Genomic DNA, 143747 nt, shown 5'->3' with positions numbered 1-143747 from the left:
TAGATCGCCCCTGACTCTCTCTCTATAAAAAAAAGCCCTTCTTAATTCTTAACTTAATAAGGCTTCGGCCCTATGGAGTAAAGGGAAGTGCAGATCTGGAGTGTTTGGACGAGAAATAAAGGCTTTGCAGCAAGCGGAGTTGTACCGAAATTCAATTTTCCGGGTATACGAGAAAAGAGTCCAGCCGAGCATATTTGTTTGCTAGTTTCTTGATCCCGGAAATTTTGTACTCAGAGTATAGGGAGCATATTCGGTTTTCTTGAGCTCCTTGCTCTTGGCTTATCTTGCACTTTTCTAACTGATCGAAATCATGGTTTTGGGCTTTGTTAAGATTGAATGTAGTTTGGTAACTTTTAATAGTCAATTTTGAAGACATATTAATTAGTACTTTTGGCCTTTGGGCTGGAACTTGCCCTGTTGCCCATATTGTTAATATTCTTTTGTAAACGATATTTGAAGTTGGAAGAACAGTAAAGTGAATTCGATCCTTGTGTTAAATAACTCAATAATGAGCACAGCCAAAACATAGGGTTGGTGGCAGTGTCGTCTTCGAGATTGTAAAAAAAATTCGGGGTCTGGCTCGAAAATAAAAAGTGGACCTCTAATATAACGAGTCAGTGTTAAAATATAATAGCATAGTATTACGACGATAAACGTTTTCGACTACAAAAACAAAGTTTGAAAATAAAATAAAACCTAGTTTATATATTAAGTAAATCGTGCAGCTCTCCTTGTATTTTTTGAAGCAAAGTTCTCGATCAATACATTGTAATCCATACCCTCCAGTATATCACTCTCAATAGAAATCATTGCTAAGCTATTCATAATATTTATTAAAATATTAATAAAGTGTAACAATAACAATAAGCTCTATAAATATAAACAATAAAATCTAACTAAGCTATTCCTTTAAATCAATAAACAATTAAATATTAAATTAAATACCTTTTAAATAAAAAGGTGAGACAAGGCTGCAACTCCTACAAGGATGGGACATGAGTAATTGAGTATGCGTATGGCGGCACCAAATTTGTCAAAGACTAGAGATGTTTAATTGATTTTAATCTTTTATATATGACCAATTGGAGATAGTTGGAAACAAAGAGCTAAAAAAATATATATATATGTGAGGCTTAAAGTACATGGCTCAATTTTGTTTCACTGAAACAGCCTCACGTATTCATATATGCACCGATTTCATACTAAAAAATGTATATACATAAAATTGTTTTTAAAAATTGTGGGCCCAAAAAAGTGGGCCCGACTCTCAAGCACCTCTTGAGCCATGAGATGGCCGGCCCTGGTTGGTGGTCTAGTATATTAACTTCGGGTTATTACGTACACCATATATAGTTTGAATAACACTTTGGAACAAGACTTGTTATTATATTTATAGGGTTGAATGATTAGAAGGTTTTTTGAGACTCATGATTATTACGTGTATATACATAATGAGCATAATTGAATAGGTTAATTTATGGTGCATTTGCCAGGTGATTTTGAACTTTTAGTACGACCCAAAACATAAGATACTTGATCAAGCTATCGATCAAGCTAACACAACAAAACTTTTTCTGTAGTGTCTAGCTAGAACTTAATATTTTGATCTTTTTAAATGAATGCTACATAGAACTATAAAATCTTCAATATATCTTTCGGACCTCCCATTGGGCCGGGTCAATAGGCAAACGAAAATCCTTCACAAAATATCCAATTTAATGCATGGTTCATCACAAAATATTCGATCTGATGCAATCAAAGCTTGATCAAAAACTTTCAATATGTGTGTGTTTGAGAGAATAACCATAATAAAATTAAAATATACCACAAAGAAAAATTGTGAGGCCATGAACGTCCGTACATTTTTGGCCCATTAATTGCTTAAATGGCCGCCCTTTGGATCCCACTCCTAGGGGTGTCACCCTAGACCCCGTCCTTTAGCCCCGAAGGTCATAATAAATTCAAATATGCATGCACTCCGCACCTTCAAATTTATATGACGATAATGATCAAACAAGTTAATCTAATTATACTAAAATATCCAATTTGTTATCATTGTACCACTAGAATGAGCATGGGCTCCGTTATCTGATATATACGTATGTGCTAAACATAACGTAGAAGATTATGTCAAATGACTTGTGGACGTCGCATTAAGCCTAATCGCTTTACATTGAGCATCACGGTCTTTCATACTGGACGTTGATGCTGTCATACATCAAACACCACACTGTATGTTGCATAGTTATAGTTAGTAAAAACTATATTAATAGAAAACATTACTTATTTTAAAACATTTAATTACCATTCTTTTTACTTGATCTTACCTTAATATGAAAAACTAGATTGTAGTATTGTACACAATAAGTTGGGCTACAAATCAAGCTCAAACTCAACTCAAGATAATTTAGACTTGGGCCGTTAGTTTAGATCTTTTAAGGCCGCTCCTTATAGACTTTCAATTGGTGCGTCCAGCCACTTCCGACGCGATCAAACCGGAGGAAGCTAGTAGCAGGGGCTGCGTCTTGGAGTGCGTCCGGAGGTTACTTCCAATATTAGAAGTGCGTTTTGTGAAGAAAAGTGGGGCCCGAAAAGATGATGTGAGTGGAAAAATAGGAGAAGAAGAGGGGTTATAAGGATGAGGTGTTCTTGGGGTGTCTAAAAGTGATGAATAATGTTAGAAGTAGTTCCTTATAAGGAGAGGCCTAAAAGTCAAACTTGTGTAACTCACAAGTAGCTTGACTCATTTATACCCCAATCACCGATCATATTTGTTGAATATTCAAAACAAATAAAAAGAAGACTACATTAACTCACTTCACTCACTTCCAATTTCAAGTTCAACGCTCATAGTCTCATCAAATCACCGATCATATTTGTTTGCATATTCAACTTGATTAAATAGGTAGCTATAAATTAACAACCACGTTTACCAACAAATCTTAGTGCAAGAGATTTAATCTCGGCTCAAAAAAAAAAAACAAAATGACGTTTATCATATCACATCACTATTTTACTATTGTGATTTGTCATCGAGAGCCTCCATTACTCATGGCATCCATTGCTAGTCAATTGGTTTCCGATCGTAGTTTCATGTAATTAATTAAATTTTTTTAAACGGTGCAGATCGAATATCACAATGAATGATTTAGATTATGCTGTCTTAATTGGGTTCACGCTAGAAAACCCTCTTATCCAATACCTAATAAGAAAGAAAACCCCTGATAGTCCATCAAAGATACGACAATGTATATTAAAAAAAAAAACATGGTTAACTAAGATTTAAACTTGATACTCCTCAAATTGAAGTCCCAAAGGGATTTATAAATGAAAAATGCGAAGTCCTAGACTATTCTATTTGTTAATGAAAAATAGCATTATATTATTTATAAACAAAAAAAAAATCCCATCAAATTAGTCACGTTTTATTCTTTGCGTTCTCAATACTTGACCATGACTAATTAAGATATAACGTGTGACATTTTACTAATCTACATTCTACGTGGTATATGCCAAACGATACGATGGTATAGTAAACGAGGCCCACTGGACTTCAGTCCAATTACTTGAAGTCTGTAATTGACTAATTGTTTGACTTTTTTTTTTTTTTATGATTTATAGTTATAGACTTATAGTTATACACTTTGTATTAAATTTATAAGAATCGGATAAGAAAGATTTTAACTACACAAATAAATTAAAATAACGATAAATTCGTATTCCACTCTAACTCTATCATATCATATTAATTTCCTTATCCTCATCTTGATCAAATTAGTTATATATTACTCGTAATACCTATATATAATCATAAATTAACTCTTAAAATTCATATATCATAAGAAGAAAAACTTCACGAACAATTTAATAAGTTGATCAATAACGAATACTTCAGTATATACTTTCTCTGTAAGAAAATATGCATACATTATTAGTTATATATACTAAGATTTTATTTTATTACATTCTTTATTTACTTGAACATGTTACATGTACATATTTGGTGTAAGTACTATTTTGAATAAAATCTTTGTTTCATCATTAACTTGTAGAAATTGTGTAGAAATTGTGCTCGATCTTTCAAGAATGGAGATCGTTGCATACCCCGGGATAGGGGGTACTAACTACCGCAACGTTGTCGCGCCTCCTCCTGTTGATCAGAAAGATAATGAGAAGACAAAGGTATCAGAGGAGAATTCAGAAACAATGATCGAAAATAAAAATAAATCGTGTGTTGAAAGTCATAAGTCTTGGATTGTGGTCGTGGGGGATATTTCGTGCCCTCTACCAATCAACAAGGTCTCGCGTGTTGATGCAACTCAAAGAAACATTGAACTAGAGGGAAGTGTTGAAAATCTTGAAGTAGACGCGAATGGAGAAAGTACGGATGATTATGAACAGATGGAAACTGATGATCAAGGTAAGGAGGTTCTTGTTAATGATCAGTATCCGAGTAGGGTAATTGATGATCATAATAGTAATGATATGGAGTCTTGGATTGTGGTCTTGGGGGATATTTCATGCGTTATGCCAATCAACAAGGTCTCGATCGTTGATGAAGTCGTTGTTGATCATGCAACTCAATCAAACATTGAACTAGAGGGAAGTGTTGAAAATCTTGAAGTAGACGAGAATGGAGAAGGTACGGATGATTATGAACAGATGGAAACCGATGATGATCAAGGTAAGGAGGTTCTTGTTAATGATCAGTATCCGAGCAGGGTAATCTTTCCTCCTACGTTTGTCTGCCCTGAAATTGAAATCGAGTTTGGATCACTTGGGAAAAGTACATTTATCTTCCCTCCTGAATATGTTTGCCCAAAACTCAATATTAAGTTTGGATCATTCGGTGATAATGATGATGATACAAATATCGGGTTGGGAGATCTAAACCAAGAGACAGAACCACTATGTGGTGAAAACAAAGAAGACGAAAAAGTGACTTGTGAGATAATTGAAGATGATAAGGCTAGTGATGCTCCAACTGAGGATGCGGCCGTAGAATTCAAGGACGGTGAAAAGTTTTGTGACACGAATACTATGGTGGAAGACTCGAGTCATGAGGTGATTGAAACGCCTAAAAAACGTGTTGTCATAAGCAACAACAATCATGACATGATTGTTATAAATTTACTAGAAAATGAGAAAGTAAATACTTGTGGGATACTTGAAGAAGATGATATGGTCGCAGGATTTGAAGATGAAAGGGTTAGTGACACGGATATTGTGGTGGAAGACTCGAGTCATGAGGTGATTGAAACGCCCAAATGTGACGCCACAAGCAACAACAATAATCTTGATGTAACTCTTACAAATTTAGCACAACTCGATGGTCAAGGAGTTGGTGATGCAATTCAATGGGTCGGCGATCTTGTGGTTATTTATTATAATGCACTCAAAGTGGTTCCAAGTTTTGAGATTGAAAAGCTCAATGAGCAGATTAAAAAAGCCCGAATTCAACTTGATGAGAAAACAAAGTTAAGAGATGCAATATCAGATAAAGTTGAAAAGATGAAGGTAAAAAACTGCAGTAAAATGCAGTTCACATTTTAGCATAAATTTAGAGCTTTCATTTGTTCATATGATTAAGTTGATATTTTGTTGAGCAGGAAAGTTTGAGAGCTCGTAAAAACGAGGGAGTCAATGTTGCAAACATGAAGATAAGTGCTGCAAAGAAAATGGTTAAATCAAAGCGACACGAAATAGACTATGTTCAACGTGTCATCAAGAATCTTAAAAGAGCTACTTCAGCAGGAGAGGTTGACAACAAGGTATGATTTAACTTACTTTTAGTTTATTATCGTGCGCCAAATTTCTACCACAGATATATAGTTAGATATTGTAGCTAAAAGTGAGCTTTTGTTTTGAAGCAGATATTTGAAGTGAAGCATTCAACTGATGAAAAAGCATTCGTTCATATAAAAAAGCAGTTGAACGACATTCGTGATCAATTATCTTCATATATGGCAAGCTATGATGAAGTTCAACAAGCGTTACACATTAAAGATCGTATACATGAGGTCCTTAAGGTATATATACATAAGTGCTCACATTGTTCTTCTATATAAATATAGTTATGATTTGAAGACTCAACCTTAACATGTTTTTTATGGTATGCAGAGTTTGAATAAGGAACTGAAAACCTTAAAGGAGGATGTCTCAAAAGCTGAATTGGTTACTAAAGCTACAAGTAAAAGCTATCGGGAGGATTCTACAATGGAAAAAGTCCTAACAGCCCAATTCATAGCTGCAGAAGCAATCCACCAGCAAGCATTTTGGCAGCTAAATAGTTTGAAGAATCGTTTAGACGATGAGGTATTTTAATCTTTTTTTTTATCTATATATAATAAGGGAACTTGTTCAAATATATTCTCAACAAGTCTGATAGAGTGATAGTCCTTTTGGGGCAAATTCGGATAAGCAAAATATTGTATATGTGATGTCTTCTTGTCCCATGTAATCTGTTTTGTTAAATGCTTTGAGATTAACTTGTTACTATTTACATTAGGTGGAAGAGCTGATGTACGAATTAAAGACCAATAAAGAGCTTGGCATGTTCGCAAGTGAGAAACAGGATATACAAGTTGTTGGCAAGTCAATTCCTGTTGAAGAAAAGCACTCATATGCTCAAACTAAGGAGGAAGCAGAGGAAAATATTCAAATGATGAAAACCAAGAAACCTGTTAATTCTGCTGAGATGATGGACAATCAAGAGATGGAAAATATCGACGAATCAAGGAAAGCAGATGAACTAAAGACAGAAGAGACTGAGACCAAGTTGAAAGAGCAAAGTCAACTAAATGAAATTATGCAAGTGGAAAAGACCATGGAGAAGATCAATGAACAAAATGCTGACCAACGAGATCAGAAGGAAGCTATGCGGAAAGAGAAGGTATGTTTTTAACTATTATAACGGTAATCGTTTAGCTTAACCATTTTGACCCATTTGAGATAAACAGTAAACCGCAACTTCTAGTGTCTACCATGTGGTGTTGACCTTGTTCCCTAATTATTGACCATGAACTCACCTGTATCGATACCAAAAAAGAAACTCACAATTTATAAAAGTCTAAAACATAGTCTAACATATATAAAATTATGCTTAATATCTTAAAAGAGTATAAGACAATCATAAAAATATCTAGTAACAATTGAGACTAACATGGACACACTAAGTCAAAGGAGCAGCATGATTGGAATAAGACTTGTATGTAACTTACCTATTTCATTTTTTCTGTTCTAATGTTGTATATATAGGCACATGTAAATGCACCTATTGCAACATATCAAATAATGTAGATATGATCCATATAATATACATATCAATGTATATCGGGTATGGTGTTTCTGCATATTGTTGGGTAACTAGTCAAAATGGATAAGGTTTTTACTAATCTTAAATTTGTGCAGGCAAGGTTAAAGCGGTTAAAAAAGAAGAAAAATAAGAGGCCATGCCATGATGCCAACGGCAGCAACATTCATGACGTTGACCTTGCAGAGTCAGACGAGGTCGACAAACCACGTCACGCCCATTTTGTGTCAAAACAAGCTAAACAGAAAATCTACGTGTCACAGAAATTCAGGAACTTTAAGAACTGGCTGCAGCATTCGGGGAAGATGGCAATTGTCGCGGGTCCTATTCTATCCTTATTATCATTGTTGACTTGTTATACTTATACATCTAGAGCTAGCAATATTGAAGTCTTAAGTAGCTGAAAAAATCAAAAACACCATTTTTATTTTGTTATTTTTTGATTGAGTAAGTTACATATAAAGGGTGGTTTGTAAATATGGTTAAAAAGAACAAAATGTAAGTTGTCAACCTTGTTACAACGGTGGCTTTGTTTATGGGTAGTATATTACCACATTCTTAGATTCTTTTGTACCTAATTTAAGAGGCTATTATATACTATTTGAAAATTGAAAGAATAGTGAGTTTTTTTACAAATGGTGGATGGGTTTTGGGGGACCAACAAATGGTACTATTCTTAATTGAAAAGCTGGCATTGGTTGTGCACTTGTATAAATCGAAAAGTTGTGGAGAAACCATAAGTAAATCCAAAAAGTTAAGTGGTCAAAGTTATTGCTAAGAAACCTAGGGGGTTTAAAGTGAAAATTTTAAAAAAAGGAAACTTTTAAGAGACAAATATAAGAAATCAAATATTAGGGTGTAAAGTTAAAAGCTTGGAAATTTGAGGGGTTAAAAGTGAAATCTAAAAAGAGTGAATTTAATGAGAAAAATAAAAAATTAAAATTTTGGTGAAAAAAATTTAAAAGATGTAAACATTACTATTGTTAAGGTTGTCTTAAAATGTATATATTATATATGAGAAAAGTGTGTATGGGGTTATTAAACATCCAAATTGGGTGAAAAACCCCTCACATACCATTATGTTAATATTTTGAATAAATGTTTGATTTTCCATGATTTTTATGGTTTAAAAAAAGGTATGTGAGGACCTAACAACCTCATATTCCCTTCCCCCTATATATAATAAGCAATAGCCATATCGTTCATCCCTAGCCACATGAATACATGATGATGATGATTATGATTTTTAGTTTCACAAGATGGCAAATTTCGTTCATCCTCGCTCCACCATACTCTTATGGACATACACAAACAAAAACGACACAAATATATACCAATACGGGATGGTCACCACCACAATTATCTCCAATACACTACACTCCCACTGGGTAAGAGTTTGATCAAATTAATCTTAACTTGAGGGGTAAAGTTGGGAGAATTATGATCATTAGATTGAAATCAATTGTCAAGATTCAATATTAATTTTTGAATTCAACCATTGATTGTGATCCAATGATGAATATCTTTTCAACTTTACCCATCAAAAGTTGTGATAACTTAGGGATCTCTAGCCACTCCCAATGGTGTTGAATTCCAATGCCTCCCAAGTCCCAATCGCGATACAACTAGTCGTTGGCAAATACCATAAAAATAAGTTTCCTTATTTAAATATATGTATACCAATCCTCTCCCGCACCCAACTCGATCCCATGGTAGATTGATAGGAACCGTATGATCTCATGTACCGAATTGATACCTACATAACCCCCAATAGGAATAGTGTCAAGATAATTCAATCACTTAAATTCAATCTTGTCTCTGACAAGATTCGAACCCAGGATGCTCCTAGAAAGTGGCAGCTGATGGCCAACTCTTCTACGAAGAGTTGGTTAAAGTTGAAGGATATATATTGCACAGTCACAAGTTAACGTTCAAAAGATTTATCTGTCTTGAGATTTCCCTTAATCCATTGCTTTTCTCCATCATTATTCACCTCTTCCATAAGTGTAATTGTAATTTTATGATGATTTTCTAATATAGACAGGCTGTTGGAGTTTTGAAAATGCAAGCATGAGAAGGAAATTTAGATGTCATTACGAAATTTGGAGTCATTATGGCTGTCTAATTAGAAGCAACTATTTCTTATTTGGATAGATTAGCTTCAGTTTGAAGATATGGGATATAAAAGTTAGTAATTAGTTTAAGTATAATTAAATATAAAAGTTTTATTTATACTTTCCTAATTATGCCCGGTAGTCACCCGGGTTGATTAGCTAGTTGGTATTTTATGGGAAAATCCAAAACGTGGAGAAAGTGGTTTCTAGCAACTAATAGGGAGCTTGCTGAATTAGATAATTAGTTTTGCGTGAACGTGGGTTTGTATATATTTTCTGCACATGTTTTTTAGGTTAGGTTGTTTTTATTTGTTTCTTATAAGCACTTTTGAATCAATATTACATAACACACTGATGATATACCATCACTAATCGTGCATTAAGCTACCGTTAATAAGACAAAACACTCAAGAGTCCGGATCTAATGCATTGCAGATCCGAACTGGGCACGTAGGGTCATGCCTTCGAATTATCTAACAGAAAGGGACGGAGGCCTACAAACCGTACATACAATGTCTGATTATACTACCTCCAAGGACAGACTCCGTACATACACTGTTTGGTTCTTAATACTCCTTCGAGAAGTGGCCTGATCCCTTGATGGAAAGGAAGGGGTGCAGACCCCACAAACTATGTGTGTCTTACAGTGCGGCCCTGAAAATTCAAACACTTTAGCCGAAACAAGAAAAAAATGTCCTTAAATTCTACCGAATTCAAATATGTAAACAACTTTTTTTTATAAATGATAACTAACATTATAATAAGAAAATATATATACATAATAAGATCATAGTTTTATATAATAACATATTTTTTAGCTTATTATATATATAGAATATTTTTCTCTTCATAATAAGGTCCCGACCGGAAATCAGCCCCCCCTCCCCTGGTAGGTCTCTCTAGGTGTCTCAAAGGGGGCTTGAACCTACATGTTGGTCGACTTCGGACAACTTGTAAAATACAAGGTTGCAAAACTCTCAACGCAAACTCTCCTGGGTCTTTGCTAAGTAAGATTACACGATCGAGGAGATGTTTAGGCCGGCCAGATGATTTCTTGTATAAAAGTAATACTTTTTCAAATTCTGTTTATGGGAAATCATAGTTAGACACTTAGACTAGGTAGGAGGTAAACATTACTTATTTGACATAAACATAATCCTTCAAATATACTTCAAATTAACATATATGCTAATACTTGGAATATATATATAGATATTAGTTATTGAAACACTTATACTGTTTTTCATCATCAGTAGTTTGTACATGTCGTAAGTAGTAGCTTAACAATTAACGAAAGTAAGTTTGTGATAACTAACTAGCTTTAATTTACTGTAGTTTCTCTACTACGTACTGGCAGATCGATCCATGCAGTCAGCTTAATTAGACGTCTAATTAAAAATTACTAATCCTAATAATGCTGAAGATTTGAAGGGAGTACGTGTTGGGCCGGTGAATGTTTGAAGAAATAATTAACCGTTATTGGAGGAACTGATCGAGCCTAGCTTGGTGGAACAATAATCTCAGGGAGGGAGAAGATATTAAAGCTGCTGGCTGGCCGCTTCTGTCCCCTGCTAATTAAAAACACTACTCAAATATAAGGAGGTACCTGTAGCAATTAGGAAATACCTACCTGAGTTAAGGCACGTACCTTTATTTAATCAAAGACAGTAGTGGTGTACGTGACTAATGTTGGGTTAAGTGTTGGGGACTTTAACTTAGGGGAGACCTTAATTGGTGTAATTAGATGTTGTCAACAGATTAAACATGTACAACTTCCAGACGAATATTAATTGCCTACGATTTTATCATGCGCTTTGTCTTTCTGAATCTGATGATGATGATGATATCAGTTATTATGCTTCAGGCCAATCTAGTTTTGAAAGAGGACCACTTGAGAAATTGATCATTCTTTTGTCAATCGTTTTGTATTTTGATGTAAAAGATTTTATGCATGTTTTTCTTTTGATGCAGAGGATACTACTACATAAGTACTTATGCCCATATGGGATAAAAGATAGATATTTTGGATTACAGCTATATCTATGTGATACTACCAACTATTTTTAATTATATTCACTAACCTTAACATCAATTACCTATACAACTCAACTCCATATCGCTACCATGACACATTGACACCACCACCACCACAACCCTTGTTGGCTTGCTGCCGTATATATAGTGACTACCATCTACAGTGGCGGTACTAAAAGAGGGGCTAATAATACCCCCTTCCCAAAATTTATATTTTGTCATTTAGTTTTAAAATTTTTATAGATTTTTAAAAAATTTCTTATAGATTTTTAACGTTTTGCTCTCTTTTAAATTTATTTTTCATGATTTTTCTAATTTTACCTTCTCGGCGATTTTTTCTCGTACCGTCTCTGCCCATCTAGTATATCAAATGTTTAGATCTAAAACATTGTGTATTACAAGGGAAGGGACAAACGGTTAGATGAAGCTCGAGAGAGTTCACTCTATTAGATACATAATAAATTTGTAAAGATGGGAAAGACATTGTAGATTATTTTCAAAGTTGTAGATGACAAAAATTCGTTATATAAATATCACTTCCCTTTATTTATAATATGTCTACTACAATAATTATTAACGTGTTAAGATCCGCAACGAACCGTGAGTACATTACATCGGTCGAGTTAACTTGTAAACAAGTAAATAATATTAGCTAATAAATAATCATGCAAATATGTAAATGTATATTTTAAATAAAACTTAAAAAGTTAATATTTTCATGATTAAACGATAATAAAATAAATAAATTAGATGCTGCCGCTTATAAGAGTTTTCCATTTTATAATAAGCATGTATGGGGATGGTAGCTAGGAGTATTAGATTTTGGATTGACCCTTGGATTTGCAATGAACGGTTGAAAGACATTTTTCCTAGTCTTTTCCGTTTTGTGAAGAATATGAAAGGCTTCCTATTTGAGAGGCTTTGTTCGAACAGGGTGAGGTGGATTGGGCCGTAGGAAGAGATGGGTATTAATGGGCAAGCTGATAGGTGGGCCGAAAATGATCGGCTGGCCCGAATAGAGGTGTCAGGTGTGGTCTTAAGTAACAAAAGTGAGACGTTAATTAATTGTTTTTGTTTTTTTTAATGTTTTTTTTCTATCTGGGGGAGGAGGGGGATTGATAGGTTTGTTTTTAAATGGCCGAAGTGGTGACAAAAAAATGAAATGTAACATGTGAATGTGAAGAGAGACGATTAAATCCCCATCTTATGCAAAAGGTCGGAGATTTTTTTTTACCATTTAGGTAGATTTGAAAACAGTCTCTCTATCTTGATAGGGATAACGTCTATCTACATCTTAACCTTGTACACCGTCGAGATATTGGGATTGAAAACTCACGGAAGGCGGCAGTGAGTTGTTTCTTTCTTATGTTCATGTGGAGACTAGAGAGTGAGATTGAACAGGATTCCGAGTTTCCGACTATGATGGCTTTATAGACTAAGAATTATCATTTTTGGTCTCTGGTTTGTGTCTTATGCAAGAAGATTGATGGGACATTGGAACATTTGCTTTGTTCGTGTGAGGTGTCTTTGCAAATATGGGACAAATTTAGAAGGTGGTGTAAAGTGAATTTCCTGTTTTTTTTTCTCACTTGAGGATTTATTTAAAGTGCATAGAGTTGCAAGCGTTGATAAGGATTGGAGGAAGATCCTAAGAGGTATAATTTTCGTTGTGTTAGTACATTTAGAGGGTGAGGAATGAAAAAAGTTTCTTTAATGTCAATGTCCACTATGACAAGATTTTTAGCGACATTAAGTCAACGGATTTTTGTGTTATAGAAATAGAAACATTGGTAAATGTCGTAATAAGAGTCATGTAACTTTGATTGATGTAATTATTTTTTGTGTGTCGTTGGTCCCTAACTAAAAACCAAAAACAAAAAATAACATACTTTTGTGTAATACCATAAAAACTCTTGAAGTGTATTTTTATCCTTGACGAAGAAGTATAACAATACCATAAAAACAAAAAATCACATAATAATAAAGCTTCCTTAATACTTTCGTTACCAAATTTTCCTTAAAAACATAAACGTATATGTATAAACTAGCTTAAGCACCTGGGTGATACCCGGGTAATACTATGATGATTCATGATATTTAAAGTAATGATGATGTAAATGTTAAATATGAAAACATGATAAAATAATTGACTGTGGAATAAATAAAAATATGATAGGAAAAAAAAACAGATGGAAAAGTCTAAATGTTTAAAAGAGAAGCTATACTAACAATGTAATCAAATTCAACTAAAGACATATTTGAGAATTGAGAGTTAAAGCACACAATGTTTTATATATTTACCAAGGATTAAATCTATAACTCAAGAAAAATAAGCCTTTGTTTGTATGTAAAAATAAAAGAACACTTGAAATTATTAGTCTATGAGACTTATAAAACTTGTTGTGTAAGGAAAACAAACATGAGTAAAATGAAACGATAAAAATTTTATTATAAGATAAATCATATGTGCCAGAAAGTTCAAAATTTTGAAACTAATAACTTAAGCAAACTCAACTATTCATAACCCGAGCACCAGTTCCCTTATTTCAGTATTTCACAAAGAAATTGGATTCCATCCACAAACACAATGTTTATGGTTGATATGGGGTTCCATATATTTAAGAATTTTTTTAATTACCTCAACATTAATTACACTTACATTATCTTACACCACTCAACATCACCTATAGTCATCACCTGTTTCTGACACAAGCAGACTGCCATCATAACTACCATCGCCACATTACGCGAGTATCATGCTAGCTAGCATATATATATATATATTGGAACTTACCATATTAATGTTTAAAAAGATTCAACATGGTTGTGTTGCGGTTCCTCCAATAGGTGGCCAAGAATTAAAACAAAAACCCGGAAAATTACAACATATAAACGATGAATAAAATGGTATTGGCACGATCACTTAGAGTTATTAATGTACCCAAGCAATGTTAGACTATTGCATCGTACCAACTACTAACCAAATCAAATATGTAAATTGAAACCCAACTTAAAAAACTCTATACAGTTAAAAACCTAATTTTAAAACACATGTTTATAGATTGATGCAAACACTCCCAAATATGATGTATAATTAATGAAAAATTGAGGTTTATGTAAGATTTATAAAACATTGATTGATTGGAATAAAAAAAAAACATCCAGGAATAGAAAATCAATGTGTATATTGATGGAGGAGAAATCAATTTTACTGGGAATAAAATGAAGATCACACAATGTTTTTTTAAAAAGTTAAATTTTGTTTCTTATAATTATTTAATAAGTAATTTACTTAATATTACATATGTCATTAATGGAGTTGTTTTGATTAAATTAATGAAAGAATTTGTTATTTTTTTAGCTATATTTTAAGTATGGACTTCAACTTTATATATAGAAAAAGAAAGATAATTTTTAATTAATTAATCAAACCAAGACATTCCTAAATAAACAATAAAATCTACTGTAACTAATTAATTAACACTCCGTATAATGAGTTTCCTTATCTAAATATGTATACAAATCCTTCTCCCGCCCCCAACTCGATATTGATCGATCATATATATCCGGCCTTATATATCATTAATCCAATTTGCACTTTATCAATCGACGATTCATACATCTTTTTGTAAGTATTATTACTTTCATACGTTCGTAAACTTTGTTTTCTTTACATAATGTATTCTCAAATCGATTCATAATTATATATATTTGTTATTTGTTATGATATATAATACTCTTATAACAATAACTAGATATATATTGTATTAGTATACTAAAAATCGGTATTTTTATCTTTGTTAATTGTTGTAGTAAAGAAGTTGTGATCGATTGTTGCATAAATAAGATGGCTGCTGTTGATGGGAGGTGGAGTGAGGGTTCTGATGATTCGTGGTACGAGATTGTCAATGGCGACGAGATTGTTGAGGTAACCGGTTATGCTGATGATCAGTTAATTCAAAAGAAGGGGGGCGCGAGTGACTATGATGACACCAACGACATCATCAATATGGTAGTTGCGGCCAGTGTTATTCTTGCCTTGTTCTCCTTTAGCAATTTGGGGAATTCGGTTTTCTTGAGCTCCTTGCTCTTGGCTTATCTTGCACTGATTCTAACTAATTGAATCATGTTTTGGGGTTTTGTTAAAGATTGGGTGTAATTTGGTAACTTTTAATAGTTTTGAAGACATATGAATTAGTACTTTTGGCTTTTGTAACTATATATAGTTCTAAATAATATTTGAAGTTATTGAAAGAACAAATAACTGAATTCCATGTGTTAAATATACCATACCAATTGTCATCCTCAGTAATATTGTTATTGTATTTTTATAAGGTTGAATTATTAGAAGGTTTTTTGAAAGTCATTCCAAACATTCGTGTTCGTGTATATATTACATAATGCGCAAAATTGAATAGGTTACTTTAGAATCTCTCAAGCTCAGGAACTATATATATATGGTGCATTTGCCGGGTAATTTTTTAATTTTTAGCATGACCCAAAACATAAGATCAAGATCAAGCTAACACAACAAAACTTTTTCTATAGTGTCTAGCTAGAACTTAATATTTTGATCTTTTTATATATGAATGCTACATAGAAGTGTAAATTATCTTCAATATATCTTTCGGACTTGTTATTGGGTTAATAGGCAAACGAAAATCCTTTCAACAAAAATTTGGGTTTGACTCATGGTGGGACAATACAATATTTATCATTGTCGTACCTTCGGATGAATTAATATGGGTTTTTTTTCTCTACTAGGTATTAGGTGAGAGGGCTTTTTAATATCACTACGATAAATATGTTATTTATTAACACTTATTTCTTCACATTGTTTTAAAAAAAATTTAAAAAGTTGTTAATTTGTTCACACTTATAAATGTGTGAAAATAACTCACATTTAAAAGTGTGAATAAAGTTAAAGAATCAAAAAGTTTTCACAATTATATATGTAAAAACAAAAAGTTCACATTTTCAAGTGTGTAAAAATATATAATTGTTCACACTTAAAAGTGTGGAAGTAATTTGTGACACCAAATTTCCTCACAAGAGAAAGTGCGAAGAATTTGAATGTCACAAATTAAATCTCACACTTTTAAGTGTGAAAATGTTTGACATTTCTTTACACTTTTAAATGTGAACATTTTGTTTATACATTTATACTTGTAAAAAAAGAATAACTTTTCAAACTGTGAATTTTTTTTTATACAATTTTAAATGTGAACAAATTAACATATTTTTTCGCACTTTTTAGAAATGCAAAGAAATAAATGTGAGCAATTAACATTTTTGTTGTAGTTCGTAAACTCGGTTAAGACAACATAATATAGATCCCCGTTGTAATATTCGATTCGCGTCTGTAAAAAAATATTTTTAGGACTTCACATTCTCCAAGTTTCCGTTCTTATTATAAAATAAGTTTTGATGGTTATAATTTAAGAGAACTTTAAAAGACAAAGATTTTGTTTAATCTAATATTTGCAATTATAGGTAATATGTTTATTTGCTCTTACCACATTTAACAATCATCCTATAACATCATGTATCATAAACATGACTTTGGAGTTTAGACAACCTCATATTAGAGCTGGCATATCGTGTCCGACACGACACGATAAGACACAAATACAATAGGGTTAAACACGAACACGACACGATAGCTAATCGTGTCAGTTTTTCCAAACACGAACACGACACGATTTTTAATAGGTTACATGATAAGGGACCTGTTAAGATACCTGTTAAAAGTTACACGATAAGGGACCTATTAAAGGACCTGATAACGTATCTTATCGTGTCTTAACGTGTCTTATCGTGTCTTAACGTGTCTTTAACGTGTCTTTAACAGGTCTTTAACGTGTCTTTAACATGTCCATATATATACTACTTGTCTTATCGTGTCTTATAGTGTCATATCGTGTCTTAACAGGTCCGGACCTGTTAAGACACAAAACACGTTAAGGCCAAACATGAAACACGAAAAAACCAGGTCTTGTCTTGTCGTGTCGTGCTAACAGGTCCGTGTCAAAAATTGTCAGCTCTACCTCAGATGTAACATTAGCATTGCCTCATTTTTGCGTACTACCATGTACGCATAACTTTTATCATACAGTAAAAAGAACAAATAATTGGATGAAATAGAAATTCTAAAGATAACCACTTTTAGATTGAATCAATTTAGTGGTCTATAACAAAATATTCAATGAAAGCGCTTGAAAGCTTTCAGTTTGTGTGTGTTTGAGAGAATAACCATAAGAAATTATGACTAGAAAGAAAAATTGTGTGGAACGTCTGTATGTTCTTGGCCCATTAATTTCCTAAATGGCATGCTTAAATGGCTGCCTTTTGGATCTTGCTCCTAGTGCCATTGCCCCGGACCTTATCTCTTAGCCTTTAAGGTCATAATAAATTCAAATATACATATACTTCGTACCTTCAAACCTATATAATATGTTATGATTATAATGGTTAATTAAACAAATTAATTTAATTATACTAAAATATCTAACATGTCACACATTAAACACCACACTGTTTGCTTGTTTAAACTATATAAAAAGAAAACATTACTTATTTTAAAACATTTATCATTCTTTTTTACATGATCTTACATTAAAATGAAAAGTAGATTGTACACAAAGTTGGGCTACAAATCAAGCTCAAACTCAACTCAAGATAGTTTAGACTTGGGTACGGTGGTTTCGATTTTTTAAGAGTCAAACTTGTGTAGCTTACAAGTAGCTTGACTCATTTATACCCAATCGCCGATCATATTTGTTGAATAAACAAAACAAATAAAAAGAAGACTTGATTTACTCATTTCACTCCTTCCAATTTAAAGTTCAAATCTCATCCAATCACAAAGGGTACTATATCATCACCTTTCAACTTGATTAAATAGGTAGCTTTAAATTAATTAACAACCACGTTTACCAACAAAGCAAGAGATTTAATTTCGTCTCAAAAAAAAAATGACGTTTATGACATCACTACACTTTTTTACCATTGTGATTTGTCATCGAGAGCCTCCAACCTCCATTAATCTTGGCATCCAATGCTAGTCAATTGGGATCCGATTTAGAATATAAATTTTCATAGTTTCATGTAATCAATTACATGATTTTTAAAGATGCAAATAGAATATCATAACGGATGATTTAAACTATGTTATTTTAACCAGGTACACGCTAGAATACCCTCTCGTTTAGTACCTAATAAAAAGAAAACCTCCTAATAATCCGTCAAAAACATAACAGCGTATTAGGAAAAATCCTGATTAACTGAAATTTAAACTTGGATCTTACCAAATTCAAGTCATGGAGGGATTTATAAATGAAAAATGCATAGTCCTAGACTATATTATTTATTAATGAATAATAGCATTATATTATTTAAAAAATATTTTTTTTTTTGCAATCAGATTAATCACGTTTTATTCTTTGCGTTTTGTTATAAGGTACAAAATTATCTTCTAAACAATTTGGTTAAGTGTTTTTGTAGGTAAAAGGACTAATGGTGTTATTCTGGAGAAAGAAGTTAAGCTGATTGAAGATATTTAAAGTTCAAGGACTAGAAGTGAAGATACTGTAAGATGGAGGGCTATTATGGAGTATGAGGAATCTCGTGGTGTATATATACAACCACATACCCTTTTAGGTTTTCAGACTCTCTGATTGATCGATCATATCATCTCTTATTATTCTCTCAAACACTTATATCATCAAACACTTATATTTTATGTTCTAAGTAATCATCATATTGTTGATTATTGTTCTTATTTTTCTGTAATCAAACTCTTATTTTCATATAACAAACATTTATGATAATTCTAGATCGTGTGATTTCTGGTGGTTGCTGGTTTTTTTACTCTGAAGTTGTGATTTCTTACACTTTCTCAAGACTTGACCATGACTAATTAAGATATCACGTGTGACATTTTAATAATCTACATTCTACGTGGTATATGCCAAACGATACGATGGTATAGTAAACAAGGCCCACTGGACTTCAGTCCAATACTTGAACTTAAATTCCCAACATATTTAAATCCACTGAAGTCTGTAATTGTTGGACTCTTTTTTATGATTTATAGTAATAGACTTATAGTTATACACTTATACTAAATTTATAATAATAATCGGATAAGAAATCAAAGTAGACTTTAACTACACAAATAAAATAAAATAACGATAAATTCGTATTCCACTCTAACTCTATCATATCACATTTAATTTCCTTATCCTCATCTTGATCAAAGTATGCATATATCACAAATTAACTCGTATAAATAAAATTCATATATCATAACAAAATCTTGACGACGAGCTTCATCAATCAATCAATAACAATTTAATACTTTGTGTAAGTAAATATGCATATACATACATTATTATACTATAAGATTTTATTACATTTTTTATTTAGTTGAACATGTTACATGTACATATTATTTGGTGTACGTAAGAGTAGATATCATATATGCATGCATCTATTATATGTTTTTCATCATGCATATATGTTTACATACTATATATTTTGAATTAAATCTTTGTTTTCATTATTAACTTGTAGAAATTGTGCTCGTTCAAGAATGGAGATTGTTGCATGCCCCGGACTAGGGGGTACTAACTGCATTGTTGTCGCACCTCCTCTTGTTGATGATCAGAAAGATACCGAGAAGCCAAAGCTATCAAAGGAGCCATCGAATGAGGGGAATTCAGAAAATAGTACTGAATCGTGTGTTGAACGTGATCATAAGGTGATCGATGATCATAATAATAATGATATGGAGTCTTGGATTGTGGTCGTGGGGGATATTTCATGCCCTCTACCAATCAACAAGGTCTCGATCGTTGATGCAACTGAAACAAACATTGAACTAGAGGGAAGTGTTGAAAATCTTGAAGTAGACGAGAATGGAGAAGGTACGGATGATTATGAACAGATAGAAACCGATGATGATCAAGGTAAAGAGGTTCTTGTTAATGATCAGTATCCAAGCAGGGTAATCTTTCCTCCTACGTTTGTCTGCCCTGAAATTGAAATCGAGTTTGGATCACTTGGGAAAAGTACATTTATCTTCCCTCCTGAATATGTTTGCCCAAAACTCAATATTAAGTTTGGATCATTCGGTGATAATGATGATGATACAAATATCGGGTTGGGAGATCTAAACCAAGAGACAGAACCACTATGTGGTGAAAACAAAGAAGACGAAAAAGTGACTTGTGAGATAATTGAAGATGATAAGGCTAGTGATGCTCCAACTGAGGATGCGGCCGTAGAATTCAAGGACGGTGAAAAGTTTTGTGACACGAATACTATGGTGGAAGACTCGAGTCATGAGGTGATTGAAACGCCTAAAAAACGTGTTGTCATAAGCAACAACAATCATGACATGATTGTTATAAATTTACTAGAAAATGAGAAAGTAAATACTTGTGGGATACTTGAAGAAGATGATACGGTCGCAGGATTTGAAGATGAAAGGGTTAGTGACACGGATATTGTGGTGGAAGACTCGAGTCATGAGGTGATTGAAACGCCCAAATGTGACGCCACAAGCAACAACAATAATCTTGATGTAACTCTTACAAATTTAGCACAACTCGATGGTCAAGGAGTTGGTGATGCAATTCAATGGGTTGGCGATCTTGTGGTTATTAATTATAATGCACTCAAAGTGGTTCCAAGTTTTGAGATTGAAAAGCTCAATGAGCAGATTAAAAAAGCCCGAATTCAACTTGATGAGAAAACAAAGTTAAGAGATGCAATATCAGATAAAGTTGAAAAGATGAAGGTAAAAAACTGCAGTAAAATGCAGTTCACATTTTAGCATAAATTTAGAGCTTTAATTTGTTCATATGATTAAGTTGATATTTTGTTGAGCAGAAAAGTTTGAGAGCTCGTAAAAACGAGGGAGTCAATGTTGCTAACATGAAGATAAGTGCTGCAAAGAAAATGGTTAAATCAAAGCGACACGAAATAGACTATGTTCAACGTGTCATCAAGAATCTTAAAAGAGCTACTTCAGCAGGAGAGGTTGACAACAAGGTATGATTTAACTTACTTTTAGTTTATTATCGTGCGCCAAATTTCTACCACAGATATATAGTTAGATATTGTAGCTAACAGTGAGCTTTTGTTTTGAAGCAGATATTTGAAGTGAAGCATTCAACCGATGAAAAAGCATTCGTTCATATAAAAAAGCAGTTGAACGACATTCGTGATCAATTATCTTCATATATGGCAAGCTATGATGAAGTTCAACAAGCGTTATACCTTGAAGATCGTATACATGAGGTCCTTAAGGTATATATACGTAATTAGTTACATTGTTCTTCTATATAAATATAGTTATGATTTGAAGACTCAACCTTAACATGTTTTTTATGGTATGAAGAGTTTGAATAAGGAACTGAAAACCTTAAAGGAGGATGTCTCAAAAGCTGAATTGGTTACTAAAGCTACAAGTAAAAGCTATCGGGAAGATTCTGCAATGGAAAAAGTCCTAATAGTCCAATTCATAGCTGCAGAAGCAATCCACCAGCAAGCATTTTGGCAGCTAAATAGTTTGAAGAATCGTTTAGACGGTGAGGTATTTTTAAATCTTACATATCCTTAACGAACCTTTATATATATCAATATATATTAAGGGAACTTATTTGACTATTTTCTCAACAAGTCTGTAAGTCCTTTTGGGGCAAAAATAAGTTTGATAACTTAGGTTGAAAAGAAAAATTTGTGTAACATAAATAGAAAACTTGGATAAGTAAACTAGTAAAGTACTTTTTGTTCAGTGTTCTTGTTATAAGAACATTGAAAATTAGCATAAGCAAAAAAATGTATATGTGATGTTTTTGAGATTAACTTGTTACTATTTACATTAGGTGGAAGAGTTGATGTATGGATTAAAGACCAATGAAGAGCTTGGCACGTTCGTAAGTATAAAACAGGATACACTGGATGGACCTCTGAGCCAAGAAGTTGCTGGCAAGTCGGTTCCTGTAAAAGATGAAATTAAACAAATTTCGACAGTTTTTATGGAAGAAACACAAAGTCAGATTTCGTTTGTTGAAGAAAAGCACTCAGAGGATCAAACTAAGGAGGAGGTGGCAGAGGAAAATAAACAAATGATGAAAAGCAAGGAACCTGCTAATTCTGCTGAGATGATAGACAATCAAGAAATGGAAAATATCGACGAATCAAGGAAAGCAGATGAACTAAAGACAGAAGAGACTGAGACCAAGTTGAAAGAGCAAAGTCAATTAGATGAATTCATGAAAGTGGAGACGAATAAACGAAATGCTGAAAAGGCCCAAACGTCGGCTGAGCAAAGAGCTCAAAAGGAAGCTGACCAACATGATCAGAAGGAAGCTATGCGGAAAGAGAAGGTATGTTTTAACTATTATAACGGTAATCGTATAGCTTAACCATTTGACCCGTTAGAGATAAACAGTAAACAAACTGATCTGTTTGTAGGTTATTAGACTTGAAACCGCAACTTCTAGTGTCTACCATGTGGTGTTGACCTTGTTCCCTAATTATTGACCATGAACTCACCTGTATCAATACCAAAAAAGAAACTCACAATTTAAAATAGTCTAAAACATATATAAAATTATGCTTAGTATCTTAAAAGAGTAAAAGACAATCATAAGAATATCTAGTAACAATTGAGACTAACATGGACACACTAAGTCAAAGGAGCAGCATGATTGGAATAAGACTTGTATGTAACTTACCTATTTCATTTTTTTGTTCTAATGTTGTATATATGGGCATATGTAAATGCACCTATTGCAACATATCAAATAATGTAGATATGATCCATATAATATACACATCAATGTATATCGGGTATGGTGTTTCTGCATATCGTTGGGTAACTAGTCAAAATGGATAAGTTTTTTACTAATCTTAAATTTGTGCAGGCAAGGTTAAAGCGGTTAAGAAAGAAGAAAAATAAGAGGCCATGTCATGATGCCAACGACAGCAACATTCATGACGTTGACCTTGCAGAGTCAAACGAGGTCGACAAACCACGCACGCCCATTTTGTATCAAAACAAGCTAAACAGAAAATCTATGTGTCACAGAAATTCAGGAACTTTAAGAACTGGCTGCAGCATTCGGGGAAGATGGCAATTGTCGCGGGTCCTATTCTATCCTTATTATCATTGTTGACTTGTTATACTTATACATCTAGAGCTAGCAATATTGAAGTCTTAAGTAGCTGAAAAAATCAAAAACACAAGCAAAGACTAAACACCATTTTTATTTGGTTATTTTTTGATTAAGTTACAGATAAAGGGTGGTTTGTAAATATGGTTAAACAGAACAAAATGTAAGTTGCCAACCTTGTTACAACTGTGGCTTTGTTTATGGGTAGTATATTCCCACATTCTAAGATTCTTTTGTACCTAAGAAGCTATTATATACTATTTGAAAATTGAAAGACCAGTGAGTTTTTTTACAAATGGTGAATGGGTTTTTGGGGACCAACAAATGGTACTATTCTTAATTGAAAAGCTGGCATTGGTTGCCCACTTATATAAATGAAAAAACACATTTTGTTTTCTTTTACTTTTAATACATGTACTACATGTTTATACCTATAGTTATAGTGGAATGATTTAACATATAGCTCAAGTGTTACCACACCCACAAATGTATAGTTTTTCACCATAGTAAATTGATGATTTTGGTCCGACTTAAAAGAAAAACCTGATGTTTTCATGCATAAACTTAACAACCAACTAGTTTTTTATTTGGGCGTAGCTCCGGAGAACTTAACAATGCATAAATTTTGCAACGCGTATAAAACGTTGATACATATAAATGATAAACGTATATTACAAAAGGATATTATAGATATGAAAAAATACAACACAAACAATTAAAAGTGGTGCAAAAGTCTATTTATAAGGCATAAATAAACTCATTACCATCTTTTACATCAATTAACTTTACAATAAATAGTCTACACCACTCGCGGTTATCACCAAACCACCCCTACTAACACTATCATCATTGCATCGTGCAAACATACATCTAGCATTACCAAAAAATTTGATGGTAAAAGTTAAAAACACTCAAAGTTTACTGAATGGTAGAAAGTTAAAGAAAAAAATGGGTGGCCAAGGTTGGAAAAATCTAATAATTTAATGATAAAAGTTAAAACCCCTAAAGGTTTATATTAGGCGTACTGTAAATAAGTTTAAAAAAATGTAAGTAAGTGAAAGAAGCATGTGGTCAAAATACAGCCCAGAAGACCCGTGGGTGCAAAGTAGGAATAAATACGGACAAAGTTTAGGGCGAGAAAAAGGAATTCGAAAAGTTGTGGAGAAACCGTAAGTAAATCCAAAAAATTAAGTGGTCAAAGTTATTGCTAAGAAACCTAGGAGGTTTAAAGTGAAAATTTTAAAAAAGGAAACTTTCAAGAGATAAATATAAGAAATCAAAAATTGGGGTGTAAAATTAAAAGCTTGAAAATTTGGGGGGTTAAAAGTGAAATCTAAATAGTGAATTTAATGAGAAAAATAAAATATATAAAAGTTTGGTGAAAAAATTTAAAAGATTAAAACATTACTATTGCTAAGCTTGTCCTTAAAATGTATATATTATAAATGAGAAAAGTGAGTATGGGGTTGTTAAGCACCCAATGTGTGTGAAAAACCTCTCACATACCAATATTTTAATATTTTGAATAAATGTTTAGTCCCCCATGATTTTTATGGTTTAAAAAAAAGTATGTGAGAGGTTTTTCACCCAACTTAAATGCCTAACAACTTCATATTCTCTTCCCCTATATATAATAAGCAATAGCCATATTGTTCATCCCTAATCCCTAGCCACATGAATACATGATGATGATTATGAATTTTAGTTTCACAATATGGCAAATTTCGTTCATCATCCCTCCACCATCTTCTTATTGACATACACAAACAAAAACGACACAAATATATACCAATATGGGATGATTATCTGCACACTACGACGGCAGTGACAACAACGGGTGCTGATAATGATGGTAGCGGTAATGATGTCGTTATTAATTTAAAATTAATTGATGTAAATAGTAGTATATTTATTTTATGGTTGAGGATATCTTTTGTAAATAATTTTATTAAGAGTATTATATAGATATTAGGTAAAAATATTTAAATTAATGAATAAAGGTGATAAATAGTTTGAATAAATACGGTTGGAAATTATTTTAGGAATATATTAGGTAGATTTAGTATGTGAGTTAGGAATGTGTTGAAAATTAAGGGTACTTTAGATATTTTAAAGATATAAAGTTAAAAAATGAAAGGGTGGTTTGTTTTATAATAGAGTGTAAATATAGATATTAAAACAAGTTAGAAAAAAAAAATTTCCAACAAGTGCCAGTAGGCAAAAAGCGAACGTTAAAAAAAAACATAATATATATTTCTTTTATATTATTTTTATTATCTTTATTCTTTTATAAAACAAACTATCTTTCTTTTTTTTTAACTTTTTATCTCTAAAAAATTTAAAATATCATTAACTTTTAACACATTTTTAACTCCCACAACCCAAAATATCTCTAAAATATATTCTAACTCTATCTATCAAACTAACTCTCAATTATTAAACAATTAATATATTTTCACCTAATATATCTATTATAATCTTTAATTAATAAAAATTTTTACAACATGCACCCCTAACCCTAAAGTTAACTACACTATCGCATTTACATCATTTACTTTTACATGAATAACTACACCGACACTGCCATCACCGCCACCACCACCATCTGTCTCCGTCACTGCCGCTATATTGCGCGGGTACCCTTCTCGTAATATATAAAACATCTTACCCCTTCCCCCTCTTACTATCAACATTCATTTATACTCCCTTATAAATCAAACAACACTTTTTTCATTTTTAACTTTCAGTCTTTGAAATACTTAAATTACCCCTTTCTTTTATTAACTAATTTAAAAATCTCTGCCTAATATACTTATAGTAACTGTAATAAAATTAACTATTTTTACATTATCCCTATAAATCAATTACTTTTAAATTAATAAACGCATCGCTAGGTCACCAACATCGGTTCTACCCGTTGTTGTCGCCGCATTGTGCGGGTAAGTTTTAAAATTATACTTGTAATTAATTTATCAATGATAATTATTTATAACATTTATCTTTAAGTTTTAAAGTTATTTTTTTTTTTTTTATCAATTATCTCTCTTATCATTAAAACTTGAAAGAAAGACCTTTAATTTTTAATTGGTGACTTGTCATCTAATTAAACCATATGTTTTGATGATAATTCCAATTCATTAATATTCTTTTTTCCATTTAATGCAATATTTTTAAAGATACAGGATTTAGAACAACTAAGATACAATTTTTAAACTTATTATATATTTTAAACAAATTAAATGCACGTTTAGTTTGAGAAAGCACCCTTATTTTTTATTTTTATTTTCCAATAAGAAAACAAGAAACTTGTTCAAATCATAGTTTTCCACAACTGTTTTTCAAGAAAACATAAAACATGGTTTTCCACTTCTCTATTTATATTTTCCAATTTTCATTTTCTATTTTCTAAATTTTAAAAATCTCAATTTACATTAACTCTCACATACGCCCCCGCCCATGCCCCCCTCACCCCCTGCCCCAACCCGACCCCAAACCTCCCACTTAACCAAATATATTATAATACTTTTTTTTTCCAAAGTTTTCATTTGTTTTCCAAGAGATGAAAAATTCCTTTTATTTTCTAAAGAATTAGAAATGAAAAACTAGAATATATTTTCTACAATTAAATGCGCCTTAACATTTTCTAAAGATACTTTTTTTATTTGAAACTTTTATCATAGAATGCACTAGAACCACACATGTCTAAGAAAGGCATAAATACATAGAAATTAGGGGTACCTGGGGCTACGAGTTCACAAAATTCATATAGTTCAAACTTTTTAAAAAATAATGTATTTTTTATTGGTGCTACGGCCGGTTATATAAATATGAGATACTGATAAATGTAACAAACTTGAAACTTTTGAAACATTTTCCTACCAATACAATTTATAGAGTTGTACAACTAAATGAAAAAGACAAACTACTAAAATTGCCATAAATTTATAAAATTCATTAAAATTAGCCAAAGATTCTTTTAAAAAATGCTAAAAATCATAATAGCTTAGTCGTTATCGTTGTTAGCGTTACTTTATGCTGATACAAGGCTAGTGAAACAATAATTATGTCACTCGTCATTTTCGATTCTGGTTAGATGAAACCCAAATAAGCCACCAACCCACTGAAAATTATATAGAGAGTAATTTAAATGGCTAGTTCTATAATGAAATAAATTATAATAGCAAACTTTTGTATAGCCTTCGGATCTTCCTTTTGGAATTAAAATTTTATAACCTTTCTTCTTAGTAAACTTATTTGACAGTGTATACATAAAAAGGTCCATTCATTCTTAGCATATCTATATTCCCTATATACACAAGGTATTCCTTTCCAAATTAAACATTCTATCTTTGAAATCCTTATTTTACCCTTTTAATGTACTCTACCACCAAACCCTTTTTTTCCTAAATCTATATCTATATCTATATTATATTATTAAACAAACTATCCTTAATTTTTAACATATTCTAACTCACACATTAAATCTATCCGTTATATTTTTAAAATATTTTACACCCATATTTTTCCAAACTATTTATCTCCTTTATTAATTAATTTAAATATTTCCATCTAATATCTCTATAATAATTTTAATAAAGTTATTTACAAAATATACATCTCTTAACCATAAAATAACTACACTACCATTACATCTATTACTTTTAGATTAATAATCACATCGTTACCACCACCATCACTAGCACCACCTGTTGCCGCATTGCGAGTTACCCATCTCGTACGGAGTAATTAGTATTACATCAATATCAAATCAAATGAATCTCCTTACCACTACCTAACTAATAAATAATTTTTTGTAACCTTAATGTATAATTAGCCAATCACTAGACTTTATACGCATTTTTAAAAAAACTACCTGGCAAAATAACTTTTAAAAAACTACCTGGCAAAATAGTTTTTAAAAAAAGGTTTTGCTAAACAAAGTTCCGAGGGCTTTCGTTAAAATGCATTGATTAGTTGTATACTTACCATAAAAATCAGGGGGCCAACATTTAACATAGAATTGTACAACTTTTTTATGCACATTAAGTAAAACCTTAAGAGATTCATCTAACATTTTCTTTTAAAAAACTACCATTGAAGATGCCTTGAATTCAATAAAAAAATTCACCCGAAAAACCTTTTGCTTTTTCACTCATTAAACCAATGAGTTAATAATTAGTCATCTCTAGTAATATTGTCTCATTATCATCAAAGCAATAACAAACTGAGGATGAGTTTATAATGAAAACATAGGGAGCACTCTAATTAAACCAGATCGTATATATATAGTCTACTTCTATATCTATACTTCTATACTCCCTTATAAAGAGTATTAGATTTCTTAAAATTAAGCATTTTTTTTCTTCCTAAAATACCCCTACTTATACATAAAACCTTTATATACATCTTTTCCCACATTGTCTCTAATCATTACACGCTCTCATCGACCTTTTATCACCCTTCGCCGCCGCCCTCCTCCACCGCCTCCCTCGATCTCCACCACCGTCTTTCATCACCTTTTAGCCGCTGCAACGCGCGAGTATTATGCTCGTTAAATTATACGGACATTAACGCTAGTTAACCATGTATAAAGGTAATTTATTATTAAAGAGAGACAAAGAAAGACGAGTAATGAGTGTTGTGGAGACATGAAGGTGACATTGCACATGTCCACAAATGCATTGTACATGTTCAACAATGTGCCTTTGCTTTTAGTTTGGTAATGAAAGACCTATTTGCCCACAACCGACCCTTTTCTCTTTTGTTCAATTTAACTAAAGTGTTTGACTATTATTATTCGTACTATAATAATTAGCAAACATTTATTTAATAAACTTAAATTTAGTACTTATTGAACGTACGTTCAATCGAATCAAAATGAGTAACAATTAGGGTCTTGGTCATTGGTTAGTGTTTCCCCTTTAAGGGTTTTCATCCATATAAGTCAAGGATTTTTATCTTGTCAAAATTTTTTTAAGATCGAGCTTTTGTAATGTCATACTCATTCAAGACATAGATAGCAAACCCTTTTGGGACATTAGCAAGATTCGAACTACACATCAATTTCATGGGGTGACGTCACTTATTCTGCCTTTAAAAAAAAGATTGCAAAATATCTAAAAACCATTATATTACGTTGTATTTATTATTAAATTATTAGATCAAAGTAATTAATTCCATTTCATTTTCCAAAATTTAATGGTTATTTATTCATTTATTATATCTGATATTTTTTACGTGTTGTTAGAACACAAATTAAGATTATACTTATGTCTGCACCATGCGACAGTAATAGTGGTAAAAAAAAATAAATAAAGAGTTGATTTTTTATTAAGGAGTAGGGATGAGCAAAAATTGAACCAAAAATCAAAAAGGAAATGATAATTTGATGGCCAAATGTTGGAAACTTGTAGCCACAAACACCTTCAATCTTTGAAGATCTATGTGTGTTAAGGTTAAAGAGTTTCGACAGATCATTGATAAGTTAAATATTTAAGATGATGCCAGTCGTGACTTTATGTTTCTCTCATGCCTCACCATCACCAATAATATTCGATCATCTTATTATATGTATCTTCCATGCCTCAAAATGTCTAACCAATGACAATCATAATCTCATGCCCCATTCAATTAAAAACAATTTAATCATATTTAAAACCCGCATCCTTTCTCTCCATATCATTGACGTTTTCTATACCATTTGGTCATGCCTCTCTTGTAGGGTGTAAATGAGTCAATCCTGCTCGCAAATTATTCGAATTCAATTCGGAAAAAGATCGTTTCGAGCCGAGCCTAAACGAGCTCGAGTCGAATTCGAGTTTAATTATTGACTCGTTTACTAATCAAGCTCGAGCTCGAACTTCGAATACATAACTCGAATAAACTCGCGAGCCTAAACGAGCTTTCATATATAATATAATAATATATAATATATATGCATATTAGACTATCGAGCTTTTTTCACGAACTTTTGATAATCGAGCTTAGTTAACTTACCGAGCTCAAATTTGTAGAGTTTTTTTTGACAAACGAGCCGAGCTCGAGCTTTTTTTAAAACATTGTGAGCCGAGCTCGAGCATAAACAATAAAGTTCGATCGAGCTCGAGCTTGGCAGTATCGAGCTCGGCTCGGCTCGTTTACACCCAGTCTCTCGGCCGTCTTTTCCTCATCCCCTAATATATACCTCACTCAAGCCTCGACTTTGGTGGCGGTGTTGCCACAAGGTAAAGGTGATGCCTAAATCCATATCTTACCCATTGCTAGCATCCTCCTCTCATAATAAAACAAGATATCAAAAATAACGGAGAAATAAAACAAAACAAATGATAAGAAGACGAAAAAAATATGAAGTTGAAAAGTTACACAACTTTAAGTAGTTTCATAATATTCATCAATAAACTAAAACAGGATTGACATAATTTTGAAACGACACGTGGCGTAATACTTGATCGACATGTGTCTTTTTAATTAATTTTTTTTGTTAAATTAGCTTTTTTAGTTGTATAAAAATTCAATTTTCTTATTAGACTTAGACTTAAACTCCAACTATTGACTTATTAATACAAAAGATATTATAACATTATTTGATTGATCTTTTTCTCATTAATAGATTGTCTATTTTCCTTTCTCAATTCTTCAAATACTATTATTTCTATTAATTATATTAAGTTATTAACATGAAGACATAAAAAATTTGAGTTTATGATCCGAAATCACAAGGCTATTTGTTATCATCAATTATGCTTACAAGTTCCGATTTTGATGTGGTTCTAAAAATTTAAGGTAAATCCAAAATTCTAACTAAACATATATTATATTTATCAAAATTGTTCATTATAATTTATCTTCGATCATCGATTTACTTTAAGCACAAGTTATTTTATACTCACGAATCATGTATGAGGCATATTCGAATTTCTTTATGATACAATCTATATAGCTATCATACATTATACGGGTATTAGGACTAGTAATACAATACAAAAAGACTATATTACGTTCACTTAACCTCGTTGAAAAATAGGCTATGTAGATTTTTAATATTAAAAACGAATTTCATACAATTTCTCAAAAGCTATATACGATGATATGTTTTGTTATAAAAAACTATCATTTCTATATTAAAATAAAAAGGTTTGAATCTATATATTTTTTTTAATGCTTTTTGAAAGGAAATTATATGTCATTCTAATAACTTGATTACATGATAAATATAATTCAACAAATTTTCATCCTTAATACATCCTTTAATATTATTTAGTGTCATGATGATTAGGTTGTTGAGAAAATTATACGAAAAATCTTAAAAATTGATATGTTATTTTCTATTTCAAAATATTTCAAAGATTATTTCCATTCTCTTGAAAGAAAATCAGAAAACTACAAAATCTTTCCATAATAAAACACAACCTTAAATAATTAACTAATTTGTTCTCAACATGTTAAAAAGAGGGGTTTTTCCGAGAAGGTGGGCAAGTAGGGTTTTGTACCACCACTCACACGTCATCATCATCTTCCCTGTAAAACACTCTGGTGGGAAAAACACACTTTTTTTTTACTATGTACTTTTTACATATAAAATAAATAAAAATAAAGACTAATATATACTAATAATACAAAAATTATAAACACAAAAATAAAAACGAAAAACCATTCCTTTCATTCTATACTATCGTACGACTCCACCTTCCAATTGACTCCACCACCCTTTTCCCATCTTTTTTATCTTTCTTTCTTCCTTTCAGATCTATATCTATATTTCTATATCTATCTCTCTCTATATATTTTTCTGTGTGTCTATATATTTTCAGATCTAAGAAAAACCCCTGTTCAAGATTTTAGATAGATCTGCACACCACCTGTTTGTTAAAAGTCTTCACTAAAAATTCTCATCTGGGGTTGTTATGAACTCCTGAAAGGTTAGTTTATTTTGATTTTTTGTTATAAAGTTTGTTCCTTTTTTGTTTTTATTGATTTTATTTGTATACCCATGTAGCTAGTTTCGAGATTCTTGTAGAAAAAAATATTTATTAGAAACAATTGGATTTAGATTTTGTTATACTAGGTGATTTGATTCAGTTTTTGGAATAAAATAATTGGTTGTTTTGATTTATTTATTGTTTTATAAAAAGTTATGTGTAGAATTTGTATACATATTTTGTGAAGAAATGGGGAAAAAGTGAAAAATAATAGGATTTTGATGGGATCATTTTAGGGTTTTTGTGGTTTTATTGTTTAGCAAATGATTTTTGTGAGGGTTTGGATTTTTTTTTTTATAGGAGAATTTAATTTGTGGACTAAATGGAAGAGGCTGGTACTCAAGTAGCTCCTCCTATATATATGTATAACAAGATGGGTCCCGGAAGGTATTCCGATGCTCATCCGACGGTTAAGAAGCGTAGTTTACCGTTTCCGAATGTAAGTTATATGCAACAGCAGCAGCAGCAGCAACAACAACAGTATCTTCAGAGGTTAGTTCCCAGTTTAGACGAGTCTAGAAAAAGTTGGAATCCAAAGAATTGGGAATGGGATAGTTCGAAACTTGTGGCGAAACCATTGGATAGGATGGAGATTTCTAAGGAATCACGAGAAACACAACCACAACAGCAACAGCGGAAGCAGCAACAACAGTCTGAGGTTAATACGGTTAACTCTGATGTCTTAAAGAAGAGCCCGGGTAAGGTAATGGAAGAAGATGCACAGCTTTTGTTACAGCTTGGTGGTGGAGGTTTGGGTTCTGTTGAGGAGCCAGTAACCAGACCTAGTAAGAGGGTCCGATCTGGATCACCGGGCAGTGGTGGAGGCGGTGGTAATTATCCAATGTGTCAGGTTGACAACTGTAAAGAAGATTTGTCAGCGGCTAAAGATTATCATCGACGTCACAAGGTCTGTGAGCTTCATAGCAAAGCTGTAAAAGCGTTGGTTGGAACACAAATGCAAAGATTTTGTCAACAATGTAGCAGGTTTGACTTTGTTGATTTAATTTTATCATGATATCTATCATAATCTTAGTTTTCACATTTTTAGAGGAGTTATTGTATAATCAAAATTTACTCACAAGGGGGATTTTTGGATTTACTTTTTGGAAATCAGTTTTAAGTTTTTAATGTTTGGATAAACAGATTTTGCTTATGAGAGTCTCACCATTATTAGCTTCATACACAACAACTAAACAACAATACCCAATCCCTTCATTATCAGCTTTATACACGTGGCAAGCAAACTGTTCATTCAAGGATAAGCTATATGATGTATCTACCCCTATTAGCCTAATTTAAGGCACTTTAACGTCGTTCACTAATTATTTCTCTTTTCTCTTTACATTTTTTTTGGCCATTTGTCTCTTCATAATTCAAATAGTCATTACCAAACACTCGATCATCTGATATTAGACTTTGAGGAACAAAAAAGTATCAAGTAACTATCTTTCAGATTCCATTTATTACAGCTGATTTACTACCTATGATCATTTAAAATCACCCATCACTCTTCCAAACTAGCACATAAATACTAGGAGGTCTGTAATCAAATTCCTTCTAGGAGATGCACTATGATAAACACATCTTTATGTTTATAGGTTTCACCCTCTTTCCGAGTTTGACGAGGGGAAGCGTAGCTGTAGACGTAGGCTTGCTGGTCACAACAGGAGAAGAAGAAAAACACAGCCAGAGGATGTTGCTTCACAGTTGTCACTCCCCGGAAATGGTGATAAAAGTAACAACGGGGAAATGGATATTGTTAACTTGCTAACAGTTTTAGCTCGTGCTCAAGGTATTATTAAATAACGCTTTTTATCCTTCCATTATTTTCTGTTCAGTCTGTCATTAATTGTAATATTTGTAATTTCTATATTAGGGAAAGCTGAGGATGTCACTAAAAGCTCTTCGCCATTACCTAATAAGGATCAGCTTATGCAGATCATTAACAGAATAAACTCTTTGCCTGTTCCGGTTGATAATGGGTCAAAGCTACCGTCTCCTGGAAAGTTAAATAATGTTGACCAAGAGAAAGCACCTTCCGAAAGTCAAAAAGTTAACATGAAAACTGGCTCATCAACTATGGACTTGCTTGGTGGTCTTTCCGGCTCTGTGGGTGCACCTGCCCCTGAAACCTTGTTCCAAAACAGGAATCAGGTAATTGAGGCTGATAAAACTAACTCCGGTTACCATGACCAAACCATGGTTCTCAATATGCCCAAACAACCTGCAACAGAGGTACATTCGGGAGGAGAGAGAAGCAGTACAAGCTTCCAGTCCCGTGGTGAAGATTCAGATTGCCAAGTTTTGGACACTCCAGTTAACTTACAGTTACAGTTATTTAGTTCTTCACCCGAGGATGATAGCCCACCTAAATTAGCGTCAAGCAGGAAGTATTTCTCATCTGACAGCAGCAATCCAACGGAAGATCACTCACCATCATCTTCCCCACCTGTTGTACAAAGGCTTTTCCCAACAAAAGCTTCGAGAGAAAGAATGAAGCCCGAGAGTATGTCAACCAGTGGTGAGGAGACTGCAAATGTCAAATCTAGCAGACGCCAAAATGGCGGCACAACCACCATGTCCCTTGAGCTTTTTGGAGGCCTGAATGGAAATGATAATATTTCCATTCAAAGTTCACCTTACCGAGCTGGGTACACATCTTCTTCTGGATCTGATCAATCGCCTTCCAGTTTGAATTCTGATCCCCAGGTTGTTACATATTAGTTATGTAGGGTTTAAAAACTCACAATATTTTACACGCGGATGTCTAAATGGATACAATTGGAATTTTATAGGATCGTACTGGGAGAATACTATTTAAGCTCTTCGACAAGGATCCAAGTCATTTACCTGGTTCTCTGCGCACACAGGTGAAGTTTTACTTACGTTCGGTAGAGGTGGCAATTTGTCTTTTTGCTTCTTCTTTTTGGGGGGTGGGGGGTGAGTAACAACTTAAAAAAATAAATAAATTAGATTCGGGTAAATGGGGAGGTTGAGTGGACCTGGAACACTTTTTAGTCTAGGAGAGTGCTTGGGTTACCTTATACCAAGCTTTTTAGCTTATTTTGTTAACCCGTATGGTACACATGTCATAAGTTACTGGACCGAAATTTCCACCCCTTTGTATGAGCTGCTAATGTTCTTACCCTCATTTACATAGAGCTGAATAAAGATGGTCTAAATTATTTGGTTTTCAGGTCTACAACTGGCTTTCTCAAAGTCCATCAGAGATGGAAGGATACATAAGGCCTGGTTGTGTAGTTCTCTCTATATATTTATCCATGCCGTCATCTTTTTGGGATCAAGTGAGTAAGTTATTTTAGCAGTTGTCTTCCCTTCCTAAAACTTTTATTAAGCATTTGCAGTGTGCCTGTGGTTTTTCGTGCAGCTTGAAGGAAACTTTCTACAGTATATCAATGCTCTTTTGCAAGATTCAGGTACAGACTTTTGGGAATCTGGAAGATTCTTAGCACATACCGAGAAGCAAATAGCATCACATAAGGATGGTGAGTCATGTTTTCTTAACTTATTTTGTTGTCTAGATGTGATACTATATTGTGGTAATTCATTAATTCTGGTGATGTATCCATGTATCATAATGGGTAATTTGTATAGGTGAAGTTTGTCTGTCAACAACTTTACTGTCATATAATTTTGCTCATTACTAGATGTATTCTAATAAAAGTATTTTCAAGCTAACCTATTCATAGGTGAATGGGTCAAATTGTCACCTCTAGCTTTTTGTTTTTCTCTACAATCTGACATGTTGACATTTGTTTATTATTATGATACATCAGGGAAAGTCTATTTGTTTAAATCCTTGAAAGCATGGAGTATTCCACAGTTAATTTCCATCTCTCCTTTGGCTGTTGTGGCTGGAAAGGAGACTTCTCTTCTTCTAAGAGGCCGGAATCTAAGGACACCTGGCACCAAGTATGTAATTTCTTTTCCTTTATCCTTTGCAGTATTTTTATTAATGTTGTTTCACGAAGACAATGAATGTTAACATGTCATATTGCAGGATCTACTGCACACATTCTGATGGATGTATGCTGGAAGAAGCAACTGAATCAACCATACATGAATCTTCATATGAGGAAATAAGTACATGTAGCTTTAATATATGTGCACCTAGTGCACTTGGTCGATGTTTCATTGAGGTATGTATCCGCTTAAAGAGTACTTGACCTTCATCAGAGGAGGCCATTTACTTATGAATCGATTATTAAAGCATGTAGTTTATCGATAGATATAAGTAAAACAAAAAGACCCAAAACGGAAATGTATGAAAGCTGCTCAATGTGTACCTTTTTTGCGTCTTTTAAATATTATTATTAAAAATTAAACTAATTATCTTTAAAATAAAGAACCGTTGAACAGTGTTTCGTGTCAGCTAAACCTTACTCGACCTGCTCATAGATTACTTGTTCTGACCTGTTACGCAACCTGCCCTTATCTTCAGCCTTCTATAAGTTTTGCTTTGTAAAACATTGAATTGTAACCTGATGAATCTTAAACAGGTTGAAAATGGTTTAAGAGGTAGCAGCTTTCCTATAATTATAGCCAATGCTCCTCTCTGCCAAGAATTGAGGCTTCTTGAGGCTGAATTTGGAGACTTTTCAAACGGTCATTTAACTTCGATGAAGGACACTCTACACTTCTTGAACGAGCTTGGATGGTTATTCCAGAAGAAGGAAGGGGATTCTAGTTATAGCCTTGCAAGATTCAAGTTCCTGCTTGTATTCTCAGTGGAAAAAGATTTATGTTTATTGGTGCAAACACTCTTGGGAATTCTACTTCAAAAAGGGTCGGGTATATTTGATGACGAGTCCTCTCTGGAGATGCTGTCTGGGGTTAACCTTTTAAACAGGGCTGTTAAAAGGAGGTGCAAGAAAATGGTTGACTTGCTCATACAATATTCAGTTCTTGATTCTGAAAAGACATCCAGAAAGTATGTTTTCCCGCCAAACCTTGCTGGACCTGGCGGTATCACACCCTTGCATTTGGCTGCTTCCACATCTGATTCGGATGACATAGTTGATGCTTTAACCAGTGACCCACAGGAGGTATGGCTCCATATACTATTGTTTGTGCTCTTTTAGTTAAAGAATAGTCGGGACATATTGCCTAAAAAGATGATTATTTGAAAGGGTTAAAAGATGCTTGGAATTCTAATGATTCACACTAATATTTTATATTAAAAAGTTAAAGGTTGGGTCCAATTGGTGTGCGGGTCAGTCTTACCCTGTTTTAATCTTCTTTTATTTGCAAGTGCAGATTGGCCTGCTAAGCTGGAATTCTTCAGTAGATGTAAACGGTCTGACTCCATTTGCATATGCATCTATGAGGAATAACAATTCATACAACATGCTAGTGGCCCGGAAGCTTACAGATAGAATAGCCGGCCAAGTTTCTGTACGGATTTCCAATGAGATAGAGATGCAAACAAGAAACGGGGATCACCAAGAACTTAGTTTCAGAATAAGGGACGATCCTGCCCCAAAAGCTTGTTCAAGATGTGCAGTGGTGGCTGCAAAACACCCCAGAAGGATTCCTGGCTCACAAGGGTTGCTTCATCGACCTTACATACACTCGATGCTTGCCATAGCTGCTGTGTGTGTATGTGTATGTCTGTTTCTTCGTGGGGCCCCAGATATTGGCCTTGTTGCGCCCTTTAAGTGGGAGAATTTGAACTTTGGTTCGATGTAATGCATGCACCAAAAAAGAATAAGTAGGATGAGTTATGGTAAAAATCATAATTTAACTTTTGGAAAGGTGAATAAGCAAAACGGGATCATTGACCGGTGTAACATTCTTTAGATGAAACGTGTCCTTCGCCTGCATTGAGCTTTTAGATTTAGGTTTTCGTTCAAAACCGAACGGTGACTTGAAACATAAAACAGACAGGTGGTCGGTGGTGGTTGTCTGGTTGATGTTATTGACCGTGGCTGACTTGTTACTAGTAGCGGTTTCTTTAAATATGTAAGTTCCTAATAGAAAATAGTGTTTGCGTCTTGTTTTTTGTATATTGTTTGGCAAATGGAAAGGATCGTATATGTAGCTGTATCTTGTTTTTTGCTTAATAGACTTTCTTATATCATTTTTTAGTCATGAGTACTGAATAGAAGCGGTAAATCAGACCGGTTTGCTTATGATTTGATCGATTAAGGTGGTGTAATACGGAATTACAGATGAGTGAAAAAGAAAATGGCTAAAAGGGAAACTGAGCCTTGTGTATTTTAAGTTATTGTAAAGATATACCCTTTGTGATCTAATTATATGTATGTATATTTTACTAAGAAAAGTTCAATAACAAAGTAGACATGGTATTTGAATCAGCCTACCTTGTACCTAAATGACATGTTTTGGCTCCTTGTCTTCAGATGTACCCAATTCTCACCGTTGAAACTTTCGACCAAAAAACGAGTGGTCAACAGTCGAGTAGCCAAACACTGGAGTATATAGTGTTTTATAGTATAATGTTTCGCTTTTGGACTTGAAAAAGCAATAATGGCCGGCTTAAAAAACTCATGTTTGGCACGAAATCAAGAATGTATATGTCATCAGTAACAGACAAACACAAATATACAGAATCAGCGCCACCTGTTATTGTCTTTTTTCATGTTTTTATATCCCATTATTGTTCCTTAAAGAACCACCACCTCTTGAGTCCTGAACACGGCAGAATATGACTCCGTATGAAGTTGATGACTGTAGAGGTGTTCTCAAAGTTTACAGTGATGGGTCAATATGGCGGTCCTCTGAACCGAGCTTTAAAGTCCCTGTAATTGACGATGGATCGGTTCTATGGAAAGATATCTTGTTTGATGAACCCAATAATCTTTCTCTGCGGCTTTACAAGCCAGCTTCAGCCGTGGCTAAAAAGCTTCCGGTTTTTTACTACATCCACGGTGGTGGTTTCTGCATTGGTTCAAGAACATGGCCTAATTGCCAGAACTATTGTTTTAAGCTGGCTTTGGCTCTCCAAGCTGTGATTGTGTCTCCTGACTATCGATTATCTCCTGAGAAAAGGCTTCCTTTGGCAATTGAAGATGGGTTTGCCTCTGTGAAATGGCTACAGTCCCAGGCTGTGGCGGCTGAGCCTGATCCTTGGCTAGTTGACTCTGCAGACTTTGGGCGTGTGTTCATCTCTGGTGACTCGGCTGGTGGGAATATTGCTCATAATGTGGCGGTTCGATTAGGGGCTGGTTCAAAGAGTCTTACACCGGTTCGGGTCAGGGGTTATGTTCTATTGGCACCTTTCTTTGGTGGGGTTCAGTTAACTGAATCCGAGGCTCATGGTCCCAAAGATGCTTTCTTGAACTGGGAACTTATCGATCGGTTAGTGTAACTTTACATCATTTTCTTTCTTTCAATCCTATTTATTAATGTGTCTATTTCGGTTGTTTTCTATTCAAACAATAAGAGATCACTATTGAAAGCCGTTCAAAGTCTATTTTCATAACATACAACATCATGAGTCGTTTTTACAAAAATGTAAGACATTTATTGAAAAGGCGCGTTCTAATCCTGAACCTATTTTAACATGTTACCCGACTTGCGCTATACGTCCACCTTGCAAGTGTGTTAACTAATGTGCTTGTATTTGTTAGGTTTTGGAGGTTATCTATACCGGAAGGGGAGACCATGGACCACCCGTTGGTTAACCCGTTTGGCCCGGTTAGCTTGGATCTTAAACCAGTGGAATTGGATCCGATCTTGGTGGTTTGTGGTGCTAGTGATTTATTAAAAGATAGAGCCAAAGAGTATGCAAAGACATTGGAGAGTTGGGGTAAGAATGTGAAGTATGTAGAGTTTGAAGGTCAACAACATGGGTTCTTCACCATCGACCCAAATTCAGAACCATCCATTAAACTCATGCAAATTATCAAAGATTTCATCACCCAACATTCCATTTAGCAAGTTTGAAAAGTAGTACAAAAGTTATTATCAAATAAATTGCGACAGCTTTATATGTGTTTCTTTTTTATTGTTTTGTGTGGTAGGAGTCTGTTTGATAAAAGTTTAATAACTTTGTGTTGAATGAATAAGAAATGTATTTGTTTAAAAACGTTTTTGAAGTGTGGAGAGTATATTTTTCTTTCTTGGTTTTCTTGCTGCAAGCCAAAGGTGTCCAAAAGTACTGTCTAAAGAGCTCAAAATGGCACAAGGGACTAAACCCGGATGGCCGGATGGGGCTGGTTTTTGTATCTTACGATTTGGTTCTCGGTCCAATGATCCATGAACCATGATACCTGAGAAATTTGGCATTTTTGTTTAATGCATGTCTCGCTCCGGTTTAAGTACGATTTCTTTCTGTTTATTGAATCAATACTTATCATTTTTACCATTTTTGTGTTTAATTTGGATATGTTATGATTGTCAACTATTGCACAACCTTAACCTTTTAGCGTTGTTCATATATCTAACGTTGAATTGAATGAATAATAAAGTAGGATGGATCTTATGACATAAGGACCACTTAAAAATAAAAACTATATCATAGACCCATCTTATTTTTTCACAAAGCGAGTTCAGTTTGTTAAAAATTGAAGTAGCACCAATATTTGAACCGATTGATTTAACTATTTGAACCGTTACTTCATCGGTTTAATTGTAAACTGTGTTCTAGTAAAATCACCTTAGGTTTATATTGATCAATTTTTTAGTTGAACTGGTTTTTTTGTCTCGTGAAAATCTTTTTTATAATCTATTTTTATTTGTAAAAATAAGATGACAGGTTTTTACCTTTGTCCATTACGATCATGGTATCCGCACAATGCGACGGTGGCGGAGAAGGCGGTCTAGTGATGTCGGTGATGATACTATTGGTGGTGGTGGCGGTGTCAAGTGGTGTAAGTTGATGTAGTTGTGATAGTGAAAATTTTTAGAAGATAAGAGCTTAAAGTGTTAATTATTAAAATAAAGGTTTAGAGTGTAAATTATTAATTCATTAGAACAAAACATAAAAAGTCAAGGGTAATTCCGGTAATTCAAAGGTAGAATTACCTAAAATAAAAAAAAGTTAATTTCTTTTATAAGGGAGTAAAGATAAAAATATTTTTTGATTTGTCAAAATTATATGTTTTATTGGTTAATTTATTTAATGTGATGTGTGTAACTGTGTATGTATGAATTAGATGTTATTTTTGTTGATACTTGATACGATGTTCGTATATAAATTGTACATATAATTTCATGATGAGAATGATTTGCTTAATTATAGGTCAACTGTTTTCGATCATCAAGCTACAACTGAAACTAGTTTCTAAAACATTTCAGTAGCACTAATAATATATGTTTGTATAGGCTATATAATTATAGTTAATTAGTTATGACAAATATATATATTTTTATTTGTACCGAATATGTTATCATAACAACATGATTACATATACAAATGAAAAAAATAACATAGATGTGTTAATGGATGGCATCTCCCACTAGTCCACTACCCATAGTAGGAATTTGTAACGTAGTTATTGAATCTTTCGAATCAAAGTTTGATAATTGGTCAACATCATAAGAAGGTTAGGTAATCTTGTGGTTACGTTGAATTTAACATTATATTCCCATTAATCTTTTTCACCCTTTGCAAAAGAAAAAGTGACATGATATGTAAACATATGGGAACGTACACACATACACATAAGGCTGGAGGTCATTTTCTACATATGATAAAACTTGGAAGCAGTCTTTTTAACTTTGGTAGGAGTAAGACTGCCTACATCTCAACCTCCCTCATACACCGTCGAAGACGGTATTGGGACCCAAAACCTGTAAAAAACGACATTAAAAGTTACTCTACTCTTTATTTTGGTTTAATTTCTTTCCCAAAGTATAATAATCATCATATTCGTTAAGTAAATTCATATAATTAGCTATCATGCATAATATGAATATTAGTTAACATAAACAAAAAGTTTATAAACACACGTAATATATATATATATATATATATGGAAAAGTTAAATTAGGGGCTCCTTATTTTAGGGACTGTTAGGGACTCCTTCTACCTCCTTCTCCGGCCACCACCACTATCATCTCTGACCACCACCACCACCACCACCATCAACATGATCATCTCCGACCACCACCATGATCCTCCGGCGACGGCGATCATCTCCGGCGAGACTTACACATGTGTGAGTAACTTACACATCTCCGGCGACGACGATCATCTCCGGTCACCCCCTATGACCTATCACCCTCTATGACCTATCACACTATGACCTATATCACTCTCAATGACCTATCACCCCCATCAGCTTTGGTTTATGAATATCCTTAAGGGCGAAGTCCGCTCCGAATCATAATTTTTATTCAACTTACACATGTGTAAGTCTCGCCGGAGATGAATATGGCTGGAGATGATCAGTGGTGATTAGATCTGATGAAAATGGACGGTCTAGATCAAGTCCTTAACAGTCCTTAAAATAAGGAGTCTCTAATCTAACCCACCCCTATATATATATATATGGTCCAATCAATAAAAAATATTAAAGAGAAAAAGAATATCTTTATTTGATAAATAAATTATAATCCTAACTACGAGTTGATAGCGCGTAAAAAGTTTTTCTACTTGAATTATAATTAGAAAGTTAAATTATTGCTATATCAAGGAAACCAATCAAACATGTTGGTGCTGAACCTGAATAATGAACCTGCAGTATAGCTACCTGAAAGTTGGAGGAATCGATTTGTATTAGTAGTTACAACCACACATAAGTTGTTGCAGATGAGCTTGTGTTGGAACTCCTCCAGTTTTCCCTCTTAGACTTTCCATGTCCATCACCAGATTCTAGAAACTATGAAAATTAATATACTAAAGGTGCCAACAAACCAAAGAGTTATACTCGAGCTTTTGATTATCCACATCTGCTTCATTCAAATGTTGTAAAAAGAGTAAATAAATACATGAATAGCCCAATCCAGAATTATATATATAAGAATATTATACACAAAATCAGAGGAACACAAACACCACTTACCTAAGTATATTTTTTATCCTAATCTAAGAGGCAATGTAAACATCATACCGTAATGTTCACACGGCTGAAACATCTGCACCTGTTGATTCTACAAAAACACAAAAAGGGAAAAAACTTATTTGAATATTAAGAAAATCTTTGGTTGTTCATATACATAAGATCTAATAGTATTATTTAAAAACCGATCAACAATCAAAGTTCAAAACGAAAAGGGGGCCATTTAACCCTTACCATATTTCTCACAAAAACAGTTTACTCGGCAAATTCAAACATGTAAAAAAATTCGAAAGAAAAAAATACCAATAAAGGTTGTGATTATGAGAGATTGGTGATGGCGGAATGGGTACAGAGGCGGTGAGGGTTTTTTGGTAGAGAGAAGAGGGTAGAGAGGGCCAGAGAGAGATGTTTTCAATTTCGGTAGATGAAGAAGGCCTGAATTATTTTAAGGGTAGTTTGGGTATAACAGTAGTGTGATAGTATGATATAACATGGAAGAAAAGGGTATAATAGACTTATCAGGTTCTTAATCCCTTAAAACCAATCTGCCTTATATAAGATAAAGAGCAACAATTTGATTTGGAATGTAATTTATAATGTTTGAAATGCATAACGGAGATTCGAATGCCCATGGACTACCTATATAGGCTATAGCCTACTTTCCAGCATAGAACTTTAAAATCATTTTAGTAATGATTCAAAATAGTTGTACTCTTTTTTATCGACAACAATCAAATATGATCATATTAAGTTTCACATGTCTCGTAGTAAAGAAATAAACATCTTTTTTTTTCTAATAAAACAGGATCCCAACAAAAAAAAATACCTTCACAAATCTGCCACGTGGCGGGTCAACCCAATGTTTCCAAAATTACCCTACCAAAAAATTAAATTTTCCCACGTACGGTTCTTTCTTCCCTCCTCTAATCTTCTTATTCTTTCTTTCGTATTCATACTTCTTGATCGAGATTTTTTTTTTCCTATGAATTTGAGATCAATTTTTTTTATGAGTATATAATTTTTATCTTGCATCCTTCTTTATCAGCATCCATGTGGTACAAAAAATCGAAGGTGTATTTTCACACACCATACGGATTTGGATTTGTGGCGATCAGAAGTTTAATCGCAGGTTTTATGTGAATATGTACGTCAATCTATTTATCTATATGATTTAGGTTTATGGCTAAATTAGGTTTACAATTATGATTTCCTGGAATTTAAGTGGGAAGGGAAAAAACCCCTAATTTTTGGGATGATATAAATTTTCTTGATTCAAGTGTCTTTTTAAACTCTTATACGTTTGAAGTTGTATAATAAGTTCTGAAAGTTTGTGGTGTATGATCTTCAGCTCCGTTATGAGGTTAGACGATAAGTTTTGGATTGACAAAACTGTTTGATAAAATGCTTCAATGACAAATATGTTCCATTGCTCTTACTGATTATCCGTCTTTGCGAAATTATATACCGATATTGGTTATTGTAGACTGTAGTATCCCTATTTAATTTGGTTGACACTTATTCCATGGTTGATTTTTCTAACTTTTTTTATTCTTGAACCGTTTGAGTCTTATTGTCAAGATTAATTTTCAAATATGATCAAATGTTGAAAGGCCTTTTTTTTTGCTAATATTCATTTGTTGATGGCATTCATTTATATTGAACCAGTTATATACATAGCCATATAAGCTATATATATCATGAAAACGCGGTTACCAATGACGAAAACCAGATATGTTATTGGAATTTGTGGAAGCACTTGATCTGAGTTGGCTATCCATACTTACCAGTGCCGACAGTGAGACTTTTACTAATGATTCCTGCTGTACCTAAGAGTCTCTTAGCTACAATGAACATCCATCATTGGTCGGGGTAAGTGTAGTTGGTTATGTTGCTCGCCTTTTTATAGTTGTCTTGGTCATTTGTGGTTCTAAGTTAATCAGCAATTTTGTCGATTTTGGTTGATGTGAACATTTTTAAATTATGATATCTTAGTATTTGTAATCTTAATGGGCTTTTTTTTTTTTTACTTTTGATTTGTACACGAACATGAAGATAAAAAAGCGTATTTTGCTGTCAGCCATAACTAAGTGCTTGATGGATTTTCCCAATAAGGAAGCAAAATATGACTCATCTTTTAGAGATATTATGCTAACTTTGTGTCAATGGGTTTGTGCTCTATCTTGCAGGCCGGTTTGTGTTCTATCTTGGTATTTCTGTTGATATATTATAGATGTATTTCAAAAGTTTATTATGGGTTTCTCACTTAATTGTTTTCTTGTTCCCTTTTAAAATCATTGATCACTGACTATTTTATAACCCATCATTTGACCAAGTTTATATGGGTTTGACACCAATTAACGATTTCTTAATGTTGCTAACAATGGATCTTCAAATTGTCTGTATCATGCAGGTTGGTGTAGTAGTAGCTGATCTATAGGCTCCTAATTACTCATTGTCCCCTGTTGTATCCTAAGAGAAGGATGCATTGGTGCTATGAAAGAACAATGAATATCCATCATTGGTTTGGGTAAGTGTAGTTGGTTTTCTTGCTCGTCCTTTTTTATACTTTGCGGAGAACTGTGGTTCTAGGTTAATCAGTAAGTTTATGTGCAATTTTTATGGCCATTATTCTAAATTGGTATCTCAATTATCATTTGGTTATAGGATACCATTTTTAATTGGTATCTTAATGTTAAATAACTTTTCGTTATTTTACAGCAAGATTACATATGCAAATTGGAGATATGCTTACACTATGGTATTCTGTATGGTGGTTCGTGACAATAATGGTACGAGTATCGTAATGGAACTTCATTTTTGATATGTGATTTTGAAAAATGTATGTATAGTTATACTAATCTAATCATCTGGATCAATGAAAACCTTATAGATTTTTGGGCGTTAATTTAACTTCCATGTTTGATCATGTATTTTATTAAAGTAAGTTTAACTTCCATTTTTATCATGTATTTTCTTAGAGTAGAGTAAGTTTGTGATGAAGTTAATATTGTTAAATGCCTTTTTATTTTATGTTAATGTAATAGTTGCTCTTATTGTAGTAGATGATCCATATCCAGTTAAAATGTATCGAGATCAAATTTACAATTTAAATATTAATTAAAAGGTCTGGGTTGAACCGGATTGATTAGCTAGTTAAGATATTAAATAAACATTATACTTTCAATTTTTTAAAAGAATATTATTTTTGACCATAATCATTTTTCATAAAATTTATATCAAAATGTTGATAAAAATGAGCACATTATAACGGTATATTTTAAATTTTATAAAATATTATATTTATAAAATTATCTAAAAAAACTGAATATATATTAAAAAATTAATGTTATTGGATAAATATCAATTTATATAATAAAATTAAAATAATACATTCTACAGTAATAATTAAAGAGACAACCAAATAAAGATGGATAAGATACACTAAAGTTAAAACAATACTTGGCTTGAGTCAATTATGGTATGTTTTGAAAAGACTCCCATGTATGTCTTGAGTCAATCCACCAACTTTGATTCTATTGTACCTTAAATTTCTTTTCAAATTTAGAATACTTGGCTTTTAAATTAGAAACTTTGGATTACGAAACCCATCATTATGCCCTGGTACTGGGCCAAGTAGGCAACGCCACTGAGCATAAAAATTCGAGGGGCAACAAGCTTTCGGTTCATGCTATAAATATACTAGGTATACATATGCTATAAAAATTCATGCTATATTTACAATTAGATTTAGACTCGTGTAGAAATACGAACAATCGATAGACCTTCGTATAAAATAATTTTGACGCTATGAAATTCATATGGCTACGTATAAAAGCAACTTCATCAATTACATGTTTGTTTATGTTACTGGTTATATTAATGATTAAATTTGATTACTGTTTATTTTTAAATGGTTTTCGACAATCCATGGAATGTTATAGAACATGAATCACTATAATTAATCGTTAATTAGATGTTATTACCATACATGTACAAAATATCCATTGAATTCTATGTTATCATAAAGTCAAGGTCAAATATAATTACTCAATATATAAGTCACAAGCTTGCTTAAATATAAACCATGTACTTCCTTAAGCTTTCTATGGTTGCCTTTACTAACTCAGATATCAAGATGTAGTAAGTGTTTTTTGGGACGTTTCTTACCATTTAAATACGTATAAACATAACGTCATGAATCCAGATTGCCCATATTCATTATAGATACCATCCATCTTCAAGGCTATAACCATGGCAACTCATGACGAGTTGTTCTTCATTTCTTGCCACACATGTCAATCAACCACGCACTTAAGTCCAAATCATTCCTTAAAAAAAAAGTAGCAATCTAAATTAGAAATTATTTCTATTAGCTACTACTATATATTATCAGTTGTTAGGAACGATTTTTCCTATTAACACAAGTGTGAGAACACGCTTTGTAGATAATTAAACAACTTAACAAATCATATTAAATACATCAATTGTTACTGTTAATCAAACATATTCTACCATGAGAAGTTATAGCCTTTGATAAATTGTACTCGTAACTTATACATTGTATTATAGATTTTAAAAAGTACAACTTAGAGTGGAATATATTAGTCAGCTTTTGTTTCGTTTACAAAGGTTGTAATGTGTATACGTCACTACAACAAATATGTTATTTGTTAACACTTGCATTTTTTAAAAATGTTTAAAAAATTTGTTAACTTGTTCACACTTATAAATGTGTGAAAAGAATTCACATTTAAAAGTGTGAATAAAGTTAGAGAATCAAAATCTTTTCACAGTTATATACTTATATATGTGAAAATAAAAAGTTCCTATTTTTAAGTGTGTAAAACTATATAATTGTTCACACTTAAAAGTGTGGAAGTAATTTATGACACCAAATTTTCTCACACAAGAGGAAGTGTGAGGAATTTGAGTGTGACAAATTAGCTTTCACACTTTTAAGTGTGAAAATGTTTGACATATTTTCACACTTTTAAGTGTGAACATTTTGTTTATAGATTTATATTTGTGAAAAAATTATGACTTTTTTTTTATACAAATTTAAATGTAAACAAACTAACATATTTTTTCACACTTCTAAAAAATGCAAAGAAATAAATGTAATGAATTGACATTTTTGTTGTAGTGTGTATAAAAAAAAACCAAATATACGTAAAATGGGTAATATTGTCATCTATGTAAGGTGACCCGATCACTAGATCGTAGTTATAAATTTACCAATGAACACAACTTTAACTATTTGTTTCATTTTCTCCATTTCTCTACTTTCGTGAAAGAACCATCTCATATATCTCCCTCACAACCTGAAAATATAAAACAACTAACAAAAATGTTTAGAGTTCACCACATGCTGCTCTGATACAATGCCTACACCAAAAAAATAAAGAAATCAGATGACTAAAGTACACTACTATGAGTGTCCATTACTAACCAACTACTTAACATTCTCTTGAATAGCACGGAAGTTAAGCTATTTTTTAATCAAAACTAAGACTATGGCAGATTATAGGGACAGGAAATGATCATCAGATTCATCATCTATTTCCTAAAGGAAAAACCCAAATAGCGCAACATATTTTTGAAAACATGCATTGTAACAACCGACAGCGAAATGAAACACATTGCCACATATCTTAAATGTAGAATAAAAAAGATATCACGAGTCGTGCAAGTTCAGACCAACTCAGTCCAAATACACCTCTATTAACTACTATCACCATAATTTTTCTTCTTAAGTTGATTGTATTAACTCTCATGAAAGGTGGCTATCCAGGTGAGCTTAGGGAGAATAGTTTCTCATAAAACTATAAATAATGGACAACTTTTACCATTCAACACTTTGATTTACAAAACTCAATTTTAAATCTACTTGTATGTAGCAACTAATTAACAACCCCCAATGGAACTTACTACTTCATATTAAAAATATGGTGTTTCCCCTCAAAAGTATAAAAGCATATCAGATTGTTAGCCTTTGTCAAATACTTTTAATTTTTTTTTATTACTATAAACAAATAATAGGGTAGATACTTATGAAATACTTGGATGACAAAAATTGAAGAAAATTGTATGAAAAAATGACCCATTTTGACATCCAGCCCCACGGTTTTGACATGTACTTGAAAATTATGGAAATCACGCTCAGGGATGTTATCATCAAATTCTTTCACCTTGTCCCATCTGGGTCATTACATATATATATCAACGTAAAACACAAATACCAAGCTAATTATATAGTTACACAAATTCTTTCACCTTGTCCCATCGACTCTCAACCAACAACTTTGCATTACTACACATAATCTTTGTATCTCCAACATGACCATATGCATTGTGAAGACTATTAAGCAGACTTGGAGTAATAGTACAGATACATGTGATATATATTAATAATGAAACTAAAAGTACATTGAGAAAAAAAAAAACATAAAAACCAAATCTGTAAAGGAAAAGCTTGTAAATGGACCGCCCAAGAACAACAACATCAACTTGTTGTTGTTGATCTTGTTTATGATTAGAATTAAATGGGAATGGAAATAGGTCAATGGGAGACAAGGAAAGTGATAAAAAGAAATATGGTTTATGTTGCTCCTTTATTAATACCCAAAATTCATAAACGTTGTATGAAAAGGCATCATAAATTGACCACCTCTAATTACTACATTGCCCTTTTGCAAGCTCGTTGTGGCACTTTATACTCTCATGGTGTAGACTTCCCAGCATCAGACCCACTAGCTTCAAGGAACTGTTCGAGACTTCTATGCACCCCATGCTCAATCCAGCAAACAAAAAAAATCATTAGCATGGTGGTACTCGCATATGTATGGATAATCTGGAAGTGCCGCAACGATTGTGTGTTCTCAGGAAAACAACCTTCAATCCGGTTTGCAACGAAAGAAATAAAATCTACAAGCTTCCTTTGGCTTTCAAATAGGTCTTCAAGCCTCTGTGTTGAATGGAACAAATGGTCTACCTTTTGTATTTAGCTATTACTTAGTGTTTATGCCCGGCGATGTATTTGTAACTCTCTCCTAGCATCTCGCTAGTTTTTCCTAATAAAATTCTTTTGATTGTTCAAAAAAAAAATAAATTGAAGCTTTTTACCATTAATTCACGAAGAAAACCAAAAGCCACCATAACATATTAACTTTATAACCCACTAAATAATTACTACACAATAATAACTCACTAATCCAACAAACCTTTCAAGTCCCACAATTCAAACTTCAAAGGTCCTAATTATTAGCATAACTAATAATAACACCCATTGTAGCAGTAATAACATCAATGGCACAAATTACCACCCAATGAAATCATAATTAGCTTCATAAAACACACCACATTAAAACAACCTTCAAATATAAAATGGAGTTTACTTTTACACCTTTTGTTTCTTTTAATTTTTAACTTTTCTTTAAAAATAGCTTTTGACTGGCTGTAAGATAACATGCGTGTAGTGATAGGAGTCAAAGAAGCATGGAAATTTTTTTAAAAAATAATTTTTGGCTAAATTAATATATACTCTTCGGTCCCACCTAATATAACCTTTAAATGTGAGTTACACAATGTTAAAGGTATTTAGAATGCCCCTATTATTAATCTTTGTTTGTCAAGGTTATTTATTTATAATCCTTTATAAAACAAACTGACTTCCTTATTTTAAAAAATTTAACATTTTTTTTAATATTCCTGAACTACCCTTAAATAATCCCAACAAATATAATTAAAATGGTTAATTTTTGCACCTTATTAGTTTTTGCATCTAATTCTTGACTTATATTTAAAATGATAATCGCGGTTAGATGCCTTATCACCGCATCTCATGAAAGGAACCTGAACAATTTGTATTACCGTTACAACATCTCACACGTTATAAACCGTTGCCGCAGCAACGCGCGGGCACCCTTCTAGTAGTAATAGTATATTTTCATTAATAAATATACAATTTTACATTTTCAATTATTTTTAGAAATGAGCTTGAAATTGGATGAAAAAGTTTGGAACCGGAACTCCTAAATTTCGCTTCCCAGCCTCCTTTTTTTATGTTAGGGCAAATTAGTTTTAAAGGTATACTAGCTAATCAAGTTAATACTTAATACATCACAATTGAGGTGAAGATAGTAAATCAATTGATATAATGATTTGTAAATAAGAATAAGTGAATAACTATTACATTAGCATAATAAACTGAAAAAGCATTTCACAATATTAACTTAAATTGAAAACCTACAATATTAATGCCCATGTGATGGTCCACAAATACACAACTTATATTAAGATTAACTAGGCAGAAAGTAAAGGGAAGAAAGTAAATAACAAGAACAATAACAAGTTCAAATGCAAAAGATCTAAGCAAGTCTAATCATATGTATAATTGATTAAACGATGAATACATGACCGATATTACAACTTGACTTACAAGAATACAAATGATCAAGGTAATTGTTAAGTCTAGACACACTACAAACTTGAACAATTACAAGATAAGTGACACATACTTTTTATGGTGACAAAAACACATAATGTGTTTCGGCTGTGTTGCCTTTTATAGGGGAGGATTAGGGCAACACAGCCTTACATTGATAATGAAAGGATGGTGGTTGTCGACGTCCCATTGGCTCCATGTACTTTCATGCAAGAGCTTTTGTCTTCTTTACCAAAACGGGTATGAGAGAGAAAACCCTAGTTTTGGTCCCAAATGTACCTTTTCCATACAAGGTAAATTACAGTTGGAGAAACCATCATGTGACTTTTGTCTTCATCTGGATTGAATTCTTCCCGCCTTGACTAACAAATTGGGCAGCATACCCGTTGAAGAAAGGCACTGGACTCATTGACGACCAACGTCAGCGAGCAAGTCTTATCGACGAATCCAAGACCTAACACCATGTCTGAAAGTGTGTGGGAAGAGTGGCCACTTGTGTTTCCAAGGCGTTGATGGCCTTAGTATTGCTTTCAGGCTGAGTGACCAGTGGGGAGACAATGTCAGCTAGTTTCTTCAATTCATTTGCAGCATTGGTGTTGGTGGAAGTTGTTTTCTGGGTTGTGAAGTTAATATAACCTTTAAATGTGAGTCACACAATGTTAAAGGTATTTAGAATTATTTAAAAAAAATAATATATTAACTTCACAACCCACTAAATAATTACTACTGCACATAATAATTACTACTAAACATAATAATAACTCACAACCCAAAAGCCACCATAATATATTAACTTCACAACCCAAAATAATTACAACTGCACATAATAATAACTCACTAATCCGAACAAACCTTTCAAGTCTCGCAATTCAAAGGTCCTAATTATTAACATAACTAATAATAACACCCATTGTAGCAAAGGTCCTAATTATTAACATAACTAATAATAACACCCATTGTAGCAGTAATAACATCAATGGCACAAATTACCACCCAATGAAATCATAATTAGCTTCATAAAACACACCACATTAAAACAACGCCTTCAAATACTAACCTTCAACAATTAACACACACTGTTTGGTCATTGAGAAATATAACTCGCGCGGCCTCAAAGAGTTTTGTGGACTTTGGGGAAGATACTAGGGGTTGATGAAGAGGACGATCAAAAACAAAGACTGGGTGATCTGCTAGAAGGAATACAACTTGGCAACAACTGAGACAAATGGGAATGGATTGGTGGGAAAGATAAGGTATTTACAGTAGAAGGCGTCAAGGAGTTTTTGAGACGAGACAAAGATTATAATGATGGATCCGTGTTTAATTACGTGGTCCAAGTGGGTTCCTAGCTAAGAAATGCAACATCTTCATGTGGAGAATGGAGTTGGACCGTATTCCTACTTGTTTGGCACTAAAGAAAAGGAATGTGTGCTTGGAGTCATGGATGTGTATGTGGTTTATGTGACCGGCCAAGAGGACGAGTCAGCTAGAGCACTTGTTGTGCCTTTGTGAGGTGGCAGTAGAGGTATGGCAGCGTATCAGCAATTGGATCAAAATACCCCCAGTCATAACTTTTAATTAGGTTTGCCGCGGCCCGTTGAAAGTTGGAATTTATTTTCTACGTGCAGATGTTGACAATAACAAAAAGTTTGGGTTAATAATTATAAGTTTGTTATGAGACAAAGGATGTAACGAGGGACAGTACGTTTTGGAAACTCCTGAACTCGAAGAAAAAACTGCAACTAACGGCCAATTAATTTGATGGAATACGTACGTACGTACTTGTGTAGATAGACATATATATATAAACCAATACTCGTATATCATGATCGAAAAAAAGCCATCATCAAAACCGTTTAACATTAATTAAAAGTAGCATAACTAATTAAGAATTCATTACACTAATATAGCAAACTCGAAGGAAACAACGTACGATCGAATTTGTTTTAGGAGAAAGAAAAAGAGTACCATAACTAGCTAGCTAGCTAGTTTTATTTCATATATATATATAGCTAGATCCAGAATAAACCACCAAACACAAAGATATGGGTCATCAATCAATTAATAACCCCCACGGGGACGATAACAGATATACTCATCAAGGTCTTCGTTAGGCACATTCTCTGAAGCATCATCATCATAACAGACCTGACAGCCAGTGGGAGTAGTCCTAGGTCCTCCTCCGTCTCCTTTGCTAGCAGAATCAGAATAGATTTTCCAGCCGTAGTCCGGCGGTGGGGGAAGAATAGACTCCTCGATCAATGATGCTGCCTCCATGCCTATTTCAGCATCAATTAGAGCAAGCTTCAACTTTATCTTGCCAGAGGGACGCCCAGACGGCCGGAAAACATCAAAACTTCTGGTGATTGCAACCCCCGGAACCTGTGGGTTAAGAAGACCTACACCAAAGATCGGCACCCTCAAACCAGCAACTAAAACATCCTCATGCTTGATGTCAAGCCAAAAGATGGTTTCATGAGAAGGTTGGTTAGGTATAGGAAGACAGAAACGTTGGTTCCAGATAGGTTTTGTGTTGTTGATGGTGTCGGTTGTGGTTGTTTTACGGCCATAATTACTAGTGTTGAAACCAAAGACGGCGAATGGCTGGAGTTCACCATTTTTCCAGGTGACATTCTTCAGGCCTTTCGCTGCGACGATTGTGAGATCTAAATTTTGTGACATTATTGTTGTGGGTTGAGTAGACGAAATGAGGGTGGGTTTGATGAGGATTTGCATATTTTGATTCCACACAAAATCATATTAAAGCAAACACACGCAGACAGTGCAACGAGGTTCTGTCGCTAAAGGTGAAGTGTGACGTTTCTGTGCCGTAAATTCCGCAAGCATGGGTTTGAATGTGAACCGTTGGATTAGATTTGATGGTCTAGATTTCATTACTCACGAATATTGCCTGCTATGACAATAAGTAGAATTTGATTGGTTATCGGATAACTACAGATTTTGGCACTTCATCATTTCCCTAACCATGCCACTTTTTCGACATATATGGATATATGCTTCTATAAAATTTGTTTTTTCCCTAATTTCCACTTTTTCGACATATATATATTACTCTTTTTAATATTTCTCTTTTTCTTTTTGAGTATTTGTTACTCTATTCTCAAACAAAAGAGGAAAACGCAAACATAATATTTACTGACAAAAATCTGATATTGTTGTGTCATTTTAATCTATCAAAAACAAAATGGTTATGTTATAACCTACATTAAAAGAATAAAAACTATACATAATATAAAAGTCATATTTTATTTTTTTTAAATGTTATCATAGGTATAACCACCGACTTTGGTTTGAATTCAGTCATGATTATCTTTCGTTTATAAATTCATTGAATACTACTCGTAGTTCTTATTAGAAAAAAACTTTTACAAATATGGCCTTAAACATTTTACTTCCAAAACTATGCTGATTTTGTAAGCACGTAAATTCTGAATTGGATGTATAATATATTAGTATTAGTATATTGATTATAGAGATTTGTTCATTTAAATCTTGAGATACAAAGACTAAATCTTGGCCTTCAAATTATCCTCATCAATGGATGATCAAATTAATCCTCTTATATATATATATATATACATACTAGGTATTGTACCTGTGCGATGCGCGATTATTAAAAGTATAATTGATTTATGAGTTTGCTAAAAGTTTAAAATATACACGTTAACTATTATTAATAATTAGTTGGTTCCACCAGCGCATTGCATTGCGAAGAGAACAACTCTTTTTGGAAACTGGCACAATAATTTAGGGGGTGTTTGGTGTTGCGTTTTCAAAATAAGTTATGCGTTTTCAAAATAGGTTTTGCGTTTATCAAACATTCGAGGAATCTTGCAATTGCTTGATGACATGACATCTCTTTCTCATCTTCAGAATTAATAACCTCTATGTTTGAGTTAACGGCATAGGGATGAAGGTCGCAAGTCTAAGAACATGACGTCTCTTCTATAAAAGCAGCAAACTCTCTAAAATTAGGAAAAAAATTTGTTTTTTTTTTAAAAGTAACAAATAATATGTCATTAGATAAGAAAATATGATCACATCAATCTTACCTGTTATAATAGGGGTGCAAAGTTGGTGTTGGAAATTTTGGAGCACGGATAAGAATGCGCAGAAGCAAATTCATTGCAGCTGAGATGTCTAGAATTTGATAGTAAAGAAGAAATCAAAACTCAAAATGTCCTCATCCAAGTTTGTGTTCCAAAGAGTGAAATGAGTTTATGTTAATAATTAAGTTTTAAGTTCATCATGTATTGAAAATGTATCGAGAGCTTAGAAGTTACCGACGAACATCAAATGGGTCGGCAACAATTTTGGGCACACTTATTGCTTACTTAGTCATAGTCAATATAGCATGTGCTTTCATCTAAGCTGTATGGCATTGTCACGGTCTACGTTATGAAAAAGAGCAATCATATCAGAACGATAAATTTCAGTTAGTCCTCATCAAACAGAACCGAATATTAGCTAGTTTAAAACGATACATAACATCATAACATCATTACCTAATAACCATGTGAGTGTCCACCATGAGGTAGATCTAGAGCCGTGATTCTCTCATTATGTTTGAGCAGTGCGGTAACTTGAGAGTTAGCACCAATAGTGACTGCACATTGACTGCAATAGGGATGACAACATTCGAAGCACAACACCAAAATGGAACGTTCATATTTAGGCCTAGTAAATTGCACTTCAAAATTAAAAAGGCCAAAAACGAGACCGTATAGTTGATTATGTGATTGTGATTCTTTAAAGTTTAAACCACATTAATAACTTTCAAAATAAATATGCAAACAATTCCTTAGGCCATTAGATATGCTCTAGCTCAATAGAAAAGTAAACTTGCTTGCTAAAAAGTTCAATGACTTTTTGACCCAAAAACCTTGGTTTCCATTGCAAACTAACAAACAATCTTGTGTATAAAAGCCCACAACTTTTTTTCCATTACAAACTAACAAATGACTTTATACAAAACAACATCTGGTTGGCAATTTTGCATTGAGGAACTTTACACATTATAGAAATGTAAACGCAGAAATATCATCTTTTGTGGTAGCTTCTATCCAAAAGAGAACCATTTGCACAAACTCCTGGCTTCTTTGCGTTTTTGCAATAGAAAATGGTTAAAAACGACAACAACTGGGATTTGATATATTACCTCCGCATTTTGTAAGATCTAAATAAAAAACATCCAAAGCACACTTCTGACACAATTTCTCAGCCACATCAATGTACCTTCATAGAAACAAAATGTGACATAATTATGTATATAAAAATGATAAGTTACAAAAAAAATAACGTGTTATAGCTCAAAAGTGGACTCTGTAATACTCATTTCCTCCATAATATCTAGCATCATGATTACCTCTACTATATTTGGTGGTCATCACTGACCCAACAGCCCGCATCACCGACAATGAGGTGAGATTATCTATTAGGTATAAGGTCGAATCTGTATATATGGTCACACATAGAAATAGTAATCATGTTCTCCATATTGGACGGTATTACAAATATAACACTGGTGTTATGTCATCCATGTTATTTAACATATAACCTTGTGGGTAACACCAATTGCTAATAAAAGTTAATAAGTCATGTCATTATCGATGTTCAAGAAATATCTGTTTGACCCTTGAAACTCAAACTGCAGCTTAATATATGTCCAATCATGGTGTGTTAACTTTAATTAATCTAATACTATACATACAAAACCGAGGGAAATGTGAAATAAGTACCTCAAAATAAGTAGTCAGGAATCAATTTCTACATGAGAATCTGCATGTTTTTTAATCATTTTGTCCGATAGAGTTAATAGTTTTTCAAATTCTTCTTTGCTCTTTTTCTGTTTTTTAAGTCCACCAGCCTCAAAAATGAGCACCTGAAAGAATATACTTCAAGACATAAGAACTAATAATTAAAGGGAAAATGATAAATCCTCCATTCAAACATAGGACATGACACAATAATAACCAAAAAAGTCAACCAAAGAAAAAATATCACATTGATAGGTTATACAAATTGCATATTGCAGAAAAAAAGTAAACAGTCATCCGTGGTTTGCCTGAATACCACATTAATAGGTTATACAAATCGTCATAATCAATAGACAAAAAGTACAATTACCGAAGTTATGGATTTTAAAATCGTTTAAACGAACCGAAGCTGGAGCACAAAAGCCAATCTATAGCAGAAGCTTGTTCATAGTCTTTCCATCATTTTTTTTGAAAGGTGAATTTCGTTGGAAACTTCGTGTCGCGATTCGACAGCGGAAGGTCTAGCATACGTTGTCTTAACCGGGTCCGCGCTAGAGAGCTCCCTCGAAGTAGAAATGTCTATTTCAAATTCCCGATGGGGAAACTCCCTACTAATCCGCCCGAAGGCGATCAATAGGGGTAAACCCTACCCCTTCAGACTTGAACATGGGTACATGATCGACGTCGAAGTATCAATCAAAAATAAACCTAAATACCTTATACTAAATAGGGTAAGTGGATATCGTTCCCACGAGGAGCGTCTGTGGTTATAGTCAAGTTTTAACAATTTTTGTTTGGTTTTGAAAGTAATAAGAACACTAAATTTAATTAATCAAAATAGCTAAACTTAAATTAATTAAACAAGAGAAAATTAAAAAGAGAACTTGTAAACAATAATAAAAGGTGCATCCCTCCCGAATTCCAAAAGTCACGTTAATTTACTTAATAAACTTTACCGAGTATTTATTCTAAATTATATAGACATAATTTTATTACTTGACAAGAACAGTTTTGGGCACAACCTATGTTAATTATATGACTTGTCTTAATCCCTAAACTAGATGGACTCGACACAAATCATTAACTCGCAATAAGTTGTCTTACTAAAATCCAAATCAAATAATAGTGAATACATACTCATTCAGTCATATGAATTATAATCTAAAACGAACAACGTTTAAGGGACTGAAAGTAAAGTTCATCAAATAAAATTAACTAACAATTGTTCATCGGGAGAGATTGCAAAAACCTTAGCCGGACATAATCATCTTCAAGTCACCACTTTTTGATGTAGAAATTCGTTGTCGCATGATGATGTTGTTTGACTTTCTGTTCGTCTCCTCCGCCGCAAAAATATGTGTCGACTAGAATATATATTGTCGAACTCAAATCCCCCCACACAAAACTAAAGCTGCTCAATATTTAATGCTGCCGAATTATATTCTGCGATCTCTCGAAATTTATGATGATCCGCAAAGAGATATCCCCCTAAATTGCAAATAATACCATATATATAGTTTTGATTCTCGTTTTCTTCCTTCCCACGTGAACTCTCCAACCGACATGCCAAAAACAATACCACATATGGGCTTTTAATTTGATGTAGTCCACAATAGAAAAATTGGAAGTGTTGGGCTGGTGGAATGATCTATGGCCCAAATAAAGCAACAACAGACAAGTCTTCAAATTATAAAATTGTGTCTCCAATCACTTTCCATGTACACAGCTTAAGCATTTCAAATAAGAAACATGCTTCACATATAACATCATCTTCATATTACACCTCCAATCTTCTATATCATCCCTTCGATTAATCTAAATTCAACAAAAAAAACACTTTTTCAATCAAACATGAAAAGCTTTTTATTAGAATCTATAAGATGAAATAAAAACTGATGTATTGAAACTAACTACAAAAACCCAAAATCAAAATCATCTTCTTTATTCACCAAAAAACAAATAAACCTCTGTCATTCACACACATAGAGACCGGATTCAAAATTAAAATTATACAATCCTGAAAATAGGATTAAATATCTTCTAATTTCTTTGATAAAAAAAAAATAAGATTGATAGATTCACATTCATCAGAGTGTGTGTGTGTCGAGAGAATAACGATGGAGTATATGGTTTGGTTTAACACGGAGAAGAATCCAGGAATATGATGGGTTTAGTCGTTTAGAATCCGGGTTTTAGGATCCGCGCGTTATTAATTTTTTATAATTATAATGGAAAAATAAATAATAGAGTGACACCTAAGAAAAAGTCTTACGTGGCGATGTGTGGTAATATCTTTAAGTTGAAGAGGCTCTGGATACGTTCGGATTCCTACTGTTTTAATAGTTATATAGATATATGTTGTAACGCCCCAAAATTTAAAACCCTTTTTATTTATTTATTTATTTAATATTTTCAATAATCATTTATAAGATAATATGTAAAAATTTAAAACATAATTCATCCGAAAATGGTATATTAATTATATATGTTAAAAAGAACAAATTTTAATTCTTATGGGCTCACGTAAGTACCAAAGGCACGAATATAAGGGATCATTAACCCATCGTCAGATATAAGCTCGAAGATATTACATCCTCCAAGATAAACTTTTGCACCGCAAGACTCCTAACCAATCTTCTTCTTGTCTCGATATTTTTTATTTATTTTTTTGCCTATAAAAATTAAGAACAAATAAACAATAAGCGAATGCTTGGTGAGTATATTCACATATATACATACATGCCATGGCCCAACATATCATAATCCATTAGGAACGTTAATGTCAACCGGGTCTTACATAATGTACTAACCATCATAATTAATATGGATCCATATTACACCACCAAGCTCATGAGTCGTCACCCAAGGCTTGTGGCCTCACACATCATAATCATCATAATCAACGACTAATCATGATTTGTTTCCAAATCATATTAGCCCCCATGACAGAATAGAACATATAGATAAATCCACAATACCAATTCTCTTTATTGCACCTATCAAAATTGTCACAATTACCCTAGGTTATTAAGCTAGCCTGACAATCGCACTAGTTTACTCTTATAATTCAGTCGAGTTATGGTGTTTGGACTAACTCAACTTTCCATTTTAATTGTCACCACAACATCGTTTCCATATCATTTTTATCGCTATAAAATCTCATTATCACCATTGACTTTATCAAGTCAAATATATCATTTTCAATCCAATAAATGTAATTGCCAAACACCATAACCAAAGTGTTTAAGGTTCTAAATTCACTAAACACTTTTTTATCAAATCCATAATGCAATTATATCGAAACTTCAAATAATAGATTACCGTAATGTAAAACTATATGGATTAAGCTTATAAAATTACAAGTCTCTCATATTTTCTTTCTTGTTGGCCTTGGCGACATCACGTATCCAAATACCACCATTTCCTTGCCGAATGGATTAGGTGAAATTTAATATTAGTATTTATATGGAGTACTAAAAGTTTCTTGATGATTTGCCTTTGCTTTCATTAAATCTTGTTGATTGAATAATATAGGTCAATTTTAAGTTGTGTATGAGAATGAAACGAAGCTTACAGGGGATTATTCTCGGTCATTAAAATTGTGGGCTAAACTCATAATAAATGGCCATGTATAAGTATATATCACTTTAAGCCTGTGTTCTCGAGTTTATACGTAAAAGAAAGAAAAAGAAGGGAAGAGAGATGAATGGAAGAGAAGGAGTGGAGTTTCTTTCCTTCCAAATTATCCCAAAAGTAGAAGAAAAATATCTTTAACAAATTCTATAAAATTCCCTTTTCAAATCTTTTCCCATCTTTTCTTTTCTTCCTTTAAATAAAAATCGAACCCAAATATTTTTAAAATATCTTTTCCATTCCTTTTACACGAACCATCACTTGATAAACACTCGCAGTATATACTCTACTGTACTTTTCCCTCTCTAAACACAATATCTCCACAGCTCGCCGTCCGTCTATCCACCGCCGCACTCGCATCTCCGATCGCCCCAATGGCAAGTTCTCCCCTATCATTCTCTTCAATTCTTTTACATAGATACATTAAGCCCTAATTTAAAAGGCTATGCGACACTTCAAAACCCTAATTTAAATTTACTATTGTTGCTAAGTTAAACTAAATCTATAGTTCCTAGTTAATTGTATTATAATTGTTTAACCAAGTGATTATTGGTTATATGTGTATAGTGCATATTCAATGATATTTTTTGTTTAACTAAGAATGGTAGTTAATGTATAGTTTTGTTAGTTTTATCGGGCGGATAGTTTAAGCTAGATACAATAAAGTCGTTTGAGTAATTGATGTGAATTGCGATTTTCGATTATTACGTTCACTGAATACGGTTAATGACAATGTAATTAGTGCAATTTAGAAGATTTTGTTAATTTTTTCAAATGTTGTTGGATTGAAGGGTGTACTTTTTCTATTTAAAGGGGTATTGGTTTTGACTTTTGTTCAAATAAAAAGCATCGATTTTTTTTATAAATTTTGATACTTTTTAATTTGGATAGTATTATAAAGATGTTGGTTTTTGAATTGTGATTATGTGTATGATAAAAGTTAGGGTTAAGCGTTTTTAAATGTATCTGTTTTATGTATATTCTAAACTCTAGATTTGTTGCTATGTATGTATTTGGTGATGTTTGGTGACTGGTATCTTTGCTGATGTGACGGTCATATAAGTTGTCACGTCACTTTTTTACAAGTTATAAGAGGTTGTATCTATCTAACGATAAGAGTTGAAGGTTTAATGCATATAAAAACAACAAAGTTGTGGCAAAGCATGATAATTTGGAATTGAAAAAACTTGGCCTTAAAAGTTATAGCAATTAGCAAATATCAGTTAGTTGTGGTATCAAGTCATCCAACATGCTACCAGAACTAGTTAGGGTATTTTGTTGTATCTGTTATTATGTATAAGGCTGTATAAGTTTATGTTGATAGTTGATCACATCTGTTATATGGTGGAATCATATATATTTATCATGTGCTAATCGAAGTGTAAATGTTGTAAAAAATCATATTAAAGTTGTCAGAACTTGATACAACTAAGTGAATGGAGTCATGCTTTAGAACATATAATGCCCCAAGACCAAGGTTGTAAATATCGGTTTCGGTATCGTATCGGCCGACCCCCGATATGTGATATATCGGATATGTCGGGGATATATCGGATACCCTAAATTGTAAAGGAATTCATCTAAATATATATATATATATATACACTAACAACATATACAATTTGACATAACTTTACATACCTTTTAATCTTAATTGCTATGTTATGAAGCAAATTTTACATACCTTTTAATCTTAAAGTCAGAAACCCTATTTTTGGTTTATAAAAAAAAAAGAAAAAAAAAAGTCAACTTTTTTGACCGATATTGGCCGATATTGACCGACATTTGACCGAAACGATAAGTTCAGCCGATAACCCATATATCGTATCAGTTGAAGGCCGATATCCGATATATCACCGATATATCGACCGATATGGCCGATATTTGCAACCATGCCCAAGACTTTAGACTTCTTTGTCAAACTCAATGATGACTCTGAAGTACTAGTATTAGGAATTTGGGATCTGATGGCAAGTTCAAGGCAATCATTCATTGAGGGCGAGGTATGATATTATATAAATCAAATAATCAATTAGACAAGAGTATTAGGAAAGTGTTCATTTTTCTTCTTCTTTCAATTCTATACTCAAGTTTAATCTAAAATCTTGCTTATATTAATGTGGATCTTATGTAGCATAGTTGTATATCCACCCCTAACCAAATCCGTTTAAATTGGAACACAACTATTTTATCATTCATGCCAGTTTGGTTATTTGGTCTTTTCATAGCATTTGTCGTTTTTGGTTCAGTTTTGAACTGCTGAACAGCTCCACTTATTTCCTTCTTTCAGGATGAAGGAAAGGAGAGTCAAGTAGATTCTGTTTTCATGCAGTTGAAGGAAGCTGTTGCTGCCAACCCGGACGATCCATCTGCCCATTTCAATCTCGTAACAAACTTTTAATATCCCCAGATTACATCGTAATGTTTGGGCTTTATTTTTATTAATGTATGTTATTTTAAATATAAATCTAGGGTTTGCTCTTCTGGAAGCGGATTGGAGAAGAAGCCAAGGAAAAAGCAGCAGAGCATTTTGTGATTGCAGCAAAACTCAACCCTCAAGATGCAAATGCTTTTAGGTATTTGGGTCATTACTATAGCAAAGTTTCAGTTGATAAACAAAGAGCTCTCAAATGTTATCAAAGAGCTCTCACACTTTCTCCTCAAGATTCCGAATCTGGGGTTAGTTTCATTCTTAACTTTTTCATCCCTTGTTTTGTTTGTTTCCATTCATTGATTTCTTTTGTTTCCCTCTGAAGTCATATTGTGATGTGAGGTCGGTGTATATCTATTATCTAATATGTTTGCTGCAAGATCTCCTAACCCATTCATGCTGATTGATTTCGGACCTGACTGTTCATTTGTTCATAGCTTACAAATGCAAAAATTAATATTTACAGAAACTTGAAATAATTCCCGCCATGTGTATGAATACGGGTTAATTTGGGCTGTATTTTATTGGAAACTTGTCAAACGGGTAGATTTTAGGGAAACAACTGAAATGGAGTGGGTCGAATAGGTCAAATGCTGCCTAACATGTCGTCAAGTACTCAAGTGCTTACTGTAAAACTGTCTTCTAACTTATTTTATATAAAACATTTTGGTAATTATATTGATTTACGGTGATCTATTTAATTTTACATGAATCATTGTTGGGCTTCACTTGGATTGTTATTGCTGCAAAAGATGGCTTTATATTGTTGGTAGAACAATTATCAAAAGTTTCAGCTGGTGATTTTTTTCATTGTGGTTGGTTTGCAGGAATTGATGTGTGACTTGTTGGACAAAGAAGGAAAAGAGAGCTTAGAGATTGCCGTTTGTCGTGAAGCTTCAGGGAAGTCGCCAAGAGCGTTTTGGGCTTTTCGCAGACTAGGTTTTTTGCAGGTTCCTTTTTAATTCTTTCTTACTGAATATTTCCTCCTTACTTTTGTGGCTTTTCAGGCCCGACTTTCCTGGATTCACACAACTGTTACTGTTAGCAATATAAACGTTGATACTAAGTTCACCCAAGAGAGTAGTCAAATGTTCAACTTTTCTATCTTTTAGGTGTAAATATCTAATCTCAGTTCTTTTGACACTCCTTACTTTAATAAATTGTGTTAATTGAGAAACACATTTCAGGCAAAACCAAAAAACATAAAGAAAGAAAACAGGATGGATAAAAATATAGATGTATGCCAACATATTAAATGTACAAGCAAAAATACCGGTTTTTCAGTTTATGTCTTGTTTGATGCATGTCTTTTTCTCAGTGATAGCTGCAAATCATAGCTTATATCTCTCATTTGTATTGAAGCTAATGACTTTGAGAGAAAAAGAAGTTCAATGAAAAGTATATGAGTTTTCACTTGAAAAAGACTCAGTGGTACTTTTTGATATATGAAGTTGTATGTGAAATAAGTGAGATTGAGTACTTTGTGGGTGCTTGGGTGGAGGTTTTATAGTGCTCTTTTAAATGGGTTATTTTTGAGAAAGTCGGGTAAATGAAAATACTTGCTGTGTGTGTTTGTCTATTTATACACACACACTTATAGTATTGCATGTAGTTATATCATGTAGTATTATATTGTATTATATAATTTTAATATAATATTATGGATACCTGCTATTATATGTAATATTATATCTACAAGTATATCTGTGATGCTTATAAATGTGTGTCTGGAGAGGGAGGGACTGGCAATCAATGTAAAATCGTGAGAAAGTTAAAAGAGAGGGTCTCAGTTAGGTTAATTGATTTCGACAGTGTTTTCATATATTTTATGTATACTTGTGTATCTTCACTTTCTTATGGGAATCACGCTCTCTACTTTTGAACCCGACCATATAATTACACACATGTGCAACACTTCCTTGACAGTTGGAGACTTGTGCAGGTCCATCAGAAAAAATGGTCTGAAGCAGTTCAAAGTCTTCAGCAGGCCATTAGAGGATATCCTACGTCTGCTGATTTATGGGAGGTTTGTATTCATCCTCTCACAAGTTTCTTTTCTCCTCGAAGTAGCCCCTCATTTTGTCTTGTTTAACGTTATAGGCTTTAGGTCTTGCCTATCAGCGATTGAGTATGTTCACAGCAGCTATTAAGGTACTTTATCTGTATATTTGTTCATCAGCTCTTGTGCAGCCATTTTTGCCATAAGTTCTGTTTTTCTTCTTCTTCTTCTTCTTTTTTTTTTTGTGTGTGTGTGTTTCTTTATGCATATCAAGCATAGTTAATGCACTAGGACTTTGAAATAATATTTCATCTCTTTTGGCGAGTGTTGATGGTTACATTGGGAAAAAAACCCTAGAACATGTGAATTCACTTTTACTGCTTGTATGGTTTCTCTATTGATATAGGGTAGATCATACAATTGTTGTAATAGGATATCTGTATTGGCTCAAATTTTAAATGATATACTAGTCTTCAGCCCCGTCCGATGGACGGGTATTCTCAAAATAATAAAACAGATGAATATCAAAAAATAAAAAACCCTTAAAAGTTAAAAATAAAAATAATAAAATTCAATTACATTAAATAAAAACTTAAAACAATCCAAATATGTAAAAAGTTGAAGAAATAACATAATAAACTAATCCTTGAGGAAAGGTCTATCATACATAATCAACCTACAATTGACAACAAAATAAATTAAATGAGATGAAAAATAACAATAACATAACAATTCAATATCAAATAATGAACAAACATAAACCGTAAGGTTTTTTTTTTGAGAAAATATATGACCAGTGTTTTTTTTTAAAAGATAGGAAGGAGAGGATTGATATGAATGAAAATGATTAATTAAAATTTAGGTTGTATATTAATAATTTATTGGGAGAGTTTTAAGGATAATATATATCTTTGAAATTTAAAAAGATTTGTTTTGATAGGAAAGTATTTATGATAGAGTTTTAAATATAATCATCTATTTAATAAGAAAAAAAAAATCTAGAAAAAAAGGAAAGAACCCTTAGAGTAATTAGGAGGGAATTTTAGGCCAAAAGGGTTATTAATAGTGCCAAGTGTATAGCCAACCTCCTCTTTTAGTTATAAGATAGATTGATAGATTATAGGGAAAAGTTTTTGTTGTACAAGCTCCAAATGCATTTGAATATTTATCGATGATTTTTATTTTTTATCCAATTAGTCATATGCTCGAGCTATTGAGTTGGAAGAGTCAAGAGTATTTGCCTTGATTGAGAGCGGATATGTCTTCTTGATGCTTGGTTCACACCGAAAGGTAATTTTCTGCCATGTGCAATTTTAACCAACATAATTCTGCATATATATCAAATTATATTCGTGACACATTAGAACATATTTTTGTTCTGTATTTAACGATATATATATGTGTGTGTGTGTGTGTGGTAGTTACCTTCTCATATACTCTCAGTCATTTATAATATTATTTTATATGGGAGCTTTAAACAGTACATCTAATGGAGATTTCACTAACTAGCTTTATGGGTGAAGGGAGTTGAGCAGTTTCAGAAAGCTTTACAGATATCATCTGAAAATGTAGCCGCACACTATGGGCTTGGATGTGGGCTTCTTGAGTTATCAAAGGAATGTATAAGTTCAGGTGCATTTAAATGGGGAGCTTCAATATTAGAGGTAAGTTGATTTCTAGAAGTTATTTGTGTCGAATTTAAGACAAAGCTATCAATCCTCATTGAAATCTTTATAATTTCGTAGGAGGCATCAAATGTCACAAACACTGGTACATGTTTGGCCAAAAATGTTTCATCCATGTGGAAGTTGCATGGTGATATTCAGGTATACCTATATACTGAGAACTGTTATAATCTTGCTTACTTTTCTTCACCATTTGATCCCATATATAAAATAAACCTGATTCTCTTGCTAAATGCAATCGGAGTACATTATTCCTTGGTTATGTATCACCTTGCTGTTTTTCTTTCTCTAATCTAGCTATACTCTCTTGTTTCCTGTCCTTGCATCTTTTTATGTGTTTGTAGCTATTGCATTTCTTTTAAATACGAAGATTCTTGTTCTGGGGATAGGCGGTATATGGACATGTGTCTGGAATAATTGAATGTGATTATGTGATTTTGAATAACTTGACACAGATATCAGCTGTAAGTAAATGAGCTGTGAACTGCTGTTTAGATGAACTTTTGTGGTTGAAAGTTGTAGGAATCAGATTCTAAATTGTTTTAGTGCTTCACATTTTCCGAGTATATGAAGTTATGAACAAATTATACAGAATACATTAAATGACCAACATTGTGTGTTCTTCTTAAAACATCTTGGGAGACAGAACTATTGGAGTAATGGTCTCTCGAGTTAGGTTAATTAGCTAAGTTTATATCACCTTATAATATAATTTCTGATGTAGCCTGTATGAAACTGATTATCGGACCCATAAATAATCTGGTAGTTAGAATCTTAGGCAAAATTAGTTTTCCAAAACATAAAAGAGAACTAATTATTGTAACTGCAAGTCACAGTAATCAGTTTCAAGACTCCAGTTCATACCTCAGCCTCAATATAAAAGTTATGTTATGCACGTTAAATTTTTTACTGCTGTCCTTGCCAGCTTACATATGCAAAGTGTTTCCCGTGGATGGATGAAGACATTATCTTAGAAACAAATGAGAAAGCTTTGACTGCTTCCATATATTCATGGAAAAATACCTGTTCTTCAGCTGCACTTTGTGCCAGACGTTCCTATCAACAAGCTCTGCATTTGGCTCCATGGCAAGCTAACATCTACACAGATATTGCTATCACAATAGATGTCATAAACTCTTTTAAAGAGGAGGAGAATCATGACCTTATCAAAAGGTAAGAACTTTTGCATGTTGGTATAGATGGCAAAATAAATGCATTGGGTGGGTTAGGTCACAAGTTAACATGGGTGATTTCTGGGTTTGGTAGGGTTGACCCAAAACATTTCATTTACCATTATAGTTTTTTAATAATATTTTAATATTTCAAATATAGTTTGCAAAACATTATTTAAGCCATAATCCATATCTTGAAGATTGATGATGTTTTATGCATACTAAGTTATACGGTCTTTGGGTGACTTTTGACCCGATTGCTTTTTAATTATCTTTAAAACTATACAGGTTTGACTCGTTAAGGGCAAAATATAACTTGAATTGACCCATTTTCAAAGATGTAGATAAAATTTACTACCTCATCTTGTAAGTCTTGTGACTAATGAATCTTGCAATATCTAAACACGCTCTTCTTTATGTGGTGTTCTTTTTCTGACGCAGGAAGTTACCTGAGAAAATGATTCTAGGGGGATTATTACTTGAGAGTCATAATAATGAGTTCTGGGTTGCATTGGGATGCTTATCACATCATGTGGAGTTGAAACAACATGCTTTTATCAGGTCACTACAGTTGGATGTCTCATTAGCTGCTGCTTGGGCATATCTTGGGAAGGTAGAGCTTATACTATCTTGTTATAAATTGTTTCTAGAGGTGGCAAATTGGTCAATTGGGTAATGGATTAAAATGGCTTTCAATTAAATAGTGTAATTTTTTGTACATGTCGAAATGCAGCGGGTCAGATTAACCTTAACAACTTTTGTCCAATTTTTAATTCAAAAGTTAGTGTTGTATATAATTGCATATTTTGTCTATCTACATGAAATATATAGTATAATGAACGATTACCCCTAACCTAAAAGAAAGTAAGAGACCAAACCTAACTCCAAACTTACGATTTTAAGATTCAATGCTACCAATCATAAGGCACCATGTCACTCTGTTTTTTCCAACCAAATGTTCAACTGACACTTCACCCTTTTTCCCACCTATTAAAAGGCGATACACGACCCTTTCTCCCCTCTTACACCGCCATCGGTTGCTGGATAGGGCTAAACGTTACTTGAAACCACAAAAATTGAAAGAATAAAAAACTATTCACTTCTGTCGCATCGTTTGGGAACCATGCTAATATTATTTCAATGATGGTATACTATTCCGAATAAAATGAGTTGGGATGTTTTTGGATGTTTGGTCACTTGCAGATACCCCATAATCAAAATGAACCCATAAGAGTAAATGGGTTGAATCTACCATCTCTGGTTCTTATTATGTGGTGAAAGTTTTCAGAATAATAGCTGTTATAGCTTGAACTCCTTCATTGTTACTGTTTAGAGCCGGTAATGTGTAGAATAATATATCTATTATGTGTTGACGATGTTATGGCTAATTGTTGACCTTCTACAGTTGTACAGAGAGCAAGGTGAAAAGAAATTGGCCCAAGATGCATTTGATCGTGCCAGGAGTATTGATCCTTCGCTTGCATTACCGTGGGCAGGCATGTCAGCTGATATGTCCATTAGGCAAGTTAATCTCTCCGTAAAGTGATGTACAGGTTCTAGTGAGCGTTTGTACTTTGCATCTGTATTAAGATACTTCTTTTCACAGGGAAATCAAGGCAGATGAAGCTTATGATTGTTGTTTACGTGCAGTCCAGATACTGCCGGTACTCTCTCCCTCTCCCTCCCCCCCCTCCACGTCTGAATGGGCGTGGTTTACCGTTTATGTATAAATTATGAATGTATAAAGTCATCATTTTGTTTTGTGTAAGCTGGAACGGGGTTTGATATAATTGTTCTAAACAGTTAAGCTCCTCTGTTCTTGAATGCTTCAACCAAATTTGGTTCCTGATTAAGTATGCACATTTTTATAGAATTGCACTTACAACGCCATTCTTTTCAGCTTCCAGAATTTCAGATGGGTCTTGCAAAGCTTGCTCTGCTTTCTGGTCAACTTTCGTCTTCGGAGGTACTTGTTACTCTGTATATGCATGAAAAGCATATTTCTTATAGTCTAGATTGTCCCATATATACTCGGTAATAGTTACACTGCAGAAGTTCTAAGCTATACATTCCATCATTGTTACAGGTATTTGGACCCATACGCCAAGCCTTGCATCATGCACCACAATATCCCGAATGTCACAATCTTCTTGGTCTTGTTTGTGAGGCCCGATGCGATTATCTATCTGCTATTACCTCTTATAGGTTAGCACGTTGTGCAGTCAACACTTCCTCTCGTGACACTCAAAAACTTCTTGATATATCTTTAAATTTGGCAAGGACATGCTGTAAGGTAGTTACCATTTTCTCTTTCTTTTTTTAAACATTTTAACATGAGGTTGTGAAATGGATGAATTAACGTGTCAAATTTAGTATTGGTTGAAACGACCCTGGTTGACCCCACCAACACTTTGCCGTCCAAGTTTAAGACGATTGCTAAATACTTAACACTTTAGTTATGACTAGCATTTTACCTGCGCAATGCGGCAGTGATGGTGGTAGCGGTGGTGTGGTGTTGGCGGGCGGCGGCGGTTAGTAGTAGAGATAACAAAAGTAATATTTAATGGTAATCTGTAACTTTGTATAAAAAGGGTTAGCAGGTTGCATGCATCAAGCATCTCTTGGTGGTTTCAACATGTTTGACCCTTTCTCCTTTATATGGTTTTGTATATTTGAGATATAGCACAACCCAAATTGAACCATTAATAAGCAATGAGTTCAAATTTCTACTTCCAGTTTTTTTATTTTTTTTATGATATGTGCTTTTATTCTTGTACGTCGTGATATCTTCTTGCTACTAGCATATCAAATTTAATTTTTGTTGGTTTTTAAGGCAATGAGATTAGATTTTACATGATTCAGGCTGGTAGAGCTTATGAAGCGGTGCAAATATGTGAAGAATTAAAGAAAAAAGGTGTTCTTGACCGGGAGGGTTTGCATATATATGCTTTATCTTCATGGCAACTTGGCAAAAATGATCAGGCTTTGTCTGTTGTGAGAATTCTAGCTGCTAGTGTCAAATCATTGGAACCAAAGTTGGCATCCACCTCCATAAGTTTCATATGTAGAATGCTTTATTACATTTCTGGACGGGAAGCAGTGATGGCAAGCATTCTGAAAATGCCCACAGATTTATTCAAAAGTTCAAAAGTTAGTTTTGTGGTATCTGCCATTCATATTTTGGCTCAAAGCAATCAGCTTGAGCAAGTTGTGGCCAATAGTCGATCTTCCTTATCAAATCATGATGAAATTACTGGAATGCATTTTTTAATAACACTAAGTAAATTGGTACGTTCCCTGATCCATCTTGCGTGATTTTCCTTTTCAATAATTGTAGAGGTGGCTAAATGAGCTTATTGGCAACTGGCTATAAAGTGGCCGAGTTGAAATGGGTGATTAAGTTGGCCTAACCACCAACAGTTTTGTCCATTTAAGATTTTGTAAGGTGCTATTTATGATTGCATAAACACTTTTAGCTACTTTTGGAGGCTGCATCTATTAAGATAGACTTTTGATGGCTTCTAACTTTTTTTCCCTTCCACTTTTAGCTACTTATTTTATTTGATGATTTGATCATTTAATCGGTTTGAGATAAATTACAATGGACCAGTTCACAAAGAATGTGGGTCAAAATTGTTACCTGTAAATCTGTAAGTTTTACTATGCCAAACTTGAAGTGCCAATGAATTTATATTATGTTCATTGCAGGTAAAAAGTGGTTCAGAGGATCATTTGGGAGTTCAGAATGGGATAAATCACCTTACGAAAACTCTACATAAATACCCTAATAGTTATCTGTTAAGGTAAATCATACATCGGTGTTGGTGATTAATAATAGTGAATACATGCTGCTTATCCAATCCTAAATCCCTAAACATGATTTCTATATGTCTGGAAAATGCTATCCTGGAGTCTTGTAGGAAAGTCAGAACATTGACTTACGCTCAAGATGTTTTTTTGCAGATGTCTGTGACTAAAATTTGACCTTACGCTGTGAAGTAACTAGATTACCCTTGAACTTCAGAGATTAGCTAAAATGCTTGAGATTTATTGATTTGTAATCTGTCAGTTGTATATTTTTCTGAGTTTTGAAGTGGATTATTCTATTATATTAATTAGGATAGAGAAAAGTACAAAGATGCACTTTTTTTTTTTTTTAAGTATTCAGAGTTTGCTTCATAAAACCTTTTTGCCCCATAAAACGTTTCAGTCTATAGTATTGCAACTTAAAATTGATGTTATGAATTTACCCGTCCTTTCCAAATATATGATAGTTAGCCATTTAGTCATTTTGCACTTAATCATGTCTAAAGATCTTTTTAGTTCATAAACTTTTACTGAAGTGATGTCTAACACAAATGTCTTTGTTAGCAGGAACTTTCTGGGATATCTTTTAATCTGTAGTAATGAACAGAAAGATACTCACTTGTCTACTAGATGTTTCACTGTGAGAAATACTCCTTCAGAGTGTCCCAAGGAAGAGAGTTTAAGACGTGCACCTGAGATCCTTGGTGCCAGTGCTGTTGCCTGCTATACAACCGGCAATCTAAACTATAAATACTCTTTTCCTTCTTGTAAAAACCAATCAACACATCAGCATGGATCTCTTAAATTAATGCAAAGGTATCATCTACTTTTTACATCTTTTTTTTTTTTTATATATTTTTTTATACTTTTTACATCTTATCCTTAATAAAAGTTTTCATCTCATCCTGGCATTCCAAGAGAAGGTTATACTCTAGTTTTTGTTGTCAAAGGGACTACATTTCAACTTTAAGATTGTTTTGGATTAGTGTTTGAGAGTTTCTGATAACTACACGATGGGGGTGTGTATATGATTATGTGATGGTTGAGACTTGCAATCACAATGACCAGTTATTAATGGTTGGTAAACAGTTTCTGCTTCTCAGTTGATCATGGTTTAGGGGTTAAATTATTAACTTATACCAGTTGGAACAAAACTGAATGTCAAAAGGTTTTGTTTTTACATAAACAAGCCCTTTTTAAATTAAGCTACCTACTTACTTCTTATACCCTATATTGATGGACTTCCACCCCTCTCATAAAACATGTTTCCTTTTTTCACAAAAAAATGTTTTTTTTTTTAATTTAATTTTTCAAGTTATCAGAGTTTTTCAAACACCGAAATAATTGATTATCTGATTATTACACCTTCAAACAACAAAAGCACACCCATACACGTTTTATTACATCTGATTATGTTTCTGGGGTTAGTTATTAAAAATCACAATCATTTTCATAATGCACATTTCTAACACCCAAAACTTCTGAGAGCTGCGTCTTTCTGATAACCCCTGATTGCGAGAGATAGAAAGATGGAGTGCCTCTTTTTTGTTACCACTATAGTTTTCTAAAGATGGTTCTGTAATCTTGCTGTTGACTTTTAACAGGTGGTACCATCAAGAACCATGGAATAAAAATGCAAGATACCTGCTAATTCTTAACTATATTCAGAAAGCACGTGAAGAGAGATACCCTCAGCATATATGCATGGGACTTGAACGATTGACTAATCTGGCTCTTTCAGACGAATTTCGTGAATATCAAAAGTTTCAACTTTCTCTTTGTGCTTCTGAGATATCTTTACAAAGTGGAAACCAGGTTGCCAGCGTAAATCATGCTAAAAGTGCTTCAAAGCTTTCTCTGCCTGATGGGTATCTCTTCTTTTCCCACTTGCAATTATGTCGTGCCTATGCTGCAGAAGATCACCGGGACCTCTTACGTGAAGAGTATATGAGATGTTTGGATCTGAGAACAGATTATCATATTGGTTTTACATGTCTAAAATATATTGAATGTCTCTATGAGCTACAAAGAGATGGAAATATAATTGAATTGATGTTTGAAGAATGTTCAAAGGATATCAAGTATTCATCGAATATCTGGACGGCCATATTAAAATTAGTCCAGGGCCTGATTGCTGTTTGGAATCAGGATTTTCTTGGGGCCGAGGAGTTGTTTGCACATGCTTGTTCATTGAATGGTTCTGAAAGCTGTCTGTTTTTGTGTCATGGTATGTGTCATCATTGACCACAAACTAGAGATGTCAATATGGGTGGGTTGTTAAATGGTTCATGACGGTTGATGTTTTGTTATGGGGTGGGTAAGTTTTGATTGACCTGAAATCCTCTCGTCCAGTTTTCCAAAATTGTTATTAAACAATATAGTTATCTGAATAAAATAATTTTGTAGTTTTAAATGCTAAATGTTTACTTTGGGCGACTTTCAACCTGTTGAAGATAAAACATGACTTGGTATTTTCAAGTAAACGGATCAATAGTTTAACCTCTGGCATAAAAGATCAGTAATTGCTGTCATCACGATGTACACCATATCTTAATTTTCTATGGTTTATATTAGGTGCCATCTGTATGGAACTAGCCAGACAGCAATGCAACTCAGACTACTTGCTGCTTGCCGTTGGGAGTCTGAAGAAAGCTAGAGATGTTTCTCTTTCCCCGATACCGATCCTGCAACTGTTGCTAGCACAAGCAGAAGCAAGCCTCGGATATAAAGGCCAATGGGAACATTACCTTAAGCTTGAATGGTCGTCTTGGCCCCCAGGTTTGGCTCTAATCTCAATACAGTTTTTGTGTTGAACAGTGACTTTAATTTTTGCTAAAGTAGTACAGTGACAAAAAAGATTAGGTCAGTGGGTAAAAATGGGTAACTTATAGTAAGGGTTTGGCTGACGTGTATCCTTTTTTGTCCCTTTTGATATGCAATCAATGTAATTTAGCTACACACAACATGTACAACTGGTACTCTGCATGTGTACAGTCGTATAAAGCACAGTGTTATTTTGTGTGGCTAAGTTTGTTGTGTATATATCACTTCCCATTTCCTAAACATTTATTAGAACAAGTCTTTTGTAAATTTAATCTAATTGTTTGATTTGTATGCACTAACAGAGTAATAATGTCCTATGAGCAACTCTCAACCTGGTTCCTTTTTAGCTAGGAGATTTAGTTATTTTACAGCTAATTTTAATTTCCCATTTGACCATTTTACAGTATAAATCGAATCAATCCTTTTATTAGGTGAAATGGTTTGGGTTGAGATGAATGTAAATAATCATAGCTCTAAATATGCTATTGCAAGGATAATGTGATTTATTCAGGTACTCTTTAGTATGTTGTATGCATCTACTATAAACATTTTGATTCGATTTGTTTGCCTTTTTAACCGTTTCCTTCTTGGCCATCTTTTTTTTTTCCTCTTATCTTTTAAAATTTCTTTTACCCATTTGACCCCTTGAGATAAGACAACATGATCTGAGCATTTGACTCATTTGTACTTATGGGTTAAATTTGCTAGTCGACGAATGTTGATAGTTTTGTTATTTTCCTCCCTTATAATTGTCGATGACATATGTGCAGAGAGGAGGCCCGCTGAGGTCTATCTTCAAATGCATTTGCTTCTAAAATCTTCCGAAGATGGAAGAATGAAACAGTATCAGAAAAATCCTTTGAGATGGATTCTTCAAGCAATACACATGAATCCATCTTGTTCAAGATATTGGAAAGCTTTACAGAATTCGTGATTAGTACCTTGATTCTAGCTATATGTTTTCTTATGTTTGTTTTGAGGAACTACCATCTTCTGGTAACCTTTTATGGCATCAATCTGTAACGTTTATCAAATGTACAATCAATACTACGAAATTTGAGTTTAGAGAAAACATGGCATTGGAATACGCGGTGTTTTGGAAAGGAAATGAGAATGTAACATTGTCGTTGAACAATGCTTAAAACTATGACCATTGCAGTTGAAAATCTTGGTCTGAGGTAGACGAACGGTGCAAAAAAGAATGGCAACAAGTAGCATATCCCGAAAGGAGTAACATGAAGAGCTAGTAACTCGAAACAATACATATAAACAGATATTCAGACAACATCTTTAACATATAAAAGCAAGAACTAACGCAACAGCTCATTTCGGTTGGTAGTTTATTTTGATTTTTGACAAAAGAAAGCCTGCAGCATATTTATTAAACTCAAAGTGTACAGAGAACATTGTTGACAGTTCTCTTGGCAATTGTTAGTTGTTAGTACATGTAAAGTATCCATAGTGACAGAAGATACGTTATTATCTAACAATGTACTCTTTATGTTCGTTACTCCCACATATTTCGGAACTCTTTTGTCTTCACTAAATCGTAAATGTGGCAAGTGGCAACAAACTTGATCTGTGTTAGAGCTAAAGAAATCTTTTCCGAAGTGTTTTCGTTAAGGCTGTGCAAACAGACCATATTGGCACTATATGGAAACAAGTATTTGATAGCCATACCACCACTATGTTCATGAGTTTAAATTATAAAGGAAATGAAATGATTAGAAAGCATCATATCTTTCTTTCAAATCATCTAAAAATGGGGAGAAATTTTTTTAAACAAAATCAACTAAAAAATCCTTATAACTCATTCCCTTTCATTTCATTTCCATCTTTGAGTTAAACTCAAAACACAACTTATTTTGCAATCCTTTGTGTTCTTTTCTTTTCTTTCTTTCAAACAACTCAAGAACACATTATACCAGTTCAAAAAATTATCACTGCATTTAGTCATAGTAAAAAAAAAAAGCTTAATTAAGAAACAATTGTTGCTATATTGACAGAGACGGAGCCTGATTTTTTATTTTTTTTGCGAGGGGCCAATTTCAAAACTTGTTTGTTATTCTTACAGTGACGGATCTAGGATTTCAACTTAGGTAGGTCCTTGATGTTGATTTGACGACATTTGAGATAGAGTTAATAATGAAATCGGTCGGAATGACCTACCTGGTCACAAATACGAACATATAGCATGAATTCGGTACATGAACGATTTTATTTTCGTTTATTAATACATATTTACTAGACCAATTTGCATAGACTCATATGGTTTTCTTTATAGAATAGTTTAATGCAAATATGGTTATACCTAAAAGTACATATTTTTGTCCAGATATATAATAAATCCAGGTTTTAACATAGACACATAGTCGATATGGCATGATCGATATATAGGCAACATAAAACAACTTTTAAATATGAGCAATTGATTATGTTTATAGCACAAGCCTTCAAAGCATTTTGGATGGAGTTTTTATAAACAAATATTTTTCTGTGAAAAAGTTGTTTTTAAAGCAGTAAAAAATCATTAGAAAAACTTAATAATTTCAACTTTAAACATAATGCAAAAGGAGTAAATGGTAATATCTGAAACATATACTCTGTATATGTTTATTTTGGAAAAAAAATTTAGATAGTCTAAGGTTTAAAGTGTAAACTAAATATTAAGAGTAAAGGCAACAACTTTGAGTTTGACCTACACAACTCTTTTACTTATTGCATCTTCATCTTCTTCACTAAAAAACGCAGCCGCCAGAAAAGTTTTGATTTCTCCTTTTCTTTCTTATAGTTTATTTCCAGTAATAAGATGGTCTTCATATACAAGAGTAGAATGTAAGGTAGGTGTTGTCTAAATCTTTACCTAGGTTCTAAAAATTTATCATATTCTTTTTAAATCTTCTTCGATATTTAGGTAGGTCCTAGGAACCACCTACTTACATACTAAATCCGTCCCTGTATACTTATAAAAGTCGTATAAAAAAATGTAAAAACATAAAACGGGCTTTAGCTCGAGAATAGAAAATGGACCCTCAAAAGAATTTGTTCCTCACGCCAGGTGTAACACTCATATTTAAATATACTAGTTTTTTTTAATAAATTTTGACCATACGTGTCGGGCAAGGTCTTATTAAATAAAAATGTATTCAATTATAATGCAGGAAACCCAAAAAAATATACTTTTTACGAAATAATTAGCTTGTATATATATAGTTCCTACATAATTATTATGACTACTATAATTAGATGTTTGTGAAAATTATATATAATAATTTGAAAGAAAATAAGTTCTCAACAAACATCTACACCATTGATGTATTATTCATATATATACTCGAACAAAAAAAGTTTTGTTATTTAAACATTTCTTTATTCTTTCTATTAAAAACCAAAACAAAACAAGTTTTTTTATTTTCCCAATGAAAAGATTTATCTCAAAGTTAATGTATCGATGACTAATCACTTCCAAAGAATAAGCTTATGAACACGAAAAAACATTTGTATTTATTTCCCATTTATTTTACTTACTTTTTGAAAAAGATATTATAAATATACCATTTAAATTTTAAAAAATTACGTTATACTAAAATTGGAGTGGGCGCAGTTGACCTCACTGCCCCCATGCTGCCTTCGTCATTGTAATATGGCTATAGGTACGACTTTATTCATACTTTTGCAAACTTCTAAGTTCTAAATAATAATCAAAGTTGGGTTTAGTATCTGTTACTGTAACTAACTATAAGCTAATATCTATAGTGTGAAAAACTAAACTTGTGTTCATATTATGTAATGAACTTTCATAAATTATGAACATTTATTTTGTATGCAATTATTTGCAAAATATAAAAATAAAATTTATGAAACCAATCTATTAGATTTTTATTTTTTCTCGAACGTTCAGTTGGTATGCGACATCAAGAAAACCTCACCGTTCAATGATGGAGCTTTGCACTTACCATAGACAACGAGATGTTGACCAAAAGCCGTTACAAGTATTCGGAGAAAAAAAACCTACAACTTGTCATTCTTAAGGATCGAATTAAAGACCTTGGGTAAAACCTGGGATGCATCTAACCAGTTGTACTAGTCATCATTGAAAGTTTTTTCACTATAACCATGGGCCGGTTGGACCATATACCGATAGCCCAAGAAAAAGCCCATTAACTTAGGCTTTTCTCTCTATATATATACATATAGGCCCCCAGATCTTTCTCGATTTATTTTTTTTTCATTCTTTCATCACTTCATAAATATATAAATCAAGCATTAGCAATTTGCAGATTTCAGGTGCAGCAGCAGCAGGTATAACAAACATCTTTCTATGTTTCTCTTTTCAAGCTTCTTTCTTTATCTTTATACTGTATTTATATATCGTTATATATGCGTTTATTTTGATGTATTCTAGAACTTTTTTTTTCTTTCCTTTTTTTTGTAAAAAAAGTCTGGAAAAAAAAATCTCACCATTAAAATTTTGAGATATTTATATGTTGATTACTGATTAGGTTTTTTTTTCTTTTTCTTGTATGCTTTAAAATATTGAGGGAAAAGTTTAATTTGACAGGTTTGCTTGAATTTCATCTTTTTGAATAAAGTTTAAAACTTTACACTATCTAGATTGAAATAAAGATTATGGGTCTTCTTGATTCAGCTTTGAGTAAAGAAATATAGGGTAGTCTTTTTTTTTTTTTTTGACCTAATTTTTTTTGTGTGTATATATGCGTTTTTTCATGTATGAAAGTTCGAGTGAACCGTTAATTTCGCTTTTGTTGTGTATCCTTGAATGTTTCATACCAAAACAAAATTCTGTGTTAATTTTTTATAGTCCCTTGGCCCAAAATAGTTGTCCACCTTATTATAATAAATTGACTTGAAGACGATGTGTATGTGAACAAGTTTTTCATGTTATTACTAACTAAAACTAGCTTTATAAAAATTTGAGCAGTTTGATTAAGAGTAAACGTTATTATGTTAGTCAAAAGTGAGCCATATGCATTTTTTAACTGTTAGAGCTGCAGCGATTGCATGTTAAAGGTATGTGTAGGTATTATGTTGTTTTTGTTTTGATATTTCTATAGGTAGAATTGTGATTACTTGATTGTGTACGATTTTATTTAACGTAAGTTAAGATTCGATTGTCTGTATTTTTACTCTTGTTATACAAATGGTAATAAGTTTAACATAATGTTATGGTTTTTAGATTTAAGATGGAGACTGGAGGCAATTCTCTAGCGTCTGGGCCGGATGGAGTGAAGAGAAAAGTGTATTACTTTTACGACCCGGAAGTCGGGAACTACTATTATGGACAAGGTCACCCAATGAAGCCACACAGAATTCGCATGACACATGCTCTACTAGCTCACTATGGTTTACTGCAAAACATGCATGTGGTGAAACCTGTTCCTGCTAGGGATAAGGATCTTTGTAGGTTTCACGCTGATGATTATGTTACTTTTCTAAGGGGCATCACCCCGGAAACACAGCAAGATCAGTTAAGGCAGCTAAAAAGGTTTAATGTTGGTGAAGACTGCCCGGTGTTTGACGGTCTTTACTCCTTCTGCCAAACTTATGCAGGAGGTTCTGTTGGAGGGGCAGTCAAGTTGAATCACGATTACTGTGACATTGCAATAAATTGGGCAGGTGGGCTGCATCATGCTAAAAAATGTGAGGCTTCTGGTTTCTGTTATGTTAATGATATCGTGCTGTCTATACTTGAACTTCTGAAACAGCACCAGGTTGGTCATCTGTCACATTTTTTATTTGCATTTTAATACGGAGCATTAAACAAGTTGTAATGTACAACTATATTATGTATGGATTAAAAAAGAGCATTGCTTACAAAAGTAATCGATTATGGTCAAATTTCTGTTTCAGAAATAATGTTTCTTTACCCCATAAAATGGTTAAAATATCAGCGAAAACCGATTTTCCCTGAAATGACTGGTTTCTAGGCCTGCATTGGTCAATGTTAATGGCATTACAGCTGCCTTGTCGTCATTTTTTACTGGGTAGAGGATCCATCAAAAGCTTTATTACCTCAAATAAAATATTTTTCAACTCTGGATTTTTTTTTCTGGCCTTAAAAAGTTAAGTAACCCATAATAGAAATTTGACCAAACCGTTATGTTTATGTGAGTCGGTGATGCATTGTTTTAGCTATTTCTGGCACTAAGATTTTGGGTGCTATTTTATCTGCATGGTCTATGTAACATATTTTGACTGTAAGTTTGTTCAATATACTGCAGCGTGTGCTATATGTAGATATTGACATTCATCATGGTGATGGTGTTGAGGAGGCTTTCTACACTACTGACAGGGTGATGACGGTTTCTTTCCATAAATTCGGAGATTATTTTCCTGGTACAGGGGATATTCGAGATATTGGATATTCAAAGGGAAAATATTATTCTTTAAATGTTCCCCTGGATGATGGTATTGATGATGAGAGCTATCAATCATTGTTTAAGCCGATAATTGGTAAAGTGATGGAAGTTTTCAGACCTGGTGCAGTTGTCTTGCAATGTGGTGCAGACTCTTTATCAGGGGATAGGTTGGGTTGCTTCAATCTCTCAATTAAAGGTCATGCTGAATGTGTGAAATACATGAGATCTTTTAACGTACCCTTACTCTTGCTTGGTGGGGGAGGCTACACAATACGCAATGTTGCTCGCTGCTGGTGCTACGAGGTAATTGCTATGTTTCTCAGTAAAGGGCTGCCATTTATTTTTATAATGATATTAGAAAATGGGACTTATGAAAGGAGAGTAGACGGCTCTAAAAATTAGGTTAAAGGAAGGGTAAATTGGTAGCTTCATGTTACGTTTGAATGATCAGTTCTGTTGTTGCCGGTGTGAAACTCATTATTTAAACCCTAAACAATCAGTTATTTACTAATCGATAAGATAAGTTGCGGCTCTAAATTGCAATTTAGCAGATAATCTATAGCAAAATGCAAATGTGAATGCCTTGTTTGTGTAAGGAAATACGAGCTGATAAAATAATGTCAAAGGAAAAATGTGAGGCTAATTAGGGAAAGCTAGTACAGAGAGGAAATGTTCCTTATATACTTATTATTGTTTCTTTTTGTAACAATGCTTCTTAAACTAAATTATAAAGTATGTCCATCTTTTTGTGCAGACTGGAGTTGCGCTTGGGATTGAGCTAGAAGATAAGATGCCTCAACATGAGTATTATGAGTACTTTGGTCCTGACTATACTCTTCATGTTGCTCCGAGTAACATGGAAAATAAGAATTCTCGTCAGCTACTGGATGAAATACGATCAAAGCTTCTTGATAATCTCTCTAAACTTCAGCATGCACCAAGTGTGCAATTTCAAGAGCGACCACCTGATACAGAATTCCCCGAGGTTTGTTTCTGCATTTTGATCCTTATGTGGAGTGCCTGTCTTCATTACTTGCCAGCTATCTTTTGTACATATCATCTACTTCTGTTTTTAGTATAAAGTTAATTGTCTTTTGGTTATTAGGTAACTACATTATTTTTCTTTTATCATTTCATGTCAACTATCCACAAGTTTTTGGCTGAGATGTTTTATGCTAAATTTTGGTTTTCACTGGTAAATTAAATTTATATAACTTGGTGGTCCTTGAGACTTGACATTGAATATAGGCGGCATTGTGATTGCTCAAATTGTAACATCTGTTTTTTTGGGCTGTCGAACAATTTTTCTGTCTCATGTGATGCTTAACAGCAGTGAATTTATATGTATTCAGCCAGATGAAGATCAAGAGGATGACGATCGAAGATCAGATGATTCTGATATGGATGAAAATAATGAGAGGTAGTCCCTTCTTGCAAAGGCGATAAAAAAAACACTATATTTTTTTGTTATCCTTTTCTGCTTGCAGCTTATTCTTTTATCATCCTCACTTTTTTTTTTCCTTCAGTAAACCTTTCTCTGGACGTGTGAAGAGGGAGCTTCATGATATCGAGTCTAAAGACATGGTATGTACAGCTTTTGTAATCTTTGACTTAAAATTGTGTACTTTTGATCTATAGGTGGCAATTCCAACCTGTTTATGTGTTACTGAGTTGATTTGGATTGTGTTTTCAAATCATACTTTTAGCTAAAAGGAGAAAGGGTTGAAAGTTGAAAAGTAATCCAAATCCTGTTTTTGAATATAAACGACCTCCTAAGCTCTTCTATTAAAAGATCGAGATTTCTTTTCAATGATACCGTTTCTGTAATCATACTTGACATGCCAATCCAAACCATTTTGACATATCATAATAAAGAACCTGTTTTGACCCATGATCCAAGTCTTTCCTATTCAAGGTGCATAGGCCATGCTATTAGATTCCCTTTCTTTATAATCTATCATATTCTCCATCTGCTATTAAAATCCCTCTTAGCATTCCCTTAATCTGTTTTTGAATGGTGTACTTCATTTATCCCTTACACACATGGATTTGCATCTTGAAACTTATACAAATATTGCAACTTAAATTTGATAACCGCTTTTTAATGTTATTGAAAAGAAATTGCACTTTTGACTATTTACCTGATTTGTAAGGGGCTTAATAGATAATGTTCAATTAATGTTGGATAATCAAGCTGGAACAAAGCTATAAATTCACCTATATACACTTTGAGTGACCTAATATATATCTCTAACGTGCGTCTGTCTGTTCAGGATGATCTAAAAGAAGGTGAACGCTCTAGTGCTAGAGATATGGATGCGTCATTTGCAGAAATATCCCTTAAGGTGAACACCTACTTCCACTACAACTATAAATAGTTCGGATATAAATTGCAGGCATATGAAACATTTCTATGTTGTTGTCAGGGTTCGAATTCAGGCCCCGCACCAGCAGATGTCAAACTAGAACATGGAAGCTCAAACAAGCCGGACCAGCCTTCTGAGATGAATTTATAATGTATGATACCATTATGTCACTATGTTTATGATAAACCTTTTTATTGCAATTTCTAATTAGTCTGTCGTAAAACTTATTATGAGAACTCGTGTATTATGTTGTAGAAAACTGGCTCGTGCGTCTGTATGTGGTTTGTCAGTTGCATCTTTTGGATAGAATGAGTTAATGGAACGACAGAATAGACCAGACTTGCTAATGTGAAAATATTTAAGAATTCAATTGAATGAGTTCAAAGTATTTCAGAATTCATATTGATAACCTTTTATCATTAAATATAATGATCGAAGGTGTTAATTCATGTCAAATTGTTATATCACTTGATGGTATTTATCAAGAGTATTCTTGTGTGTTCGTATACAACATCAAATTGTACTTATTATATTGTCCTTGGTCTATATCAGTTGACAATAATACTTTACAAAAAAATTAAATTTTGAAAAAATATTTTACAAAAAAAGTTAACTAATAATTTTTTTTTTTTTTTTGGTATATCTAGTTAGGCTAAAAAAAAGCTACCTCATATGTATTGAAAATTGAAAACAGTCACGACTCACAAAAATAAGTAAATAACCCGCTAGACCATATTCATTTTAATAATAATAGAGGGGAACCCGCGCGTTGCAGTGGTAACTCTAAAAAAAGTTGTGGTTATATGTGGAGGGCGTAAATGAGTGATAACCCTCTAGTCTCATATAACGTTTTAGAACCCAAAATTTACACCGTTTAGAACTTATGTCCGATAACCCACCCATACATTGTGGCAAAAATCTCGCTAAAACAATTTGTAATGTACATAATGTAGTTCTCAAAAATGGTAGTAAACTATTATACTACCACATACAAAATGAAAGATTATATGTAGTCATGCAGATAAAATGGATGTTTGAATTAGATTAATATAAATTATAACTACAGATACGATGACTATAAAACTAACCCAAATTCTCTCGCACAGGCTAAATAAGTCACATGTCCACAAGACTGTCTTGGTTCAACCATATATCTAGATACACGGTTAACAAATAACGGTTATGGACTAATGAAAGATGTACCTTCAGTACAAGACTACAAACCCAATCTTTTGTTTCAATTATATACCTATAAATTCTGGTCTAGCCTGTCAGAATCAGTCCCTGGTACATATATAGATTCAAGATAACCCAATCTTTTGTATCAATCGTTTCTCTCCTGATTTCCATTTGCTTACTGCTGCTCTTTTAGATCGATTGCATACCCGACTGAACACTATCTGAAAAGAATACCATCAGCCTGCATAATAAATTTCACCTCTTAAAAAAAATAAAATGAACAATATGCTCATAGTACCCATAAACTTGCTTTTTATGGAACAATGATTGCCATACACAGACTATACAAAAATCCTGTGCAATTACATACCTTATCATCATTTAATCCAACATCCTCAAAGAAAGCTCAAACGACTCTGCCAAAATAAAATCACAAAAAGTACCAAATTAAAGCTCTGAAAAGTGAGCGTGAACAAAAACACAGAAAGTGAGATATTTTTGTAATAATTTATTTTTTGTTAATATAAGTAAAGCATTACAATCTGTGCTAAAAAGAGTAAAGCATAACAATATAGACAATAAAGCATTTATTAGTCAAACACATCCCACCAAGCCCAGTCAACCCAAACTAAAAACATCCTACACAAACCATTTTACATATTTCCGACCACCTCTATTGAAAAATTCCCAAAAGAGGTACAACATACAATTATGCGGATGTTCAAAGAATAAAACTTTCAAGTTGTCAACTTTGATAAAGCAAAACCTGATGCGTATATGTGATATACTATCTATAGAGACATTGAGCTGCAAAGCATGTATTTCATCTATAGAGAAACTGCCCTGCAAAGTATGTATTCATGTACAATTGAAATGGTTAACTGCGCTCCTGATATAATTTAGTTAGCATAACTAAACGGAAAACGGAATCAGGTTTAACTCATGAATGTCATAAATTCTGTTCTAGTAAATTATGAGTAATATAACCCCGAATGACTCATACGACTACATAGTAGTACCTCAATTCTGGAAGGACAATGACTCCAATCACAACTCTATTTACACACCAGATTCTAGTTTATCAAAGATAAAAATGATCCAAAATAATAAATAAAATAAATTTGACACTACATCCCTATGTTATTGAATTGCAAAAATCTTTACACAAACAACTACATATACTTTCAAAATCAGCCAGTCAATTCAAATGTGCATCAAGATGTGAAGATGTGGATAATAACAATATCAAAAGAAATGCTCAAAAATTATTTAACAAAGATAATTATAAAAAAGGGATTTGAAAATATCATATTCTCAGCCATCGTCTTCCAATTTACGACGATCTAAAAGGTTCAATTAATGTGCTGATATGCAGCGCTATCACCGCCCCATCTTCGCCACCATCACCACCCCAATATCTGACGTGGCGCTGCCGCCATCACCACCCCAGATCCGTCGGATTTTTTAGGGTTTTTTCCAGATCTTTTGTTGACTTAAAAGCATACATCAAATCATCGCAGTTCCATATAGAAAATCAAAAGAAGACTCGGATTTGCAAATAAAAAAATTTTGCAAAAGAGAAGAGAAGAGGTGCTCCGGATGGTGATGCCAATTTATGGCAGAGGTGCACCGGAGCAGAAGAGAAGACAGGGAGGAGGGAGGCGCCGGTGAGTTTTTCGTTTGTGTAGGTTTTTTGTTATGGTAGAGGTGCACCGGAGCAGAAGAGAAGACAGGGGGAGGGAGGCGCCGATGAGTTTTTCATTTGTGTGGGTATTTTGTTGAATCGGGGTGAATGAACCAAAATATTCTAAACTCAAATCACACAACATCCATGGATGACGGCGGCGGTGGATTAAATGGATGACGGCGGCGGAGGTAGGTATGGTGGCGGAGATGGTGGCCGGGCAGTGAAGGGAGGGAGAGAGGTATGGCGGTTGCGGTGGATGGCGAGAGTGACGTGTGAATGAGATATTAGTTAGGGTTACTTAAGTGTTGTTAAGCATAGGGGTATTTTTGGTAGAAAAAAAAGGCTGAATTTCTTAATCCAATATGCTTTAATAAGGATTATAGATTATAGATATAGATAGATATAGAAAAATCATCTTATTTTCAAATAAAATTTTAATAAAACCGGTACAGAAAGTCATCATATTAGAAAAAAGAAAGAACAGCAGTTGAACACGTCGACAAGTCATATACAAATACAAAACAGAAGACAATGTCTGAAACCAGCCACACACCCAATCACAACAAATTGTGATGCCACTTCACCCACCCACACAAAGCTTTCCCTTTTTATAAACATCATAGAATCTTTCATCTTTCCTAGATTCTTGTTTTCAGTTCTTGCAGCTTTTTTTCTTTATATAGAAAAAATATCTGTTCTGTTACAATTTATAATAAAGATTGTAACAGCAATAACAAACATAACTGCTCATGGGTATGCTGCAGCTACAACAAGTATAAATACATATATATAGATATAATATATATATACAATATTTGCAGACAACACACTTCTGTTTCAGATGGCAAACAGACTAGTGTGTGCCGAAAAGTTCATGTTTCGCAACTTCCAGTTAAGTTTCTCTTCGTTATCGTCGTCTTCGTTCATTCGTTTCAATATCCGTAATGCCTTGGATAAGAAAACCACAATTAGTATTAGTACAACCACTACGAAAAAAATTAAACGCAGCAAACGTAGTACTAATAATAACGATAAGACTAGTAGAAGTAACAGCCAGAAGGCTATTACTACTAGTACTACTAGTACTAGTACTAGTACTAGTACTAGTACTAGTGGTGGTGAAAGGGTAGATGAAGAGACTAAATGTAAGCCGATAAATGTACGTAGCTTAGCTCAAAATGGTGACCCGTTAGGACGAAAGGATTTAGGGAAATGTGTTGTGAAGTGGATAAGTTTGGGAATGAGAGCAATGGCTAGTGATTTTTGTGAGGCAGAGTTGCAAGGGGAGTTTGGTGAGGTTAGACAAAGGATGGGGCCGGGTTTGACGTTTGTTATACAAGCTCAGCCATACTTGAGTGCAATTCCTATGCCTTCTGGATTAGAGTCGGTGTGTTTGAAAGCGTGTACTCATTATCCGACTTTGTTTGATCATTTTCAAAGAGAGTTGAGGGATGTGTTGCAACAACTTCAGGGGAAGGCTTTGGTTGAAGATTGGCAGAAAACTGAGTCATGGAAGTTGCTCAAGGAACTTGCTAAATCAGGTGATTTGCTTCTCTTTATGTATTTATTCGTTTAAATGTGTTTCTTTTTTTTTTTTTTTGGCTGTTCAGACAAAAAAAAAAGTGTTCTTTTTTAAATCAATTAATCTTACATGATTTTGAATAATTCGAATCAGATAATTTGCTGTAAAGTATCGGTGTATTGGAGTTAGTATTGTTTGGGCTCGCTAATCATTTTGAACGTTATCATGTGATAGATTCATAAAATGATAGTGTAGGAAATCAGGCCACATTTTTTGATCTCATGGATTCATGACATGTGTCATTGGCAGGATCATGAGGCATATCTTTAGGAGGATTTATCGTTTTATTTGATTATTATTGTCAATGCGCTTTCCCTGATTTTGTTTAGTATATATCACATAATCACTTTCATAAACAGCCTGCTGTTTATTATTAGGAGGACATGCTGATCTTTGTCTAGGTCTTGAATTTATAGCATGTATGTTTGTTTTTCAGCTCAGCATAAAGCCATTGCAAGGAAGGTTTCAGTGACAAAAACTGTTCATGGTGTTTTGGGCATGGAGCTAGAGAAGGTGAAGGCAATTCAAGGCAGAATGGATGACTTTGCCGAAAGAATGGCTAACCTTCTACGTGTTGAACGGGATTCAGAATTAGAATTCACCCAACAGGAATTAGATGCTGTGCCAATAGCTGACAGTTCTGATCCAAATAAACCGGTTGAATTCCTTGTTAGCCATGGCCAGGCGGAACAAGAATTATGTGATACAATATGCAATTTATATGCAGTCAGCACTTATACAGGATTAGGTGGCATGCATTTGGTGATGTTTAAGGTAGAGAGAAATCATAAGTTGCCACCAACAACATTGTCTCCTGGAGACATGGTTTGTGTGAGGACATGTGATAGCAGGGGGGCGGCTGGTTCAATTTCTGGCATGCAAGGTTTTGTTAATAATTTGGGGGAGGATGGATGTAGCATTACCGTGGCTCTAGAATCACGGCATGGTGATCCCACTTTCTCAAAGTTATTTGGTAAAAGTGTGCGCATAGACCGGATTCATGGGTTGGCTGATACGGTTACATATGAGGTACATGTTAAAAAAATTTATATGTATATTAGCACTTGGTTGAACAAGTTTTATTATGTTTTATTTTATTCCTTACCATGGTGGCAAATTCAACCCATGGAGATGTGGATGGGTTGATTTGGGGTTGTGTATTATCTCAAACGGGTCAGATAAAAATGTATTAGTTAAATGGGTCAAACCGGTTGAAAGTCACGTGAAATCTGTTCTTAATTAATATAACCTTGTTAATGTTTTTACATACAGGTTTAAATTGTTACTGTATGTGCTAAAATGTTGTTTTCAAAACAATAGTTGACGTTTTAACTATTGTGGAATTAAGATATAAACTTGGGCAAAAAGTGTTTGTAGGTCAAGCTATCCTGACCCAGCCCGTTATTACTATAAGATCGCCTCATCCCAGAATCATTTTGATTTGTTGTGTACACCGCCTGACCCATATATCTTGCACCTCTGCTATCAACTAAATTCTTCTTTGATCTTCATATGGGAACTACCTTACCATTTATGTGTCATGTTCATTTCTTGCCTTAATTAGAATGAAAAATGAATGGGGCTTTGAAAATTACACGAGAATAATATATTGGAATTTAGTACTTTGAGCCATAGCATTACCACAGAAAAGTTCCTTAATCAACTGTGGATGTTCATTCGAATTACTCCTTCTCCATTGCTCATATACATGTGCTACTATATCTTATCTCAGCGCAATTGTGAAGCTCTGATGATGCTTCAGAAGAAAGGTCTGCACAAGAAAAACCCTTCAATTGCTGTTGTAGCAACACTTTTTGGAGACAGAGACGACGTTACATGGCTAGAAGAGAACAATTTCACTGACTGGGGTGAATCAGAACCCTCTGAGACCAAATACATGCAAAATTTTGATGCAGCCCAAAAAAGAGCGATTACATTGGGTTTGAACCAGAAACGGCCCGTTCTGATCATCCAGGGTCCTCCTGGCACCGGGAAGACGGGTCTGCTAAAGGTGTTAATTGCTCTAGCAGTAAAGCAAGGCGAACGCGTACTGGTAACTGCACCAACTAATGCAGCTGTGGATAACATGGTTGAAAAACTCTCTGATAGCAGGATTAACATCGTAAGATTTGGGAATCCTGCACGAATATCTCCAGTTGTTGTGTCAAAGTCGTTGGTTGAGATTGTAAACGTCAAACTCTCAAAATTCCGGTCAGAACTTGAAAGGAAAAGGGCGGATCTTCGCAGGGATTTGAGACAATGTTTGAGGGATGACTCACTGGCAGCTGGAATCCGACAACTTTTGAAGCAAACAGGGAAGGAGTTTAAGAAGAAGGAGAAGGAAACGGTCAAGGAAATATTATCAAATGCTCAAGTTGTTCTTACCACCAACACTGGATCAGCAGATCCAATAATCAGGCGTTTGGATGCTTTTGATCTCGTAGTTATTGATGAAGCCGGTCAAGCCATTGAACCTTCATGCTGGATTCCAATATTGCAGGGGAAACGTTGTATTCTTGCCGGTGATCAATGCCAGCTAGCTCCTGTGATTCTTTCTAGGAAAGCTCTTGAAGGTGGTCTCGGTATCTCTCTTTTAGAGAGAGCCACAAATTTACATGAAGGGGTTCTTGCCACTAAGTTAACGACACAGTACCGAATGCATGATGCAATTTCTAGCTGGGCGTCAAAGGAAATGTATGGAGGATTATTGACATCTTCAGCAACAGTTTCTTCTCATCTTCTTGTTGATTCTCCCTTTGTACAGGTATTACCTTTTGATCTATGTAAACATGCATGGTTAGTGGAGGCGGCTTGGCTAATGGGAAAATGGGATCTTGACAATACCCGGTGGTATTTTTTATGGGTAAAAAATGTGTGGGGTCGAGTTGGTCCGATAGACCTTTTGCCTCTTAAAACTTAAGTATTGAGCAAGTGTGTCAGCCATGTTTAAACTTTTTATCATCTTAAAGTACAGTTTGTACTACTTTCAACGCTTTTGTAAACATGTATCGTAAGTGGGGGATGGTGAAACATATCTAAGCACAGATGTATCATATATGTGCCTAAAAGTAGAGGTGGCAAAATGGGTGGACAGACTGTTTGGGTAATATAAAGTATCAGGCAACAGATAAAACATAAAACAAATCGACCTATTCAAAAGTGTGTTAATAGTTTCCAAATATAAAGCATCCAGATGACCTTCGTTTCACAATACATAATTTCATTCTTGTGTTATACGATCTACTCTGTGCAGTTATAGTGTTGAATATTGCTTATATGTTTAATTTAATGCAGCCCACATGGATAACCCAATGCCCATTGCTATTACTTGATACAAGGAAGCCATATGGTAGTTTATCACCTGGTTGTGAAGAACAATTAGACCTAGCTGGCACCGGCTCATTCTACAACGAAGGGGAGGCGGATATTGTTGTTCAACATGTTCTCTCGTTGATCTATGCTGGTACACTATTAGTTTCCCACAGTTGGCTAATACTTGTTATTTCTCTTTTACTGAATATTGGATAACTTCGTGCGGATTTCGAATTTGAAAAGTATTCTTTAAACTCTAAATATTAAGAGGCTACTTAATGTGGAATGAAGTAATATAGTTGGGGACATAATATGCAGGTGTGCCCCCGGCAGCAATTGCAGTGCAGTCTCCTTATGTTGCTCAAGTGCAGTTGCTAAGGGAGAGTCTCGATGAGATCCCATTGGCACGGGGCGTTGAGATTGCAACTATTGATAGCTTTCAAGGCAGGGAGGCTGATGCAGTTATTATATCCATGGTATGTTTTTATAAAAGCTAAGTTAACCTTAGGATGCTTAAATATTCTTGATATCGTATAATAAATATACCTCTATAATGACACCCTTTTTCCTGCCTAGGTTCGATCAAACACTTTAGGAGCGGTTGGTTTCTTGGGGGATAGTAGACGAATGAATGTTGCCATAACCAGAGCACGCAAACATGTGGCAGTTATATGTGACAGCTCAACAATATGCCATAACACCTTCCTGGCAAGGTTGCTGCGTCACATCAGGTACTTTGGTAGGGTGAAGCATGCTGAACCAGGCGGTTTTGGGGGATCGGGCCTTGGCATGAACCCTATGCTTCCCTCTATAAGTTGATGTTTCTAGATCTTCCAACACTCCATGTACATTCTTCTTTCAGGAGATTGGAATGTGTCGCCTACGTTTATATATCATAGCTGTAAATAAGAAACATAGATATCGCCTAAGCGTAAGATATAGGCAATCATTGCATTATACATTCATTATTGTGTTTTTCGTATGTTTTGTTATGTACATCAAGCGTTATAAATTTTGTTTGCTTTTTACATCGAAGAAAAACTACATGATTGAATGTAAATTCTTCTCTACTGCTTCTGCCACACACTACTACTTACCACAGATTGCTCAATAGTCAACACAAATTTGCATAGCTGCACGCCTGAGTCCAGTGCTATTTTGTTGAGTATCAGAGGATGTATGAATAAAATGACCATACTTTATCATTTTTCCCTTCCTTTCCAACTCGAGAACATAGGAAAAAACTAAAGCATGTTAACTTTTTCCTTTCAGCTCAAAATGTTTAAAATTCTGGGCAAAACACTGTCTCCAAAGTTGAAACTAATAGCTTCTGTTTCAAACTTAATAACTTGAAGTCCTTAACTTAAAATTTGCACTCTCCCGGCACTTTTATGAAGAACATGAAAAACATATAGTACATAATTACATATGAAAACAAGATGAATTCTAAAGCTGGGAAATCTGTGACCGCATATAATAAATCAGAGATTATAAACAAGATTATCAAGCATTAAAATTAAACCTTTTATAAATCACATAACCGTTTAGGCCTGTGCACCAATAAATATCCAACAAGAACATAATGATTGATCTATTTCTAGTAAAGTATTGAACACCAGAAAGTCAATATTATTCAACATATGTATCCAGCATTGCCGCAAGACCAACAAGTCGAATATAATTGATACTTCCCAAAAATTGAACGGCAGAAAAAGACTCCAAGCTCTGTATCGCTTATGCAACTTCACTTTCCTGAAGCTGCTTCCTCGGGAGTCTTAGTTGTCATTTGGTCAACTGCATGTACAACGTTCTGCAGTTCCTCCCATATGGCTTTGTAAACCATCCTCTGCCTGTTCACAGCAGATTTTCCCTCAAAAGCTGAAGAGACAACATCAATGCTGCAAAAAGATAAAAATGTTTTTATACTTGCTCGATTGTGAGTAGTAACTATATGTGGTGCTTTCCACATGTATATTGACTACATAGGAAAATACTACTTGCATTTAACTATTTTCATCAGTTAACTTATGCACAATGTCAACAATAATTGACAAGCACAGACATTAGCAAATGAAAGATAAATGGTCAAGGTATGCGCCTTACAACTTCAACTTACAAAAGAGAAAATATTATCAAGAACTTTTGAAGAAGCATTAAGTAATTATTTTTCGAACTTCTATACCTCCTTCATAGGGTCTAATTTGCCCTTCAATATCCAATGGCTTATCAACGAGGGCTTATCAATATATCCACAGTACTAACATAGTAACATGTCAGATTCTGTAGACATTATGTTTGTCATCACAGAAAAAAAACCATCTTGTATATTATACAGTGTATTGTATGATATGAGCTATTAAACCATTTCATTTATCAGCAGAGAAAAAGAACGACTCATACCCACTTAAAAGGTTTTAGATATGAATATATACTTCTAATTAATTCAAATAATCAGTTTCATACCAGATCCAACGGCTGATGATGAAAATGCAAACTAAATAAACCGAAGGCTATGACACATTTCAGGAAACACCTTTCCTTCTCTCACTGGTTATTCAAATTGAAAAATCAGATTTCGGCAAACACTCGAACATCTTACAACAATAGGAGAATCACACCTAAAGACTATCTCTTCCAACCCATTTATCAGCAACGGTAAAGATTCAGTATCGCATACAAAACACAAAAGGAAACACCCCCTTAATGTGTAGGTGATGCAACGTTGGATATAAGCAGCAAAAATCTGCAATAGGAACAATGATATAGGGGTAGAGACTATTGATGATTAAACACCCTAGCATATGCTGGTGGAGCCTAAAACGTGATAACCCACGCATGGTAAGCCAATGATTGGGTAAACGTTTTGCAATTTCAAAAAGTTAATAGGATGTTGAAATAAATGGTAACATGTATAATGTATTAAACATTTAAACGGATAGCTTACGACAAACACCCGACAGGCATATCCAATCATTTCAATATAATTTTTTGTTTAAACAACGAATTTAGTTAAACAATTTCATAAAGATATATAATCAATAATAGTTCTCACATTTCCAACAGTAAAAACAGCTACTTCACTTAAGGTTCAGCTTGCAGATACATATATGATCATACATTCAACCATATAAATTCACAATATATATATATATATATATATAGATACGAACTCACCTAACGTGCCTTCCGTCACCATAAGCATCATTAACAGTCACCAACTCGGCATTCAGTTCTTCCTTAATCTGCATAAAACCACAATGAACCCTCATAATCTGTATATATAGTAAACATTATAGTTTCACTCCAAAATCTGTATCTGTATATGTGTGTGCGTGTGTGTGTGTGTGTATTCATATAATCAAACCTTGCAAACACATAATCTCCTCATAATTCCTGAAATACCCTTTTAACTTAATCAAAACCCCACATCAAAAAATCCAAACTTTGAATTCAAAACCAGGTTTTCAAGTCAAACTTAGGGTTCTAGCTCAAAATCTTTAGAAAGAAAAAAAAATAAAAATCAAACCTTGCTTTGCATAGATTGCATCAACGGCGAATCAATCGGACCAGAACCGTTGGTCGGAGATGAAACTCCGGCACTGATACTCCGGCGACCGGCGATATGAATCAAGGGTTTGATAATAACATGTTGATGTTGTTGTTGTTGTTTAGTAAGTGGTGAAATAAATCTAAAAAAGGATTGAGACTGGAAATGGCGAGTGGTTTGGCATCTAAGAATATGTGGGACGTATGTAGTACATAAAGATGTGAAATTGGGGCGTGCGAGCATCAATTTCGCCATTGTTTTGTATAGCTTGTGTGGTGTGTGTGTGTGTGAGTGTGCGTGTATACGTATAGAAATGGGTAAGTAAAGCAAAAGTGGATGGCCAAGCAATCTTCCAAAACAAATACAAAGTATTATCTTTAGCACCCCTTCTTTCTTACAAGAGGGGGAAAAAATAAGTAATTTTGGTTCGTGTGGTTTGTATATTTTAAGAACGTTTTTTTTTTCCCCTATCACATTATGTTGGGTAGTTGGTTCATTAGTAAGTAGTGTCTCATGACGAGAAAAGATATGATACCAATGATGTTTTATTGGTTGTTGCAAGCAACGATGAATGGTCACAAAAGCTTTTGGTTTTAATAAATTACCTTTAATAAAATGTGTAATTGAATGAATGAGTGTAGTAGTAACAATTGTTTTAACAATACATGTAATGGTATAAGTGAGTTTGCTCATAACTACTTTAACTAAGAGGTTGAATGAATGTGATTGTATTACCTTAAGAGCATGTGTAACTGAACGAGTGAGTTTGCTTACAAGTACTTAAACAACACGTGTAAGATATCGAGTGGGCTGATTGTAATAAGATTACTATAAACACACGCGTAACAAATCGAGTGGATCCGATTGTAATAAAATTACTTTAACAACACGTGTAACAGATCGAGTGAATCTGATTGTAATAGAATTACTTTAACAACACGTGTTATAGATCGAGTGGATTCGATCATAATAGGATTGCTTTAAAAACACGTTCCCAACAAACACATTTTTAATTATGACACAGTATGTCGACACACATAACTTTATAATGATACGATTACGAGTATAATCAACAAAACAGAATCATTAACTAGCTATTAAACCAGTTTAAACTTCACAAATGTTATTAAAAATCAATGATACACCATAATCTAAAACTTACCAATTAAATCATCATCATTAAATCATATGAATGTCAACATAGTTCAACCCACAAATCTACTATAAATTTGATAAACAATTCAAAACATCCTTCATAAAAAACACAATATATACACAGAGATATGATGATCCATTCTTTAGTAAAGTGGAGGGTTCATGTAACGCAAGTCAACAAAGTATAAGGAAATCTTATGCCCTTCTTTCAAAGTTGTAATCCACCGGAGTTTATACAAACGGCGGTGCTCGTGACCCGAAAACACAGATAAAAATAAAAACCCAGCAAACCTTTTCTCGGTGCCGATCAAATTTTCAATCTTCATTAAAAAAAAGCCCCCAAAAAAACCTAAAAACATTTACTCATAACAAGATTCTTACTTTCTTTGTTTTTTGGAACCCCTTTTGAATCTTTAATTGAATTATCTAATACCCATATGAAATTATAACAAAAAAAAAGTATTTAATTAAATTTATATCCTTTTTTGAATTTCTTGATCATCCATTTTGATTATTATCTAGTCAATTTGGTCTTCAATAACTTGTGGTATTTTTATTTATTTATTTTTGGTTAATTTGTAAGTGAAATTCAGATTATTAGTTTTGATGGATCTAAAAGTGTTGGGTTGCTAATTAATGATGATTATGGGGTTCTAATTATGATAATGGGATTACAGTCTTCTGGTAAATTAGTTGAATTTGCTAGAAGATTTTTTATGGGCCATAATTGCAATTATCATCATCATCAGAAGAAAGGGCAGTTAGCTTAGCATACAGTGTTTGCAGTTGGAAGTTATCAAGAAAATTTATTTATGATATTATTATATGATTCAATAGATAAAATATTTTCTGGTGGATAGTTGTGATGGAGGTCAAAACAGCAGATGACAGTTTATCTGCTGAACCAGTTCAATGGACTCCGAAACAGCTGGTGTTCAGACCTTATGAACCAGTTTTAGCTCAAAGTTTGAGAGTTCATGTTAAAAGACCTGTGAGTGTTTTTTGCCCCTATCGAAATGTGTTTTTTTTATATACTGTTTGTTTGATGAAAATGTTGCATTTTTATGCTTGTGGATACCAAGTGAAGTTGTTGAGGATTGGCGGTGTATGTAGTGAAATGGTGTTCGCGTGATGAAGTTATTAGGACAAAGTTGAAGTGTTTAAATGTTGAGTGTGGAGGTTGATTTGGAAAATGGTTGCTGGATGGTATAGTATTAGGGGGGCCGGGGGAGCCCCTCAATGGGTATGGTTGGGGTTTTTAGGGGTGTTGTGGTACTTAATTTAGCAGCACGGGCCTTTGTTAATACATGTCTTATTCAATTGTGATTCCCAACCCTAGAAAGTAGCAAGATAGAGTGACTAGGGCGCCAGTCGACTATGTTGATCACTGTCATTATGTATGTGCATTGCTATTGTTTTTGTGTGTTTATGTGATCGTAGATATATATGTGGTTAGTGTATGTGTTCATTTGCATAACGATTTGCTTATTAAAAAGTGTATATTAATATGTTCAGAACAGTAATGACACACAACAATTGTATATTGCAGTTGGTATCGCGTTTAACCAAGGATTTAGTGGAAACTTACAGAATATGCAATCCTCAGTTCAAATATTTAGAGGAGTTAAACCCAAAGCGGTTTTTGACAAGCCCATCTGCTGGAGTACTTAATGATGGTCATGATAATGCAAATTCAGACCTTATTCTGACTGTGAACCAGGCCCTGGTTAATTCAGAAACTCATAGAAGGTTGACACTGTATTGCTGTAACGTTGTTGGTTATGTTTGGTTCTATTGGTCAAATGTTTGGTGTCACATATGCTATATTGTTGTGATGATTTCAGATATATTGTAAAAGACATACTTGGGCAGGGGACATTTGGGCAGGTTGCTAAATGCTGGGTTGCAGAACTTGATCGTTTCGTTGCTGTGAAGGTCATTAAAAATCAACCTGCTTACTATCAGCAGGCACTGGTCGAAGTGTCCATTCTGACAACGGTAAGTGTTTTCTTATGGTCAGGGTTTTGAATTTAGAATGATATAGCTTTAGGGGGTGTATGAATCTGCGTTTTGGAACCTATTATCTGATAATGTTTGGATAAAATATTTCAGCTTTCTATGATATGATCTGATCATGTTGGGGTTAAATAATCACTTTTTAATAATTAGTTCCATAGTAACAGTAACAAAAATGATTATCTAAGGGTAGACCTATGATCAGCTTATTCTTTTAACCTAATAAAACACCTCTCTTTTCTTTTTCACAAAGTCATTTTAGCTGTTAATATCTTAAAAATCAGAAGTTTTTTTCCAAATAGTGTATCGAACAACAGAAATACATTTAAATAGTGTATCATACAATATTTTTAAGATGCACATCCAAACACCCCTTAATCTGAAAAGAGTGCCACCTAATTTTTTTGTACTTTTCAGTTAAACAAAAAGTTCGATCCCGAGGATAAGCATCACATTGTTCGTATTTATGATTACTTTGTTTATCAACGGCATCTGTGCATTTCTTTTGAACTGCTCGATACAAATTTGTAAGTTTCAGTTTGCTGTCCAGAGCATCTTTTATCAACTATTTTTGTTTATTTAGGCATGAGTTTTTGTGATTTAAAACAGGTATGAGCTTATAAAGCTAAATCAGTTCCGGGGATTATCATTGAGTATCTTGCAGCTATTTTCAAAGCAGATTTTATGTGGATTAGCTCTGATGAAGGATGCTGCTATTATCCATTGTGATTTAAAGCCTGAGAATATTCTTTTATGCACAAGGTGAGCTACCCTGGCAGAAAATCTGGTGGCACATACCGCAATGTATCGTATTTTATCATAGATGGTTGGGTGAGTTAGGTAACGGTTCAGTTTTAGTTAGGCTCAGAACAGACCTGGCGTGGCTGGGTTGACTGAAAAGCACCTTTTAATCTGCCTACTGTTTTTCTAAATAGTAATGTGTTAATTGTGAGCGGCTGAGCCCAGAAACCATATCATTACAAGAATTAATCTATCTATACCTGTAAAGAAAAAGTATTAAGGAGGCTGTATAGGTCTCGTTTCTCTGCTAGCTAAGCTCATTTATTTGTCTGTTTAGGATAATACACTACCCATATAGACCTATTGATATGTAAATGGGTTGAAACTGCCACCTTTGATTGAGCTCATTTGCTCTTGTTATTGCTGTTTATTGTTTATTACCAGTGTGAAGCCAGCGGCAGTCAAAATTATTGACTTTGGATCCGCTTGCATGGAAGATAACACCGTATATTCTTATATCCAGGTTTATAATTTGAAACATCCATATAAGAGTTTGGCAAGTTGATGAAACACTGTTCTGAATGCTTACATTGTCTTATGCAGAGTCGATACTACAGATCACCTGAAGTTCTTCTAGGATACAGGTATATCCCTGAATATAGAATCTACTGCTAGACGCATCACGCGTGCACTCACACACGCACACACTGCGTATTGAATATTGATTGACTTCTGCTGTTATTTTTTATTCATTATAGTTGTTATTTATATATTTTTTGGAACTCTCTATATCCTATTAATACTTGGGAACTTCTGTGTTGCCTTGATCATTCATTAGGTATACAACAGCCATTGACATGTGGTCATTTGGATGCATAGTTGCGGAACTATTTCTTGGCCTGCCTCTTTTTCCCGGAATATCTGAATTTGATCTTTTAAAGAGGATGATGAAAATTCTCGGGTATGCCCCTTTTCTTAATTTGGATCGTAGAGGTGATGAGATGGGCGGGTTGGGTAGTAGATTGAGACAGGTCAAAACGAACCAGGTGGGATTGTGGTGTCCCATGAAGTCTTTTTAATGCCTTAGTTATTGTTAGAAATAATGGTATTATGATCTGTGAATATATTAATATATGAATTCTTCTGTTATTTGCTCTTTATGCAGGGAACAACCGCCGGATCATGTGCTTAAAGAGTCCAAGAACGCTAGCAAATACTTCAAATACGTAGGGAGTGTAAGCCATGATGAAAATAGTCAGGAATCTTCTTCTGGAAGAAGTGTTTACCAAGCTTTAACCGAAGAAGAATATGAGGCTGTAAGTCCTCAATTTTAGTCTCGCAACATCACATTTTATTGATTTACGTTATATTTGCTCATAATGTGTTAATCTTTGCTAGAAATAATGGTTCTTGAAATTTGGAATGTTCATGTCCATAAATTGACTATGTTTTGAATTGTTTAAATGCTTAAGCTTTTAAGTATTCTAAGCTTTAGATCTTGATGTCCCAAGTGGACTGGTTAGAGCTCTCACATAAAACGGGGTAGGACAATATTTATATTGATGCTGATACAGCAAATGATGCGTATACTTGTATGCCCAAAACTTTGTTGGAGAAGTAACTAAGTAGATAGCGCACATTCTTATTACTTTAGAGCTTGTTGATTACAGACAATTATTTGTTAATGGAAAGTTACTCAAGGATGTTCATAGAACACTCTTATCCCTATTTTCTGAGGAATGTAGTTGGTCCAACATTATGAACTTTAGGCTCATTTAGTGTAGTGCTATCTACAAAGCATGAACAGGATAATTGCGACATTTGCTTTAGTATTTTTCTAATCTAGGAACTCGTGAAGGATGATGTGCAGCATATCGAGCCTTTAGTAGACCCATAGATTAGTACGAAGTATGAACACAGGGTTATTTCAAGAAAATGAACGTGCCTGTCCAAACATTTGAAATTACATAGTGGACCTGTGGGCTGGATGTCAAAGGATAGAACATGAATGTTCTATTTATGTTATTTATTCAGTCGGCTTTTTTTGTAAAGCATTTATTAGGTCATCTTAGGACGTAGTTAACATTATTTCATTTTATTAAAGAAATGAATATCATTCTATTGTATTTTGGAGTACTATAACTTTAATACTCTATACTCAAAAAAGATGTTTCAACACACATGTTTACTCTATCTCGCGTTGGTTGGGACCAGAGCTCGTTAGTATACTGATGGTGAATTGTGTCTGAAACAATCAACTTCCTCGTTGTGCCAATGATGGAGATGGTGGAGTTAATGATCTACAGTGTGAAGTAGAAGAGCTCTTGTCTGGTTTGACACGCCTAACTCAATCATGGAAGAATTGCTTTGTTTGATCTTAGGCCTTGGTATGGCTGTTAAGGAAAATAGAAACTCGAAAACTTGTGTATCTTCGATGGCTTAGATATATATATACATAAATGCGAGATCATACTCAACATATTGGTTGCAGATAATTTACTTTATTGTCTGTGCTCTGCTATTAATTTTATGTGTTTTTCTTTGTTTCAGAGGGAGAAAAAGAAACCGTTAATTGGTAAGGAGTACTTCAATCACATGAATCTTGAGGGAATTGTCAAAAAGTATCCTTACAAGAAAAATCTGCAAGATGAAGATTTAGCTAGAGGTTTGATATATATACCTACTAGTTTCTTTGGGATCTTATATGGTATATCTGATAGCCATCTTAAATGACCATATTGCAGAGAGTCAAATTCGATTATCCCTGATTGATTTTTTGAAAGGACTTGTAGAATTTGATCCAGCCAAGCGGTGGTCTCCCTTACAGGTTATTGAACATCATTTTCTGTTCATTTATTATGATGATGTAGTATCTCTTTTTAGTTTAAATTTAATGTTAATGATATGGTATACATACACATGGTGCAGGCTTCTAAGCATCCGTTTGTTACCGGGGAACCTTTTACTTGTCCTTATATTCCTGCTCCTGAGACTCCTCGTTTGGTAAGTAATATTGTAATACAGTAATACTTGCTAACTAATAAAGTAAGCTACCTTCACAAAGCAGTTCTGCATAATTAAGAATTGAGGTTGTTTTTTTGTCTTTCGATCGTTTCTAGTTTTCTTAGTGACATGAATGAATGAATCACTTGTTAATTCTGTTTTAGGGTTAACCATTGAAATGAGTGTCTAATTGCCTGTTGATTTGATAGAATTCTTCTGAGCTGACTCCTTTTTGCAATGTAGCGTGTTTCTAATAACGTCAAGGTCAATCATCATCCTGCCGGGGGTCATTGGTTTGCAGCTGGCCTCTCGCCTAATGTAAGTTACTGATAATTAAATGAAATCTCATTATTGGGTATGTGGGTTTTGCACTTTAGAACTGATTATCTTGTAATCAAATTATAATATTTGGAAAACAAAATGATCAGTTGCAACTTGCAAGCAACTGCAACAAAATTGATTAACTAAGGCTATTTATTCCTTTCTGTCCTGTCCTTTTAACTTAATTTGCAGGAGTCTACTCTCATTGTACGAAATATCTTTATAATTTCCTGAAAAGTGTCATTTTGTACCACCTCACCTATTATTTCTTTGAATATCTGATCTTTTCAAGAGCTCATACATCTGATTATCTGATTTTTAGAACTTTCAACAACTATCTGATTAGTCAGTATGATATATCACTTTTATAATGCACATCCAAACACCCCCTTAACATGTTATTGTTGTGATCTTTTGACCCTTTCTGATGTAGGTTCAAGGTGGAAATCGAGTTGCGATGTATAATAGCTCTCATTTTCAAGTAATGCCTTATGCACATGGTGGTAATTTTGGAAGTTTAGGAAGTCATGGCAGCTACAACGATGGTACTGTACTCGGAAGTAGCTATGGTAGTTATGGAGATAACAGTAATATGCCCACATATTATTCACCGGTGGGTCCATCGGCTTTGAACAACTATGCACAAAATGGCCCTGTTCTTGGAAGTAGTCCTGATGCTCGGCGAAGGATTATGCAAATCCCACATGGAAATGGGTACGGGTTCAGTCCAGCAGGAAATTTTGCACCCATGTCACTTGGCACTAGTCCATCACAATTTACACCACCTTATAGCCAGGTGACATCTGGGTCTCCAGGGCACTATGGCCCTAGTTCCCCTGCTAGAGGAACTGTTCATGGTTCGCCCCTTGGAAAAGGAACACCACCTGTTAATCAGATGAATAGAAGAAAAAATTGGGGGTATTCTGGGAACTTAACTCAAGAAAGTGCACCCTCCACACATCGGCAAGGGCAGTTTCCTGATGTCAATTCACCAAATTTAAATGCTGGAAATTGGAAGCAACAGCAAAGAAATAGTGGAAGCGCTGGAGGACACGGTTCATATGGTTCGAGTAAACCGTTTTTGCATCCCAAAGGTGTTATTCATGACAAGCCCGAGACTAGCAGCTCCTTGCCTGATCCTGGGGACTGGGATCCCAACTATAGGTAATCATTGATTTCTTAGCATCTTTGTGTTTTGTTATTGATTGGCTTAAAATTGTATAATATTAAGATGATCCAGTTTACTTCCTTTTTAATTTTGTGTCATTACTAAATATTTTTACCATATATGCTAATTTCAAATTTTGAGACCCTTGATAAGAGCTACCGAAATGCATATCGTGCTATCTATTTCATTAGGGATAATTAGAGATGACAATTTGACCCATTTACGTATAAATGGATCTATTTGGATTGTGTTTACAAATTGGGGATAAATAAAAAGATAGCTAAACGGAGAAAGGGTCAAACAGCTTGAAAGCCACTTTAGGTATATTTTCAGCAGCTATAACTTTCTAAATCATTATTTCAAAAGTTATATAATTTTTATGAGATTGCTTTTGTAGTAATAACTCATACTAATTGCATTGTTTATTGATTAAAAAGTTAAAAAGGGCAAAAAAGGGTTGCAGTCAACATGACTTGGACTATTTTGACCTAAACCTGCGCATCTCCCCACTTCAAGCAATATCATTTCATTTTTCTCATTAGGGATGATGAATAAGGAAGCTTTCCCAGTAACCCTGCAACTACAAAGGAATGATTTGGATTACAAAAAAAGTGCCAGTGATGTCGCTTAGGCTTAAATGCATAATTTGGGCAAAATGAAATGATGCTCATTTCCACTAAACTTGATAAAGTTTCATAACCTAAAGATATAAACTTCTCTTTGGATCTTCCACATAGTTCTAGGCATGAACAAGATTTTACTTATAGAAAAGGTGGCCATGGATGTTTGAATTCGGACGGTGATTCCCTCTGTTCTGTTACATCTTTGAATATTATCTTATGTCTTGTTTGACTGTCTTCAGCGATGACTTGCTTCTGCAAGATGATTCTTCAGAATTGAGCAACATGACAACGGAGTTCAGTAAGAGTATGCATCTTAGTCAAGCTTTCACTCCTACAGAATCGTTTGGTGGATTTGGACGATCAAATCAGATGCCTAACTCAAATATGTCTACTCAAAGGTAAGTTCCATTGCCCTCCTTTGCATTTTAGATGGTTAATTTTTTATTTCTTTTTGTTGTATTCCGCTTCATTGATGTTTTAATCCGAACAGGCCAAATGGGCCTATTCAGGCGTTTTCACATGCAGAGGTTGGGGGTTCTGCCTCGTCCCCAGATATGTATGCTCAGCCCATGATAAATTCGCATTTAGTGCCCCATTTCTCACAATTTTCACCCAGTCGGTTGGGCCAGCAACCAGTTCAGCGGTTCAATCATGGAAGGTCAATGGGTAATCGTGGAGGTGAATGGAATCATGTCAAGGTTCCCCCTCTTTCCAATTTCAACTCAGGGGGTCCGCGTTCCCCTGGAAGCAATAGTGCACCTTGGGGTAACTAACCAACTTACCTGCTTATCTCCTTTTTTTGACTGGTTCCTGGAATTATAGGTTAAAATTGGTAATTTGGTGCAGATAAAGTCGGCCTGACCCGAACAATTATTGTTCTATATTCTGATATTTTTTGAATAAGTATTATGTCACATATTTTACATGAATTATACAATACTCTGTTTTTTTGTATAAAATAATTTAGGAACTTTCGAGCGCTAAATATTCCTTTGGTGACTTACCATCATTCTGACCTGTTTCGCTTATACCTAGTTTTTAACATATTTTGAATTTGTCCCTTTTGACCCCTTGGATAAAATATAACCTGAATCAACCCATTCATATGGTTTGTAATGAATCAAAATGGGAGGATCGGGTGGGCTGGCTGGCTGGATAATTGGTCAAATCTGGCCCTTTCTTTGCATTGAGACTGCTTGAGATGGTCCGAAACTCCAAAATGCTTGTTGTCTATATATAAAAAAAATTTCTTTCAAAAGTTATATTATTTCATTAGTAAAATCGTTAGATCATACCTCTTTGACCAATTAGGGACTAGTTATAATCCGGAACGATGGGTCATTTCTTTGTACAATTTGAGACAGGCCTGGATGGTCTGTATCACTTGTTTTTTTTTTTTTTTTTTTTTTCTTTTTTGCATTTCAAAGTTATTTTATTTCATTTGTAAAATCTGTGTAGATCATACCTCGTTGACCGATTAGGGACTATTATAACCAGAAATGACCCATTTATGGGCTGTAGTTGCCAACTCTAATTAAGAGGGTATGTTGAACTAAGGATGTGATTCTTTTTTGTAGGGCGTAGAGGCAACCATCCCATTGCTGCCAGTATTGTGCCATCTTCTCATGGAGGAAATGAATATGGAAGGATCGTCTGATGATTAAAAATTGAAATTATATATAGAAAAGTCTACTGTAAGGGACGTTGGGATGATAATTGTTAGTTGAAGTTGCTCCTACCCATGCATTTTGAATGTGCATTTATAGTGATTCGATAAGACTTATGAAATTCGCTTCTTCCTATTTCTTTCATTTGTTGCCATTGTGACATGTTTATTTCTTCTTTATCCCCCATTGGGGTTTGTGGAATGTGAAATGTGGAATGTCGAAAACGAGTAGGCATACAAGGTTTGATTATTTCTATTTTTCTTCTACTTGGTTGATTTACTTGTGCAAAGTGGATATCAAAATGTGTAAATGGTCAATGCCTCTTTGCTTGGATTAGCAATAATCTTGGATCACTCATTTCTAGATTAAAAAGCCAAAATCTATGGATCCAAGTAAGGTCTCTATTAGTCAAATGGCTGGGATAAGTGTGCCCCTGGCATGGCACATGTAGGTTGTCTCTATGTATATGGAACTTCAGGGGATGTTTAGATATTTATGTGATTAGCACATAGAAAGTTTTCAGCATATGCAGTTTACCTATGGACACGGGTCTTTTTAATCAAAACTAAAAATTGAATTGAAGGCATAGGTTTATATGCAATCATTGAACTCGTTTCCATAAAATACAAGTAAGGTAATTAGCATTTGAGATTTTAATGGGTCATGAGTCTTAATACGGTTTACAAAAATGGTGTACGATGGAAATTAGGATTTAGACAATCTTACTCTTACTTAAGTTTTAGACAATCTTACTCTTACTTAAGTTGTTACCGTATCTATCAAAAAAAACCTTTTTAATTTAATCATTATTATTGAATTGATAGACAAATTCAAATTCATAAAGATCTCACTTAAAATTATTATTAGCTTTGAAGATTTTTATCAAGTGAATCAAAGCCCAGAAAAAAAATCATCAAAACATAATTCGATCCAACTCGATTCTAATAAATTTTATTTTGCTTGATATCGAGACCTTTTAAGTTTCACTATATATCCGTAAACAAATAAAGATATTTTCAAGTGAAGACTCTGTGTATCTCAATTCTCATATAAAAATATTGCTTAAATATCTCCACATTTTTATGTTAAATGAAGAAATAGTTTTGAGCTATTTCAATAGATTTGTTTTTGATGTACAATACATGGTTTAATCAATTTTTTTGTGATCATTTCTTAACTATTATCGCCTTATCGGTTCATGGCAAGATGTTCATCAACAAGGTTTTGAACCTAGATTTCTTCCAAGCCCTAGATTTCTTCTTAGACTATGTAGTAGACCATCTTAAAAATCATTCACAAGTGTTCTTAAAAAATTCCCAAAAAGGAAAGAAATATTAATTAAAGAAAAAAAAGACAGTCAAAAACTAACTTTGGTGATGCATATATGTATCCAATATTGGGACCAACTCTATTTCCAATTCCCTCCCAACCCATCATCATTTATCTCTCTCACACAAACAATCATCTTTTTCTGTAAAACAATGGTGGGTTCCATGGCGGTTCTTGGCAGAGCTCCGCCTCTTCCACCGTCAACCACCACCAGGTATTCCGGCAATAATGTCTGCCTTCTTCACCATCACCCCCATTTCAGAAACCCATTAAAAAGATCAAATTTTTACACTTCAAAACTCTCTTACACTTCAATAAATCCCTCATTTGAAGCGAAACGATACCGTTTTAGACCAAACCCTTGTCTTGATTCTGATATCCCAAACCCACTTCACCAAGATAACAATGATCAAAATGAGGTATTACATTGATAAAAAGTTTCAAACTTTGATATCTTTTTATGTATAACTGAAGTTTTTTGATACTAAAGTTTTAAACTTTGATCATTTCTTTGGTATTTTTGTATTAATCTTTTAATTTGTTTTGATTATTTTTGAAGGTATGTAGGAAGAATTTGCAGCAATGGGATTCCTTGACTGCAAAATTTGCTGGAGCTGCAAATGTTCCTTTTTTGTTGCTTCAGTTGCCTCAGATTGTGCTTAATGCTCGGAATCTTTTGGCCGGAAATAATGCTGCCCTTTTCGCTGTTCCGTGGCTGGTATGTGTTTGTCTTGTCTTGTTTTGTTTTAGTTACTCTTTATGGCTGTGTTTTGTGTTTGGTCTTTGATGTTTGGAGTTTAGTGATTGACATTATGTTTTGAAAGTGATTATGTGATATGAATTAATCGGAATCCAAAAATTAAGGTGTTTTGAAATTGGGATATATCGGTTTGGTGGAGATTGTCTGATTAATACATTTGCAAAATGTAACATTTTGGTAAACCATCCGAAAAAGTGATATGTGCGGCCTATTTCTTAGAGAAAAAAACACAGTTTTGAAGAGCAGATTTAGGTCTGCAGCCTGCTTTTGCAAACTTGGTTTATTAACCGCAATACTGTTCAGTAAACTTAATCGTAGACACTCTTTAGGTGAAGTTGTGATTGACATGTGTAATGACCTTATATTTATCAGATTGTCAGAATAAGTTTGTTTGCAGCTATTGCTCAACTGATGAACCAAAATTGATTATTTTACCCCTAAATAATTGGATCTGAGTTCGCGATACCAAATATTGGAAAGTGATTATCTGACATTTGAAAACAAACTAACCAGATAAAAACCTTTTAAGTGATAATGCCAAGCGTCCACGTAATAGTTCATGTTTGCTCATAGATATTTTCAAATGATCACAGGGAATGTTTACTGGACTTCTTGGAAATCTTTCGCTGCTATCTTATTTTGCGAAAAAAGGAGAGACTGAAGCAATGGTGGTTCAGACTTTGGGAGTTGTATCAACATATGCAGTTATTGTTCAGCTTGCCATGGCTGGATCCATGCCAGTGCCACAGTTTACTGCCACATCTGTGGTGGTTGCTTGTGGTCTGCTTATTAATTTCTTGAATTATTTTAAGTTGCTCAATCACAATATCTGGAACATTTGGGAGGATTTCATTACTGTTGCTGGCCTCTCTGCACTTCCACAAGTAATAATATGCTTTCTTTAATCTTTATAATTGTCCTTTTTCCGGAAAATAGCGATGAGTGTGAATGTCTCATTTATATACGTTTGATACAGGTTATGTGGTCAACCTTTGTACCTTATGTTCCAAACAGCATCTTGCCTGGAATAATTTCGTTTTTGATAGCTGTGGTGGCTGTCGTCATGGTGAGCAATTCTTAGAAACAGTTGTGTTTTTTGATAAAGTATTGGCAATGAGCAACCAGAACTTGCTCCTTATAATTTGATAAAGTATTGGCAATGAGCAACCAGAACTTGCTCCTTATAAGTATATGGGTACATAAATTAATTTATAACTGAAATCCATAAATTAACCTTATGCAACTTGATTTAAGCTTGACATTAACGGGTTAGCTCTAGATACTATAAGATAGCTGTTTCATAAGACCTTTTTTTTGGAGAGATCATCTTTCATAGAAGTTATTTTAGTAGTTAGTCTTCATACAATAATTACTGATCTTCATCTTTACCTCTGTGTATCTGGAATTGAGGTAACAGTTTTTAACCCATTTATATGCTAATGGGTAGCAATTCGGGTTATGTCTTATCTTGGATGGGTCAAACGGATTACAAACGGAAACGAGTCAAATGGGTCGAGCAGAATGAAGGTCATCCAAAATATAAATTTATATTTAACAGATGAAATGGGTTAAGCTATTAGAGTACACTAGAATGGAAACCGGTCAAATGAGTCAAGCGGATCGAAAGCCATCCAAATACCAAAATGTTTCCCCTCTTTGCCCTTACCAAATAAGCACCCAATTGGTTAGAACACGCACGCCTGTGAGACTTTAACCCGCCCATGTCCCGGATGAATTTTTTTTTTAAGGACATGGTTGCTTGAATATTTGGAAACTATTAGAACAGGGCCAAAATTGTCTTAGATGTTCTATGTCTTGTATAGTTGACTTTCTTAAGTTGCATGACATATGTCTGCAGGCTCGAATTGGCAAACTTCCTGAACAGGCCACCAATTTTGTTAGATCGTTATCTGGATGGACGGCTACACTTCTCTTCATGTGGATGCCTGTGGCACAAATGGTAGCACATATCAGTCTCATGAATTTTTGTACATGAAATTAATACACAAAAACAGGCATATGTATAAAGTTTTTGTTTGAATTTAGTTTTCTGACAAATACTGGTTACCAACAGTGGACGAATTTCTTAAATCCTGAAAATATCAGAGGTTTGTCATCTTTCTCAATGCTGCTCGCCATGACTGGAAACGGACTCTTGATTCCTCGTGCACTCTTTGTCAAGGATCTCATGTGGTATACTTTTTTTTGCATCATCATTCATCTTTCTAGCTTTTCCTTCCCATTATGATAGTTTTCTCAAATCTCAAATACAAAACCATGTTGAATACTGCATGGACATATTCGAGATGATAATGGGTATATTCAACGCCTTTTGTGCAGGTTCACTGGTTCATGTTGGGCATCTTTCTTCTATGGTTGGGGAAACCTTATATGCATGTACCTGTAAGTAGATCCATAAAAACCATGCAATATTTAAGCATTACAAATTAGCTAATTCTTTTAAAAATTTAGTATTAATGATCATTATGGATCCAGATGTGAAAGTATCAGCAAGGAGTTCTTCGCGGCTGCAACGGTTGCCTTGTTTCTTTGGATAGGTTTACCCTTGAACTATTTGTTGCATACTAGTCTTGTACTCAATGGATGTTTGTGTGTGCATTTTCAAAGTGATTATCATTATCTGAAAAAGAGATTATTAACTTTTTGGCTGTATCTTTAAGGCTGATCATTTTGTCCTTTTACGTGCCAGGGTTTGCGCTATGGAGTGACAGTAAGGCGTATGGACATGGTTCACCACTGACTTCTTTAAAGGTGTTGTTATTAGGATCTTAGAACATTTGCAGTAGAATTATGTGCTCAAAAATCTTGCGTGGAAATGCTCAGAAAGTTGGGTACTTTATTGCCATGACATCAAATGGCATAACACGCACCTCTCTATGGTTTATAGAGATGGCAATTGGCCTAGCCGATCCACAAGCTCAAATTTATGCATCAGGTCTTCGAAGAGGAAGTATAGTGTAGAGTGTAGACAAACATTGGTTCAAATAACGATTATATATAGTATCATTACAATGTGTAAAGTCGCTAAGTTTTATATGGGTGTGTAGGTAGGTTAGGTTGCTAGTGCCCTAATTGTAAACATGTTACTTTTTACAATGAAATGTGTCTAGTTTCAGTTACTGTAGTTGGGGTTATTTGTTTTCTGCTTGCTGTAATTCTGCTGTTTATTGTTCATTATCCCTGTGACATTTATCTGAAAATAAGTTACTGGAGCAACACTTGAACATGATAGTGGGATTCTACATTATCTTGTTAATAAGTTGTAACTATATTCCAAAGTACAAACACAATCTTCCATAGTTATTGGGAGATGATACATATTACTATTAAGCACATTAAGTGCTAAAATAGTTGCTCTTATTATAAAATTTAAAGATCAACTTTTGTAGTAATATTTTTAGGGAAATGCTTAAATTCAGCAATACAGCCCTAAAGGCTGTATTTAACGTGCATATAAAAACTTGTACTTTCCATATTAAAAACCCGCCCCCTGATTTTAATGGTAAATATACAAACAATTTATGCACCTTAAATACAGCCTTAAGGGCTGTATTTAGCAAACCCCATATTTTTAATACATGTTAACTATTGCCCTTTATGTTGCATTTAACATTTTCTTAAAATTTATTGTTTTAAATATTATTGAAAACAAAACAGTCAGTGTATAACCTCAAACATTATATCTTTTCAGGCTATAAAATTAGTATGACAAAGGTAATGTGGCCTATTATGCTTGTACATTTAAATTAGCTTGTACATTTAATTAAAAGAAATAACTTATCAGTGGATAAATGAACATAAAAGTATGTTTACGTGTAACACCCCAAGAATTTTAAGGTAAAAGAAATTAACCCCCTTTTTATAGTTTGATATTAAATTAATTTCCTAGTATTTCATTTTTGAATGTGGGGTTAATTTAGTTGGAACTTTAACGGATAGCGGGTAAAATACCCACAAATTAAGAGATGGGTCGTGGCAAGTCATGAAGGTGCCAGCCAACTCTCTTTGAATTGAGTCATAATCCACTATTACTCTTTTCTTCCCCCATCATTTTCTTCATGCAATCTTCTCAATTTCATTACAAAATCAAAGTCTAATTCTCTCTAATTCAAAAAGGGAAATCATCCACAATAATCATCACCATCAAATAGTCTTTATTCAAGAATTGAAAGTTAGGGTTTGAGAGGTGTGTGGTGGTGGCCGAATTTCAAAAGGGAAGAGGGAGAATTTTCCAATTAAGTCTTGAATTTGCTTTTGTTGTGAGGTATTGATTTCCCCTAACCTAACTTTTATATTTCTTTTTGGAATTAGGGTTCATAGAGTGAACCAATTTGGGGATTTTTGATAGAAAATTTTATCATGGTGATTTCTCCCCAATTCCTTAGATAACCTAGTTTGTCATTGAGTTATGTGTTAACTTTGACTATGAAAATGATAAGTTCATGTGATAATTTTAGTTCTTGAGAAAAGATGAGTTTTGACTAGGTATGGAATTGTTGATGAAAATGGTAGGTTGAACTATCTAGTGTTATTGTTAAAGAAAATGGGACTCAATAACAAATGGGTTGGGTTTTGGGTGTAAGAAGGCTAGTGATTAAGAATGACTAGGTTGAGCTAGCCAAGTGTGAATATAAGCTTATACCTTGTATGTTGATCATAGGTTGAAGTTGCTTGTGCTTTACCGTTTATTTGAGTTATTGTGCGAGTGCGGAGGAGGTGAGTATATTTGCATACTTTTATGTTTATGTTGTTGTCCATGTGTGGAAAGACCACCATGTTGAAGTTGATGTCCATGTGTGGAAAGACCACCATGTTGAAGTTGATTGTCCATGTGTGGAAAGACCACCATGTTGAAGTTGTGAAACTATATGTGTTTAGGGTGCAAGGTGAGCAAGTAAATATAACATGACGATGTTATAGGTTACTTGTGATAGTCCTTGTACTTTGCCCTCCTTCGTAATCGTAATTGTATGCAATTATATTCACTAAGCCTTGGTTATGTTTTAGTTGTTTTACCTTTTATAGGTAGTTCCGGAAGAAGGAACTAGAATTGTTGATTTGAAAGTGTTGATATAGAGCTTGAAGTGGTAGAAGTTGATTTTGGGAAGCTTGAAGGTAGAATGGCTCTTGATGTAGATAACTAGACATCCCACCTCATCTATGGCTCTTAATATTGGTTTGGTTGTTTTGAAATGCTTTGGTTCAGTTGGTTTAAAACAGATTTCAGTTTGTAAAGGGGTCATGATCGAGCCAAAGCTTTTGGAAAGAAAAACGTAATCATTTTGGTTAATTATCCATGTTGTCTTTGACCCAGTTGATGGGTAATGTGGTTTGGTTGATGAAAAGATGTTCAAATATGTTGTATAGATGTACTTATCAAGTTAATGTTCAGTTATGGTATTTGCAAAGTTTGGAAATTGTGTTGTCATGTTTTAGCTTTGAGTTCTTGGGCCTGTATGCTGAATTAAGCTGCAGGTTTTGGTCAGAAAGTTCCCACTGCGGCGTAGTGGGAGTACGTCAACCCCACTGCGGCGCAGTGGGGGTATTTTCCCTTGCAGGTCAGAAGAATCCCACTGCGGCGCAGTAGGGGTATTTAAAAAAAAAAAAAAAAAACTTTGTTCGTAATTTCAGATTATCGAGTCTTGTTCCTTTCATCACGGCTTTTCATAAAGAAATTTGACTTACTCGTGTTCGTTCATTCGTTAATGTTCATGAACGAACACAAACAAATAAACAAACATGGAAGCATTAGAATTCAAAATCAACATACAAAACATCTATATTTCCAAAAAGCCATTTGACATGCTTAATTATTATTCTTGTAATATACATTCAACTATGTTTCACATCTTTCGCTAACCCAAATGAAAATTCAAATATCTGTCCTACATTCATTCCATAAGGACCATGTCAAACAAGGCATGCTTAATTGTGATTCTTGTAAATATACATTCTAACTATCTTTTTTTTTTTTTTTTGATATATAGGTAATAGGTATATCTGAATATAAATTATTATTTTTTTTAATTTTCTAATAAACAAGTCATTATATAGAAATATTTATTCATACTCAAAACACAACCCAAATATGCATAGTCGTGCCAAAAAAAAAACCGATCGAAAAAAACCAAAAGCCAAACCCAATCCAAATCGGGGTTGACCAAACCGGTTCGGGTTTTGAAAACATCGATGGTTTTACATTGGTTGGGTTTTTAGGTCCTTGGATCGGGTTAAAAATGGTTGAGATTGGGTCGGGTGTGACTTTGAGGGGAAAAAATTGAAAAAATCCTGGAAAAAAAACTAGTCCACCTTTGACCAAAACTCGTTCCAAACCGGTTTCGGATTTGGTCAAACCGTGTTTCCATGGATCAAAACCGGTTCGCATCGGGTCAATATTTGGGCTTGGGCACGACTAAATATGCCTATGTCAAGAATTAAACCTTGGTATATTTCCAAACGGTAAAAACTACTACCAACTACCAAGTGGGCTAATCCTACATAAACAACTATCTAGATCTGTAAATAAGCATAATAATAATAATGTATATAAAGGAACATATACAAATATAGATATAAATAAACAAACACTCACACATACATCCATGAGTTTATTATTTTATATTCGATTATTTTTTTATGATAAATTTAGGCTCAACCTTTTTATATAACGATCTCCAATTTCTTAAAAAACTCATACAAATAAAACCCTTATCTTTATTCTAGTTCATATCAAAATTTAAACCTAATAGTCTAATACCTTTCGGTTTCAATTTAGTTTTTAACTAGAAAAACGCCCTATATATTCATTCATCACGCATTAAAAAGTTTTCTTCTAATTATAATATTATTTAATATAGTTAAGAAAAACATACGAGTGAGGCATCTCCCCGGTAAAGTAAACATCTGAATCGGAAAATAACTTTTTCACTTAACCAACAACACCAAAAGGCGCACATATACATACAGACACTGATACATATATATGATATATATATATATAGAGAGAGAGAGGGGGGAGAGAGAGGCATGATCCATCATCGTCAACTACCGAATCAAATTCCGATAAATTAGGAGAAAAATATATATATAGAGAGAGAGGGGGGGGGGGAGAGAGAGAGAGATCTGAGGGAGGGGGGGGAATGGGTTGGGGATGGGGATATACGAAGGAACAGTGGCAGGAGGTTCGCTGATAGTGTTAGGATGGGGAGGTCTGTGGTTTTTAAATCAAAGACTTTACAAAGAATACGAAGAGAAACGTCTTCTGGTTCAGATCATATTCAGCGTTGTTTTTGCCTTGTCTTGTAACCTCTTTCAGCTCGTGCTTTTCGAAATCATTCCCATTCTTTCCAAAGAGTAATCATCTTTCCCTTCTTTTATTTTTTAATTCATACATACAATTGTGTATAATGTAGTAGATGCATCAAATGTTTTACGGGACTATTTTATTGTTGTAAGGTTATGTTCGGTTCGTTTACAGCCCCACACCTAGTAGGATTATTGATGGACATGTTATATAGTGAAAATAAATAAATTTGTTTAGGCGCATTTATGTTTAGTTTTTATTCAGGGATATAATGATACTTACATATGCCAGTGCCCAACTTTCACATTCTTGATTATCAGTATAATTGAGCTGTAAACTACATTTACGTCAATTCTTTTATTGTTCTTACTTTTTGTAGGGCGAGATGGATAAACTGGAAGGTGGATCTATTTTGCCTTATAACATTATTGGTCTTCATGTTGCCTTATTATCACTGCTACTTGATGCTTTGCAATAGTGGTACGTAATACTTGAGAATGCACTTCTAAGGCCAGTATTCGTAATTAGCTCACTCTGGATGGTCATTTTCTCATATTCCCTTCAAACTCTTTTTTTTTTTCAAGACGGAGGGGCTGTGATATATAAGCATGTCAACATTGGCATAATCACCTTCCATATCTTTTTTTGCAATCCGCTTGAATAAAGTTTCCTCCGAAAAAACATAAATATTTAAAGTATTTAAGAATGTTAAATTTGATCTATATCAATCCTACAAGAAGCTATGGAAACATCCTTATCAAGTTTTTACTTTTCACGGATTGTAATGATTCTGTGAAAAAATTACTTTCCATGCCCTTTTATATATGCTATTCAGTAAACCTTACTTCTGTATGTCAGGTGTGAGCAAGCGACGTGCTGCAATTGGAGCAGTCCTGTTCTTATCTGCATTTCTATATGCTTTTTGGCGATTGGGGATCCATTTTCCCATGCCTTCACCTGATAAAGGTTTTAATCTATGTTTTTTGATCTATATTTTTTGCATCCTCAGGTCATTACTGGAAAAGAATATCAATGTAGTCTGATGGGCGTTGTCAGGCTTGTCCAGAAATGTTATACTGTCTTGAAATATGTTTTCTTCTTCTTCTTCTTTGTTTTGTAATCTAAAGTTTGTTCAGTAATGCCAGACAATATAAACTAACATATTGCACGAAAGGTTATTAGTAAAGCAAGCTTTTGTTTGTCTATCTGAACCCTTTTAGTGCTCCACTAATCTAAAGAATGTGGAAGTTGGGATCCTGTTCTGTTTTAAACTTGGCATGCTAACGTACTTGAAGGAAGAGTTCACGAATTTTGAACATTCAAATTGCTAATACTTTGGAACCTGGGACTCCAAAAGGATGTCTCAGTTATAATTTGATGCTTCTTTGATGGATTATGGTTTGTTTGTTGGTGTTTTATATTTCTCAAGCTGTACTTCTGTCTTGTCATGTCCAATTTGCATCTTCATGGGAGGATGCAAATTTTCAAACATATTTTAGCATGCTAACAAGATGCTTCTTTTTCTTTTTCGGTAGTTTCACTTGCATCATATCAGTTTAGGGAGAGTACCGATTGATATTTCAATGTTCTAATTGTAATGCATCTTCTCAGGATTTTTCACTATTCCACAGCTCGTCAGTAGAATTGGTGTAATTGGTGTAACTGTTATGGCTGTCTTATCTGGATTTGGAGCAGTGAACTTACCATACAGTTATTTATCTCTCTTCATTCGGTAAGATATCGTTGAAGATATAAGATTCCAATCAATGCAAGTGGAAAAGGCCAAAAGTATTAAGAAATGATTAGTGCTTTAGCTTGTATTTAGAACTCCTTGCTAACATCTCTTCTTCATTTTTTTATATGTTGATTAGTGCTGTAGCTGACTTTGTGGTCTTTTATATGCTAAATTGCTGATTAATTATATGAGATTTGTCATTCTTTTTTGATAAAATCATTAGAATTAAGGCTTTTTGTAATACTTCCTACCAATAACAGCTTATTATACCAACAAAATAAAACTTTATCATTTTCTGTGGGGCCTAGCCTTGGAGTAGTTTGCTACTGGATCTTATGTAGCCGTTCTTTGTTCATTTCTGTTTGTAGTACTGATCAATCTATCATCTTCGTCTCTCAAATTTCTTATTTGTTACATTGTTAAAGAGAAATCGAAGAAACAGAAATCAAGGCTTTGGAAAGACAATTAATGCAGTCAATGGAGACCTGTATTGCTAAGAAAAAGAAAATCATTCTTAGTCAAATGGAGATGGAACGAGTTCAAGGGCAAGAAGAGGTTTGATTATCTGTCTTTTGAGTTCAAATAATTGTTGATTGATATAAGTTAGCTATTTACCATTGATTAGGGTACAAACTGTTCTCCAACCTCAATAGCTTTTATCATTAGTTTGATTTTTGAAAAGTTTCAGCTAAAATTATTTTTTGATTGATAACTAATTTTGATGCTTTCATTTGATTCATCTTCTTGGCTAGAACATAGAGTGAAGAGGCGGAAATGGGTATTAGTAATGTGTGTAGAGCAAAAGAATGCTCTTTTTTACTAATGTGCATATCGCCATATTTAACTCAAAATTCTTTGTGAGAACACAAAAGTGACAAAACCATCTCAAGGCCAAGATCTTAAAAGCTCCAAATGTTAACTTTACATCTTCAGTTTGTTAATGAATGTTTTGGTGTATAGCCCATGATTATTTGGCATATATGTGGGTTTTGATTTTAATTTGCCTCCATTAGATGCTCTTGACCTGCTATTTTAGGAAAATCTGGATTCACTTATTATTTCTGAATGTCATAGTCAAAGTCTAATCTCTGATGTTCTATGTTGAATGGCTGGACCCTCAAGTAACTTTGAATCTTTTCTTAATGATATATGTGATATTCAGTGCACTTGTTTATTGCAGAGTTATAAGACCGGATCCTTTTTCAAGCGGATTGTTGGAACAGTTGTGCGTTCTGTGCAGGATGACCAAAAGGAACAAGGTTTGAGTGAATCACATTCTCAATGTCTCAATGATATAGCCCCTCTTGAGAAATAAAACAGTAGATGAATGTATTGTTTACCGCCTTAAAAATATATCCATGTAGTTGTAAGGATGGGAAGGTTGGTCATTTAAACCAAATCTGAACTATTCTGTGTGTATATCCGTATCAAGACCTCTGATAATCTGCTCTTCTCTATCTGAAATTACCTTCTTACATGGACCATTTTTCTATCTTGTAAATTTGTACTGCTAATTGTGAGTTTTAACCAATTTATTGTTGCTTCTTGGTAAAAAAAAAAGGTTTCCTTTTAGCTAGTATGCTCTTGTGTTCTTATTTGACTCAAGTATTTTATCATTGTTTCCTGTTGAAGATATTAAAGGCATGGAATCGGAAGTTCAAGCTTTAGAAGAGCTCTCAAAACAGCTATTCTTGGAAATTTATGAGCTTCGGCAAGCTAAGGTATATCATGCTTTTTGCTCTTTGAATCTATGGCTTAAACCCATATCGACATGATCAGTAACCAAGATTAGAACTTATTCAAAGTTTCAGCATTAAATATTCATACATGTATATTGCAAGATAAGGTCTCCATATCTGTTGCACTTTTTGTTGCTTCCCTTTTTGGCTACTTCAGTTAACCCATAATATAATTTTGCAACATGATTAGGAAGCTGCTGCATATTCTCGAACCTGGAAAGGTCACTTGCAGAACCTACTTGGCTATGCATGTTCAGTATATTGTGTCTATAAAATGATAAAGGTATCAATGCTCAAACCTGTCTTAAATTTCCACTGTTGTATTTCCATTTTATTTTAGTGTCAGCATTATATGATAGTTAGTCTATTTGTTATAAAGTGATTCCATTCATCTGATCTTTTTAATTGGATTATGCAGTCCTTGCAAAGTGTTGTCTTCAAGGAGGTGCACGTCTTTATCTTATTACTTAATTAAATTATTACTTACTATTGTTATTTTGTCACTATTATTTGTTTGCGCACTTGTGCTATTAGATTTCTGCTCCTAATATTTTAGTATTGGCCTCTTTCACAGTCTGGCTCAGTTGACCCTGTGACCAGGACAATCAGCATATCCTTGCAGTTTTTTGACATAGGCATTGATGCAGCATTATTGTCTCAGGTTCATTTTACTGCTTATGTGTTGAAGCTCATCAATTTAGTTTACTTATCTCTATGAGCATATTAAATGATAAACCTTAGTGAAAAATAATGAATGGCTTTTGCTATAGGCATTGCTCTTATAGGTGCCAAGTTCATTCCATGATGCGGGTATGTTTTGTCAAGTAGTCAATGGGCAAATTTAAATTAATCTAACTTAAAAGGAAACTGATCAAACAGAGTAGGAAATTGCCCAAATAATGCATAAAACCTCTTAAAAAGTTGAAATCATATAAGTTATGCAAGCATATTCGACAAACGAGTTATCTATCTATACTATCTAATAAAACAAATCACCCTTTTTTTCCCTTAATTTTTCAGCCTTTAAAAAACCATAAATACCCCTCTCTTTTATTCACTAATTTAACATCTCTACCAAAATATATCAATAATACCCTCAATGAAATAATTTACAATATAGATCCATCAACCCCTAAAATAACTACACTACCACCTTTAACATCAATTACTTTTACTTTTACCACCATCGCCGTCCCCCCGCCGCCCCACCACCACCTCCGCCACCCGAAGCCGCCATCACTACCCCCACCGCCGCCGCATTGTGCGGGCATAAGTCTAGTGTTTATAGAAGTTAACATCTAAAATTTTTTGGATAAATTCAATCATGGCCAACCCAACCAACACAAACCCAAAGAGTACATATTTTGACCCAAACTCATTTGGTCTGATTATGTCATGACTCATGAAGGCTATGTATTTTGCACGCCTATTACTACCCTCCCTATAACAAAGGATACAGGTAGTTTCAAATGTCAACATTTTAATCTTTGATTGTTGGTTTTGTATCTGTTTTGACTTAAAGATTGGTTTATTCATTATTATACCATTGTTTAGAACTAATTATGACATCATCCTTCTTCCCTTCTTCCTACTGTACAGTATATATCCCTCTTGTTCATTGGAATGCTGGTTGTGATATCTGTTCGTGGATTCTTGAATAATCTGATGAAGGTAATCCTGGTTCCTCAGTTTTCGATTGAATGTTATTTTTAATTGTCATAAAATGGGATCTTTTTTATGATTGACTTTTATTTTACTTGTGTTGTAGAATGAGATATTTTTTTTAAATTAACGAGACTAAGCAAACTAGATATAACAAAAGCATTGAAGTTATTATGATGGCCTGTGTAATTAATTGCTTCATTTTTCTGCATGCAGTTCTTCTTTGCGGTTTCTCGAGTTGGTAGTGGATCCTCTAGCAACGTTGTGCTTTTCTTATCTGAAATCATGGGGATGTATTTTGTATCTTCAATTCTTCTGATTAGAAAAAGCTTGGCAAATGAGTACAGGTATGCTCATCATTTGATAACTGTGAACTTTATCTGGATGTTGATTGAAATCAATAGAGCTTGAATTATATTACCTGATTATTTTAAGTGCTCATTGATCATGCCACAGTCTTTCCCATATTATTTCCCTTGCTTTATTTACCACTCTCAACCGATTGTAAAGGGCACCTTCCAATCCGTTCACTTATATATGGTTTGATTTGGGTCAGATCAAAAAATTTAGCTAAATCAACCAGCTCAAACCGGTTCAAACTATTTATGATTAAAGATTTCGAATAGGATTGTAGCATTTTTGTTTTTATAACGCAATAGTTATTTTATTAAAAATATGGACCAAAAGAGTGCAAGTAGGTCAACTTGGCCTATTTTGACCAATATTGGAATATGACTCGTGTACTCACAACCCGTTTGACTGGTTACCCACCCGTTCGTTTTTCCAATCTTGTCACCTCGACCTCTTTATAAAGCCCCAAACTAAATGACTACAATATGTTACTCCATTTCATTAGTTTTTTTCTTGCTACCCTTTTGCAGAGTAATCATTACAGACGTATTGGGTGGAGACATTCAGTTTGATTTTTACCATCGGTGGTTTGATGCTATTTTTGTGGCTAGTGCTTTCCTGTCTCTGCTTTTGCTGTCTGCACATTACACATCTCGACAAACTGAGAAACACCCAATTGATTGATCAAGTTTCGTAGTGCATACAGTGTGTTGTAGTTTATAATACGGTAGTCTCATCTTTCCCTTTCACAACGTAATAGGAAATATACAAACAATAGATACACTTATGGTGTTAGCCTCAGTTTTGTACCATGATTAATTGGAGGATTGACCTTTCCATGTAATTTAGGTTAACGTATATGATTGAATGAGTAGCTACTTTCTTATGTTGTTATTTGAGTATGTATGCAATATGGGGTGCAAAATTGCTCTTGCTTCACGCCTACTTGGGAGCAGTGGGTTCTTACAATCATTAGGGTCTGAATCGTTAATCACCATAGTAATTAGGGGCTAGAAACTGGAAACTTGCTGGTCATTCTTTTGATAAAAGAAAGTGCAATGAGTTCAAGTCATAACAATAGTTTTCTAGTATACGTCAAATACTCATCTAGATGTGTAGACATCTTTTTGTTACAACTAGTCACTTGCAGGCGCATTGCAACAGTGTGGTGGTGATGACGGTGACAGTAGCGGTGTGGTTATTAATGTAAAAGTAATTGATGTAGAAAGAGGTAGGATAGTTATTTTAAAGGTTGATGGATGTATATTTTAATAATTTTATTAAGGTTATTAGAGGTATATTATATGAAGATATTCAAATTAATGAATAAAAGAAAGCGGAAATTTGGATATACCAAGTTCTTTTTTGAGAAAATGAGAAGTATCAAATGCGTTCTGAGGTAGTATAGAAGTATAGATGTTAGATGTGTCAAAACCCGGCTTGACCTATGCAAACCTGAAACCCGACAGTGCGACAAAATAAAACTTGTTACCCCTAGCAGGTAGATTGGGTTCAGGCGGGTTCTGTTCGGTTCTCGGGTTTAAGGGACATTTATTTATCATGCTTCAAAACTAGGTCTAGCCTGAATGCTGACCAAATAAATACTTGGTGCTGAACCATATCATTCAGTTGAAATCAAACACAACCTAAGACCTAAGTATTAAATGATCAAGATACTTAAAATAATCATAAGTATTGTTTTGCGGTGCTAAATTTTAATGTAAATAAATTGGTGACCCTATGTATACTGTGTATACTTTGGCACAAGCTTTTCGAGAGATTTTCAGGAGCTTTAGCTTTTTATTTTAAACTAAAAGCTCCTAAAATATTAAAAGCTATGTTTGGATGCAAATAGCTTTAGCTTTTATTTGAAAGAAAAAGCTCCAAAATCAAACGCTACTTGAAGTTGCGTTTCAGGAGCTTTAGCTTTTCGAATAAGCTTTTAATCTTTGAAACTACACAAATAACTCTTGAAGTTGCAGCTACAGCTATCATACCAAACACTTTTAGAAAATAAAAAGCTACATCTTACAACTCTAATTAAAAGCTACAGCTTATAACTCTAACTAAAAGCTACAAGCTACAGCTACAACAACTTTTGCCAAACATAACCTTCATGTTATACAAAAATGGCTTATAAATCAAGTATAGAACAAATATAGTGATTGCCATACTTGATGAGGTATAGGTGGTCATCGATGATTGCCTGTACACTGAATATTGGTATATACTCTATAAAGTACATATTAGATTTAAATCTTGCGTTTTTATATATACTCTATTAAGTATTAGATTTAATTTCGGCGTACGCATGCCTGTTAAATAAATTTTGTGTTTAATACATCTGACAAGGAGAAATAGTTAACATTTGAGTAAAATGTATTTTTTTTCTAATAAGATTATTTTTTTCGAACATTCAATCAGGATATGACATTAGGAAAACTTCACCATATAATGGTGAAGCCTTGTACACACCCTATATAATGACATGTTGACCATAGACCATTACAAATATTTAAAAGGAAAAACCCCAAGATTTATCATTTATAAGGATTAAACTCAAAACCTTGTATAAAACTAAAAATACCTCTAAACAGCTGGCGATATTATGTTTTATAGATACTAATTATAGATAATATGTTTCATAACCACGAATTCACATTCCTTTAGCAGTTATTGATACTAATTAATTAGGGAAATGATAGATTTTCTTAACTATCTTCCTAATAAACTTTTTAACGATACATTTGGTAAAATCAAGAGATGCGAATAGGTTGTAAAGTTAGTGCAATACCCATATTATGTTTTGGTGATTTTAGAAGATTTTTTTGAAAGATCTTTTGAAAAATTAATCATTTTTCAATTAATTTTTGGTTAGTGGATCATGACATTATGATGACATAAAAGAAAATTATTAGCCAACCTGAATACTTAAGGGCAGATGGAGTCACGACTGGTTGAGGGCGGGTTGGCCTAACCCGTTGGGAAACGTCGTCACTGCTATGAAGGGTTGCAGGCGGGTTGTTGTTGGGCGGCTTAAGAACCTTGCGAAAGAGATAGAGGGTTGAGGAAGATTGGAACGTTGGCTACAACATTATTATCATTAAATATAGAGCTGACCCACTTTTTTTTAGAAAAATACACTTGACTGGCCTTTTTTTTTTTGCTTTTGTTATACTGAAAGTCGATATTATGTATATATACATATAAATCTGATTTGTAGGTGTTTATAGGAAGAAGATGAAAAAATCTTTAACCATAAGTCTTTTTTAAAGTTTTTACTTTATTCCATTAGACTTTTATTTCTAGCATAGTGTGTTGTTATGTGGTTTTTGAATTATGTTTATATAGTTTTTAGTTTAATTTTAAATAAAATGTTCACTTTTTTTGTTAATTGTTTGATTAAATTAAATGAAAAAAAAAAAATTTTGGGAGGTTGAAAAAATTATATTAATACCACGAAAAATTTGGAGTTATGACAAACACACACACACCCCCCCCCCCCCTTCTTAAATTTTTTAATAAAAACGGTTATACTTTGTTTGTTATTTGCCATGGTTCTTTCGAAAATGAATCTGTATATAGTATGGATGAATGTGTGTGTAAATTTGAAATATAGTGAAGTGAAGTATGAATGAATGTGCATGTAAATTTGAAATATAGTGAAGTGAAGTATGAATGAATGTGTGTAATATGATAGTATATATAATGAAGTATGTGTATTGTGTTTAAAAGGAAAAAAAAAAGTAAAAAAATATATAAAACTAGCCGTTCATGTAGCCGTTGCACTGCCTTGGTACTCCAACTTGCAATATACAGTCGAGTGGTCACACCACTCAATTTGACACCACCATGCGTGGTAGAAAGTAGGCGTCGATGTTCATGTGTAATGTCACGTCCATCATTCGTCTATCTTCCACTAGATGTTAACCCTCTAAGATAGGTTTATATAGACGATGTATGGATGATTAAAATTATAAGTGAGGTATAATACTATACGGTTACTAGCTTACCCGTGCAATGCAACGGTGGTGATAATAGCGGCGGTGTGGTGGTGGTGGTGGCGACGGCGACGGTTGGCACTGGTGGTGGCGTGACAGGTGGTGACGTTGTGGTTATTATTGTAAAAATATTTAATGTTAAATGAGTAGTGTAGTTATTTTAAGAGTTGATAGATTTATGTTGTAAATCATTTTATTAAGGGTATTATAGATATTCATTAAAGTTAAAATGGTCATTTCGTATAGAGATAATTTTAAGAGAGGGAGTATGATATTTTTACAAAATAGTAGAGAGTTAAAAAATGAGGTTATTAGAAAAATAAGGTGTGAACAGACAGTCCAAAAAGCAAATTTTTTTATTCTTACAAGTTTTTAATTTATTAATTAAACCGTCATTAAATTTAAATTAATTTTCATCACTATTTTTCTTGCACCCTATTATTTTGACTATCTCTATATATATACACATACACATCATCCTATTTTTTCTGCCCTCCTTCACCATCACAGATAATAAGAATATATGCAAACATACATATAGATATAGAAATATATCTATATATATATATATATATATAAGGTTTCTTATTTGTTAAATAAAGTATAAGGAGAAAATTTTAAATTATCAAAAATTATTCGCTGGATTCTAGGGATTATGTTTTGATCGATCGAACAAGGAGCGATTTTGTTTATAAAAAGGTTTGTTATTTATAATAGTAACAATAATGCCACTTGTTTTTTAATTTCATTTCTGTATTCTATATACTTATTTCTAGGGTTTTTATTTGTTATTATACATATATATATATGTGTATATATATATATATATAAATTCTTTTAATTGAATCCCTAAGTTGGTTGATGTTAGACTGACTGATGAAACTTATGATTTGTGTTGAATGTGGTAGATAGTTTATCCAAATTTATTTAAAATCATGCTGATTTTAATGTTATTAGTTTGCTTGTTGCATGAAATGATGCTCGTTTTCGTTAGCAGCTGTTGTATTTAAAGTTATAAACTTTGTCGTAAACTAGTTGAGGGAAAGCTGCCGAATCAAACGACTTGAGTTTGTATATAGAGATGAATTAGTACTTTTAGGTTTTAGAATTGCGTTGAATGTGGTTTCGCCACTGAGTCTATTAACCTTTTTTTTTTCAAACCTGCCGCTAAGATGGCTTTCTAAAATATGACCGGCCTTAGACCATTTCTTGAGAAAGTGGTGACATTTGTCTTATACCGGTCTACCCTAGGGAAACAACTCCAATGTAAGTCTTTATGAAAGTTGGCCACTTTATATTGTTAAGCCTAAACTAGGAATGGGTTAATGGTAATAGAAAAGGTTAAGGTGCTGAGGTGAGGACACGAGATAATTGAATCAACACTATGTCCTATCTAAAGACGAAAGGGGTTTTAGATGTGGTTTCACTGATTTATTTTTCTAGTTTGCTGCTGTATGAAACGGTGGTCATATCTGTTCTTCAACACTGCACTTTCTGTAATTCCTTTGTCATAAACTATGTAACAACCCGTCCTACATTGGTAGAAAAAAAAAGTACTTTGACCACCTTATAGGTGCAGAGTTGTGGGCTCCTGTTAATTACCACCATCTTTTTAAGTTGAAATTTGCAGACTTTGGGGTGTTACGAACTAGTTGGGAAGATTGTGTGATGAAATTTATATTGGTTATAAAGAGATGAATCTGTTCTAGGTTTCTGAAAGGTGTTAACGTTAATTAGAGCTTTTGCTTGACATAAACTTGTTCCAATTTTTTGGGTTTTGAATGTTGTTAAATTTGGTTTGTGTGACTGGTATTCTTAGCTTGCTAATGCATAAAATGATGCTCATATCTCGCAATGCATCTTGTTATATCATTTCCTATATCGTAATCTAGTTGATGGTACATCGACTAATGAAATTCGATTGAAATCATACCAGTTCTAGGGTTATGTTATGTGTTGATGCGGTTTTTGTGGATCGGTACTTGAAGTTACAGCTTTTTGATTTAAACTAGTTGATGATAGGCTGATTAATGAAACTGAATTGAGATCATAAACAGATGAACTAGTTGTAGGTTTTTTTATTGTGTCAAATTTGGTTTTTGTTATGAGTGGCGGATCTAGGAATAAAAATCATGTGTGTCCAAATATAATTCATCCACTTCAAATGCTTTAAAATGCTTACTTTATAATTTACCTAGGTCCAAATCTTGAATAACTTGTGTCTAAACGTAATTTTTCATATGTTTACTAGAATAATTTCACCCTAACTTCTGTTTTCTGGATAATTGTTAATGTCATGAATGATGTTTTTAGTCCCCGTGTTCCTACTGTATGGATTCTACAGTTCTCTTTTTTATCAATATCATATACTAGTATTTACTTTTGCTATCTGACTTGCTTAGTTAGAGAATTGGGTTTCTAGACAATGATACACATATGGTTATCAGAGATATATTATTCTCTTTTTCAAATTGCAATATGTTTGTAGCTTGCAACAATAGCTGTACTAAGTTGAAGTGCTTTACAATTTTTCAAGCTTTCTCTTTCTGCAATATATATATATATATATATGCACACACATATAAAATATATATAAAATATTCCTGTACTTGTAATTGCCCTACATGGTCTATGGAAAAGTTGAAGACATAATATATCACTTCATTTTTGAGTTATTTGTTTTTTGTACATTCTATATGGATCATAGGACCATAAAATCTGTTAGAAAATGAATGGAAGTCTTCTATTTGATAGCTGGTTTATTGTTGCTGTTTTCAATTCATTGCAGTAGTAGCATAACTCTTTTTGTTGGTTTTCTGATCCATCTGCAGGTGCTTTCCATGTAGATAAAGTGTTAAAAGGCATTTCAGAAAATAATATCTTAATTTGAAAACAATCTGTGAAGTGTGACTTGTGCTGCTGTGTTGTCCACTTGTCCTGTTTGCATGTTAAGTAGATCCAATGGAAGAGGATGATGCAATTTCTGATGAACATAAAGATGTTTCGACTGTTGTAAAGAATAGGAAACTTAAAAGTAAACATCAAACAACTAGCGAATCAAGTGACTTAGAGAGTGACGGCGGTAAGCTTTCTGAAGAATCTTCAGAACCGTCGGAAGAAGTTCTAGAAGAAGAGAGGGATGGAGAGAATGATAGTGGTGAATCAGATCCTGTGGAGCAAGATGTGAGTATTAATCCCGATTTCTTTTGTCTGGTACAAAATGCTTAGGTGCATATTATGTAACTGATCACTATGTAGCATCACTAATGTTATATTGTTTTTGATATGTTCGTTTAGGTTAAAGTGTGTGATATATGTGGAGATGCAGGCCGGGAAGATTTACTTGCTATGTGTTGTAGGTGTCCTGATGGTGCTGAACACTCGTAAGGCTATCTCATCTTTTCTTGAGTCTTATTAAGTCTTCTTTTGCATTAGTAGTATATGTTTAACTGTTTAGTTTTTCACGTTTTCAGATATTGCATGAAAGTAGGTTCTCTTAAACTTCCCGTAGGCGATTGGTTTTGTGAAGAATGCAAATTAGAGGAAGAAAACAAAAACAGAAATACTAGCAGGCAGAAGTTTAGTACAGAGACTGGAGCTCAAAAAGGTCAATCTTCGGATCCAGCGGTGGTGAAAGTTTCTGGGAAAAGACGTGCAGAAGAACTAGAGTCTTCTTCATCTTTCAAAAAACAGGCTCTTGAGACTGTCACAGGAGTAAATAAGGATGTTGACCGTGGGAAAGTGAAAACCAGCAACCAGTTTTCTTCTGATTCACAGTTTAGTAATGAGTCTGCAGAAGGGTCGCGTTCTCCTGCTACACGTCCACGGTCACAATCTTTGAAAGGTATGTAACCATTGTTAATTTTTTAATATTTTGTATGTGATCTTCTCTGGGGTACTATATTTACAAATATATTTTGTTTTTTTCCAGGTGCTTTTTTCAAGTCCAATTCATTCAGTTTCCCAAATGCAAGGGCTAAAACTAAACTTGTTGATGAAATTGTGCTTCAAAGGCAGAAGTCGACTAAAGAACGTCCGTCTCATGAAACCAGAGAGATGGGTAAATCTATGTCATTTAGATCTGCAAACTTGGGGCGTTTTGGTCCAAACACTTCGAAAGTTAAGATGTTATCTCCAAATACGTCTCATGCTCCGGATCTTAAAAGTTCAAAGAACAAAAAAGATCGGACATTTGAAAGGACTAATTCAGTAAAACTAAGTGCTTCCAGTTCTGCTGCTTTACATCCAAAAAATGATAAAGTACCAGGATCTCGCGGTGAAAATGCCCCGGTTACTTCTGGTTCCAACTCTGAAGTCAAGCCTTTGAAGGGTGAAAGTACAATGATTTCAGGACTTAGATCAAACAGCCGTTCTGCCAATTTAAGTGCAGAAGTTCCTGCTTCTCTAGGTATGATCTTTCTTCTATTCAACAGGACAGTACAAGTTATAATGATTATTTGCTGAGACTAGAGACGTCAACATTAACCCATGTATTTATCAATGGGTCGATTGGATATGGTACATCTCTGACAGGGCAAGCAAGTAATTTATAAAATAGCTAAGAATAAGGAAATGTGTCAAACCAGCCAGCAAGTTGGCCAAACTGTATTCTGAATGCACAGACCCCTAATCCCTATATCGTTTTATTCAGATTATTAGGGTATTATCAAAATTGTATAGTATTTGGAAACAGATTTGAGACTCTAATTTTGTCTAAACATATTTTTTGAACAATATATCTTTCGGGTTGACCCATTTCGACCCAAACCAAGAACTCATTCAGTTTGACCCGTTGCCTGCCCACCTCTAGCTAGCACTTGTAGCTCTCACAATAATATTCAATTTAATATATGTCATGTATATACTTATTATTGTGTATTTTTCCAGTTAACAAGCAGTTGCCATCTTCCCCCACCAAGGTTGGATCATCATGCGGTGGAATTATCAGTTCTAGTGAACAGAAGTCTAATTCTTTGAAGGAAAAAGAAGACAATGCATCAAAATTGGCAGTATCTAGAGAATCGACAAGTAATGGTGAGGGAATGAAGGAAACTACAACAACTAGTCAACTAGGACCTGGGTCATTGGCAATGAGAAACTCAAAAGAGGTGAAAAACAGAGATAATAAGTTGAAGGATGCAATTGAAGCAGCATTGCTTAAAAAGCCTGGTATATATAGGAAGAATAGAGGTTCTGATCAAGCTGATGAATTGTCTGTCTCAACCACAAGTAATGAAGTTGCTGCTGTTGACCGGTTACCACAATCAAGGAATGCAGGGAGTTTGTCTTTGGCTGAGGTGTCTGCTGATTCGCATGGACCAATTTCACGAAATTCTAATGTTGACCATTCTAAACAGTCAAATGGTAACAATTCAAAGCAATCTATGATACTCCCCACCGATGCAAAGCATTTGTCAACCGCACTATCCAATTTTGATGATGCGGCATTGTCTTCTCATCCAAAAAATCAAGCTATTCCTGATCAAGAATGTGTTTGGCAGTATGGTTTCTTCTTGTATTCAGTACCCTTTGGTTTCCTCTTTTTTGGATTCGGAATCTCATAAGTGTTTTCTTTTTCTGCTCACCCTTTGCATTATGTATGCAGAGGAAGTTTTGAGATTAATAGAAGTGGGAAAGCAGCTGAGTTTTGGGACGGGTTACAAGCTCATTTGTCAATGTGTGCATCATCTAGAGTCTCTGAAACTGTGAACAACCTTCCCCACAGAATTCTTCTAAATGGGGTATCTCGCATTAGTGCTTGGCCAGCACAATTTGAAAATCGTGGTGTCAAGGAGGACAACATTGCAATTTATTTCTTTGCTAAAGATCTTGAGAGGTAATAAAAATAAATCCCATCTAGTTTGTCTTTTTTGTATTAACCTAGGTATGTTTAAGAGTTTCTTCTATGCTATGACACAGCTATGAAAAAAGCTACCAAGTTTTGTTGGACGAAATGATCAGAGGTGATTTAGCTCTTATTGGAAGTATCAATGGTGTCGAACTTCTAATATTCCCATCCAATCAGCTTCCAGAAAGATCCAATCGTAAGAGATTTTCCTACTTTAACATATACTTGTACATGTGTGTATACATGATTTTACATTCATATGTTTATACATATTACGAAGATTAGCTATCTCTCATTTACAGGTTGGAATATGTTGTTTTTCCTTTGGGGTGTGTTTAGAGGAAAGAAAAAGAATTCATTGCATCAAGTTCCTAACTATCCAGAAAGGAATTGTATTCCTCAAGTCATCTCAACTGATAAAAGGTCATCTGCTCCAGATTTAGATAAGGTATTATTTTTGTTTTATATTTTGAACTTGTAAATAAAATATTATATTCATCATGCTACATGAGTCGCTGCATGTTATCACAATGAGTGTGCTTTTTCCCTCCTACAGGATAAAAATGTAGATTCCGTGTCCAAGGGAAACTTAAAGTTGGATAATGCCTCACAAGAAAAGATAACCAATAACATATCGAGTCCACCTGATGCTGTTAATGTTGTCCCAGCTGTTGCAGATAAAAGTGCATCAGGGCCAAATAAGGGTGACAACCAAGACATAGTTAAGTTTAGCAGAAACCTAGAAACTGACCCCAAAAAACGTTCATTTATTGACCTTTCTGAAGATGATGAAGTTCCTACAACAAATCAAATAAACACATCGCATGACGCAAGTAGTCGAATGGCGGAAGGGGGAAGTATTAGCAAGAAGCAAAAGACTGATGTCTATGGGCAAGATAGGAATCTAGAGAACGTTTCCAATACAAGTGAACCAAAGGAGAATGGTGAAAGGTTCTTCTTTCCTGTGGCAGGTTCATCCGGAAGGCCTCGAAAACTTGCTTTGGATTTGAATCAAGATATAACGTGTTTAGCTGACGACACGGATGGTATAATAATGACTAGAAAGGACGAGGAGGAGGATAATGCGGCATCCTCTTTATCGCTTTCTCTTGCGTTTTTGCCTCCAGATAAGGGATGAAGAAGATAGGGAGAAGGGTAAGTGCCATTCAACTTCTTCGTTACTTTTTTTTTAGAGACAGGGTAGACAAGTAGTGATGATGATAATAGATATACAAGAGTTGTGAATAATGGTTTTGTACCAACCCATGCGGAAGGTATTTTTTCTTTTGTAGTTGTTTTTTGTGCTGTTTTGCTCACAAAATGAGTTTTTTGTTCACTTTCAACAGTTGTAGTTGAAAAAGAATTTTAACAGGATGGGGAGGCCGGGAGGGAGCTTTCTTTTTGGTCATACAATTACAATACACTGTATTTGAACTTGAACCCACTCCCAATTATACCAGGATCAGATTATGATATGGTGGGTGCAAGTAAACTCCATTCTAGCACGGTGCAGGTGTGAGTAAAAATGGGACCGAAATAAGTCACCCGGAGCAAATAAAAATAAAAACTGAACCATATTTAGTGACTGGCGCAAAGACCTTGGAATTAGGTGCTCAATAATCGAATTTGGTTAGTGGATTCCATATCTATATCCGTATCAAGAATGTCTAAGGGTGCGTTTAGTTCAAGAAAACTCCTTTGTTTTTCATTTTCATTTTTCAAGAAAACATGAAAAACAGGAAACGCGTTCAAATTATAATTTTTTAGAAAAGTTTTCCTAGAAAATGAAAATTCTTTTTTCCAACTTTTGTACTAAAATTAGAAAACTGTTTTTTTCAGTTTTTGTTTTCACTTTTCTATTTTCTAAACCTTTTATAAATCTAAAATTAGAAAACAAGTGAATTTGAACATGTTTTCTAGTTTTCTAAAATGGAAAAATGAAAACTCCATCTTTTATTTTGAACGCGTTTTCAAAATTTTCAAAGGTTTTTTAGAAATGAAACATCTTTTCATTTTCTAGAAAACTAGAAATGGAAAACTTAAAAACATTTTCTCCAACTAAACGCGTCCTAAGCATCAAAAAATTTCGAAGATCTGGTTTTGGATATCTAATAATCTATCTAATTGTGTGGTCATTACACATGTTAAAAATACTGGATTTCATACAAGTGATTGGATTCCACACGTTGAAATAGGAGGATTTACAAGATGATATTTTAAAAAGAAATATCATAATTTAATACGAGTATTAAATAAAAGAAAATTTACAAATGATCGAACTAAATCGTTATAAGAAGAAATGGTAAACTACATAATTATATGTTAATTGCACTATTTAGATTTAGATTTAAAACACCCAAGGTCTTGAGTTCGATCCTTAGGGATGGTAAGTCATAAGGTTTATTTCTTTGAATATTTGTAACGACCCATAGTCAACATCTCATTGTCTATGGTACATGCAAGACTTCACTATTATACGGTGAGGTTTCCCTAATGTCGCATACCGACTGAATATTAAAAAAAAAAAAAACAAAAAAATCACTAGTAGAAACCGAACCACCTTTGAAAAACAAACGATTCTTTTATTTCCCCGATGATTACCACCAAATAAAAAAAATCGTTTCAAGAATGCCGTTGTACTATTATCTTTGGAAACTAGAATGGACCGATAAAAAATCCATTCGATCACTACGTTAGAACTATTGCATGGAATATACACACAAAGACACAAAGCCGGTTCTTAATTCGCAAGTGGAGTTCAGTTACATGTCGCGAATAAGTGACTAGAATAATTTGTCTAAGTCAAGCATAAGAGAAAAAATAAGTGGTTTTACAAACGACGCTTAATAAAAATGTAGTGTATCAATTTTCAGTTTTTTAGGTGGCTCCAAACAAAAATGTTAACTAAATTATCTCGGATATACTATTGTAAATAACTAAATATTAATTCACATTATTATATTGTTCAAAACATTCTCTACATATATTTAACTTAATCTTAATTTTAATCTTAATCGTAATCTTAATAAAAAAAATTGAACTAATGACTTATTAACCAATTACATCACTCAATTTCATCAAATTGAATTTTGATGATGTCATCATTTATATAAATTACAAATTAAAAATCCCGATATTATCCAAATATATTATTATATTAATATCTATATTAATTTATAGAAAAGTTTCACTAATTTATACTTTTTTGTTTTCCATTAATAATTTACACTTTTTAGCCCTGAATACTTAATCTATATAAAATTTTAGCCATCAACTTGCGAGAATTCTTTAAAATTTGCTATCATTTAATTAATTAAAAAAATTCAACTTATGAAATATTGTATACAAAAATTTATTTCAAAACCTAATAATTTATTAACAAATATTAGATTAGACCTTTATAAATTATAAATATTAATATTTAGTTTAATATATAGTTTAATATTTAATATAAACATAAATTAAACTCTAGATATATATCCTAAACATAATATGAACTTCATTCAAGATTTATTTTATATCTCCATCACGAAGGTACGTAATCTTCTCCTTTTTTATATATTAGTTTTGCGTATTAATGTTAAAGTTACAATTGTCACTCAAATCAAGAGTCCTAATTGTTATAAAAGAATATAAAAACAATTATAATTGTTATCAATTTATTATAGAACATGTGATTGAAAATAAACCTATGCGTGTTATGGGTCCGCATCATGATCAAATACACTTGAATGTCAAGTACAAAATCACAAGTATGTTTATATTTTAATTCTTAAATATTTTTCATAATAATATCATATTATGAGTACAACTGGTTTCAAAATATTCTATAATAGAGAAATTATTATATTTAACATGTGCCTTATGGAATGACTACGACAAACATATCAATCAATATGTCTAAGCTAATAATGACAGTGACGACTATGAGTATTGTACTACAACTTGCAAAATAAAACACTTAAAAACGTATTTCTACAAAATTATAATGTATGACTTGAATGTATGAAGATTTAATATTGATAATATCGTAATACTCGTGTTCAGTGTTGGACACGGATATAATATCTAGTTATATTGATATACTCTATATATATATTTAAAAATTACTAGCACGATACCCGCGCAATGCGACTGTAGTCGTCGTGGCGATGGTGTGGTAGTGGAGCCGATTGTTGGTGAAGGAGGCGGTGTCGACTGGTGTAAGTTATTGATGTAAAAATAATTGATGTAAATGGTTAATGATGATATTTTGAAAGATAAATAATTGATAGTGTAAATTAATTATTAATATTAACTGGGTAGTGCAGATAAAAACATTTTAAAGGATGCTATGTGTAAATATTACACAAGTTTTAACATTTCCATAAATATAAAGAGTTATTCTTTTTATAATACGAGAGCAAGTACCCGCGTGTTGCGGTGGTGAGATGATGGGGTGATAGGTCATAGAGTGTGATATCCAAATGCCTTAGCCGTACGGGCTCCGCCCTCGGATTTGAAAATTCGTCGAAAGTATATCGAATGACATCTCTAATGAAAGAGCATGAAATTTTAAGAACACCCATATAATTTTTATAATTTATCGATGTACGATTTTTGAGATAAAAGATTTTGAATGAATTGGAGGAATAAATGATTTATGGAGGAGAGAGAAAACAAATTATTGGTTGAGATTTGAGAAGAGAGAAAGGGTGTTAGGTAAATATAGAATTGAAATATTGGCATTTTGAGAAAGTAAATGTTGAAACTTAAAATGTAAACATGGGAGATCTGCTTTATAATATACGAGAGCAAGTACCCGTGCGTTGCGGCGGTGAGATGGTGGGGGTGATAGGTCATAGAGTGTGATAACCAAATGCCTTAACCGTACGGGCTCCGCCTCAGATTTAAAAATTCGTCGAACGTATATTGAATGACATCTCTAATGAAAGAGCATTAAATTTTAAGAACATCCATATAATTTTTATAATTTATCGATGTACGGTTTTTGAGATAAAAGATTTTGAATGAATTGGTGGAAGAAATGATTTATGGAGGAGAGAAAAAAAATGATTGATTGAGATTTGAGGAGAGAGAAAGGGTATTAGATAAATATAAAATTGATATATGGACATTTTGAGAAAGTAAATGTTGAAACTTAAAATGTAAACATGGAAGATTTGCTTTATAATATAGTATAGATAGAGATATTATAGGAGTAGTTATTTGCCAGATAACTTAAATTAAAAAATAAAATAAACAAGTACATATATATATCCATTATATATATATAACAATCAAAGTAGCCTTAGCTACAGTAGAATTTCTTATTTTTTATTTTTACCACTAAACTTTTAGTTTTTCTATTTTTGCCATATAATGCTACTACTTCTGTTGTTTTACATTTTTAACCTAAACTTTCACATTTTCTATTTTTTATACAAACTTAGATTATTTAGATTTTTTGGTTTCTTAACTTTTGCCACGTAACTTTCACCTTTTAACTTTTGTCGCATAACTTTAATTTCTTTTACTTTTAGAACGAAAGTTTGGTTTTATTTCGTTTTTAAACATATGTTTTTCAAATTTTTGTCATGTAAGTTTCATTCTTTTTAAATTTTTATCATGGAAAATTAATACTTTTTACTTTTGTCAGGAAAGTTTCATTCTCTTACTTTTTACCACATAACTTTTTTTTTTATAACTTTTGTCAACAATTTTTATTACATAATTTTTGGATTTTTAACTTTTATCAACGAAGTGTTATTTTCTTAACTTTTTACCACATAACTTTAACTATTTGAAGTTCACTCACAAAAGTTTTATTTTATTTACTTTTTACCATATAACTTTGTGTTTTCGCCACATAACTTTCAATTTTGTAACCTTTTTCACAAAAGTTTAATTTTCCTTACTTTTCACCAAATAACTTTTTTTATTTTTTCTTTTGTCAACACAGTTTCATATTCTTGACTTTTTATCAAATAACTTAAAATTTTTCAACTTCAGCCACCAAAGTTTTATTTTCTTACTTTTGACCACATAACTTTTCTCTTTTTAACTTTTGTCACGAAAATTTCATTTTATATAAATTTTTCCACAATTATAGATGTTCCGTAATGTCTCTCATGACAACGTCGGGGAAAAAAAACTACTGAGTAGTTTATAACAAACAAAAACCTCATCGTTGTACTTTGAAATAGAAATACAAGTTAAAATATGAAAGAAATTTTACTATAAAAAGAAGTTTTATTTCCGATGAAACCAAGGTGTTTCTTGGCAGAAAATAGTGATGGAAGAACCAACCAAAGCACATAAATATTTTTATGAATTTCCAACTTTAGCCTTTTAGTAGCAAATCCTTCTTGTGGTTATCTCATTTTCTACTTGAAACTACCAAAAAGCTTCTTGCTTGGTTGTCTATTTCTTAACCCCATTTGATTTCTTGATCTATTCATCCATGGCTGCAACCACCATTATCTCTCCTTCTTCAATCTCTGGTAAAATTTCCATCTTTACCCTTTTCATTTTTACCTTTTATCTTTCATTTCTAGTGAAAAAGATGAAAACTTTCTTGTTGAATCTTGTTTCTTTTCATTTTTCTTGGAACTTGGTTATGCTATGTTAATTACTTATTTGTAATCATTGTACTCATTGTTCATGATCAGGAAATAGGGTTATTTATATGTCTGATTATCTATATAAGTTTGAATCCCATGAGTTTTCCTGCCCATATAAATTTTGCTAATTGACCTACTTGCCCTTTGAAGTTTACAGAATTTCGAAACAAACTGAAAACTAGAATAGGGTTTATACTAAATCTTATTTGTTTATGGGTTTCTAAGAACTTTGGGATATATGTATATCTTTTGATGCATGGTTGGTTAAATTTGCACATCATAAAAACCTATATGTTGATAATCCTATATTGAAATACGAAAGTTGTCCGGGAGTGCGCATAGATTTTGGCGTTTTTTGACAGCCAAAACACAGTTTGAAGTATTTAGCTATAAGGTACCTCTTCGCTTACCTTAAGGGAAAGACACTTATTTTTTAAGCCAATTGAGTGGATTTATTTTGAGCACAACTTTTAACGTATAAGGCTTAGCTATAAGCACTTAGAAAAAGGCACTCCTGAACACCCTCGTATGTCCTATGCTTAAAGATGGGAGTTAAACAACAATAATGTTTTAGGATGTTCTTTAGAAGTTTAGAGTATATAAGTGTGTAACTATGTTTATATCTTCATACAGTTCGGTCTGGTCTCAAGGGAAATGACAGTTGGTCTGGAACTTCTTCGTTGTATGGTAACACAACTACACTGACACATCAAAGAAAGTCTAACCAACAAAGAGCTCAGCAGAAGTTAGCGGTTTGTGCGCAGTACAAGTAAGATATCTTTATGTATTTTTTTTATGGCAGATTAGAATTCTGAAATTATATATCTTTTGCATACATATGGCTCTTTGGGAGGTAGGTATATTCATTCAACAGAGAACGCTTTTGGTAATTGTTAAAATTTATATATCCCAAAAAGACGAGTTATCAGCCGTGTCATTGCAAAGAACGTTATAAAGAACCTTACAGAAGCGGATAATAAAACCCAATCAGCTGCCTGCTTATTTTGGCATTGTTCTATACTTGATTTTAATTTTCGCTGGGACCCTATCTTTTACCGGAGGGCCCAAGTGCCCAATATCCATACGGCGCTTCAAATCCTACATGTGAATCTTGTCTTCAAAAATTATTCAAATGGTTAATGACTTACACATGTAAGCATTCTGGAAACATACTTTTTGTCTCACATTTTGTGATATCTTATTAATGGAAACAAAACATATGCTCTGTAATTTTTACGGAGACTTTTATATTTCCCTTTTTAATTAGTCAAACAGCCAATACTTGGTACATATTTTCATTTTGGTTATATTTGTCTCAGCCTATTTGCATTTTCATTGATACATAAGATACTAACTTATGCTTTTCTCATAAGACCTCAAGTTATAATAGATGTAAATTTGGATAAGACTGTGATTAATTGTCAACTTGAATGTTTTTACAAATGATTTGAGATTTAAGCTCTATATATGTTACCAGTATTCATTTCCCGAGAATAAAAAAATGTCCTTTTTTTACATATAAAATCCCTGGACCTTACTTTACTGATTCTGCCGAAAACTTTTGCTTCTTTATATGTTCTAATATTTTTGTTCCATCTTGGGCTTATTTCAGTGATCGTAGTACTGGAGGCAGTGGTGACTTCGCTGCTGGTTTTCTTTTGGGAGGTGCTCTATGTGGTACACTAGCATACATATTTGCTCCTCAGGTTAAAAAATCAACTCTTGCATTATCTAGTTGATTAAACAATTAATGTGTCACGTAGCCTTTTTTCTTTCCGAATTCCTGCTGCAATTTAGTTTCATTGGTTCGACCCATTTGGACAGATATTGGAAAATTTAGAGTACATAAATAATAAAAAAATGAGAAAAGTCTAGAAAGCAGGAACATAGCAGAAATACGAAGGGTTGGAGAAGAGTGGTTGTCTGCTGTTGGAGTGGGATATATGTGGTAGTGTGTTTGGGTGGGTGGTTGAAGTAAAATCTGAAATAAATGGGTCGATCAAGTCACTACAGTTATTTAGCTTAGGTGGTGTTTGTTTGGGACTTAATAAATTAAGTCATGACTTAATCAAATATACTTAATCCATTAAGTCATCAAAAGTGTTTGGTTTTTTGACTTAATAAACAAAAAACAACTGCATTGACTTAATCCATACAGACATTATTTATCCATTCAGTCACTAAATCAATCCAGTCACTTAATGGTTAAAAAAACAAACAGGCCCTAGTCATGGTTCAGAAGAACATTGGTGTTGGATACTTGGATATACTGTTAGCTGTTGTGTCTTTGTGCATTCTAGTTACCAAAAGTGTTCTGTACAATCTCTTCATTCTTTGTATGAATCAACATTCAGATGTGAACATTGTCTCAACTTTGTATTATTTTAGATAAGAAGATCTCTCTTAAATGAAGATGAGTATGGATTTAGGAGGGCAAAGCGGCCCATATACTATGATGAAGGTTTAGAGGTACGTTTTTGAAATTTGATACTTGATTTTGCACCACTATGCTCACTTCTTTAATTGTTGACTTGTGAAATAATACAATATTTTTCATTTTCATTTCAAATTGCAGAAGACCAGACAGACTTTGAATGCTAAAATAAACCAGCTTAATACTGCAATTGACAACGTGTCCTCGAGGTTGAGAGGTGGGAATAACGTGCCTCAGGTGCCAATTGAGACTGATCCGGAAGAAGCTACCATGTGAAAAAGATTATTACGATTTCAATCTCACTCTGGCAGGGAAAAGACCGATCTGATTAAAAATGGTATCTACTACTTGAGGTTGCAAAAATGTGCTGATATTTTGGAATCTATGGTTTACTTTTATCCCTTACATAAAGAAGTTATGTACACTTGATGATCATATCTGCTATTCTAGTAATCATTTTGTATCATCTGTGCTTATAAATTGTCTTGAATGAAATGTTATTTTTCTTCTTCCGAATGAGTAAGGCATGCTTTGTTGAGTTGATTGAATCTGTGCATACATGATGATACATATAGGTGATGTTTGGTTTACAGTCAGTAATCACTAAAAACATAGAATGAATATGGACTTTCAAACCCATAACCTTACAGAAACATATATATGGAGCTATGTCGACTTATGACGCCTGGTTGACTTGACATGAGATGTTGCAGGTTTTTCTTTGAAGATGTCACTTGAAGCTTGGATAATTCATCAATTGATAAACCAAAAGCATCAATGTTAATCATGCTGCAATTATGATGCTCAGCTGTATCTACAGACTACAGAAGGTGCTTTGCAAATTGCTGTATATATAATTATATATGTCCCCCAATATGGCTTCCAAACAAATCTTATATATTGGAGGGCTTAGATTTTATGCACATGATCCATTTTCCTCATTGTAAACAGAACATAAACTAGTCAAGTTGAGGAATAAGGTTTTTTTGGAAAAAAGAAATATAAATAAAATGTGTTAACAGATATTGAGAGTTGAATAATTCATTGCCAAGAAAAAAAAGTTAAACAAGTAAAGCCAAGCCAACAAAAGTCGCAGTAATGCCTCTCTATATATGTAAACTAGTGTTCAAGTCCGTCTATTGGACGGGTAGTCTCAAACTATATAAATCTTATAATAATTGTGAAACAAAAAGTGTATGATCAATATCACAACTTAATGAATACGAAAGCTAAAGAAGAAACATATGAAAATTAACTCCATATAAATATTAATTTCAGTTTACTTTTTTTTTCCAACTTTAGTTAAATAAAAAAAGAAACAAAAAGTGTATGACCAATATTACAACTTAATCAATACGAAAGTTAAAGAAGAAACAAATGAAAAATAACTCCATATAAATACTGATTTCAGTTTACCCTTTTTTTTTCAACTTTAGTTAAATAAAATTAAAATTTTGCAGTTTTTTTATATTCTAAAAGTGTAAACTATATAAGTTGAAAATACATACCAATTCATCAACAAAGACCATCTCGAACGTTTTGATTTTCTTCGGGTTGTTCCACTCCGGAACAGTCCATACATGCAAAACACGGAGTCGTAGATGATGGTTAACAGTGTTGGTTTAAGCTCTTCAAGATGAACTAATGTGTTTTTTTTTTTTGCCATAACGAACCTATAATTGACAACAAACTAAATTAAAATCAATAATATATTATATATCTATATATATATATATATAATATATATATATAAGATAGATAAATAAATAATAATAATAATAATAATAAAGTTTTTTAAATTAAAAATAAAGGTCGGCCATATAGATAGATTATTTATATATAATAATTAATTAATAAAAAAAAAATAGAGAATTAATGAGAAAAGAGTATTAAGCTCAAGGAGGGGGATTGTGGGTGCCAAGTGTACCCTCAACCCCCTCTTTTAGTTATACTAGTTAATTAACCCGGGTTCAACCCGGACATGTTAATTAAAATTTTAAAATTATAAAATATATTAAATAATATATATAATGTTTGTTATTAAAACGTTATAACTTGATACAAATCTAATAATTCAACTAATTAATACAATAATTATATAGTTAATAAATCAACTAACACAATAATAATTTTAATTAAAACATAAAAATGACTACTACATTAAGTAAATAAAAAAAAGACATTTTATTTTGTAATATTATTTAATAAAAAAAATTTCTTTAATTAAATGATTAATACATTTATTAAAGATGTAAAAAGCTATTTTTATTTTATTTATATATGACATCATAATTAAATAAAATAATTTTTAAGGTGAAATATGATGTAAAAGCGCCGTGAAGTTTTAGTTGAATGGCAATGTCGCACGTACGTTCATGTAGGCACAATACTGTGAACTTTTAAAGATAGTAGCTAGAAATCAAGAGACAGGTAGAGGTTAAGTTTCACCCAACGTACTCTCTTTACTTAATTGTCATCAAAGATGATCTATATTTTTTTCCTGATCTATCAAGACATGAAATGCATTTTTTTTTTAGTTGTATGATAAGAGACATTTTGAAATAATGACATACAATCTTGTTGGTGAATGGTGATCTCTTTTTTAGGTTTTTTTTTTTTTTTTTTTTTTTGGTAATCATGGTGTCCGGCCTTTGATCGAAAAATTCATGAGGTTCGAGTTCACCACCACAGAAACTCGCATCAGGTAAGCTCGCTTAAAAAGAGGCGGCCGATGTGGCGACACAAGTTTTTTTTTTTTTTTGACTTATTTTTTTTGCACTAGCAAAATGCTTGAATCCTGGTCCATGTTGGGGTCCTCTTATGCTCTAGTTCACAAGTTGCTTTACTGATAGCAAAATTTTGAGTATAATGTAAATCTTTGACTATATATGGGTTGCTTCTATTTTACAATAAGAATATATGTACAGTAAAAAAGAATATGGCTTGGCTGCAGACATGTAAGTGGAACCAAGTGAAAATAGACAGAATTCCTTTTTGGTTTGTGTGGGGACATTTATATGATCAAATCAACCAGTATATTTCAACAACAACAACCAACCTCTCTAATTTTCATCTTTCTACTTTCTTCTTTCTTTCTTTTTTTTTTTGCATGCAAATTGTTATTGTTAGTACTAACCAAAAACGTATAAACCAAACAAAAGGGTTTGGTGCACCCACTTACCTCACTCACTACCATTATCTTCATGGAACATCATATAGTTCAAAATGAAAACATAGTTTCATCTTAATCATGCATATAATATAATCTCAAATTCGAATCTCACTAGTTTCGGTTAATTGAAACTTTTGCATTCTGATCTACTTGTGTAGGTCATAGACTCCGAGTTGTTGGCATATGATCATATTATTATAAGTCGCATGTCCGGAAATAGTTTAAGTCTACGGAGTCACACGAAATGACACGGTAACTCGATAATAACAATTGATATATTAAAGTAATATATTAATTAGTTTGATCACGAAATAATTAATTAAACATAATTAAAGGATTAATTATATTTGATTGATTAAAAGGAGGATTAAAATGTGAAAATTGGAAAGTGGACTTGGACCTAAGTCCATATAGGGGGACGGCTACTCAAGGCTTTCCAAAATCTTGATGTTTGCTTAGTTTCCAAGTAATAGTTAACCTAATATTGCCCTATAAATCCAAGGGTTAATTCCAAGGTTTTTATTCATTCATTCACAAACAAATTCTCCTCTATCCCTATTTTCTTTGGTTCAACCGAACCCTCTCTCCAAGAAGGGTTTTCGGTTTTCGATATTAAGCTAAGGGGTTTTAAACAAAGGGTTGTTTAGGTTCGTGATCGGGGT

The 143747-nt window shown here is 33.5% G+C and overlaps 13 protein-coding genes and 1 long non-coding RNA gene across 16 annotated transcripts; 12 read left to right on the top strand and 2 right to left on the bottom strand.

The window, feature by feature from the left end:
- The first annotated feature begins 20053 nt into the window (after positions 1-20053).
- LOC122588067 (golgin IMH1-like) lies at positions 20054-23648 on the top strand. The gene is made up of 6 exons (XM_043760212.1): positions 20054-21262; positions 21355-21516; positions 21619-21774; positions 21866-22060; positions 22353-22856; positions 23397-23648. The coding sequence occupies exons 1-6, from the start codon at positions 20054-20056 to the stop codon at positions 23646-23648; spliced, it is 2478 nt and encodes an 825-aa protein (XP_043616147.1).
- An 8660-nt stretch (positions 23649-32308) lies between these two features.
- On the top strand, positions 32309-38723 carry LOC122589512 (squamosa promoter-binding-like protein 14). Its single transcript, XM_043761812.1, has 11 exons — positions 32309-32563; positions 32924-33607; positions 34222-34415; positions 34500-35332; positions 35419-35493; positions 35821-35928; positions 36012-36129; positions 36421-36556; positions 36645-36783; positions 37144-37689; positions 37901-38723. The coding sequence occupies exons 2-11, from the start codon at positions 32946-32948 to the stop codon at positions 38330-38332; spliced, it is 3243 nt and encodes a 1080-aa protein (XP_043617747.1). The 5' UTR covers positions 32309-32563; positions 32924-32945; the 3' UTR covers positions 38333-38723.
- A 411-nt stretch (positions 38724-39134) lies between these two features.
- Positions 39135-40704, top strand: LOC122589446 (probable carboxylesterase 15). Its single transcript, XM_043761739.1, has 2 exons — positions 39135-39964; positions 40237-40704. Exons 1-2 carry the CDS (start codon positions 39312-39314, stop codon positions 40541-40543), a joined length of 960 nt encoding a protein of 319 aa, XP_043617674.1. The 5' UTR covers positions 39135-39311; the 3' UTR covers positions 40544-40704.
- Positions 40705-45282: 4578 nt separating this feature from the next.
- LOC122586428 lies at positions 45283-46502 on the top strand. The gene is made up of 3 exons (XR_006321990.1): positions 45283-45480; positions 46022-46138; positions 46330-46502. It is a non-coding gene; the product is annotated as an uncharacterized LOC122586428 (long non-coding RNA).
- Positions 46503-54115: 7613 nt separating this feature from the next.
- Positions 54116-54736, bottom strand: LOC122588066. Its single transcript, XM_043760211.1, has one exon. The coding sequence runs from the start codon at positions 54734-54736 to the stop codon at positions 54116-54118; it is 621 nt and encodes a 206-aa protein (XP_043616146.1).
- Positions 54737-61729: 6993 nt separating this feature from the next.
- On the top strand, positions 61730-76928 carry LOC122588413 (tetratricopeptide repeat protein SKI3). Of its 2 annotated transcripts, none has more exons than XM_043760522.1 (21): positions 61730-61841; positions 63755-63850; positions 63937-64143; positions 64723-64845; positions 65838-65921; positions 65996-66046; positions 67092-67184; positions 67418-67558; positions 67640-67720; positions 68505-68752; positions 69193-69364; positions 70157-70272; positions 70358-70415; positions 70652-70717; positions 70838-71044; positions 71614-72039; positions 72460-72554; positions 73126-73374; positions 74163-74785; positions 75133-75336; positions 76152-76928. In XM_043760522.1, the coding sequence occupies exons 1-21, from the start codon at positions 61839-61841 to the stop codon at positions 76313-76315; spliced, it is 3507 nt and encodes a 1168-aa protein (XP_043616457.1). In that variant the 5' UTR covers positions 61730-61838; the 3' UTR covers positions 76316-76928. The 2 variants fall into 2 exon arrangements, with proteins under 2 accessions (XP_043616457.1, XP_043616456.1); XM_043760521.1 differs by lacking the exon at positions 61730-61841 and adding an exon at positions 63183-63467.
- Positions 76929-79610: 2682 nt separating this feature from the next.
- LOC122588793 (histone deacetylase 19) lies at positions 79611-84515 on the top strand. Of its 2 annotated transcripts, XM_043760998.1 has the most exons (9): positions 79611-79683; positions 80579-81113; positions 81624-82064; positions 82516-82746; positions 83114-83181; positions 83288-83345; positions 84035-84106; positions 84188-84278; positions 84383-84515. In XM_043760998.1, the coding sequence occupies exons 2-8, from the start codon at positions 80586-80588 to the stop codon at positions 84275-84277; spliced, it is 1488 nt and encodes a 495-aa protein (XP_043616933.1). In that variant the 5' UTR covers positions 79611-79683; positions 80579-80585; the 3' UTR covers position 84278; positions 84383-84515. The 2 variants fall into 2 exon arrangements, with proteins under 2 accessions (XP_043616933.1, XP_043616932.1); XM_043760997.1 differs by having other exon boundaries at positions 84188-84515.
- A 3046-nt stretch (positions 84516-87561) lies between these two features.
- LOC122587311 (DNA-binding protein SMUBP-2) lies at positions 87562-92915 on the top strand. Its single transcript, XM_043759441.1, has 6 exons — positions 87562-88534; positions 89012-89604; positions 90308-91339; positions 91870-92038; positions 92206-92363; positions 92464-92915. Exons 1-6 carry the CDS (start codon positions 87835-87837, stop codon positions 92704-92706), a joined length of 2895 nt encoding a protein of 964 aa, XP_043615376.1. The 5' UTR covers positions 87562-87834; the 3' UTR covers positions 92707-92915.
- A 475-nt stretch (positions 92916-93390) lies between these two features.
- LOC122588629 (protein BOLA4, chloroplastic/mitochondrial) lies at positions 93391-95775 on the bottom strand. Its single transcript, XM_043760784.1, has 3 exons — positions 95414-95775; positions 95062-95129; positions 93391-93785 (listed from the first exon to the last, which is right to left on the bottom strand). Exons 1-3 carry the CDS (start codon positions 95687-95689, stop codon positions 93632-93634), a joined length of 498 nt encoding a protein of 165 aa, XP_043616719.1. The 5' UTR covers positions 95690-95775; the 3' UTR covers positions 93391-93631.
- Positions 95776-97130: 1355 nt separating this feature from the next.
- LOC122586884 (dual specificity protein kinase YAK1 homolog) lies at positions 97131-106383 on the top strand. The gene is made up of 17 exons (XM_043758900.1): positions 97131-97580; positions 98139-98338; positions 98434-98587; positions 99023-99132; positions 99215-99367; positions 99791-99869; positions 99950-99990; positions 100185-100307; positions 100512-100662; positions 101897-102011; positions 102091-102173; positions 102275-102349; positions 102593-102667; positions 103104-103834; positions 104701-104859; positions 104952-105226; positions 106039-106383. Exons 1-17 carry the CDS (start codon positions 97455-97457, stop codon positions 106116-106118), a joined length of 2730 nt encoding a protein of 909 aa, XP_043614835.1. The 5' UTR covers positions 97131-97454; the 3' UTR covers positions 106119-106383.
- A 1120-nt stretch (positions 106384-107503) lies between these two features.
- LOC122587383 (maltose excess protein 1-like, chloroplastic) lies at positions 107504-111357 on the top strand. The gene is made up of 9 exons (XM_043759532.1): positions 107504-107876; positions 108017-108175; positions 108811-109101; positions 109194-109283; positions 110076-110177; positions 110292-110410; positions 110558-110620; positions 110714-110775; positions 110928-111357. The coding sequence occupies exons 1-9, from the start codon at positions 107505-107507 to the stop codon at positions 111008-111010; spliced, it is 1341 nt and encodes a 446-aa protein (XP_043615467.1). The 5' UTR covers position 107504; the 3' UTR covers positions 111011-111357.
- A 4020-nt stretch (positions 111358-115377) lies between these two features.
- LOC122587395 (GPCR-type G protein 1-like) lies at positions 115378-121922 on the top strand. The gene is given in 14 exon segments (XM_043759550.1): positions 115378-115390; positions 115393-115591; positions 115921-116021; positions 116400-116507; positions 117153-117273; positions 117702-117831; positions 118457-118535; positions 118909-118997; positions 119206-119298; positions 119434-119460; positions 119590-119676; positions 120615-120686; positions 120894-121024; positions 121559-121922. Coding segments are annotated over 14 exon segments (1404 nt in total). The 3' UTR covers positions 121713-121922.
- Positions 121923-125635: 3713 nt separating this feature from the next.
- Positions 125636-132220, top strand: LOC122588682 (serine-rich adhesin for platelets-like). The gene is made up of 10 exons (XM_043760851.1): positions 125636-125728; positions 127861-128212; positions 128327-128412; positions 128503-128873; positions 128961-129437; positions 129917-130529; positions 130635-130865; positions 130949-131073; positions 131180-131325; positions 131434-132220. The coding sequence occupies exons 2-10, from the start codon at positions 127991-127993 to the stop codon at positions 132013-132015; spliced, it is 2853 nt and encodes a 950-aa protein (XP_043616786.1). The 5' UTR covers positions 125636-125728; positions 127861-127990; the 3' UTR covers positions 132016-132220.
- Positions 132221-137227: 5007 nt separating this feature from the next.
- LOC122588687 lies at positions 137228-140423 on the top strand. The gene is made up of 5 exons (XM_043760856.1): positions 137228-137359; positions 138113-138248; positions 139092-139185; positions 139868-139948; positions 140055-140423. Exons 1-5 carry the CDS (start codon positions 137320-137322, stop codon positions 140187-140189), a joined length of 486 nt encoding a protein of 161 aa, XP_043616791.1. The 5' UTR covers positions 137228-137319; the 3' UTR covers positions 140190-140423.
- The last annotated feature ends 3324 nt before the right edge of the window (positions 140424-143747 follow it).

This window comes from Erigeron canadensis, chromosome 2, assembly GCF_010389155.1.
Source record: "Erigeron canadensis isolate Cc75 chromosome 2, C_canadensis_v1, whole genome shotgun sequence".
In the NCBI taxonomy this organism is placed as follows: domain Eukaryota; kingdom Viridiplantae; phylum Streptophyta; class Magnoliopsida; order Asterales; family Asteraceae; genus Erigeron; species Erigeron canadensis.
The sequence above is the reverse complement of the archived record's forward strand: the minus strand, read 5'-3'. Positions and strand labels throughout refer to the sequence as shown.

What these genes read in the sequence shown, in the direction of transcription:
- LOC122588067 (XM_043760212.1), top strand. Translation starts at nt 20,054, where the DNA reads ATGGAGATTGTTGCATGCCCCGGACTAGGGGGTACTAACTGCATTGTT. An exon ending in ATAAAGTTGAAAAGATGAAG is followed by an intron (nt 21,263 to 21,354) that starts GTAAAAAACTGC and finishes TTTGTTGAGCAG; the next exon opens with AAAAGTTTGAGAGCTCGTAA. An exon ending in AGAATCGTTTAGACGGTGAG is followed by an intron (nt 22,061 to 22,352) that starts GTATTTTTAAAT and finishes TATTTACATTAG; the next exon opens with GTGGAAGAGTTGATGTATGG.
- LOC122589512 (XM_043761812.1), top strand. Translation starts at nt 32,946, where the DNA reads ATGGAAGAGGCTGGTACTCAAGTAGCTCCTCCTATATATATGTATAAC. An exon ending in GTTTGAATTCTGATCCCCAG is followed by an intron (nt 35,333 to 35,418) that starts GTTGTTACATAT and finishes GGAATTTTATAG; the next exon opens with GATCGTACTGGGAGAATACT. An exon ending in TTGGTCGATGTTTCATTGAG is followed by an intron (nt 36,784 to 37,143) that starts GTATGTATCCGC and finishes AATCTTAAACAG; the next exon opens with GTTGAAAATGGTTTAAGAGG.
- LOC122589446 (XM_043761739.1), top strand. Translation starts at nt 39,312, where the DNA reads ATGACTCCGTATGAAGTTGATGACTGTAGAGGTGTTCTCAAAGTTTAC. An exon ending in AACTGGGAACTTATCGATCG is followed by an intron (nt 39,965 to 40,236) that starts GTTAGTGTAACT and finishes TGTATTTGTTAG; the next exon opens with GTTTTGGAGGTTATCTATAC.
- LOC122588066 (XM_043760211.1), bottom strand. Translation starts at nt 54,736, where the DNA reads ATGTCACAAAATTTAGATCTCACAATCGTCGCAGCGAAAGGCCTGAAG.
- LOC122588413 (XM_043760521.1), top strand. Translation starts at nt 63,357, where the DNA reads ATGCCCAAGACTTTAGACTTCTTTGTCAAACTCAATGATGACTCTGAA. An exon ending in TAATAACACTAAGTAAATTG is followed by an intron (nt 72,040 to 72,459) that starts GTACGTTCCCTG and finishes TGTTCATTGCAG; the next exon opens with GTAAAAAGTGGTTCAGAGGA. An exon ending in CCTAATAGTTATCTGTTAAG is followed by an intron (nt 72,555 to 73,125) that starts GTAAATCATACA and finishes CTTTGTTAGCAG; the next exon opens with GAACTTTCTGGGATATCTTT.
- LOC122588793 (XM_043760998.1), top strand. Translation starts at nt 80,586, where the DNA reads ATGGAGACTGGAGGCAATTCTCTAGCGTCTGGGCCGGATGGAGTGAAG. An exon ending in CTCGCTGCTGGTGCTACGAG is followed by an intron (nt 82,065 to 82,515) that starts GTAATTGCTATG and finishes CTTTTTGTGCAG; the next exon opens with ACTGGAGTTGCGCTTGGGAT. An exon ending in ATGGATGAAAATAATGAGAG is followed by an intron (nt 83,182 to 83,287) that starts GTAGTCCCTTCT and finishes TTTTTCCTTCAG; the next exon opens with TAAACCTTTCTCTGGACGTG.
- LOC122587311 (XM_043759441.1), top strand. Translation starts at nt 87,835, where the DNA reads ATGGCAAACAGACTAGTGTGTGCCGAAAAGTTCATGTTTCGCAACTTC. An exon ending in TTGATTCTCCCTTTGTACAG is followed by an intron (nt 91,340 to 91,869) that starts GTATTACCTTTT and finishes AATTTAATGCAG; the next exon opens with CCCACATGGATAACCCAATG. An exon ending in TCTCTCGTTGATCTATGCTG is followed by an intron (nt 92,039 to 92,205) that starts GTACACTATTAG and finishes CATAATATGCAG; the next exon opens with GTGTGCCCCCGGCAGCAATT.
- LOC122588629 (XM_043760784.1), bottom strand. Translation starts at nt 95,689, where the DNA reads ATGGCGAAATTGATGCTCGCACGCCCCAATTTCACATCTTTATGTACT. An exon ending in TGCAATCTATGCAAAGCAAG is followed by an intron (nt 95,130 to 95,413) that starts GTTTGATTTTTA and finishes GGTTTTATGCAG; the next exon opens with ATTAAGGAAGAACTGAATGC. An exon ending in GGTGACGGAAGGCACGTTAG is followed by an intron (nt 93,786 to 95,061) that starts GTGAGTTCGTAT and finishes ATCTTTTTGCAG; the next exon opens with CATTGATGTTGTCTCTTCAG.
- LOC122586884 (XM_043758900.1), top strand. Translation starts at nt 97,455, where the DNA reads ATGGAGGTCAAAACAGCAGATGACAGTTTATCTGCTGAACCAGTTCAA. An exon ending in GAGTTCATGTTAAAAGACCT is followed by an intron (nt 97,581 to 98,138) that starts GTGAGTGTTTTT and finishes TGTATATTGCAG; the next exon opens with TTGGTATCGCGTTTAACCAA. An exon ending in TCAAATATGTCTACTCAAAG is followed by an intron (nt 104,860 to 104,951) that starts GTAAGTTCCATT and finishes TAATCCGAACAG; the next exon opens with GCCAAATGGGCCTATTCAGG.
- LOC122587383 (XM_043759532.1), top strand. Translation starts at nt 107,505, where the DNA reads ATGCATATATGTATCCAATATTGGGACCAACTCTATTTCCAATTCCCT. An exon ending in ATAACAATGATCAAAATGAG is followed by an intron (nt 107,877 to 108,016) that starts GTATTACATTGA and finishes TTATTTTTGAAG; the next exon opens with GTATGTAGGAAGAATTTGCA. An exon ending in TGCCTTGTTTCTTTGGATAG is followed by an intron (nt 110,776 to 110,927) that starts GTTTACCCTTGA and finishes TTTACGTGCCAG; the next exon opens with GGTTTGCGCTATGGAGTGAC.
- LOC122588682 (XM_043760851.1), top strand. Translation starts at nt 127,991, where the DNA reads ATGGAAGAGGATGATGCAATTTCTGATGAACATAAAGATGTTTCGACT. An exon ending in AGAAGTTCCTGCTTCTCTAG is followed by an intron (nt 129,438 to 129,916) that starts GTATGATCTTTC and finishes GTATTTTTCCAG; the next exon opens with TTAACAAGCAGTTGCCATCT. An exon ending in GCTTCCAGAAAGATCCAATC is followed by an intron (nt 131,074 to 131,179) that starts GTAAGAGATTTT and finishes TCTCATTTACAG; the next exon opens with GTTGGAATATGTTGTTTTTC.
- LOC122588687 (XM_043760856.1), top strand. Translation starts at nt 137,320, where the DNA reads ATGGCTGCAACCACCATTATCTCTCCTTCTTCAATCTCTG. An exon ending in GCGGTTTGTGCGCAGTACAA is followed by an intron (nt 138,249 to 139,091) that starts GTAAGATATCTT and finishes GGCTTATTTCAG; the next exon opens with TGATCGTAGTACTGGAGGCA. An exon ending in CATACATATTTGCTCCTCAG is followed by an intron (nt 139,186 to 139,867) that starts GTTAAAAAATCA and finishes GTATTATTTTAG; the next exon opens with ATAAGAAGATCTCTCTTAAA.